Source organism: Camelus bactrianus, chromosome 27 (assembly GCF_048773025.1).
Source record: "Camelus bactrianus isolate YW-2024 breed Bactrian camel chromosome 27, ASM4877302v1, whole genome shotgun sequence".
NCBI lineage: Eukaryota > Metazoa > Chordata > Mammalia > Artiodactyla > Camelidae > Camelus > Camelus bactrianus.
The window spans coordinates 35,761,308-35,901,367 of NC_133565.1; the positions used below are offsets into that span (position 1 = coordinate 35,761,308).

The window sequence follows — 140,060 nt, forward strand, 5'->3', positions numbered from 1 at the left end:
GCCTGGCAAACGGTCTGGGGGGCAACTACATCAGTGGGGCAAGTGGAAGGAGGTGGTGCTGGAAATGTAGGCTGGTCCAGAGCAAGGCAGCCCTGAAAGCCATGACAAGGAGTGCAGACACAGCCCATGGCTATGGAGAATCCACGGGTACCTGCCTCAGTGGCTCTGTCTGCACCTGGAGGGTGTCTGGCCCAGCCTCCTCTCAGGCTCTCCCCACAGGCCTCCGTCCCTGTGCCTCCCAGGCCAGGATCATGTCTACTCTGAGACTGTCAGCACGGGAAGAGACCCCTACGGCAGGCGGCTGTAGCCTGAGGCATGTGTGGACTCCCAGCTTGCCAGGAAGGGCTGCCTGAGCGCATCTCTCTTCTGGTCACACCCCCGCCCCAGCCACAAACAAGCGAGTTCTTCCACGTGGACTCACTATCTCAGCTCGGAAGTGGCCCCACGCGCCCTCCTTCACCAGAGGGGAGCCTGAGTCCATGCCTGCCCACAGCTGTCATCACCGCCCGACTTCCTGGCACAGCGCCGTGGCACCTGGTTATCTCCGGCTCTGTGCTGACACCTTTTATTACAAAACCTTCAGAAGTTCTGCGAATCGGCTCCCGGAGATCGCGCTCCCCACAACCGCCTGCATGAGCCTCGGGGCCTCAACCACAAGGCGACCACAGCGCATCAGCCACTTCTGCTCTGAGCCGAGCCTGGGGCCCTTTCCCCTCTGCCCTCCCCCCCAGCCCCAGCTGGGCTCGCCACGCTTCCCTTTCTGGCTTTTCCTTCTTCTAAATCTTAGACACTGCAGGGAAGCAGAGCGAGGCCCTGGTGAGCCGCGAGGCCGGTCCAGCACAGGGGTGAGCCCAGAGCAGGCCGGAGGGCAGGTGGAGGGTCCTGTTTGGAGGAAGGCTGGGGAGGGGCGGGGCGGGGCGGGGGCGGGCAGGAGATTCTGGCCGCTGAATCAACCTACTCTTCCCACAGAGCTCCCCTGGCTTCTAGAAAGGGCCCCAGCCAAGGAGCCTCTCAGGAGAGCAGAGTGAGGGGTGTGTGTGTGTGTGTGTGTGTGTGTGTGTGTGTATGTGTGTGTGTGCCAGGGAGGGACAGAACCCAGCATGACACAGACAGAGAAGAATCTGTGTGAGAGCGAATGAGACCGTTGGTCTCAATTTTCCTTCTCCTCCTCCTCTGCTCTCTGCCCAGTGACTGTCACAGGGCCCGCTTTTCAGTACCTGCTCAGGACATGTTTACTGAGCAAATGAATAAACCAGGGCCTGACATTCTAGTACGCAGAGGTATATTAGGCCCAGCAAGAAGCGTGTTAGGGGTTCAGGACCCTCTGCCCCATTTTCCCTCCAGGGTCTAACCGGTGAGGCTTGTACACATGGGCCATGGTTCCAAGAAGGCCAAGTCTTAGCACATCCCAGGCCAGCTGAGCACCTGGCACCCTGGGGAGCAGGGAGCGGGGCCCCCACACCCGAGCACAAGAAGTGAGAGGCAGGGGTCACTGGCGAGCGCCACGGCTCAGGGAGGCTCTGCCCTGCCCAGGCGGGATCCAGCCCAGGACGGCGGGCTCGCCACTTACATCAGCAGCTTGTCGGAAGCCCCCTCCGCGCTCGCTTCTGGCGCGGGGCAGGAGAGGCCCCCCGCTCCCCACGAGCAGGTGGGGAAGGGAGAGGAGGGGAGAAGTTCCTTCTCCTGCAGCTTCGCCTTTGAAACCTGAGTCCGCCTCCCTCCCCTGGGACCACTGCTGTTTTAGGAGAAACGGGCACAACTGGACGACAGTCTGCTGGTCACCTGGCTGAGGTGGGCAACCGACAGTAACCAAGGGCTCTTTACAGCCACTTCCATGTCCAGGGTCGCACAGGGGTGCCCCGTCAACCAGCGGAGCAGGTGTCTCATTCCTGTCTTACAGGTGAGGAAATGAAGATGCCTGCTTCGGGTCACGTGGGAGGTGGGGACCGGGTCTGACCAGACTCCCAACGCCCTCACCCCGTGAGCTGAGCTCCGGGCCGAGAGGAGGAAGGGGGCCGGGATGCTGAGGGCAGGATCACGACGTGGGGTCTGGGGTTGAGGAAGCCGCAGCCAGCAGGCGCAGGCTCTGGTTCTTGCTATTTGTTCTGTGCCCAGAAAAAGGCACATGTAGGTTTCCATACAATTTCAGGGGGCTCAGAGGTGCTCACCTGGAGAGGGAGGGGACCCAGAAAGGAAGAGAGGACAGCGCTGAAGCCAGTGGCAGCCCAGCCCGTCCTGCCCTCCCAGTGAAATGCCTGACTCACTTGGGTCAAAGTGACTTCTGAGAAAATGGGATTTTTTTCCTCCCAAGCCCAACACAAAATACGTGGTATTCAGGAATACTCCGTTCTTTAAAAAAAATTTTTTTTTGTTTACTTAGGGGAGAGGTAATTATGTTTTTAAATTTTTAAAATTTATTTAATGGAGGTATGGAGGATGGAACCCAGGACCTCATGCACGCTGAGCACCCGCTCTACCCCTGAGCTCCACCGGCCCCCGCCCCTGGGCAACTTTTCCTTGGCCTTATACTCTGCCGTGCAGTCACGGACGGTGACGTCCCCAACAAGTGTCCCAGCGACGGCTAATCCAAAGCAGCGAGCAGCAGTGTGCCGCGAAACAGGGAATGGCTGTAAACTCCGTAGACTTCTGCTGTGCTGTAACATAAAACCCTTCTTCAAGTCCAATAAAATGGACACGTTGGCGTCATACCGTGACCCCACGGGGAGCCCCGGTGGCTATAAAATCTAAAGACAGATAATGCAGTGTCCACCTCAGCTGCGTCGTGAGTCCAGCCCACACTGATGTCTGCCTTTAATAAGCATTCACTCCATTTTTATTCAAGAAACTTTATTTTTACTGTGATGCAGTTTGGAAGCGTTTTCAAAGGCAATTAGGAAGGCTGATATCTGAGAAACAAGAACGACTGAGTAAAGTAGGGACAGGCGCCCCCTGCTTTCAGACGCATCCCCATGGCCGACGGGCCTTCTGCTCCGCTGTGCTGCCTTCGAGGCTGCGTCCAGCGCGCGGCCGGAGGGGCGGTGCTGTCACGGCCGTGATGGCGTGGCCCGGAGCCGCACCAGCCATCTCCTTGGGAAGGGAGCCCTACACCTTCGCTTCCAGGCAGGAGCCCGGCCTGCCCGAGGCCCCCCAGGGTTTGAATGCAGGCCTGCGTCACTTTAAAGCCACAGTTCTTTCAACTGAATGAGCAGTACGCAGTGGAGAGCAGGGCGTACGGGCTTTGATTAATTGCAACAAAAGTGCAACCTGTTGGACAAAAGGCCGACTCTGCTTTTTACCCCTTGCTAGGCGGAGAGATCCAGGGCAGGGCTGAGGCAGACGCCCATGTCCTGGGGCAGGTGCCAGACCGCAAGGCCGACACCTGTCCCGTTGGGGAGCAGAGGGTCCTTGCTCAGTCACCCATCTCTGGTCTGTCTTTTCTGTCCTCTGGGCCCAGCTTGGGTCTGGGAAGCTGTGTGGCCTGTGCAAGGGAACACCTGTCCTCTGAGAGCCCACCCCAGCCTAGGCGCGCTGTGGCCCCTGCGTCCTCACTGCCGTGGGGAAGCTGCACTTGCTAAGTGAGGGGCAGTGGGGCCCAGGGCTGGGGGCATGGAACCCTGCCTTTCGACTCACTAGACCAGAGGGAGGGAACTTAGCACAGTGTTCTTGCTACACACGGGGAGCACGGGGGTGCCTCGGTGATGGGGCTTTTGTGAAGATGCACGGGGTCGGGGGAGATGCTGGAAAAGCTGTAGAGCACAGTACACGGGACACAGTGAGGGCTTAACCCACGCCAGCGAGCGTCACTGTTAAGAGGAAGGGCTGGGATTCAGCCCCAGGTCAGCCTGACTCTCTCCACACCGTCCAGGGACCACGTGTTGGACCCCTGCTCTGTGGCTTGTTTACAAGCTGCGTGACCTCAGACAAGTCACCTTCCTCGGCCTCAGTTTCCCTTACTGTAAAGCGGGGACATTGCCTCACAAGGTGGTCGTTCAGACTCAAGTGCATTAGAAGAACGAAAACGTGGACTGAACGACTGAAAGCAGCACGCGGAGTGGAGCATTCGCTGGTGTTTCAGTGAGCGTTGGTCGGTGTGTTAGAATCAGTCCTTGTTCTCCTTGGGGTTTAAACAGAACCCTAACCCCCGACTCCCCTGGAGACCAGACAAAGGGAGAGAGCAACACCCGGTAAGGGCGCAGGGCGGGAGCCGAGGGCCGTGGGAGGGGCTGCGTGCCCTGACGCCTGTGAGTGCCTGGGCCCCGTCTTCCCGCCCCCCGGGCTGTGACTACAGAATCTCAGCCCTTTGCTCCCGTCGCCCCACTGCTAGATACGAGCGTCCCCTGGTTATTCGGGGGTCTGGTCACCGGTGGTGTCCACCCCACCCCTCCTCTGCTGCTCGCATCCCCACCGCCCCTGCCCAGCATTCCCCCTGCTGCCGGAAGGGGCCTTTCCCGCTGGCCAGGGCACGGATCCCTGGTACCCAGCACGTTCCCGGCGGAGGCGGGAGAGCCGCAGCTGTCTCTGGGCCCCAGGGCAGCACCGCGTCTGCCCACAGTCCTGTAGAACCTTTTGACTTCTGACTCTCAAGCTTCTAGCTCTCAGAGCTCAACCCAGTCCCAGAGGCCAGATGAGACGAGGTCCCATATCATCTCTTTCTCTGCTCTCTCCTCAGACCAGGCCCACAACCCAATATCTCCTTCACTCTCCCTCCCACAAAACAGAAGTATCTAGGCGTTATTGACAGATACCAAAGATACTGGAGAACACGGGTGGGAGTATCACTTGCCCTAATGGTGTCTGGGCTCGGGGTTTGGCAGTTCCCAACTGCCACACTGCATCCTTGCAAAGATGCTAGGGGACAGATACTAGTAACCCACTGTGCAGATGAAGACACTGAGGCCCAGGGGAGAGAAGTTGGATCAAGGGTATTAGCTAGTAAGTGGCCGCGCTGGGATTCAGGTGCGGGGCTGTTTGGTACCACCTTGCTTCCGGAAGCTGGAGGGACGACACCCTGAGAGCGCTAGGGCGGACTGTGGGCAGGTGGCAGGGTCTCTGGGTCCCTTCTCCCCGGGCACACAGGCATTAGCTGAGCTCCCCAGCCTTCCAAGCTCATCTGACATGCCCATCCCAACCTCAACTTTAATTACGCCTGCCCTCGAGAAAGCCAAGGACTTCGCCCTTCCCAGAAACCCAGGCTCCCTCAGAGCCTTCCAGCCACTCCCACGTGCAGGAGCCCCGAGGAGAGGTGGCCTCTCTGTCCTTGCTTCTAGTGTTGAAGTGGCCTACATCTGGGTCTGCAGGAGAACTCCCTCCCGCCCTTCCTTTCCATTCGTTCTTTCTTTCTTGTTATTTTCGGGATCTCAAATGCAACGTGCCCGAGATAACGCTGCTCCCACTTTCTTCCCTGCCCTTGGTGTCTTCAAATCTTCAAATCACACGCCGCGCCAGCCAGTTTAGCATAAGAAATTAAATTAATTTTCATGCTTCAACTCCAGATGTAAATGCCTTTATTAATAATTTAAAGCACATTTATTTATGCAGTTTGATATTTTTCAGGTTCAGGGAAGCAATTAAGTTTTGCCCAAGCTGCTGATCAGCAGACAGTGTCTCCTGTGCCTCCCGGCGCTCCGGAGGGGCCGCGGGAGAGAGCAGCACGCGGGCCCGGCCTCGCCCCTCCGGCCGCCGGCCGCCGCCTCTGTGAGACTCGGGCTTTGGATTCGAAGAGAGCACAGTTGTTTGCGGGGACCCGTGTCCAGAAAGGCCAATTTCTTCCTCAGAATGGCGCCGGGCTATTAAACTTGAAGACCTCGCGAGGTCCCGGCCACTGAAATTTCCTCCCTTCGCCTAGTTCCTGGGCGGCTGTCATCCGCTAAAAACCACTTTTTTCTCAGGAAGCAATTTCTCACCTGCTAAGGGCTTAGCTGCCGGGGGGGTGAGAGGAGCCGGCTTGGCCACTTTGGCGCCAGTGAGTGTGGACACTCTGCCCCACCGTTTGTGCTTTCAGCAGGGGCTGGGGGTGGCTGGGGTGCCGGGGAGGCTGCGCCGGGTTAGGGGAACGTATGGGGCGGGGGGGACAGTGGGGGGAACGCCGCCGTCTCGTATTTGGCCGGGGAGGCAGTGTGATGTGGAAGCGGCGCTGGGCTGGAGTCAAGAGAGCTGGGCTCTGACACAGCTCTACACTGGCTCCCGTGACTCTCAGCAACCTCCCGGAGCCCCAGTCCGGTCGTCTGTACCTGGGGGTGACCCCTCCCTCCCACGGTGAGTGAGTGAGGGAGGGCGTCCACTACGGTGCCACGCTCAGAAGGGCCTGGCCTGCTCTCCTCCTGCGGGCCTTCCTGCCTCCTGACTGCTCCTCAAGGCCAATGCAGGGCCTCAGCACAGCAGGGTCACCGAGGGATGGGCCGGGGGGCCCGCTCGGCTTCGGTGGCCTTCTTAGCACTTCTCACTGTCAGAGCTTCATCCCCGGAGGGGCACCAATGTGGCGGCAGGGAGCTCTCCCTTGTCTGCGGACTCACCTCTGTCTCTCCAGCCCCGAACCGATGCCCCGGCTTGCCACAGGCCCCCATAAATACGTTCTGAAAATGGAAATGGAGGGGGCGGCTGCCGGGAGCCTGGGACAAGGGGAGGAGAGGGATGAGGGAAGGAGGGAGATGCAGCTGGGGGCTGCTCCTGGGCTGAGAGGGGCCCTAGGCTTGAGACCGAGGCAGATGCGAGCTGTGGAGAGGGAGGGGGTCGCCAGAGGCTGGGAGAGGAGATGGCCGTGGAGGTCCCCATGCAACCAGGGTCTGGTCCAGACAGGAGCTGCGGGGGCACAAGGTCTGCTGCAGACACAGGCTTGGCGCCCACCTGGCTCAGACTCCGGCCCCTGCAGTTCCCCCGGGTGCCTTCGGGTAATTAGCCAGCCTCCTTCAGCTCCCGCTTCCCCGGAGGAGGGCTAGGAAAACTGAGTGTGTTGGTTCATTTGTGGTCCTTGTCCCCCTCCCTTCTAGAAAAGTCCTCTGAGGGAAGGGCTGTGTGCAGGGTGTGTGGCTGGAGCATCTAGGATCTGGTTACCAAGGAAGCAAAGCCTGACAGTGGACCTTTGGACCTTAATGGGGAAAGAAGGAGACGGGGGCCTTTTTCTACGGCAGAGCTTAAGTGGGCGAGGGCGGGTCCTGGAGAGACACTAGCGGGAGGCACGTGGAGAAGGTGCAGACGGTGGGAGAGTCAAAGACTTCCAGCCTGTCCCTTGGGTCCCCAGGGGGGCTGTGGCCTCCGGGAAAGCTGGCGTAAGTCTGGGTCCCAGGCTGGCCTTCCCCTGGGGCATGACCATGTCATCCTGCCCCCTACCACCCCTGCCCGCTCGAGGCGTCCTGGACAAAAGCACTCAGTCACCTCCAGGTGGACGCCTGCCTGTGGGACGCCCTAGACACCAGCATCCGGGGAGCACGGCTGCAGGGCACCTTGGCTGGAGTGGGAGGGGTGGGCCTCACCATTTACACGTGAAAATCGGGGTGATGAGCGAACGTATGGGGGTGCCTCCTTCCTAGGTTTGTTCAGAGTGTGGTGCTCAGTCCCTTTTAGCTGTCATCCATAAAGGTCTCAGCCCTGGAGGCCGGAGTGACCTTGGGCAAGACACGCCACCTCACTGAGCTCCATTTGGAGGACCGGGGCTGGCAGGTCTGCTCCGGGGAGCTACGATAAGGGAGAAAGGAGAGAAACTACACAGCACATAGTTGGCAGAAAATGTAGGAAAAAATATTTCTTCACCCTCTTTCTCCCCAGACCCCTGGAGGCGGTGGGGTGGGGTGCCGGCCAGCTTGTGACCCTCCCATGCAGGCCGGCTCTGCAGGGTTCAGATGCCCCCAGGCCTCCTCCCTGCCTTGTCTGCCGGGACCAACAGCTGCCAAGGCATTGACGTGCCTCTGACATCCTTCCACTCAAGGGGGCTGAGGGATGGTGGTGCGGGACATGCCTGGGCTTCCCACCCACCTCGGGCTCGGCCCTCGGCCGGCTCCCACAGGCGGGCCCTGGAGGTGCTCCCGGCCAGCGGGGTGGCTCCGGGCGGCAGAGGCTGGTTTGCCCAGGGGCCGAGCCGGGGAGGCGGGGGCACCCCGACGCCTGGCTGGGCAGTGAATCCCCTGTGCACTCAGTCTTTCCTGAGCTCCAAGCTGCTCAAACCTAGATATAGCAGGTGACAGACGGATAGGGCAGGAGGGACATCACTGGGCCCGTGAAGCCCAGGCATCTCATGGTCCCTATGGGGGAGCTAAGGTCGCGTGGGGCAGAGGACCAGAACTCAGATTTATTTCTTCAACGAGCCTAATTCAGAATGACCTGCAGCCTGGGCACTGTGGCGGGGAGCAGAGGTGACGGGGACCCAGCCCCTCTCACCCCAGATCTCCCTTCACACCGGCTTCATGGGCATGAGCTCAGATGAGAGTGCAGCCTTGTGTTGTGAGTCACTTGGTCTCATGGCTGAGCCTGCCAGTCCTCTGAGGACCCCCACCACCCCACGCCCCGTGCAGACCTGGCCGTGCTGCAGGCCACGGCCGCACACCTAGGGGCTCAGGGGCCCCGTGAGAGCGTTGCCCAGGCCTGCCTCTCACTCTCCTCTCTGTCACTTGCCATCTCCCTTGAAAAGCACAGACAGTGCTTTGGGGAACAGGATCGCCCCCTCTGATTCCACCAGCAAGCTGGCGATTGGGGCTCGTGGGCCGACTTAACCATCCAGCCCGCATTTTCCAAGACCTGAACCACCGCCGGGCTCATTTCCTGAGTCACTGAAGCTTCCCCGTGTGAGTTTTAGGGATCTGGGGAGAGGCCTGGGGCTGTTTGACATCACCTATTCATCTCTGCAGGTGGGGCCGCATTTCTCCAGGAAGACTGCGGGAGCTTGCACCGCACAGCCGGCAGCCCGGGGCTGAGGGCAGGCTGCCACCCACAGCTGGGGAATGACAGTGATGCCTGGACGGCCTTCTGCTCGCACCGTACTTCCAGAAGCTGATGTCTAGAAGGGAGCTCCTGCCTTGAGCAAAGCAGAGTGTGAGGCACTTGGCGGAGGGAGCAAGCCTGACCTCAGTGAGTTGAATCTGGGATGGAAGAGGAGGCCTCCCCAAACTGGGGTGTGCTGGTATGTGTTTAATGACCAGCTTTCCACAGGGAAAAACACCAATTCACCAGTTCCCGTGGTATAAATATCCCCCCATGGCTGCCTGCAAGGTGCCAGTGTGGTGTCTGTGGAACGGTCGCAGGGAATCGGGTCTGGAGAGCAGGCAGAGGCTGGCTCCAACATCCCACTGTCCCCAGCTAACCCTGTGGCAAGGCACTCTGTAAAATGGGCTAAAATAGAAGGATAAGTACAAGTCTGTGGTCCCTGGACTGGGGAGCAATACCTTCCGACGGAGCTCCCTGGGGAGCCAGCCCGAGGCTGCAGTCGGAGTCACGCCGCTCTGAAGGCTGGGTCCATGCCCGACCTTGGGCCTAAGCCACTCTCTGAGCCACCTGTCCCTTCTCTCCCATTTTGCCTTCCTTGGCTTCTTGGGCTGGGCCCTCAGCCCTGCGTGCTCGCCTTTGACCCTGAGTTTACTTCTAGCGGGTGGTTTGGATTTTCCGTGCAGCCAGACGCTCATTCCTCTCATCACCAAGCGCGTCTGGAGCCCTCGCGGGGGCACGTGCTGGGCGGTGCTCGTGGGGCCGTGGCCAGTGCCTGTGCGCTGCGACCACCCCTGGGGACTCACGTTCGGGGGGTGGGTGGGGGCGGGTGTTGAGTGGGTGCAGAGAGTGAAGTTGCACAGAGGAATAAATGTTGTCCTTGAACTCTGGCAACCAGCCAGAGGCCGGTCAGTCAGCACATAGACTCTTACCCTTAATTGATTTATCAGATTAGCGTTAATGGAACCCAGAGGAAGCTGGAGCCAGGCCGGAAGTGACTACAATAGAAGAGATTGTACCCTAGGATTCCTTCTAATCTTCAAACAGCCCCGAGAGGGAGGGGTTGTCCCCACTCTCCAACCTGGGAACCAGGCCCAGAGAGGCTGGTGGACTTTCCTGAGGTCGCCCAGCAACCAGTGTGAGTCCTGGCGGGCCTCTGTGGCCGCTGCTGAGGCTGTGCGGATCCCAGAGCGTCTGGGGTCAACCCGCTCCCTGAACAGGTTTCTGGGGACAGCGAGGCACAGGCCCCTCCTGCGGGTCAGGCTGGGCTGCGCCGTTGCTCTGGACACCGCTTCCCTCCCTCACTCACCATCTCCTAGCCCCTCCGCCTTGGCCGGGCAGAGGGGAGCTGCTGTCACCTGAGCACACAGTCCAGGGCTGCACAGGAAAACGACATTGATTTATGTTCCAAACAGGCGAAGGGCGAGGCCAGGGGAGACGCAGGGCGGCGGGGCCGGCTGGGTGGTAAGCACGGATCAAGCAGAAGAAAAGGCTTCCCCAGCCTCCCGACGAGCCGCCCCGCGAGTCCTGGGGAGGCGCCGGCTGAGAATCTCCCGCGGACACCGAAATGGAGTCGCAGGTGAGGAGAAGTCAGCTCGGGGCTCGGGTGTGCCTTAGAGGGCTGAGTTCAATTAAAACCCTATTGATTTTCCCTGCTGATTAACACGCCCGGCACGTGAGGACGGGCGGCTGCCCCAGCTCGCGGCGTCCCTCCGCCTCATCCCGCGTCACCGCTGAGTCTGGGCAATTTTATAATTGGCCCGATGGGTTCTGATTTGAAACCAGAAAAGCCAATTAGCAGGAGTCTCCTTTGACCTTCGGTTTGGGGTGGTAGGAGACGAGGTAATGACTTGAGACAGAGGGAAGGAAAAAAACAAAACTGAACTAAAAATAAAAACAGAAAATATCAAGAGCAAAGACTTAAATCTTCTTGGCTCCCTGATTAATAACCCCGTCATGCCGATCACAAGCGCTAAACAGCGATGCTGGTTGCAGCTGAATTTTTTATACTTTCTATTAATCTTTAATGATAGCCTGGTCACCTACTCTCTTTTATCTTGTCAGATAAATGTATGGTTAACAGGATAATGAGATTTCTAAAGCCCCATTCCAGCTCCCAGCTACCTCGTGCACGCGGTGACCTCTGACCCCCGGCAGACAGCGGCACCAGGGTGCTTGTAATTGGTGGGTGTGCTGGGAATGTACTGGAAGCTGACGGATGGTTTAAACTTTGATTTGAGGTCAGCGAGGTCACAGAGCTCTGGAAGACCAGCCCGGTTTTATTACCAGCTGCCTCTGATGGGGATATAATTAGATTTAGCTATTGCTTTATTAATAAGTACTCGCTTCCCCATCGCAGTGGGTGGGCAAATGTATTCCTTGGATAATTTGAGGACACGAGTCTGGCTTTATTAATAAGAATATATCATATATATTTGACCAGGCGCAGACACCCATCTGGTTTGCTGGACTTTGGGGGAACTTTATCATTTTTACTCATTTGCAGTATCGAATAAATTGGCTGTGCCCTGTGAAATCTAGCTTTGCCTTGAACTCTCTGTCATGTAGGGAACCTCTCTCTCGGCCTGTTTCTCAATGACCGAAGAATAAAAAATATATAATTTTATCCACCTGTCCATCCATCCGTATGTTCATCCACCCGTCCATCCGTCCATCCATCCATCATCTCTTCATCTACCCAATCATGTGAGTACTTGCTAAATGTTAGGTACAGCCCTAGGTGAAGGGGAGAGGGGTCCACAAAGAGTTAAAGACTTAATCCCTGTCTGAAGAGATTTACAAGCAGACAAATAACTAACTTTCAAAGGACGAGTTAAAAGCCATAAGGAAATATTAACAAAATGCTAGACGGTGCTTGGAAAGTGTGGAGCGTCGGACCTGAACATTAAAAATATTCATATTCTGGTAACAGCTATTAACTTTACTTGTATTTTTCAGAGAAGGGCTGGGGCGCAGGAAGGAGGAAGGCTTGAAGGAAGGGCTGAGGAGTTTCTGTAGACATCTGAAAATTTGGAGACTTTCTCCCGTGCATCCTCATCATAGAAAGTAGAAAGGAACAGGGGAAGAAAGGGAGAGAAGCCAAGTGTAGAAGGAGGAGAGTTGAAGAGATCACTCATTAGTCCCGGACCCTAATTCAGCCTCTGCTTATGGAGTGTCTGCTGCGTGGAAGCTGTGTCCTGGCTGGGACCGGCCTCCCCACTCACCTGAAGGCCACCCTGACACGAAGACCGCGGTTCCGATGCTCAGTCCTCCGGTACCTACCTGTGTCACTCTATTCTGAAACACTGCAACCTTGGTACTTTGGGTGGTTAAATACCATCATGTAGGCATTTTAAAAAAACTTGCCACGTGCTACGCTGGGCACCTCTCCTCTACCTGGTGACCAGGGGATTCATCTCCTGCTGTCTTAACAGGCACCTAGAGGCATGCGCTGCACCGAACATTCCTCGTCGAGCAAAGGAGTGCGCTTTTAACAAGTGGTTATGACCACATCTCCACTATGTTTCATCTAATCCAAGACACACTGTGCTGTTATGCACCGTGGAAGGGAAGAGCACTGCTCTTCTAGGCCCCTAGTTATCCAGTGATACACTGCTGACTGTGGGACGCACCCTGGTTCCCAAACCGTGAGAATGTGGAAGAAAAGAAACACGTTTCACAGACGATAGTAGTTTAGACCTTCCTCCAACACGTTGTTTTCTTTCTCGTTCCTTGGCTTCCTTGGGAAGGTGAATGCATTTTCTTGGGTCTGTTGACCGTTTGTTCTCTAGAGCCAGTTGGGCTTTGATCTATTCCCAGAGCCTCAGACGGCGTCTCCGTTAAGAAGAGAATGGAGTGGAGTGGCAGGGGGAGGTGGCCCTGGCCTGGTTCCCCAGCCTTGCCTGGAGAGACCCTGCCGCCTCTTGCTTTAGAGATGGAGTCCCTCTGCTCTCCTCCCCTGCCTTGCTTCTGGACCACATCCATCCTCCTAGGGCCTGAGCCTTTCCAAGAATCACTTACCTCTACTAGGAGGCCCTCAAGAGTAGTGGACGGGAACATCCCACCAGGAGGGACTCAAGCCAGGACCGAGGTTCCTCTGTCCTGGCCTTAGACTCTCCCGGATGGAGCAGCGTCTGAAGGCAAAGAGTGGAAGGCAATGGGGAGTTGGTAAGAAGTCACCACTGGTGGAAAAGCTACTCAGCCCTTTCCCTCTGGTTGTGGCAACTGTTCTTGGCCATTAACTCTCAGTCACTCAGGGAGTTTTCAGGTGGAGCTAGAAGGATCTAGAAGCTACATGTACACTTATTTCACAGACCCCATCTAATGTCTGCCCGGAGACACAGCTCCTTTCTAAGGGCCCTTCCAGTAACTACATTTGTTGAGCATCTGAGAGGCACTGGGTATTGCCTTCTCAGCTGCGCTAGTCAGGACAGGCTGGGTTATGCTGCAGAGACAAGCACCCAGTTGTTGGTGACTTAAGCCAGTGAGAGTCCATGGGTCTTGTCACTGGCGGAGGGTCCAGCGTGGGCATCGCCATCAGATGGCTCTGCTGGCCGGCTCTCCTCCGGGAGGCCACTCAGGGGTCCGGCTCCTTCTTACTCAGTTTAGGCTCTGCTGGCCTTGAGACCCTTGCTGTCTTCCAGGCCTTAGAGCCCTTCAAGTCCTCCTCGGGGCCTTCTGCACCCAGCCAGCCAACCAGCAAGGGGTGCCTGGGGAGGGTCCAGGGGCCGGGCCTGCCAGTGGCAAATCTCACTTCCGCCACATTCCACTGGCCAGAGCTTGTCCCATGGCCCTGCCCAGGTATGAGGGCCATGCCCAGGAGGAGCCTGAAATGTCCAAGTGGTCACTTACTGTTGCCTCTTCCTCTCCAAAAATGGCCTCCACTGGCAAGTGGCGTGAAGATGCAAACTCGAAATAGTGTCCCCTTCCTCATTGCGCCAGGGCCTAGAATCCACTGTGGGACAAAATTAAGTGAGCAACCAATAACGGAGCAACAAAACCCAAAGAGCAACACACACACGCTTGACCGTTCACACAGCAAGCTGCTCTGAGACCCCACAGTGGCCCTGCTTCGTCACTCCTGAGAAGGGCAGGTTGCCCCAGAGAGGAGGGGCAGTCTGCAGAAGGGACAAGGGTCTGGAACCAAGTTCCTGGGTTCAAGCCCCACCCTCACCGTTGTTGGCTGATGGTGTTAAGCGAGAGCCTTCCTGTCTCTGAGCGCCGGGACTCTCAGTGGTAGAACTGCATAAACCAAAGTGGAGTTTTCTGATCTTACAACAGGATGCTGACAAATCCTGGTGTATTCATGGAGTCCACAAGACAATAGTTTTGAAACCAGGACCAAAGCAGAAAACTAAGTAACACTGTGTAGGACTAACTTAGTTTCCCGTTGCTGCTCTGATGAATTACCTGAGTGGCTGACAAGCTAACTGAGTGGCTTAAAGCAACCCACTCTTATTCTCTTACAGCCCTGGAGGTCAGAATTCAGAAATGAGTCTCATGGAGCTAAAATCAAAATATCAGCACGTCTGGCTCCTTCTGAGGCTGCCTTGCCTCTTCCAGCTTCTAGGGCTGCTGCATTCCTCTGCTCACCCCCTCTCGGTGTACCCTCCCACCTGCCAGCCTTTCTTAGCCAAGAACAAATCTCCGGCGTGGTGGTGAAGAGGCTGGGCTCCTGGGCCCGTCTGCTTGCATTTAACTCAAGCTCCACCACGTGACACCATCCAACACTGGCTCTGTGACCTGGGAAAACTGCTCTGCTTCTCTGTGCCTCGGTTTCCCCACCTGTGAATTGGGATATAATGGCAGCCACTTCAGAGAGCACTGTGAGGACTCGGCGAGTTGACACCACCAATGGGAAGGGTATTTGAGGGCCCTGAGCGTCCCCAGACCACAGGCCCCATGCACCCCCGTTCCCCCCCGACCCACGCCAACCTCAGTAGAGACAACCACATCAGATGCAAGCCATTGCCTAAACGAACCAACTTCCAGATCAGTTTATTATCAAAACAGTATAAACATTGTTTTTATGCCCAATAAACAGTTCCTCAGCTCTGCAAAGTGAAATATTCCTTTCATTATGAAACTGAGAAGCCATTTATCCTGCGTCCTAAGTGGTGTAAATAGACCGCGTGGCAGTCAGCGGAGGGATAATGGCACTGTTTATTTTCACTAGCTCGGGATGGGCTGACACAGCGTGTACCTGGGGAGCGAGCGGGGCTCCTGGAAGGGGACCCGCAAATCTGTCACTCCCGCCAAGAACAAGGTGCCGGGCATCTGTCGTCAGGCTCCGCGTGCCAGGCGCAGGCAGGCGGGGGATGTCGGGATTCCACCTGGCACCTGGAGGAGCCAGCTCCGCGCTGCAGCTGGAGAGAGGTCCCCGCGGAGGGGGGAGTTGGTGGACCTGGGCGCCCGATGACCCCGCCCACCTCGCTGCTCAAGATCGCCGTCGCACGAGGCCTCAGGCATGAGCCTGCAAGCGACGTTACAGCGCAGGAAGCTGCCCACCCCAGTGAGTGTGGTAGGACCAGACGCCGAGGCTGAGAACGGGGTCCAGGGTCAGGCTCCGCTCTCTCAAACATGGGGTATTGGGCAAGTCCTTGGCTCCCTGCCCTCTGTCCACTTGTTTCTGCAGCGGGGACGTGACTGAATGGAGCGTATGTAGGTGTTCAGCTTTGTGCAAGCTCATGCCCTGATTTTTCTGGAGAGGAAACAGAATTCCATAGACAGAAGGTCAGCGGCTCGTGGGCGATTCCAGATCAGACCCAGGTCTCCTGGCTCCTGGTCATGAGTTCTTCCCACCAGTGCGTTCCTCGGATTAAACATCATCTCTGGAAAGGCAGCGCCACTGTCTCTACATGCACCGCGTGCCTCCGGGGCGTGGGGGTGGCTATTTCCACGGATGGCGCCCACCAGGGTGGTGGGCACACCTCCTGGAGGCCTCAGCTCGGAACAAATGTGTTTCTAAGAAATAGAGGACACCTCGGCCCACTGACACTTCGGTACAGATTAATTTTTATTCCCTCTCTGGCAGAACATAGCAATCAACAGAGATGGAACCTGAGACACTGTGTTACTTTGGAGTTTCAGGATTAGAAGGACCAGAACTTGGGACACAGCCTGGGTTGAAGGCTCTGCATCACTGGGGGGTGGGCATGTTGACCCCATGAGCACCTAAGATAAGGAAGGGGAGATGGGAGAACCCTCAGTAGGAAGGGATGAGTGTGGATGCTGGACGGGAGCCTTTCTCTGAAGAAGGCCATGATGAGTCACTTCATCTCTTTGAGACTCACTCTTTTCATCTGTACAATGGGCATAATAATATCTCACAATTCCGAAGAGCAGAGGCTAGACCGGAAGATCCTCACAGGGCTGCGCCGGCCCCAGAGTCACCGCTGGGCTGAGTCAGTCCTGTGAGGAGGGTGGGAAGCTGTACGCGTGTTAGGATTCTTCCCTACTAGGGTGGCCGGGAGCCCCTGGAGGGGTGGGGACCGAGGGGGCTGAGGGCTGCTGGGGCGCAGGCAGGGTCTGGCAGGAAGTAGCCAGAACAGAGGGCTTGGGCCCTTTCGCTGAGCGGAGAACCAAGGTTTCAGCCGTTGATATGAGGACAGGGTGACTGACGCCGCGCCTGCGTCTGACCTGAGGGTCTGGGCGTGTGTGTGGCGGAGGAGGTGCCTGGGTGGGCTTGGCCCCGCGAAGGGCTGGGGTAGGGTTCAGGAAAGGATGCACAGAGCGAGTGCGAAGCCCTCCGGGTGCAGGCCACCTGCTGTCCCCGGCATCTGTCAGGCCCGGGCAGAGACTGGAATCGCTCCACTTGTTCCAAGCAGATTTAAGGCAAGGAGTGGGGTTACAAGGGGCGAAAAGATCAGAGGGAAAAAGGAAGTGAAGCTCCTTACCCTTCCACCGGGGGCTGCTCCCGTGCAGGGGCTGAGGCCCTCAGCCCTGTGCAGCCCAGCTGCCCTGCCGGGCGTAGCCCCCCCAGTGGGCACCTGGAGCTGCTCTTCTGCAGATGCGCTGGGACCGCCTCTGACCTGCTGCAGCCCCCGGGCCCCGGCTGCCCCGGCCCACAGCCCCGCCGCTGCTGGAGGCACTGGACGGCAGCAGACAAAGGCTTTCTCCCTCTTCCCTGCCTTCCAGTCTCCTGCCGGTACTTCCTATGGGCTGAACCTCATGGGAAGCCAGCAGGCAAGGGAGTCTGGGAAATGTAGTTTGCAGGGATAGTCCTGGGGAAGGCGGCAGGAGGGGAGAGTGTGACACTGAGGGCCAACCTGCGCTATCTGGAGCAACCCGTGGCCACCGGATACATCATCCAAGGTGAAAGTTTACTCTGGATCCTTCTAACCACTTTTTTTTGTGGTGGGTTTTATCCTGTCCATTTTAGGCATGAGGCTCAGAGAGGTTCACCAAAATGCCCAGGGTCACACAGCCAGCAAGTAGCAGAGCTGAGATTTGAGCCCTGAGCATCTGCTCCTTTATTCTTGGGGCACTGCTGGTCACTGGGTTCAGCTGAGCCAGGGCTTTGAACAGGTGGCCAGTCCCAGCAGGAACCAGGGATTTGGGCAGAAGCCAGAAAGCCAGATGAGGCTTGCTAAGTGGGAGTTAGGGTGGGGGAGGCTCAAGCCCACGCGGTCCCCTGGGGCTGAGTTCACCAGCAGGTTGCTGGGCACGGGAGCAGTGGGTGTGCCCGCCCCCGTCCCGGTGTGGAAGGCAGTGCTACCCCACTCTTGGGCCAGTGTTTTACTGCCCAGAGTTGGGTGGGGGAGATGGGGCCTGACCACTGCCCACATTTGGCGGGGGGAGCTGTGTGACCACGGCAGCGTGCCAGAGCAGAGCAGTCATGGGTCCGAGAAGCCTGGGGCAGCCTTGGCTCTTTGCTCCTCCAATGTGGAGGAGGTGTAGGGATCCAGGGACCGACCGCAACTGGATGGAGAGAATGCCCCGGTGTGTGGCACCCTGGAGCCGGGGCCACACGGTCCCACACCCGGCATCACTCTGGCTGACGGTGGCAGGGCAATCAGTGTGGCAGCGAGGTTGGTGGACCAAAATCCAGGGGTCTGGGCTGGCATTCCAGCTGTCATCCCCTCACCGAGCGAGCGTAGGCAGATCACAGTCACTTCTGCGATCCTGCCGAGAAGTGGTTGCAAATACCACCTGTAAGGAATAGGAAAGACCCTCAGGGAAGGCCATGGCCACTTGGGGGCGGCACTGAGCCCCCTTTCCTCCTCCATCCGGAACGCTGCAGCTTTTCCAACAATCCATTTCCGTGCCCCCTTTCTCGAAGTCCCCCAGCTTAGCCTTCTTTGCTTCCTTGTTGGCTGACTTTGGCTTTATCAGAACCGCTGAAGGGGCCGTGAGGCTTAAGTCGACGCCATGGCTGGGGAATCTGGGGACGAGAGACAGGGTGGGACTTGGTTCTAGCTGCACAGTTGCTATGGACAGTGGAACTTGGAGGCTGGGGCTCCTGATCTCCCCGTCTAATACTCTTCCCAACGAAGCCCTTGGGAAGATCCCTGGCTCCCAGGAAGACTCTTACGTTGGAATAAATAAGCCTCGTTGGGGTGACTTGGGAGAAGCAGGTTTGACTGCAGCCTCCCAAGACTGTCTGCTCAGTCTCCTCTCCCCTCACACTCCCAGTGTGTCCTCACCTGCCGCCTTCCCACCCAGATCAGGTATCTTGCCAAAGAAGACTGCGCAAGAACCACCCCAAAGCTCAGTGACTCAGGATGACAGTTGATCCGGCTCGCGTGTGTGCTGGTGAGCCCTGCTGGGTGTGCTCGCACGCATGTCCGTGCTCTGGCGCCGGGGGGTGGGGGGAAGGACTGGGGGCTGGTGGGTCCTAGATGGCTGTGCCGGCACGCCTGCTGGCCGTCTAGCTGTCAGCGGCGGCGCCTCGGTTTTTCCTGTGGATTCTAATCCTCCTGCAGGCGGCCCGAGCCTGTTCATGGGGCAGCGGGGCTGGAAGAGCAGCGTGAGCTGAAGCCGCGAGGTCCCTTGAGGCTTAGAGCTGGCTCCCTGTCACTTCCACTGCGTGCTATTGAGGGAAGCAAGTCACAGCAGGTCCAAGTGCAAAGGTGGCCAGTGGGCGGAGCCTCAGTGCCTCTCCCTCTCTGGTGACCTGCCACACCTCCACAGATGGAACGGCTGCCCTGTCCCAGGGCAGACACTGCAGTGGCTCGCTGCACTATCCGCTCTGCCCTTCTTCCTTGGTCATGGAACCCTGACCTTCGTCTGGGCTCAGAATCACAACTATGTTTCCCAGACTTCCCCGAAGCTGGGACAGACAACATAACCAGATCTGGCCAATGAGCTGGTAGGAGAACCTGGCATACCTCCTCCTCCTTTGTCCCTTTCTCTTTTTCTTCTGTCTGCCAGCTGCATGGGTTCTGGATGCAGTGGCTGGAGCGTGAGCAGCCACATGATCCCATCAGGTTAGGCAGTAAGACGGCAGAGAAGCAAGACGGGAAGCACTGAGGTTCCTGGTGAATTAATGTCTTTTGTGTAAGAGGAAAACAAACTTGTGTCTCCTTGAAGCCATTGTTATTCTGACATTTTTGTTACTCACAGTTGAACTTGATCCTGTTAACGGACTTTCCTCCATGTACTGACTGCTTTTCACCTTCTTTCTATTTCTTATAATTGCCCCCGTCTTACAAAGCGCTCTCTGACCACACTCACCTCCACTTTTCCAGATTCCTAGATCGGGTACTCAGGGAAGGCCTTTTTGAAGAGACGGGGCTTGCAGCGAGGAGAAACCAGGCAGGTGCTGTAAAGCACACTCCTGCCAGGGGAACATCACGTGCAAAGGCCCTGAGGTGAAAAAGACATGTGAGTATTTGAGGAGATGAAAGAAGGTCCCTGTGAATGGAAAGCAAGGAGGGAAGGGAAGAAGAGGGCAGACAGTAAGCCAGACCACACAGGCACCATGTGGAAAACAGGAGGTTTTAGGCACCATTATGTTCTGATGGTTAGGATGAGGTTCTCCTGCCTGTAGTGGAAAACCTAAGTGTCAGTGACCTACACAGCCACGAGGAAGGCAGTCCAGGGTGCGCACGGAGGCTCCAGGATGTCATTAGGGATCCAGGCTCTGTTAGCTCTCTGCTCCACAATCCTTATCAGGCGGCCCTATTCTCAAGTCTCCTCATGGCCCAAGATGGCTGCTGGAGCTCCAATCACATCCATACCAGGCACGAGAAGGGAGGTGGAGGAGGCCTCCGGGTCGACTCAATCCCCTGTAAAGAGCTTCAAGAAAGCCCTCCTGAGTGGCTTCCTCTGACGTCTCGTTGGCTACCCTGGGCTGCAGGGCAGCCTGGGAAATGTAGTCATCCAGGAGCCATTAGGTGTGCACATTACCAGTCTATATAAATCGGAGCTCTGCTGGAGGAAAGAAGGGGAAATGGGTGTGCGCTAGGTAACAAGAAGCCTTTGCCAGAACTGGGTTCACAGGAGACATTTATTAAAAGCCTGTTTGTCCTAATAGCTACACGCAACATGGACGAGTCCAGCAGACATAAGGGTGAGTGAATGAAGCCAGAACTGAAGATTGCTCAACGATTCCAGACGAAACTAGTCGACGGTGATGACAGTCAGAAAAAGGGCGATTCCTGGGCCTCGGTGCCCAGGAGGAGGCATTAGGGAGCTTTCTGGGAAGCTGGAAACACTCCGGTTCTTGATCCGGTGGAGGTTATGAGGTGGATACCAGCATAGAATTTAGTGAGGTATCTGCTTAGCACTCGTGCTCTTTGCTGCACATTCCTTGTAACAAACTTTGATTTAGCCCATTCATTACAACAGGCGCTGTGTGCTGGGAGTAGAGAGAGAACGACGCCGTGAACCCCGTCCGCAATACAGCCTTGTCCTGGAAATGACAGTGTTGAGGGAACAAAGACAGCCGGGAGGAAGAGGAGTTTGACCTTGTGGGAGCAAACCTGGGAAGCCTTCCTGGAGGAGCTGACACTCTAAGCCGAATGTTGAAAATGAATGGGAATTTGCTACTGGCTGGAAGTGGTTGGGCGGGGAGGAGGTGGTAGAGAGGATGGTGGTGTGTGCATGCAGCTGCGAAGGCTGAGCGACTGCGGGGAGTGGGGCGGGAGGGAGCAGCGAGCCCAAGGCCATGGAGTGGTCCTCTTGCGACGCTGGCATCTGTCTGCCTGGGGAGAGTGGGGACCTTGGGGCTGCTGGGCCGGTGGCCTGTGCCACATGGCTGGGCAGGCCAGCCGCTGGGAAGCCCTCTTCCTTCCCTCCATCCCTCTCCCCTCCTCTCTGCTTCTCACAACGTGGTCCTGAAATGACACCAAGAGCAGCTGCTTAAGCAATTTTGCCAATTAATGGGTCTCTGAAATTAAACCGCCTGCACAGTCTGGATGCGCCTCTCCGGGAGGGGTTTAGCAATTGTCTTCATGATAATCAGGCTTGACTCGCCTTCTCGCACATTAATAAAAAAGCGAAGGCGTCGGGAGAGATGCCCTTTCGAGGGGAGTATCGACAATATTGTAATGAGGCCTGGGGAGGAGGATGCTGAGGCCTGGAGCTGCATGCTCAAAATCCGTCCCCTCTGCCAGCGAGAGCCGGCTCCGGCCGGAAGCAGCCAGGCTCACAGTGGAGAATATCAATGCTCACAGCCAGGCAGGCCGGGCCGGTCTGCAGGAAGGAGAGCAGAGGGCAGGAGATGCTCGGGAGGAGCAGCAGGAGGGCCTCCTGGAGGAGCAGGCAGGGTGGTGGCAGCGGGAGGGCAAGCCGGCCAGCGCTGAGCACCAGGAGCAGGAGCGCCCAGGCTGCTGTCAGCCCTCTGCCCCCACGCTCAGCAAGGCCCAGGGACCCCACGTCTTCATCCACAGACATCACCCTGTGACGGCATGCCTCCCCCCACGCCAGAAGTGACCTCAGAATCCTCCACACCACATCCACGACGCGACACTCCAAGTATACCCTCCCAGGTGGTGGGATCAGAACCAGAATTAGAGCCCACGTGCCATCCAGCCTGGGAATCTATGCCTTTGCCCTCGCGTTCAGCATCTTCCAGTCCCCCGTGCTCTGCACCCTTTCCGCCATGCAGTCCCCTAGGGTTCCTCCCAATGGGCACTGTGTTGTCACAAGGATCAGAGGCTTAGGAGGTGAAGTTCTAATGGTGGGAACGCAGGAGTGGAGCACGGAGGTCCTCGAGCTGCGACAGCCCCGGAGGGAAGGCAGCTAACAGCTCGTTGGCATCTACAGAATCAACCCGTTTAACCTTTGCGTCAGTTCTCCAGAAAGGTGTGCCCTCTGTTTTGCGCCGGGGGATGTGAAGCTCGTGGAAAAGTTACACAATTTGCCCCAAGTTACATTGAGTAAGCGGCAGAGTTGGGACTGAAGCCCAGATCAGTGTGACTCTCAAGTCAGGTCAAGGAGGGGACACACACACCCCCCCCACTCGGCTCCTGTTGGGTTAGTGCGCTCAGACTAGCGCAGGAGAATTCGGTAAAACGAAGAATGTTCTTTGCGTGCGGAGCGTCCCAGCTGCCCTGGGAGAGGGTGAGAGTGGGGAGAAGAGGGGAAGGGGGCAGGGACAGGCCAGCAGCACCCCCAGCGCATTCAGTGATGTGTTACGCACTTGCTGTGTGCCCAGCAGACTCTGTAGAACATGTGAGCCGCCCCAGAGAGCTTAACAGGACATCCTGTTCCCTTCACGTTAAGTGCGAGCTTCATGCAGCTCGCGGTGGGCGGCCCGCGTGTGAGGCCTCGGATGTGCTGTCTGCACGGCTCGGCTCCGACTCGAGGTCGCGCAGCTCTCGAGGGGCTGAGTGCGGATGGGGAAGCCAGCCCGTGGGGGGGAAGCCAGGCTCACTTCGCACCCCCACCAGTGCACCCCGACGCCCGTCCCCGGGCGGAGGAGCCAGGGCCAGCTCTGTGACCTGGCAGGGGACGCAGCACGGTGCCCCCTGCCCCCAGCTGTGGTGCCTGTGTTTACTGCAGGGACGGGGCTGCTTCCCTGGGTGGCCCACGCCAGGCTGTCCTCTCCCACACTCCCACGGTCATCAGCGGTCTGAGCGCTGGACACCACGTCTCTCATTCTCTCTCTCCCCTAAACTCCCGACAGGGTAATTATTTTGGAATCAGCACACTTACTTAAACCTTCACGTAGTGTCAGGCAGTATAAGACTGTGCCAAACCTACACTAAATACAGCACATAACATCTACAGCTAAAACTGAAATTTTTTTTCTGAAAAAAAAGTTCTTTGTTTCCTCCTCTCCATGTGACTGTGTGTGCACAGCAGTTGTTGTCTGAGGGAAGGTGGTGTCAGTTCAGTTTCCCTCGAGTGATTTTTAAACCAAGAACACACATGAGGTTCTAACTCCCAAGGCCGTGGCCGGGCCCAGACGTAGGACCACGGGCTCAGATCTGGGGACGCGTGTTAGGGCAGAGGGCAGAGCAGACCGTCTCCTCCCCACACCCGCGTGAACTGCCTCTGTCCCCGCTTCATCCCCCGCTTCATCACTTGCACTCACAGGGAGGTGCCGGGGCTGGGGGTGTTCCCGGCTCATCTCGTCTAACCCACACTCAAGCCGGGGAAGCAGGCGCACCTAGAAACTCCACTTTTCCAGTTAGAGAAACTGAGGCCGCCGACAGCATCTGCGTGGAGTCACCCATCATTCTCCCTCCCTTGGCCCCCCTGGTGACAATGGCTTCTGTGGGGCAGATGCCAGGACCTGGGGCAGCCAAGGACAGAGCGGAAATGATCCCGCGTCGCCACACAACTCAAGGTCTGTGTGTTTCCTCCATACAAACCTCTCTCCCCGGCCAAGTCCCTCTGCTGTGTCCCCCCTCCTGGCACCTCCTCAAAGAGAGGCGTGGGTGACGGAGGAGGGGCCGCCTGGGACCGCAGCCACCAGGCCCTGCCCGTGTCACCAAGGGCCACACCGGCTCCAAGCAGCCATGGTGATGGGAAAAGCCTGGACTCCAAGACATGAAGACAGAAAGCCCAGTGTTTCATTAGTGCTCTAGATGTTTATTTCCCAAGTTAACAGCAATAACAAACTCGTTTACGGCCGCGAGTTTCACTGCCTCCCCCGGTGGGGCTCCCACCTGCTGCCTGGATTCCGATCCCGTGCGGCTCCAGAGGCTGGCCTGGCAGCTGGCGCGGGCGGGCAGCTGGGAGGGCCTGGGCGAGGGGTCCCCGGGATTCTGTCCCGTCTGCAGGCTGCCCGCCTCGGCGCGGGAGCCGGGCCCACTCCGCCCGCAGGACCACCACCAGCGGCTGTCGGCGGAGGTTTCCGGGCCCTCGCCTGTCTGCTGTGCGGGTGGCTCTTTCCACTCAGAGAATGAAACGAGGGTCCTGACTCAGGTGACTTTTAGGGGAAACTCAAGTCTTAATGTCAAGGGATAGAGTCGCCTTCCCGCAGGGCGGGACCAGGGTGAGAAGAGTGCGGAACCACGAGTGCAAACTTCCAGGAGCTGCTCTGCTTACTCTCCAGGCCGGGCAAGTGTCTCCCTAAATCTGGGGTCCTAGCCCCGGTCCGCCCCACCCCGGCCCCGACCATTGATAAGCACGGGGGCCTCATGGGCTTGCTCTCCCGGTCTCGTGGGAGAGGGGCCAGCCTTCCTTCTTCCTTTTCCAGATCTCACGGTGGCTCGCCTTGCCAAGAGGCCAGGTTGCCCGGGCGGAGAAACGCAGCAGGTGATGCTCATAGACTTTGCCCGTCCCTGTGGCCCTTCTTAGGACCGAAGCTGAGAGGGCGCACAGAGAAAGGAGGTGTTGGGGGGGGCGGGTTTTAGGAGTTTATGGAGCTGTAACTCACCTTATGTTGTTGTTGTTGTTGTTAAAATTTCATTCAAAATAACTACCCTCCCGTCGGTGCTAACTTCCTCCCTGGCTCTGACTGTTCCTTTGCGTCCCATCCTCTCGCTCGCATAGCTTTGCTTTGCCTGATTCTTCTCTGCACGGAGCTTTGCAAAGTTCTGAAGCTTCATCCAAGTGACGGGTGGGCAGGGGCGGCAGGGCAGTGGAGGGAGCGTCCCGCTGCGGTTCCCCGCGCCAAGGGGTCTCAAACTTGAGCACGGGTCAGGCTCCCCTGAAGGGCAGGCGGATCGCTGGGCCTGCCACCGGGCTCCTGGGTCCGTAGGTATGGGGGGGGCGGGTAGAGGTTAGCATTTCCAATGACGCTGGTCTGGGGACCGCCTCTTAGCCCCACAGCCCTGAGACGTTCTGCTAGAAGAGCTCTGGAAGTTAATGAGAACTGAGTTCAAACCCAGCTCTGCTGTCTATCAGCCGTGTGGCCTTGGTAATAACTCACATAGCAGCTGCGTGCGGGTGCGCTGATCTTGCGGCAGCAACGGGGCCGCGTTCTTTACTTGGCGTCATCTCTTTCAATCCTCGTGGGAACGTAAAAGGAGCTTGGTGTTTTTAAGAACTGTGTTTGATGGACGCAGTGATGGGGGCTCAGGAGAGGAAAATTTCCGGGTTCACACCACTCAAAAGTGATAGAGGCGAGAATTTAAACGAAGTCTGACAGCCGAGGCGACAGAGATGGGGCAGGGGACTAACGGCCCTCTCGCAGCCTACGAGCTACTAGACGAGCAGGCAGGTGAAGCACCCAGCGTGAGGCCTGGCGCAGCGTCTCTGCTCACGGAGGGGGGCCCGGCTCCCTGAGAGAAGACCCTTGATGAAGGTGGAAGAGGCAGGAGCTCCCTGACGGCTCAGCGTCCCCGTGAGCCCAGCCCAGGGACGGGGAGGAAGCAGGAAACGGTGGACTGAGTGTCTCGGGGCCAAGCTCTATCAGCCCCCCAGGGCCGGGTGGGTGGATCGGGGTCTGTTTCTGCACCTGGAGAAGAGGACAGCCCATCGTCCCCGCGGGGATGCCCTCGACGAGGCGAGTGTTCGGGTCGGAGGCCTCACTGCGGCATCTCGGGGGCCTTGACGACTCCCGTGCGGGACACATGGCCTTTGGAGACCTGTTATCAAGCCCTCCCCCCGTCCTGTGTCCAGGCAGCCGCCGGCCCGGCAGAGCCCGCCCAGACGCAGGGACAGAGCCTCAGTGCGCTTGCGTCCTGTTTCTCCCCCCACTTTGCAGAAACACAGTTACCGTCTTGCTTCCCCCCACCTTTATTACACCCATTGTTCTGCAGAGTGAGCACCCCACGTGTACACGTTTGGCGCCAGGCAGGCTGCTGTAAGCCGGGGCGTCCTGGGGTGCAGCCTCCAAGCAGGGAAAGTACGGGGCACGCCCACCCCGGAGCCCAGAGCGCCCCTCACAGGGCACGTCCAGGCCGGGCTCGCGGGGCTGGGTGGCGGGGAGACGCTCCTGGCTCCGTGAGGCTGCTCCTCACTGTGGGGAAGGGGTTCAGAGAGCAGCTCGTCCACCGGTTGAAGAAGAGCCCTGCCCCTCCAGGAGCTGAGTCCACCTGCCGGCCCGCCGCCTGGGAACGAGCGTCAGGGCCGCCCGGGTGTGCTCCCCTGAGCCATCTCCGTCGTCATGAAGAGGCCCTTCCCAGTGACCCGCCCCTTTAAACCCGCGAAGCCTCCTCCACTCACCTCCTTGTGAGGGAGGGCTCGGCCCGACCCTGAGCCTGCTGCTCTCAGCCCGCTGCCTTCCTCCTCCCGACAGTCTCCAGAGCGCACAGACCAGCAGGCGCTTTGAATCAGAAGCAGTTAAAATGAGTTTTTTAAATGTCACTGCCCCTTTGGGGGGGGGGGGTCAGGCACGATGTCACCGTCAGGACAGAGAATCCTGGGAGGAAAGAGTGTGGGGGGATGAAGAGAGGTGGAAAGGGGACTCCCCTCAGAAGCACAGGGAACCCTGTCTCTCGCTGACGGTGTGACCCTGGGCGGGCCACTTGCGTTTGTCTCCTTCGCCTGTGAAGTGGCGGCGAGCATCTGGGGTCCGCCCTGCGAGGTGATGTGGGGCGGAGCTGCCGGCTTGGGGCAGAAGCTGGAGCAGTGCTGGGGGGAGCAAGTCCCTGCAGTGGCCCGTATTTGAACAGAGCTTTGCAGTTTTCAAAGCAGTTTGTCATAGTTACCAGGCTGAGTGTCAACGGTCACCAGCAACATAAGCAGAGAGGGAGCCCCTGGCCCCCGACCGTGCAGAGCAGGGTCTGGGTCTCCAGGGACCAGCCGGGCGGTGTGGCGTGCCCCTGGCTCGGGGTGGCTCTGACCGCTGCCGGCCCTCCAGCTCTTCCACGCTGTCAGGAATGGAGGCCTAATTCAACGCCGGCTTGTCTTCAACAGCTTTGAGACGCCCTTTTCACCACGAGAGCCCAAAACAACTTGCCAGGAAACAGCAAGTTGCTTATGGGGGCGCAGAGGAAATGCTCCCAAGCACAGCTCTGGTTTTCTGCGGGATTTATCCTCGCGTCTCCTCCTCTGCAGCTCTGCCACACACACACACACACACACACACACACACACACACACACACACACACCCCATCACTACAAATACCACGTGATAAAGACATAACCATTAGAAATACCCAGACACGGTCAAGTTCGAGGAAATGCCACCCTCCTCCGGGACCACATTCTGCACACCTGCAAAGCTGGAGATGGTTTTTTCTGACCTCCAGACACCACTCCCACCGTGAGTGTCACAGCGCCATAAGCAGTTCGCAGACCCCCCGTCAGGGGTGCTGACCCAGGAAGTCGGAGTGGGGCCTCTAGGGACGCTAGCGCTGGAGGGGGAGGACCACAGCTTTCATCCAGCCTTCACCCCCAGGTACTGACAAACGCAGGCACCAAGCCTGCCCCGTAAATCACTCCTCCGCCCCCCACAATTGAATCCCTCAGGATTCACACCTTGGAGAAAGCGGAGTGTTTCCTTGACAACAGATGACTAACTCAGACGTCCCTGTGAACAGGTGGGAGACAGGAAGGGGCAAGAGACGAGACATGGGCAGGTGCCAGGTTGAGACAACCAGCTCTCGGCAGCCAGTCGCGGGAGCGCACGGGTGGGGGAGGCTCCTGGGGCTCAGGCAGAGAGACGCCGGCCGTGGAAGCCCAGGTGGAAGCAGGGGGCCCTAAGGAACTCACGGGCAAGTCACTGCAAGTCTGTCCTGATGCTAATTTTTGGAATTAAACTATTGAAAGAAGTTGTGGTCAGAAGGAAAATTTGGTTTTGAATAACTCACCTGAATAGGAAACAAACGGGGAAGGCAGTACTGGAGGCCAGCAGCTGGTTAGACGCGGGGCTCCAGAAGGAGGGCTTGGCCGGCCGATGGGTCTGGGGAGAGCGCACGCCGGGCAGGACCTGGGCCCAGGTTCACGACCCCGGTTCTTAGCAAGTTCATTTCAGGCCACCTGGGCTTGGCCTCAGGCCCTGTCTTTCCCCCCACATTCCCCTCTGGGGCCTCTGCTCCAACCAGCCTCCAGCCACCGAACCACGTCTTGTGACACCTCACCTTTTCTGACACAAGTCCATCTCCAAATTCAGCCTTTTGACCCTGAATCCAGCTCAGATCGCGTCTCTGTGGGCTCTGACAACACCAGCAGAAGGCACTCTCCCTCCCACAGGTCTCACGTCCTTGTACCCCGCTGTGCCTCCCGCACGTTCCGGGCAAGGGTGAGCGCCTTCAGACGGCCTTCGAGGAACGGGAACTTCATGGTGGAGCCTAAACCATGGGTTCCAGGTGCTTCCTCAGTTGGACTTACCGTCGGCACTGAGGTGCACACCTTGGCTGCACCATCAGAACCACCTGGGGAGCTTTAAACAACTCTGACACCTGCCCCTGCCCTGGATCAACTAAAACCAAGTCTCCGCGGGGCAACCACGTCCCTTCAAGAGCCCCGAGGGCTGAGAACCACTGGGATAGGCCGCTCCTCCCCCTCTGCCATGGAAGGGCGGTCAGAGTGACACTGCTCCCCCGCGCCCTGACGCTGTAGCGCTCAGTGCATGGCGGCTACGCCTGCTCTTTTCTGTTCCTTACACCATTAGGAGTGGAGAAAAATGCTCCAAGACTCTGTGAAACCTGCAACTAGCCACAGACCCAGGGACAGCTGCCAAGGATGGCGAGCACCACTGTGCCCACCCCTCCACACCGTGTCCTTGCAGACGTTGCTGGTCAATCGTGGCACACCTGCCCTCTGAACCAGAAGTGTCCACACAGGGCTTCGCACCCCCTGGGCTCCGGGCAGCTGGGATCCACTGAATTGGAGCTGGCGTCCTGGTTGGAGCCTCTTTGTTATCCTTGGTGCAGAGAGGCAACATCATAGGGTTAAGGAGAAGCAGGGCTAGTAGGCGTTGTGCCCTGATTTTTTAAGGTCACGTCAAGAAGGCCAACCACAGGCTTCCCCTAAGTGTCCCTTGAGGTTCTCAGGGCCTAACCTGAAATGAGAAGGGCAACTCAGAGCTTCTTTGCAGTGAGTTAATTCATTCATCTTTCTTATAAACTAGGTGTGGTCTCTCCTGGGCTCCCCTGGCTGGCCTTGGGCAAGGAGAGCTGAGTGGAGACGGCAGGCTGTCAGATAGGGATGACCCACGTGTGCTTTTAAACAAAGCTGGCAGCATCGCCAACCTCCCTACCACCTGTGCGCCTTCTGGAAACACCCTCCTTCTCTGGGTGAGGCGGGCTTCTTCCCGTCCCTCTTCCCAGAGGGCCTGGCTGCCGACTTGCTAACCTTAGCTCCACTTCTCAAACTGTGTTCCAAACGCCCTTCCAATACCTCTCACCCTGTGTTCAAGACCCCAGACCACCCGGCCCCAGCCCGACCCTCCAGCCCGATCCTCCTCTTCACTGTACCCCAGGTTCCGACTCTCTCCTGAATGGGGCTGGTCCTCACGCATTTATCTGCACCTGAAATGTCCTTGCTTCCATGTCTATCTGCTAAGATCTTACTGCACATTGAGACGCCCTCACCTCACGCCTCCTGCGTGAGGCTCCCACCTCACCGGTTCTCCTTGTCCTGTGTCCCCCTTGCTCCTCTGTCCTTCCACCTCAGCGAAGCGGGCGGTGTGACTACTCCTCACGCGCCCACCGAGCACGAGGCATCATCCCCGCCAGCGGCGCTAGGGCGCCGGTGTGACTTCACCTCGAGGCACTCCTGCTGCGTGGACAGCGCTGCCTACATCCTGCGCACGAGGAGGCCGCCCACCGCTGCAGCGCGTGGTGCGGCTGAGCCCGTAAGCAGCAGCGCGGGGAGCAGACGCCGCGTCCCCCGGGCCTTCCACGGCGCTGACTTTTACTCTGTCCTCCCTCGTCTCCACGGCAGAATTTCCCCTTGTCTGCCTTGTACCTAGGGTTTGCAGTCAGACAATCCAGGCCCCCCCCTCCCCCGTTCCGTCACTGTGTCGCTCTGGCAGTTGCTGAGACCTCCCTGGCCCCGTGTTCTCAGCTCTCGCGGAGGGCTAAAGTGGTGCCCGCCCCGCGCAGCCCACAGAGGAGTGCTCCCCTCCCCGCGGCTGCCAGCCTCGTCTTCGTGCCGCTGCAGCACCTGGTTGGCACTGGGCCTAACATGCTAACCTTCAATAAGTCCTTATAATTCAATTACATGACATTAAATTAAATGAGTCAATAGAGTTGGAAAAAACCCAACACCTCACTTTGGGGCCCAGAATTGACTGCTCCCAACAGCATCGCTGGTGTGGGTCTTGATCGCATTCACTGGTAACTTGTTTGCTGTTTGCTTTGTTAAGCAAATTCCTTCACAGAGAGACAGCGAAGGCGCCCGGGAAGGCAGGGGAAGGGTGTGGGAAGATGCTGGAATCCGAGAAGGAGCTCAGATTGTTGGTCGAACATATTGCTGTCTGTGTGGAAAATGTTCACAGCAGTTACAACTTTGGATGAATATGCATTAGCGGCAGGGCTGCGGCTCGCCGGCGCGCGCCGCACGGCGCCCGGAGACTTGGCAGGGTGGGTAATTATCTCCACATTCTGCGCCTTGTCTCTTTCTCTTCTTAATTAAGTAACTAATCTGGTGGAGGAGAGCTCTGTTTGTGTTTGTTTGCCAGGTGCAGCCTCGTGACAGTTGTCTGGAGAAGTTTCCTGGAAATTTATGAGACTTTTCAAAAAACAAACTGCTCGGAGTGGAGCCGACCTGCTGGAGCCGGGGAGGCTCAGAGCCGGGCCTCTGCTGGAGCACAAGGCACCGCGGCAGTTGCCGCATCTCTTAGACGGTGGGGGTCCTGCTGCGGGTCCCATCGGGGCTCTGAGCTTCGGGGTGGCGGGGGCAGGGGCTGCAAAGGGCACGCCTTCCCTGTAGAAAAGAGGGGGGTCAGAGGTCAGAACCGGAGCAGCAGTGCGCTCTCCTTCTAGCTTGCTTCCTTCTGGACTTCCCTACCTGAGCGGACCTTCCCTCTCAGCTCTTCCAAGCTCTCTGAGAAGGAATTGATTAAACAAGCTTAGTGCCCTTCACTCATTGGAGGCTGACCGCGTGGCTCATGGGCAAACCTGCTGACACAGAGGCGCCTGGCTGGGCTGGCTGGCACCCAGGGTGAAACTCCCAGGGCCCTGACCGATGACCCAGGTCAGTGACCCGGGCGGTGCTGGGTCGCCAGTGCTGCAGCGTGGCCCCCGGCCAAGCGCACAGACCACCATTGTGATGTCTCCTCCGGGCTGTCCAGAGGCCAGAGAGGCTGGCCTGGGGGGCGAGGGGTGGCGCAGCTTCTTTTGGGGTCCGTGGGTTAGTGTGAGAGAGGGGCGGAAAGGGCCAGGCCAGAGATGGTAGGACACTGTGGGTCTAGGAACAGCAAACGAGGGAGCCCCCGAGGAAGTGCCAGTGGCTGCACTGAATTTCTCAGGCACACCTGAGTGGGTCCCAGCGCTGTCAGTTGTGAGGCGAGTCCACCTCACAGCTGCACAGTGAGGCGCAGGCTGCACGGCTCTGCTTAGGTGGCTGTGCTGCCCCTTGGGGCTCTTGCTTTGACCCTTAGGGTCTGCTTTTTTACTTGAGGTGATGGGCTTGCCTTCTGCATGTTTGTGTACCCTACACACACATGCACACACAAAGACACACACATAAACACACACACACACACCCCCCAATTCGGTAAACTAAGCTGTCAGAGTCCTCTCATGAGTGGCCCTCCCCAGGGGTGCTGGGGTGCTAGGGGAGGTAGAAGTCTGATGACCCCCTAGACGCCTGGGCCCGGGCTCACACATAACTTCTCTCCGTCACCTCTGATCTTGGTACTGCTAGGAAGGGGTTTTGCAGGTGTAATTACGATCCCTAATCAGTTGACTTTAAAACAACATTTATTGGGTGGGGCTGACTTAATCCCACGGGCCTTTAGAAGCAGAGAGAGAGACTCTTCTCCAGCTGGTTGCAGAACAGAACATTAGAAATCTGCAGCGTGGGAAGGACTCAACACAGTGTCTCCAGCTTGAAGATGGAGGGGACACACAGCAAGAAATTGGGGTGGCCTATAGAAGCTGAGAGCCGTCCCCCAGTGACAGCCAGCCAGAAAGCAGGGTCCTCGGTCCCACAACCACAAGGAACTCAACTCTGTCAACAACAAGAACGAGCTTGAAAGAGGGCTTTTCCTCAGTGCCTCCTGATGAGAGCTCAGCCTGGCCAACACCTGATTCCGGTGGTGTCACACCTTGAGCAGAGAACCCAGCCACGCTTCCGGCCCACAGGACCCTGAGCTAACAGAGGGGAGCCGTTGGAAGACACTATGCTTGTGCTGATTTGTTATGCAGTGATGGAAAACTGCTACAGGTGTTAAGCCTCCCACCTGGCCTATGAGAAAAAGTGCATTAAAAAGCTCTGCTCTTACTTTTACAACCTGGGCGTATGGCGCTCAGACTCCAGGCCAGGTTCTACCACTGGCTTGCTTAGTGATGATCTCAAGAAAATCATGTCCACTCTCTGGGCCTCAATCTCCTCTTCTGCAAGAGTTGGAGTGGAACTCCATGTTCCTGAAGGTCCTTAGTGACTACAGACGCTGACGTAAAGAAATGCACGGAGATGACCACCTGGACGCTACAGCTTCCTCTGCATGAGATCTCTGGCTTCAAGGTCAGAGCAATCATCTCGTGAGACTGTTTCTGCATTGCCCTAATCTGCTCAAACACCACTCATGATCTCCACTGCCCACAGGAAAAAGGAGGACCCTCCTCTTTTTGCTGTTCAGGGTCTAGATAATTTGGGCCTGACCTCTGACCCGAGGTCCCCCTGCTCCCCTCCGCACTCCTGTGCTTCCCATGGACTGCGTACCACCACTGGTACCTGCATTCACTTTTCTCTCCTCCAATTTCTATGTTCTCCATCTCTGTTAACCAAAAAATCAGGCAAGTAAGCTTCCCATTTTCCAAGGTTTAGCTCTGGACCTATCTGCTCCAGGCAACCTTCCTGGCATTTCTACACGAATAAGTCTCTCTTTTGATAGTAATGATAAGAAACTCAACTCAAACTAGCTTGAGAAGAAAAAAATGGAAACTAGTGGTTCATCTCATTATGAAATCTAAGGTCACCTTTAGCCATGGATAGATCCAAGGGGACAAATTGTGTGTTTGGAAATTTGCGTCTCCCCATCTACCTCTTTCCTTTGTTTTCCTCTGTAAGTCAGGGTCCTTCCTTACATAAGGTGAAAAAGAACATGGTCCCCAGCAGCCCCATGCCTGGTTCTTTGAAATTTAAAAGCAAGACATGTCCCTTCTCCTCCCAGCATCTTTGTATTAAAGATCAGAGAAGACTGGTCCCCCATGGGTCAGTATCCATCCCAGACCAGCCACTGAGCTCACGGCGAAAGACCCTTCTCTGAGTGGTCGGAGGGCGTCTGCCTCAGCCGTGGTTGGAGAAGGGGTGCTGTGGCTGATAACCTCACCCCGCCCACGGAAAGGCAGCACGGCCAGCAGACGCCAGAGAGAAACAGGAAATGCCGGTGCTGCCCTCACCTTGCTCTGCTCTGGCCTCCCACGAGCTTCCCATCTTTCCGTTCGTCTGGTCACAACCACATGCTGCCCTGCACAGAGACGTGTGTGCAGCTGATCTGATCACACAACAATTTATAGATGCAGACAAAGTGTAACTAGTTGTTTTCTTCCGTACGTAACCAGATTTTCCTCCCGATCTTAATAAGCAGGGGGAAAAGACTAACTAATTGTTTAATATGATTGAATATAGTTGGCTCTGATCAACTTAAACAGTCCCATTAGGGAAATTTTTATTCATTTGAGTAAAAATACTCAGCTGCGACACTTGCTAAGATAGAGTCCAGGTGTATGTGTAGAGGGGGGCTTACAAAATCTTTATAAGTCTGTGTGAGGGTGGGGGATGAGTCTGGTCCCCGGGCAGAACTCCCTCTGCACCCCCTGCCTTGCCTGCCTGGTCGGGGCTCACTGCCCGAGCCTGTGGCCACGAAGGACCTTGGATTGGCCAGGGCCCACGGACACCCTCGGCTCACTCAGCCTCTCTAGCTCCCACAGGATGCAGTCCTGTTGGGGAAGGGGGAGGGACAGCCAGATCTGTGTCCAGCCCACTGGCCCTTCAGTCCACTCCTTGCCTCGCTGAGGGGCTCACCTCTCCCTGCTGCAGTGGACTATATTGTGTGTGTGTGTGTGCGCGCGCGTGTGCATGTGCGTGTACGTGTGTGTGTGTGTGTGTGTGGCAGGGTGGGGGTGGGGGTCAGCGGAGTCCCCCACTCATATCACCCCCTTTCTGTCTCCAAATCTCTGCTGAGCCTTAATGGCCAGCAGGGCACGTGGTCTGTCCGCTCACTAGGAGGACTCTGAACCGAGGCAGCTGCTATGCAAATGGCAGAGATAAAGGAGTTTAGAAATCCTCTTTGAGACAATAGCTCAGCTTACAAAACTATTGCCCCAATGAGTAATCCTATTTTGTGTGTCAATAACTGAATATTGCCTCAGTCTCTCTTTCCACATCCCTTTTGAAACAGACTAATCCCCGTCCAGGCAGACAGCTCCCCGGGACGGACAAGCACGGTCGGTCACCCGCCACGCAGGCAAAAGGGGAAGAACATTAAAAATGAAAACCATCAGCCGCACCACGCGTGCACCGCTCGTTTCCTCTGCCGAACTGCCTGCTCTGGAAGGCGGGAGCCTGGGGGCACCCCTCAGCACCCCGTGTAATGCCCCTTGCGGGGCTGCCACACAGTAAGTGTTCCCTGGCTGGGCAGAGCTTTGCTCTGCGAGCAAAATTTGGATCACTTCATTTTGCGAAATGCCGTATGCCATTAACCGCATTAGTTAATTCCTGCGGCAGGCGGTTCCTGGGCCCCTGCTGGGTGCCTGGCGCTGTGCTGGGTGCTGTAGGGACACAAAGATGGACTGGAGCTGGTAGGCGTGCTGCTTGCAGCGACACCCACGATTCAAACAACGACCTCGAACTGGAGGGACTCCTGAGTAACAGAGTGGATGTTAGGAGCCCCTGGGAGCTCCTCCCTCCCGCCCACACTGCCCTCCAGGTCCTGCAAGCCTGCTTGACATGTTCTGCTGGTCCCCAACGCCCTGTTTCCTGCATCCTCCCCTGTTGATGTCAAGCATGTAAAGGCCTCCGTTTCTTGGAACATCCTTAGTGTGTCATTGCTTGACCCGATCTATAAATGTTGGTGCCCGCAGCGCCAACTCCCTGACACTTGGTGGAGAGGCCACCCTAGAAGTGTGGTTCAGTTGAGCCCCTGATTTATTTCTTGGGTTACAGACCACTGAGAATCCTTAATGGAAGTAGCTTCTCCGGTGACCCAGGCAATGTGGAGAGGGCAGAAGCTCGCTAAATCCTTTCCTCCTCGGTTTTTTTGGCCATAACTGCTCTGCTCTTCGTGGCCTCCGCTCAAAGGCAGGCGTGCCTGGGGTTGATCCTGGCTTTGAGACGCTCACACAAGCTGAGCTTACATTTCAGACCCATTGTGGCTAAAATAAGCAAATGAGGCTGCAGTAATTTTAGGACAGCAAATGGATGATTGCAAATGGGACTAGGAGGATGCTGGTTTTGACGACAAAGGAAGGGCGAAAGTTTGCCAAGGGGCTTTGCCAGAGATGACAAAACTGCCAGGTGATTTGGTATGGGAAACGTTCTCCAGCATCGTGGGATGGAAGGAACACCAAACCTGGAGAGTCAACTTTAAACTCTCGGCCTGGATCTGACAGTGAGTGGCTGTGTGACCTTGGAAAAGTCACTGTCCATCTCTGGGGTTTTTTTCCATTGGCAAAACAAGGCAATTGGACTTAATAATTTCCAAAATTCTTTCCAGATCCAGGAGGACATGGTTTTGTGTCCAGCTGAGAATTCCACCTCTTGGCACAGCTGTAGAGCTTAAAAAGCATGATCTTCAAATTGGCTGGTTGTCGTGGTCTCTTGAAGCACCGTGTCACCGACCTTATGTCTACGCAGAGGAAAGGGCTGCTGCTCAGGAGTGAGCGGTGGGACGGGCAGGGCTCTACCCGACTCTGCGTCCAGTGAGCCTTTTTAAAGGCAACTTCTAGGAATGTGATTGGGTTAAGGCATTAGGTTGGGGGCAGGACGCTGGCCAATCCAAAGAGAGGACAGGATTTTGGAACTGAATCTTGCCCTTGCCTTCACTAGCTGTGTGATCTTGGGTAACCTCTTCTGAACTTGGCGTCCTCATCCGATGAGGAAACTCTTCTAGAACCCCTTCCAGCTCTCACAGGCTCCCACGCCATGATGGTGCAAAACAGTGCCTCTGTCTTAACACAAAGCACAAAACCTTGAACTCTCCAGGGCTCGAGGAGAGCAAAGACTTCTGCAGGCGACCCGACATCTCTCTGGGCAGCAGAAATCAAAGTGCACCCTGCAGGGAGAGCTGAGACACTGTCAGCACAGCCACCCCTTCCCTCGGGGTCTTCCCTGGGAGGCTGGGGGTTTGCTTTAAGCAGGGCTGCTGTCCCTTACAGAAACCCACTGGTCAGTCACAGTACGAGCTGGGAGACCCTGGCGGGCTTCAGAATGGAGCAGAGAAAGTCAGAATGACAACTCCATCACGCACCATCAACCACCTGCCAAGCGCCGGCCTCTGGACTGGGCACCTTTCACACGTGGCAGGTCGTGGTTGCTTCTCATTCACTGGGCTGCCCACACCCAGACTCCTGTGGCTGAGTCTTGGTGGGAAGCCAAGCCCTACTTTCCACCTAGGAAAGCAAATAGGGTAGACGCTTCCCCTGGGGCATCCTGGAGCAGGTAGTGTTGGACACATGGCCCAGGTCCGGCCAGTCAGACGCTCCTGTCTAGACTCTGAATCCTGAGCAAATAGTCAAAGACAAAGCGACCGTCGGAATGGACTCATGACAGAGTCCAGTGGCCATGGACATGGGGCAAGTACCCTGGGCAGTCTGTTCTTCCAAAAAGCGGGTTGTGCTATCCGCTCCGCTGCCGTCTCCGGCTACCTTAGTTTCTTTCCTCCCCCATTTTCCAGGCCGTGTTCTTCACCTGCTGACTCTGAGAGCCCGCTCTGCTGGGGTGACCAGAGCTGGTTCCTGCTGCTTGCAGCTGGGATTCCAGGCCGAAGCCATGCTCTCACCCTGCAGTGCCTGCCCTGTCCCTCTGGGGAGCTGCCCCAGTCAGTCCTTCTTGGAGCCAATGGAAATTGTCACTCCATCTTGCTGCAGCCGCCACGAGGGTTGCTCCTGAGCAGGTTTTACTGTCCCCGGGGGCTTCTGTGATGGCAAAGCGGGGGGCGTCCGGAGAAGCCAGGGTGCAGGTAGGCAGCCGGGGAGCCACCTTGACCAGCGAGGAAGAGAAGCTGGTGGACGGATGTCCTCTCTGTTCCTCCTCGAGGGGCACAGCTGTGCAGTGTATCTCCCGAAGATCAGCCGGCAGTGGCCGATAATAACACGGGATTTTATGGGTTTTACGGGATTCCACCTTGCATGTTCCGCTGGCTGGTCCTTCGCTCCTGTTCCTTGCATTTCTTCCGAAGTGAATGACATGCAGGCAGCCTGTTTCCTGAGCTCTGCATCTTGGGAGACTGAGGCTCAGACAGGACCTGAGACACGAAGGGGTCAGGGGATTCGCTCTCAACTCGCCCAGGGCCCAGAGTCGAGGCTGGGACGCGAGAGCCTCTGACCCTGGTTTTTGCTCTTTTCCTCCTACAGCACGTGCTGCGAATACAGGTGGGGAGTGTGCAGGGTTGATGCTCTGAGTCTGAGCTCTGGGATGGGTGGGGAGGAGAGCTCTGGCTGGCCCAGCGAAGGGGCTGGTCCTGGAGTCCTCCCCGTGGTGCTGGCAGCCTCATACTGAAGCTTCTCTTCCAGACATTTCTGGGTATGTCTGTTCCTGTCTAAGAAAGTTTACGTTTTTTCTTCTTCTTCTTCTTCTTTTTTTGCTCTTGATTTTTTTTTCCTTGCTTTTCTTTGCACCTGGCCCTGCTCTGGGAACATACTGCTAGAAAGCGAGTCAAGAGACCCAACATTCTCAAGTCCACCACCAGCTTGCTGTTTGACCACAGAACAAGGCACCCCCTCTGACCCTCTGGGTCCCCATCTGGCCACTTGAGTGGGTCCCAGGGCTCGCCTGGGCCATGCCAGGCCCTCGTGAGGGCTGGGTGGGGGTGTGGAGCGCACTAACACGACGGACTCTCCAGCCCCACTCCCGCGGTTCCGAGCCACCAAGCCAGGTGCGGGCCAGGCTTCTGTACTTCTGACAAGTTCCCCGCATTTTAACAAGCTTCTCTTTCTCCTTCTCTATTTTGATCTCTCTCTCAACAGCTTGATTTGGGAATGATGAGGGACCCCCCAGAGACTCCTCCACTCCCAGATACCTTCTGCATTAACTGCAGCAGCCGTGCAGCTTCCGCCTGTTACAGCAGGCGCTGTCCCCAGGAGGTCTCTGTTAAAATGGCGATGAATTGCTCTGGAGGGCGACGTGTTCTCACTCTGGCATCTGTGACATCACAGAGATGGCTTCCCCGCGTCAGGAGCAAGGCACCTTCAGGGATCAGGGTCTGAGGCCGTCAGCGCCAAGGAACCCAGGGGGAGGGTGTTTTCTGAGGAGCGAGGGGACATCCTGTGAACACTGAAAACCAGAACCTGGATGCTGACAGGGAGAGGCCAGCCCGAAAGGGCTGGGTTGTGTGTGGCGGGGGCGGGCGGCAGATGACAAGGTGCACTTACCTTGCTCAGGCCAGAGATGGGCAGGGGTCCGGGCAGATGACAATGAGGGAGCAGAAGAGGCTGAGCCCTGTAGTGGACGTCTCTGGGTTCAAACCCTGGTGTCACTGCTGTGTGACCTCAGACGTGGTAGCATATTTCCCTTTCTCTATCTGCCTGATTCTGCCTCTGTCTCTCTCACGCCTGCTGCGCCCTGGAGCGGCTGTCCTCACTCCCATAGCTGATAGGATTGAGTGACCACCATGCAAACAGAGCCCCCAGGGTCTCTCCTTGCATTTGGGATCTGGTCTCAGAGACTAAGTCTCTGGGTGGCCGGAAGTGCCACGTGTCCCTGGGTGTCCCTGGGCAGACAGCTGTGAATCGTGCGGCCACCGGAGGCAGAGAGAGCATGACGCAGAGACGGGGAGAAGCAGAGGAATGAGTGGCAGGGGGTCCTGAGGGCTGTCGGACCACAGCCCAGGGCTTTCCTGAAGCAGCCTCTTGTCTACGGGTTCTGGGAGGCACCCTGTGTCTTTATGAAAAGCAAGCAAATAGCTCAGCTTTTTCGCTTAGGCCAGTCTAGTTTCTGCTGCTTGCGATCCAGCGGCCCCACCACGCCCGCGCTTGCACTGAGCACACCGGGAGAGCGGGGACAGGAGCAGCGGCCCCGGCGAGCGGGGCGGACCTGCGCGCGTGTGCGCCGTGCCTCAGGGCCGTGCCCCCGGTCCTGGCTGAAACTTTGCAGAGACGCCCACCAGCCACTCCTGCCAAAGAAACTTCTTCAAAGCATTTCTTCCAGAGCTGTGCCTTGAGAAACGATAGCAGCCCTTCCCCCCTCTTCACCTGGTTGCCAACACACCTAGGAGATCTCACCGGGTCCAGACTACCCGGATCAGGGCTTCTCAAACTCTCCCGGAAATAAATGTTAAGATGCAGATCCTGATGCAGAAGGTTGGAGCTCCCACGTGACGTGGATGCTGCTGGTCCAAGGGCCACAGAGGGACCAGCAAGCATTTGACTCCCTATGCCAGGAATTACAAATGAGTGACCAGTTAGAACCCCCAAATCAGCAGCAGCGCGGAAGCCAAGTAACCATTCTAAGCAGGGGCAAGAAACTCACTAGTTTGAATTAATGGGGAAAAAATTCTGAATAGAGTATCCTTGCTGAGAAATACCGTTTTACTCCTTCCAACGGTACCTCGGGAAGAGCTGGCCTCTCCAGGAAGGAAGGAACAGATAAGCCCACATGTCAATGACTAATAATTACAAAGGGGCTTCTGAAGAGCTGGGGGATATTCCAACGGTTTTTCCTCTCCCTCGAAAATTCTCGAGTAGCTCCGATGTCTCCACCTTCTTCAACTTGCTTCTGTTTGTCGTCTGGGCAGAGCCTCTTCTGCCGATCAGAGCGACGTCAGACTCGGCGTCGCCCGCACCGAGGCTCGCAGCCCCGCAGGCAGTGCCAACCTCCTTACCAAAGACGCTGCTTTTGTTTTATTTTTCCTCTTTCAAGAAACTGACATCTTAGCGCCTCATATCCATCTTAGTTAAAACAAATGTTTTGATTACATCCAAGCGAGAGCCCAACAAAAGCTGCCGGGACTGAGCCGACGTGCGCGCTATTAGCTTTAGACAATTTGCTCTGATATTGTCTGGAATCACGTGTGTACACGCCCATACAGATCTGATGCCTTGACTTGTTTCATTAATCTTTATTTGTTTAATCATCTGTTTAATCTGTTTAATCGTTGGTTTAAGTGGGAAGATTACATGAAGATGCTCAGCGCTAGCTCGTGCAGGCGCTCTGACTCGAAGCCCAGCGTTGCTTTTCGACTGTTTATCACGTTCTTTTATGGGGTTTCATGAACTACTTTAAAGCCTATAGGGTGCTTCGGGGAATTCAATAATTTAGTAGTTCTTCACCACTGAACATGAGATATTTTTTAAATGTTATTTAAATAAGCAACATTTGTGGAATAATTTGACTTCCATTCTGGGCTCATGGTTCCTCCTCTCCCAACCAAACGCAATATTTAAGTTGGCACCAGGGCCGTTCTTCGAGAAGCGGGGAGGCCTGGGGGGCTGGGCGCGCGTTCGAGGATGAGGGAGCAATTTCTTCTCTCCAGACGTGTTTGCTCTGAGAATCTAAGCTGGTTCTGGGCTGAAGGCACCAGGCAGCGCCTGGGTTCTGACATCTGTCACCATCAGGAATGCTGCGCCCCCACCTCCCTCCGGGCTGGAGGTGTCTATCAGACGTGGGGGCACTAACTCCAACTGGGACACCCCCCGGGGACGTCGTGACCATGAGTCGTTGGCTTTGTATCGGATCCACTTATAAAACGGTCACCACTCTCCATGGCGATGGCTTTTTATGTCATGCTCCAGTTTGGCTTGAGGACAGGAGGCGAGCATGACCCTGTGCATCGTGGTCAGTATAGTAGGGTTACTTCAACAAGACTCGGTGAACATCTCCGGCAAGACGGTAAGCTCTTGGGGGCTAATGTCACTGCAGACAGTGTTGCAGGCACAGTCGCCTCCTTCTGGAAATGAAGACCCTTGCTCTCAGTGGAGAGGTCTGCCCACCTCCAGACCATGCCCTTGGCAGCCTCCCCCATCCTCTCCGAATCCTCCCACCCCCCAAGGTCCCACCCCAGAGCCACGCACAGAGCAGGTGGGAGCAGGATCGGGACTGGAACTCATCGCTTCTGAAAGTCGGTCGGGAAAGAACGCCTCACCCCACCCCACAGCGCTCTGAGCCTCTGGCCCCTTGTGCCAAGACGCTGACAGAAGGAAAATGGCCCTGACTGAGTGCCATCAGTGCTTCCAGGTACAGTGGTTTTATGCCCCACGGGCCTTGCCGGAGCGCAGCTGGGGTGTTAACCTGCCCCCTTGTACCCCTGGAGGGAATGGGCCTCCGGGACCCCCAGCTCCTCATCCAGAGCCCCTCAGACACGATGCCTGAGCGCGGCTGGGTTCGCGTGGCCGGGTTCTCGCGGCTGGGTTCACGCGGCCTCTCGCACGGGGCAAGTCACCTTGAGCAACTTCCTAAACATTCTGAGCCCTGTTTCCCATCATACCAGTGGGGGTGATGACGGTCTTTGCCCCACAGGTTGTCGTGAGCACAGAAAGACGAAACAGGTGTCAGTGCCTGGCCAGCCTGGTGCCTGCGCTGCGTGGGAGCCGGGGCCTCCGCAGGGTCTCTCCCGTGGGCCCGTGAGGTCTTCGGGAGGGACGCTGCGCTGCCAGAGGGGGCAGGCTCCAGGAGAGGAGGAGGCGCTTGTCCCCTGTGTGTCCTTCTGTCTGTCCCAGCATCACCTGGAGGGCGGGCTATGCTGCTCGTTTTCGGCGCTGAGTCAGTGCCGGCCCCCAGCGCACGTGCCTCCCTTGTTCCCCCTCCGAGGGGTGCCTCCCTCCCCGTTCCCTCCATGGGGCTGACAGCCTGAGGCTCCTCTTTGATTGGCCCTCAGCATCCTAGACCCAGGGAGCCCCTACCCACACTTCTGAAGGAATCACTTCTTTAAAAAAAAAAAATCCTAGATGGCATTTGAAAGAGATGTTTTTGTTGAAAGGCTTCCTCCTGCGCCTCTGGATTCCAGCATCCGTGAACCGCTGGTGCCTGGGACCGCTCGTTCACTCTTGCCTCTCTGTGGGAAATTCCTTGATGTTCCCTTTAATCCTCTTTCTTTGCATTCTCAGGAGAGCTGCCCACGCAGGCTTGGAAGGGTCTGGAGAAGCTGGCAGCCAGCCTAGCCCAGGGCACCATCCCGACTGGGAGTCTTCAGTCTGTGGCTGGGCCGTGGGCATCGCGCGGCGGCAAGCTTCGTAGAGCTGCCTGGTTAACTCGTCGCTTTTTGACTGAGGACAGGGCCTCTGCCCTCTGAAGTGTTTGCCCTTTTCCATCAGGCTGGGGGCTCAGTGCTCAGGGAGCAGCGTGGGAAGTGGGGACAACTGTCCACCCAACCAGCGCAGCTGGCTTGCCCCTGGTGCTCGGCGGAGTGAGCTGCTGTGCTCAGATGTGCCTCGTGTCCCCGAGGACAGAGGAGAAAGGGAGTTCGCTCTGTGCAGGGACCCCACCTGCCGCCACTGTCTCCAGCAGGGACCCACCCCCGATTAAGCGTGTGCCTTGATTAACAGCTGCTCTCCCAGATCCTGGATTTGGTGCCAGGCTTTGGAGAAGAGAAAAATAAGGTTCTGGTGGTTCCTGATTGTAAGGAGAGGAAGAACAGGGAGGCGCTCTGCCAGTACCCAGAGGTCCTGATGGCCGTGGGAACAGGGAGAGGGTCTTCAGCAATGAGAGGAGCTCGGAAAGAGAGGGGAGCCAAGATGAACTGGGGCGTTCTGCCCCTCTGGCCCCCAGAGGTCTTGGATGCTCCCCTGGCCACCCGGCCGTACTTTGCAGCTGCCTGAGGTGGAGAGGCCTGCCTGTGGGGCCAGGCTTCCCACAGCTGAGCTCGCTGCTTCCCGCAGCCACAGGGAGGGACCGTGGCAGCCTCCTTCGCGTCCCGGCCTTCTCACTCGTTCACCTGAGCCGGCACTGCACGTGGGGCAGGCACAACATAAAGGCGAGGTGGGCAGCTGGGGGGGGTAACGAGGGTGTCTGGGCAAACCTTTGAACATTTACTGAGCGTCCACCCTGTGTCAGACACCATGCTAGGTCCTGGGAGTCCAGCAGTGGACCAGCTGGACCCAGCTCCACGGGGCTGCTGTGGAGGCAAAATGAGAGAATGTGCATCAAAAAATGCTGTTGATGCTGTGAAACTGAACCAGAGCACGGCGGTCAGGCTGCCAGGCTACGGGCTGTGCGCTTTCGCAGGCGTGATGAGTCACCAAGCGGCTTGGCACCAAAGAGTGGGATGAACTGATTTTGTTTTTGAAATTTTTCATTTCACAAATAAATCACGTTCGTTGTAAAACGATGAGGTGGGTCAGAGTCCCTGCTTTCGCATATCCCTGTGTTTGTGAATCTGGTTAATATTTGTAACTCTCACAGGTGAGGAGTGATGTCTCACTGTTGCTTTTTGTGTTTTTAATTGTAAGTCGGCCTGAGCATCGTTCCGCGTGTTTATTTGTGCTTCTGACTTCTTTTCATTTGCTGGTTCGCACACACTTCCCAGTGATCCATCGGGCTGATGTGTTTTAAAACTACTGACGTGTAAGAGATCTTACTTTAAGCAAAATAGTTCTTATTATCCGTTGTACATATTATGTATTATGATTACTTTTTTATTATTATTACTAACTTTATTTTCTTCTTACAAAATTATACTTTTACCGAGGTACACTTTCCATTCAATAAAATCCACACATTCTGTGTTAAATATAGAAGCTGTTGACTTGACAAATGTCTATACCCACATAAACGCTGTTGCCACAACCAGGATATAAAACATTTCCATCACCCCCAAATTTCCTTGCATCCCTTTACCGTCAGTCCCCCTCTTCTTACCCCAGGCAGCTGCCGAAGTGGCTTCCACTGCAGTAACTGTTGAAGTTCTAAGCCTTCACGCGTAAGGTGCGATGGAGCCTGCGTGTTCTCTGGGTACGCTTCTGCTCGCGTGGTGCCTGTGAGGTTCACCCAGGCTGTTCTGTTTTGTCAGGAGTTTATTCCTTGTTATTGCTGAATTGTGCCCCCGTCCAAGGAAACATCACAATTTCTTCAGCTGCTCCCCTGTCGCCGGGCAGCTGGGTGGTTTCCAGGCTTGAGCCACTCCGAACAAAGCTGCTGTGCGCAAGCTCGTACGACGTCCGCACGTGGACGTGTGTTTCATTTCTCCTGCGTAACCACCTCGTGTTAGGGTGACTGGATGACATACTAGCACGTGTTTAGTTCTGTGGGAAACGGCCAGAGCGTCTTCCAAGGCGGCTGTGCCGTTTCTCCCTCCCGCCAAAGGCGCGCGAGTTCCGCTCGGCCCGCGTGCCTGCTGGCACTTGGTGCTGTCAGCCTTGATTTTAGGCATCCTAGGGGCAGGGAGTGCTGCCTCCCTGCGGCTGTGACGGGCACTTGCCTGCTGGTGCTGACGAGGACGGACCTTTGTCGCACGTGCCTTTCCTGGGTCTTCTTTGCTCTCGTCAAATGTTTGCTCGTTTTAAATTAGGCTGTCTTTTATTCTTTTTATGTTCGAGACACAAAGCCTTTGTCACGCATCCACACTGTGTGTATCTTCTCCCGTTCTTGGTTGCGCCTTTTCACGGTTAAACCTTTGCTCACTCGTATCTAAGAGAACAGGTTGCGAAGACTTTCTCCTGTGTTTTCTTCCAGAACTTTCACGTTTCCCTCCTGGGTTTAGGTCTATGATGCGTTGTGTGTTAACCCTTGGTTTTGGTGCAACTTTTTTTCTGTCTTTTTCACATGAATGGAAATGTCGCTGGGTACAAAATTGGGGGGTTACCCCCCATTTCCAAACTCTGTAGGTATTTTACCTTGTTTTCTAGCATGCGACATTTCCGTGAAGCATTCTGAAGTCATCTGACTTTGCTTCTTGAAGGTGATTTACACTTTCACCACAAATACCCGTAAGATTTTTGTAAAGTAAAGCCTGGAATATTTCATCTGTGCGTGCACATTAGCCTGGGCTCTGTGTCCAACGTCTAAAACAAATGGGAGTACGAATGTATTTTTAAGGCAATTCATTCTACCCCTTTGCTTTCTTTTCTGCTGAGCTCAGTGGCAGTGTATCCGTGGGGGCGTGTGTGCGATCCTAGTTAGCTACTGGGAACTGGGGGTAGAATCGGGGCCACGATTCTAGTATCTTCCTACCTGAGTGTTTCTCAGTTCCGGCTGCCCATTGGAAACAGATGCCAGTACGTGGGCCTCATCCCAGATCAACTGAATCTGAATCTCTGGGGTGGGACCCAGGGAACTGGTTTAGTTCAAAGGTCCCCTGGAGGTTCTAAAGTGCAGGCAAGGCTCCGAGCTCCGCCCTCCCTCGGCCCATGATTCTCAGACTGGAGCGTGTGAGACTCACCTAGTGAGCTGGTTAAATGCAGGTTCCTGGGCCTTAGCTTGTCCCTGAGACTCTAATTTAATAAGCCTTTGGGGTGAGGCCAGTGCTGAGAAAAGCTCACCTGTCTTTCTTCCCACCTAGTGTCACAAAGCACATGATGTGTCAAAATATGAACACGAATGAAGAATAAAGCAATTAGTACAAACGGCATCAAAACCAGAGGGGGAAAAATTGCAGCAGAAACCTGGGAGAAGGATGACTGTAACCGAACACGAAACTGGACTTGGCTTTTCCCACAACCAGGACCTCTGTCCCTGTGGCCGGGGAGACGTCACTCTCACTGTCGAGCTCTGCCAGCCTCCTCACCTGTCCGGCGGGGCGGCACCACGTGACACACAGGGCGTGGAGCTCCCCTACTGCCACTGAGTGGAATTTCTGGGGGACCTGGAATTTTCTAAAAGAGCCCGGGGTAGGTGCGGGAGCCCAGGCTCCTGGGTGTGTTGCCATCTTCCCACACAAGCCATCACACCTGCCAAGCCAGGGGCTACACTTCTGGTGGAACCCTCCACGCTGCTTCTTGCCAAGGCTTGACAATCCATTTCACATGGGAGGTTAAAGGACACTTCCGTCCCACGCAGACATTTCCCGTAAACCAGGAGACGGGGATGGGAAATGTCAGCTGAGGCCCCTGGGCGTCTAAACGGGGGAGATAGCTGGGGCGGCAGGAGTGGCAGCAGCCTCCCCCCTGCCCCGGCTTCCCTGCCCGCCCGCCGCCCGCCGCCCGCCGCCCCGTTGGAGGATGAATTTTCATGTGACGTCTGTGTCTCCACTCGGAGGGACTGGATAGGAGCGGCTGCAATATTTCACCAGCTCTTCTGTTTGTCAGCTCCACTAATCATCAGCCCCCATCACTGGAGCGATATTTTATGAATTAATAAAAATGATCACGGGCAGTCCAGGGGGGCCCGGGGAAGAAGTGCGTGCGGTAGAATTTTAATGAGCCCCGTGGGGAATTTCAACCTTTTCTCGCTTTTTATTTTAGTTTTTTATCTTCCCTTCTCCCTTCCACACCCCCTCCCTGAATTTTTTTCTTGCCATCCTCTCCCGCTCTCCGCCCCCTTTTAGCAAAATCGTCTCTCGGGCTGCTTTAAATCACTGTCGTGCAAATGAGGTGTTTTCCCTCAGACTGTCCTGTGGCCGCAGCCGTGCGTCCCAGGCAGCAAGCGCCCCGCACACCTGCGCTCTGTCCTAATTGAGCGGATGATCTGCCGATTTGTCGTGCTTACCACCACCACCCCCCGCCCCCTCCCTCATGGCCAGCCTGGCTTGCCGGGGACAATGGGCAGATGTAAAGCTGTGTGTGTGCGCATGTGTGCGTGTGTTATGACAGATCTTGTACTCATTACTGAATAATTCATTGTCGCGTTAATGTCTTCAGATACCATCTCTCACTCTCCCCACGTCCCCTCGCTCTCTCGTCTGGCTCGCTTGGGAAAACTTGATTATGCCTGCCGCTCTGACGACAGAATATACAGATAAAAGATAATTGCTTGGCTTGACTCCTCCATTGATATGAAAATAAGATTTAAATTATTCACTCCGGTTTAAAGGTTAGTTGAAGGTTATTACAGGGGATGAAGGGGGGAAAAATCACTCTTCATAACGTTCGGGGTGGAGATAAGACAGGTTTGAAAGGGCCTAATTTGCACCGTAGGCAGAAGCGCCTTGTTGTGAATAAACTGAGACTCCCTCCAGAGATTTTAATCTGGGAGAAGTCAATTATTTATAAGCAAATTATGGCCGGCTTTTCATATACATAAAACGCTCTGTGTCATAAATAGGGACGAGGTGGTGTCTGTTTTCTCAGCGCTTGGTTTTTCTCAATCCCCAAGCCCCGGCCTCGCTGCGATGGGAATTTAATGAGGGGCCCGATTAGGCAGGTGGGCTGCCTTGGTGGGGGCTCCTTTTAATACATGATAATGGCGATAATACAACACTAATTTGGCTCTGGCAGGGAGGGGGGCTCTGCCTCTGTGTCCCGAGGGGAGGCTGGCGGGGCAGGGGCCGCGCCTCACCCACCCTGTGGGCTGCTACAGCTCTGCGGAGCAGGGCATCTCAGGAATGCTGCTTCCCGCGAGGATCAATAATTAAAGGCCTTCCGTGCTCCTGGAAGTCGGGCGCCATTTCAGGCAGTATCCAGGGGCCTCCTGCCCAGCAGTGCTCCCGGCGATCACGGGCGGCCGCTTCTATCAGAATGAAGAGCTGGGAAGAGAGAGCTCTTATCACTGGAGGGGGCGGGTAGCCCCCCCCCCCATCTTGCACCCGGCCCCAGAATGCGCTCGGAGCGTCCCTGGGGAGAGACTTGCCTCTGGGCCTCCCGCTCTGGGAGAGTCCTCTACCGACCTCTCCATACCTGCGGGTCGGGCACCGTCCGCCCCGACCCTGCAGCCTCGGGGCCTGGGTCAGAAACCAGGTGGCCGCAGAGGGCTCAGCGGCTGGGTCCCCACCGAGGGTCCCGGCCTGGAAGCTCGGGGCTTGGCTTCCCACAGTGACGGGGGTGGAGGCACCGAGGCCGCAGCTGGGGAGGCGCCCGGCCAGGGGAGGTTGCCCTCTGACTGGCTGCCGGGAACTTTCGGTCAGCCGCCGCCTGTCCGGAAGCTCCCACAGCCCAGGCTCCCAGGCCTCAGTAGTTCTCCGAGAGGGCCCGTCTAGAAGGGTGCCTGCCTCAGCACGGCCCTGCCTGGCCAGGTTTCAGCGAAGGCCAGGGCAGCTTGGGTTTGCCGAGCTGCCGGCCTGGCCCTGGAGAGGGCGGCCCTGGCTGGTCAGGGGCAGAGTGAGGAGGAAAGGGCGGCTGGCAGAAGCTTGTGGGGAACCGGACGCTGCAGCTGGCCCAGGGCCACTTCCCAGCAGCTTAGATTCAGGAGGCCTGTGGATGACACTTGTCTTGCCCTGCTCAGCCTGGAGCCACCGGTCCTGCCACAGCTCTGCAGGCAAGACCAATGGTCTTTGTGTGCATGTGTGCGTGTGTGTATGTATATGTGTGTGTGTGTATATTCTAAAGCAAAATGCACACACTTTGGAGTACATTTTGTGCAGCTTCCTCACTGGGCCCAGAGACGTCAAATGACTTGCCCAAAGTCACACAGCAAACAAATGGCAGCGCTTAGACCCAAACCCAGCTCTCCTGCTATCCAGCTAATGCTTTTTAGGTTTTTCTTTTTTCTTTTTCCTGTGTAATATGTGAGATCAAGAAAAAAAAGTGAATATTGTTTCTTATCTTATAATCCAGCCCCCCCACAGAGGTGGGTTGAGGACAGGGTTTAGTTCTTCATCTGACAGGGGTCTCCTGGGCTCCTTTGAGCTCTAAATTCTGTGAATACATATTTAGTAGAATATTCCCCAAGGAATGTTCTCAGGGGCAGAGACCCTACCATTAAAAAAAACAAGGAACATTAGCTGTGTGTTTACGCTGAAAAGGGCACACTCCAGGCCCCGCCAGGGTACAGATGACAGGATTCTCAAGGATCTCGTTAGTCTGCTGAACAAAATGTTCAAACAGCAAGATTTGGTCCTCAAGTAGGTGGGGTCCACATGAAGCTGGGGGGTTAGAGTTCTCAGTCAGAGGGACCAGCAGGAGACGGAGCTGGTAGGTCTAGCTTCTGGGAGGATGTGCGGGAAGGTGATGGAAGGTGGTGGGGAGGGGCGGTGCAGTGAGGAGAGAGGAGCGAGGGGAGGTGATGGGGGTGCTAAGGAAGGAGGAGCAGCCTGGGTGAGAGCAGGCGTGTGCTGGGGGAGCAGGGAGGTGAGGCCATGTTGAGGGATTTATGGAGAGCTTCGTGCTCCGCGGAGTCCCTGCTGGTCATGGAGCAGAAGGATGATGTGTTGAAAGCTGTGTCTTAGGGAAGACTCGCTGGAATGAAGAGGTCTGGGGCGGGAGGTCTGAGAGGAGGACACGGATGTAGTCCAGGCACGGACTGGGTGGTGCGATGGGTGCAGTATTTCAAAGATGAGACACAGGATTTGCAGAAGGAAAGTAAAGTAGAAGGAAGTGCCACCTTGAGTACAGAAAGAAAAGTGGTGGCTGGGTAGGAGCAGGGGGTTTGGGTGGGGAACACGAGGCGCTTACTCCGGACACGTGGAAAAGTTCTATGTGTAGTCAACAACAGGGGACCAGAAGTGAGCTGGGCCAGGCAGGTCCTCTTGTCCCCACATGCAGGTCTGGGAGGGGATGTGACCCGATGAGAGCCGGTCCCAGGGCTCCAGTGCTTCTTCCACTGGACCCACTGCCCCCTCAGGGCACCTCTACTCGAGGGAGGTGAAAGGACACGGTCTGCTCCTGTGGGCTGGCCCTGGTCCCCCTTCCTGCCAGGGGGCAGGAAGGCTGGAGCCATCTGCTCCAGCGAGGTCTGAAGGGTCATCCGAGTTTCATTTAAGGGGAGCTGGTTGCAGGATTTTAATTATTTCGAACCTCTGGGTTCTGGGAGGCCCCTGGAGAGGTCTGGGACGGAGGCCACTGCACCAGCACGAGCGAGTGATTGTCCAAGCAGGACTGCCAGGTTAATGAGTCTGAGGTCGCTGTAGGAGACGGGTATCCATCCAACTGGTGGATGTTAAAACCGTTCTAATAATTTTTGCAAGCTGACTCCCTAATGTGATCGGGGGATGCGCCTGGGTTTAAGTTCTCATTACCCATTTCCACCCACAGGTAACAGGTCCAGCTCATTCGCTACGGGCAATTTCCTGCCCCATTATCTGTGAAAATCAGAGGGCAGCTTGGCCGTCAGGAGAGCAGAGGAGCCCATTTCCCCCTTTTCCTAAAATCGCAGGAAAGTAACCCTTCCTGGAAGACCCTGGGCTTCTGTGGGTCCGAGTACCCGGCGGGGTGTACTGTGCCAACGCCAGATGTTACGCGGCGCCCGCCCGATCTGGACAAGCGTGCTCACTCAGGCTCCCCCGTGGAGCCGGGCCCGGGATCAGACCCTCAGGCTGCGACAGGCATTTCCCCTTCCTCCTCTCACAGCCCTTCCCATCTGAGCAGAGTGTGGTCTGCCCTTCAGGTGCTTTCTCATCCATCACCTCCCGGGTCTTTGAATGGCGTCACCGTCCCCTGGGCCTTGCACACAGAAAGGTTCCTGATGCTGTGATGGGCTGGTTTCTGACCACACGTTGCCTCCTGGTACTGCCTCTCTGTGCACTTTTCTTCCCCTGAAACCAGGTTAAAGAGGGCGGGGACCACATCTGCGTTAGTTATCTGTTGCTCTGTCTGTAACAAACGTAGCTGGCAGCTGAAAGCAACGATAAACATGCATGATCTCACCCAGCTTCTGTGGGTCAGCAGTCCTGGAATGCTGTGGTTGACCCTGTGGTTTCCAAGATGGCTCTCGTACATGGCTGGCGCGTTGATGCTGGCCTTGGCCTGAGGCCTCAGTTCCCTGCAACGTGGGCCACTCCGCAGGGTTGCTTGCGTGTCCTCACAACATGGGGGCTGGCTTCCTCCACAGTGAGTGATCCGAGAGGGCAAGGCCAAAGCAGCAAGGTCGTGTGCGGCCTCAGGAGTCACCCCTGTCTGTCCTGAGAGCTCAGTGGGTCACAGCGTGGGGGCGCCCGCAGGCACCGGGGAGCATCTCCATGACTGGTGACAGCAACAGCTGCTAATTCCATGTCCCTCCTGGGGCCTCACTCTCTGCGGGGACTCAGTAAAGCCAGCAGATATGAGTGCGCACCTTCCTGGCTTATTTAATCTCTACACCAGCCCCCGCTGCCCGCCAGCCTCTCCAGGCAGGTTTTAATTCCCAGAGGAAGAAGCAGGCTCAGGAAAGAGTTTGTTCAAGATCCAAGGGAACCGAAACTCCTAGGCTAGGACTGGAAGTGCTCAGGCCTCTCAGAAGTTCATGTCTCTTCTGCTCTAGTAAGCTGCTTACCTTGAGTTAAAAGTTGTCTCTTCCCTGATAAGGATTCTGGGATGTAACAGAGTGGGTGGTATTATGCCCATTTTAGAGACGAGGAAACTGAGGCCCCAAGAACTCTGTAATGTTACAGCAGCTAGGGGCAGGGCTGGCAATAAAATTCAGCACTCTAGGCTTCAATTCGAATGCTCTACCCACCAAAAAAGCTGCCTCTCGGGGAAGTGTTTGGAGGCCTGAGTGCCAGAGTCCTCTCTGCTACACGTGGGGGCGGGGAGGCGGGGTCACGGGCTTAGGCTGGGTGTGAGCTCTGGGCTGGAGAGGGCTCCGACAGAGGAGGGGAGGTGGGTCCTCCCCGCAGCATGGAGGGTGGGTGGAGAGACAGGACAGGAATGGGGGGAGGCTTCATGCTGTGTGGGATGGCTGCGTTCTGGGAGCGATGGGAGCACACGGACCCACCTGCCCTTGGGCATACACTCACGTGCCGCCTCATGTGCACACACACGTATCAACACATGCGCGTAGGTGTCGGTCCCCGGCTTCCTTCATGCCCTCGTGGACAGAGGCGCACACCATGCACGTGTTATCACCCCGCAGGCTCACCTCCAGGGAGCTCTTAGTCTCACAGGAGCCTCTGGATGCCCCCGGGGAAGCCCACTCTCGACTGCTGGGAGGGAGGAAGGCTGGGGTCCTCCCTCCCACCCCCCTCCACTCAGATCCCCGCGACGCCGCCCCGCGCCTTTCTCTCTCCCTCGCCCTCTGAGCTTCCATTTCTCTTAGTCACCGCAGGCCTCTTGGGTTTGCTGGGCAGGGCGGCAGGGACAGAGGCAGGAGCAGGGGGGCGGGCGGGCGGGGCAGGGGCGCTCTCGGCCCCGGCTCTGCCCGCACAGGCCGGCCCCCGCGCTGCCCAGCGGTGTCCCGGTCGGACACAGCGTCGCTTGACGGTTGCTATTGATTATGGCAAGATTGTGTGTGGCTGAGAGCTCCTCGGAGCCAACTGGCATATTAAGCAATCATTTCTATAGCAGATGACGCGCTCCCCGGGCATCGGTTTGTCCTAATGGGCTCGGTGTTACTCATGTGCTAATTGATTGGGCACGGAGGGAAGGGAAGCGAAATCCACTTGTGAGGCGATTTTATGGCAGAGCTCGTAACAGAGGTAATTTGCTGAAAATGTTCAGTCCCGCTTCGGTTATGTAAGATCATCTGTGTTCCTGTGTTTTACGTCCTCCGCGCGGGGCTGGGGGAGCGGGCCGGCTGGCTGAGCGTGGGAGGCGGCCCCCAGGCCCGGGCGCTGCCAACGTGGGGCCGCCCCGGGGGAGTGCTGACAATTAGCACCCGATGCCCAGCCTTCTTGCCTCGGGGGCGGCTTTCAAAATATCTCAGCTTCTCCTGTTAAAGAAACGGCTCTGTCTTAGGGCAAAATAGTTATTTTCGGACCAGCCGTCTAGTGTTACAGAGCCCTGGCGCAGAAAGGGGGAGATTGAAGAGCGGATTATTATCGTCATTTTAGAGAAAGAATATTTCGCCTGGAAGAGGGAGGGATGGGGAGACGTGAAGGCCCCCCTTCTCCTTTCCTTCTGTCTCCTTCCTCCCCCCACCAAAGCAGCCTACCATTCCACTGGCCTCCGGAGGAGCCTTTCACTAGCCTCGTGTCGGTCAACCTCCTGGAGGGGCAGAGCCAGCCCTCCAGTCCTGCCTCCAAGGATGCCCGGGTGGCCACGACTGTTCTCCAGATGTGCACCGCTGGGGCGCCCTGCAGGCCGCGGCTGCCCGCCCCACCCGGCCAGGTGCTGTACTCAAGTGGTGTTTGGGGTCCTCCGAGCAGGGAGTTCTTCTGAACCTGGGGTGCTTCCTCACAGCTCTGAACTGCGCTTCCAGAAGGGAGGCTGGGCGGCCCGGGGCCACCCTCAGGGCCTCCCCATCCTGGAGTGTGTATAGGATGGCGAGGGGGAGGCCGCGTGCTGGTCTCACTGGGAGGGAAGGGGGGGACGGTGACCCCTGCCTGAGCCCACAGCTGTGCTCCTCTCTTCTGATGACAATTCAGCGTCCCTCTGGTGACTCACAAGCTCCAAGCGGAGCAGCCAGGCTGCGTGATCCAAGGAGGAAACCAAGAGAGTGCGTCCCTTGGTCTCTTTTGCGTCTAGGTGTTTGCATCCTGACATCCCCAGCTGGCCCCAGGCCACTCAGGAGCTCTCGCAGCGTCCCTGGGTCTGGGACTCCACCAAACTCCCGAGGGTGGTGCTCGAGACCTCCTGGGCAGGTGGCCACCCAGCTTCTGCCCGACTCCTCCTAGGCCTGGCAGTTTTGCGGCCGCCCCTGGGCAGCCCTTTTCATTTTGGATGGTTCTGCTGCCCAGGAAGTCCTTGGACAGAGCCTGGGGCTTCTGAGCCTCGTCCACCTCTTCCCCTTCAGTGGGATAAAAGCCTGCAGCTTGGTCCTGTCCCCGCCTCATCTCAGAGATGAGAAGCAGGGGTCCCGAGAGGGGAGGGAGCTTGCCCAGCCCGGGGCAGCACCAGAACTCAGCTCTCCCGAGCTCTTCCTTCTCTGGCCCAGCTCCTCAGCACACACCTCTGTTCTCTGGGCCAACCCTGATCCCAGAAACAGCCCCACCGTCACATCAGCCTCCAGCAACTGCGGGCCTGACAGTGTTCGCAAGACCCCACCACAGCCTCTGCTCCAGAGACCGCTCCCGGCTGGGGCTGTGCTGAGTGCGGCCCCCGGACATGTCCTTTGGCCTCTCTGAGCTCCAGTCTCCTTTCCTAAACGGGGTGATAAACAGCAGTTAACACGTGCTGAGCACGTGCTACAAACCAGGAGTCGTGTTGGTACTGAGCTTGGTGACCTCTTTGTTTCAATGCCCGCGATGACTCTGTGTGGCGAGACAGTCGTGACCCCACTTTCCTCGTCCAGTTTCGCTCGGATCTAACCGATGTCCAGCACCGTGTGAGCTTACGGTGCGCAGCATAATGATTTAACTTGTGCACGTCATGAAACGCTGACCACGACGCGTTTAGGGAGCGTCCATCCTCTCATCCAGGCACAAAATTAAAGAAACAGAAAGACCCCTGTTTTCTTGTGACGAGAACCCTTGGGACTGACTGACAACGTCCATGCACAACGAGCCACAGTGTTAACTATGTCCGGCATGCCGCCCGTTACATCCCTCGTCCTCACTTACCTGACCGGAAGTTTGTACCTTTTGACCATCTTCACCCAATTCCCCCTCCCACCTGTGGTCCCATTTTTCAGATAGGGAAACTGAGGCACCATCATGAGCAGCAGTGCTGGGGTGAAACTCAGGCCAGAGCGGCAGCAGGCTCCCGGCCGCTGCGTCACAACCTGCCTGTCCGTGTGGTGGCGAGGCCCCGAGGCGCTCCCAGACGCTGGGGCCCTCTGTGTCGGCCTTCACGGGGGGCAGGTTCAGCGATGCCTCAGGGCGGAGATTCTTACCCCTTTGAGGGGGGCTGGGGAGGGCCCAGGGCTCTTTGGGGATCGCTTGCAAGTTACGGGGTCTTCCCAGACAAACGCAGGTAGGTACGTGTGTTAAGAATTTCGTATCTCGGGGTGAGGGTGGGGGGGTGTCCTGAAATTAGGAGGCCCGTTCCTGGGTGCATGGACGCCTGGTTAAATACCCTCACGCGACCCAGTGTCCCCCCCGAGTGGGGAGGTGGGAAGGGGGAAGGGCAGTCTGAGCCTTGAGGGGGAGGCGCAAGGACGTGGCTGGTTAAGGCTCAGACCGCCGGGGCGGGCGGGCGGGCAGGGACTATCCACGGGGGCATCACGTCGACTTGCCTGTGGCAGCGGGGCAGGCCCGGGCTGGGCCCAGCTCTCCTCGGGGCGTTTGGGCGCTGGCCCGGTGGGTCTGGTGGAGATGGCAGGGAAACAGAGCGCATCCCAGCATTTCAGGGAGACCAGAGGGGAATGCGGGGGCAGGCGGGGGAGGGCCCCGATTTTATCTGCGCCTGGATTTCCCCATGCCTAATTACCCTGAGATAATTAATAGGTCTGGAACATTTGCCTTGGAGCCAAGCGAGGTGAGTAGTGAACACGGGAACAGAGGGGTCTGATTGCTTAACTTGGAGGAGGGGAGGGTGCAGTTTTATGAGAGAGCAGAGGAGGCGCCCTCCTGGTGGGTGGTTGTGGGACCTCTGGGAAGGCCCTGTTCCCAAATAAAAAGTATGCACTTCGCCCCCTTGTCTGTCTGGAATTCCACCATTAGAGATACCTTACCTAGGTCTAGACAGATATTCAGTTATTTGAAGTATGTGACATGCAAATACCCCTGGGTGACAAATTTAGTGGGCTTCTTGGTCACCACATGAGGGAAAAAGAAGTTCCGATGGAGGAGAGGTTGGGGGAAAACAGCAGAGGCAGGGGCGCCGGCCCGGGCTGGGGGCCAGGCAGAGCCAGGGTCCGGTCGAAACCTTCCTACGTGGAGTAGCCCCCGTGAGCGCCTGAGCTCCCCGGGGAAGGGACGCACTGTGGCGCCACCTGCCACCGCTGGCCACGGGGAGGGTTAGGTGAGGGGCTTAGGCAGGGCTTGGCCGGAGCCTGGCGGGGAAGAGGCACCCTCTACATGGCGGCTCTCCTAATCTGGGGACCAGGAGGGGCCAAGGGATATCTAGGGGCACAGGAAGCCCACCTGGCTGACCTTGCAGGGGGCCAGCCCTCAGAGCACCCTCCCCGTCAGCTTGGCCGCAGTGAGGTGCCCAGGCAGGTGTGAGCCCCAAAGATCAGCTGACTCCTGCCTCTCAGGTCCTCGTGGTCAGCTTCCCCCGCCGGGAGGGAGAGAGGTCTGGGGAGAGGCCTAGCGGTGACGGGGCCGTGCAGGGAGCAGGATGGGGGAAGAGACGGAAAAGGGGTGCAGCAAAGCTAACTGGGGCAGGGGAGCAGGGCAGGGCTGCTGGGCAGGGTCTTCAGGCTCTGCAGGGTCTGCAGCGGGTTCTGGGCTGAAAGCGGAGTGAACTGAGCGGCCGGAGGAACTGAATGCACACAGTGGACGCGCGCGAGCAGGCGGGTCTCCCTTCTAACTGCGTCCCTGCCCCAGGCCAGTCAGTGCTCCGAGGGCAGCCCGGGGGCTTAGTTCTGCCTTCACTGATGTCTTCCCAATGCCTGGAGCCAGCTCTGGGGCCACGTGTTTCGTAAGTATTTCCTGAACGAACATGCCTGTGTGTGCATGTGTGTGGACGCACGCACGAGCTCACAGAGGGAGCGGGTTCCCCCAGAAAGCAGGCGACGCCCCGAACAGGCTCGGGGGCCCCAGCCATTCTCTGTTGGCAGCTGAGGCCAGCACCCAGGTACCACCCTCCACCCGCAGGAGGCTGGGTCCCCTCGTCTGGAAGCCGGTGTGGCCGGTGGCCGTCCTAGTCCTCCTCCTTCTCCAGCCTGGGCCTCTCTGCTGCGCCCCACTCTCCCCACCCTGGCTCACCTGCGTGGGGGGCTTCCCTTAGAGGCCGCAGACCTGCACTGGGCAGACGGGGCCTTTCAAATTTGCCTTTGCTGTCACTTTTTCCCAGGCCCACGGAGGGGCTCGGCCTGGAGTGGGTGCTGTCTGGGGCTCGCCTGGGGGCCCCTTCTCGGGGGGAGGAGCCCCTCACTCACACCTCCCCCGCCATCACTGCCCCGTGTGGCTTGAAGAACACCCGCATGGCCCCCGCTGCCTCTCACCGCGCCCCGCCGGCCACGCCTGCGGGGCCAAAGAGCTCAGCCCGACTTTCCTGCGTCAGCTGCGCCGTCCTCCATAGGCCCTGGCCCCGGGGGCCAGTGCGGCGGGCGTTTGCTCGGTCCCTCTGTTCGCACCCCGCTCCCCGTGCCTTCTCGGAGCTCCCAGCTTCAGGGAGCTGTTTCTCCGCCCGTCTGCCCTTCGGGGATCAGGCCTCCTGGGGGGGTGGGGTGGGGCTCTCCCCTCTGTGGGTGGAGACCCTGGAACTGCAGTCTGACTCAGAGCCTGGAAGGCCAAGGCTGGCGAGGGCAGCCGGCCACTTGACCCTGGCGCTTGGCACTCGGTCCTAAGGAGGCCAGGAGGCCAGGAGGCCAGGAGGCCAGGAGGCCTGGCCCCAGCAGGGTCTGCATCTTCATGCAGCGGTGAGCTTGGGGCACTTCCGGGGAAGCCGCCACCCTCAGCTCCCAAGCCACCCTCCTCTGCTGCCCCACCCACTTCCCGGGCCCCATGCGCCCGCGGGGCCCAGGCTTCAGAACTCGACCTCCCGCCCACCCAAACCCAGCTGCCGTTTGCCCGTCTCCCAGAGGCACGAGCTCAGGCAGGGGAGAGGTTTGTGAACAGCCGCCGGGCAGGCTGGCAGGTGCTGCTGCCCGCAGAGGTGCCCGCAATAGCGCCTCTGGGAGCCCCTGCTCCCGCTCACTCCCCTCCCTGCTTTCATCTCAGTCCGGGCTGTCACCTCTTATCTGTCATGTGTGTGGAGGGTTAGGGAGCTGAGGGCGGGAGAGGCTGACTTTCAGAGTCCCCCCCGCCCAGGCAGTGAAGATGGCAGTGAAGACGGAGGGAACAAACACACCCTCCCCAGTGGAGCAGGAGCCTGGGGACCGGCCCTGGTTCGTCCCCAACCAGCCAGGTGATGCTGAGCGTGTCTTTCCTTCCTGGCCCGAGGGCTTCGAGGTGGTGCCTGCCAGCGGAAGGAGGAAGGAGGAAGGCGAAAAGCCGCTCCTGGCTTTCCAGTCACAGCCCAGGTCTCACCCAGTCGATAAGGCTGAAGGACACCAACCTGAGTGGGGACTTGGAGCAAGCCCCCAGCCACGCTTTCCCTAAAAGGGGCAGCTGTGAGGGGTGCATTGCCTTTGTGTGAGTGACAGGCCCTGAAGGGAGGAGGATGCTGCCCCCTGAATAGCAGGGGGCAGAGGCCTAGAAAGAGCCCCTGGGGGGGGCCAGGGCAGGCACAGGAAGCCCCTCGCTGGAGTGAGCGGGGACTGGGAGGCTGGTGACCCCCCAGGGGGCCTGCCATCCCGCCTCGGCAGTGCGAGCTGTTGTTGGACCGATCACTGCCCCGGCCCCCTGGGAACCTCAGAGGGGGCTCTCTCTCACTCTCTGCCAACTGGAGCCCCCTCTCCTGCTGTGTTCTCCATCTGAACACCCCCACATCTCTGCAGGTGCAAATAGGGCCCTCCTTCACCACTTCCAGGAACTTTTCCCGATGGCTCCTCTGGCTGGAAGGCACCTTTCCCTCTCTCTCTGCATCCCTGTGGGGCTTAGCTCTGTCCTGGGGTTGTTTTGTGCGCCAGGTTAGGAATCCCCTGAGCCAGGGTCTGTGTCTCAGCCTGTGTCCCCTCTGAGCCCACAGCCTGGAACACAGCAGGCACTGGACACCTGCTTGAAAGCCCCAGTGACGGGAGGTTAGTGACAGGTCAAGCACGTAAAGAGAGGGTCCCCAGAACGGCGTCAGTTCTGGAGCTTCTTGGACCCTGCAGTTTTCCTTGGCATCTCGAAGGCTCTGGAAGTGGCCCCGGGGAGGAAAGCTGAGCTCTCACGGTGACTCGGGTGCCACCCACGGCCTGTGAGGCGGTCTGGGCGGCCACGGCAGGCGCTGTTTTACAGGCGAGGAGGCCGAGGCTCTGGCGGTGTGAGGACACCCGTCCCGGGGCAGGACTGGCCCTGGAAGGCCGGCCTTGGACTTCTCACAGCAGGGGACGGTGATGGGCAGGCCCACACCCGGACTCAGGCAGGGCGGTGCCTCTGGGGTCTTTAAAAGAGCCTCTTGTTAAGGCTTTTGTTACTGTGCTGTTAACAAGGAAAAATAAAGGCTAGAAAAGCCGTGACCCACAGTCCTCTACCCAGATAATCCATGTGACATTATTTTTTTTAAAAAGGAAAACCTTCATTTCAGAAAGGCATAAAATAAAATGTTTAAACCTCGCTATGACTCCAGTCTCTCTCCTTGGTAACCTCTGTCCACAGGCTTTTTCTAGGAAAAAAAATCAAGCAGACAGACAGCCTCGCTGTTTCTCCGTATACGTGATATATCTCACTCACTCACTCACACACACAGGGCCGTCCGATACCCTCGTGGTGAGCATCGCAATCTTCACATGTCGCTTGTGTTTCTGCACATTTGTTTATTCTCCGACGTCCACGTCCCGGCATTCAGAGCTGCCTCCTTGGATAACGGCCGCACTGAGTCCACGGGGTGACGCCCTGCTGCAGTCTGACCACTGCCGAGAGCCTGTGCCCAGCTTTTCTTTGTCAGATAACTCGGCGTGCTTGTGTGAATCTGAAGGAGAAACCATTAAAGGGAAACTCCGCTCTTTGAGTAAAGTCGTTGGTTCTGGAAAACATTGCGCAGTGTCCCTGATGAGTAATAATAATGACAGTAACCCGTACAGTGCCTACGATGTGCTAGACACAGTCTAGACCCATGCGTGTGTCGCTCATTTCATTGTCACAGCACCCTTAGGAAGTAGGTGCTGGTATTATCTGAAGCCCAGAGAGGTGGAGCGACTCGCCCGAGGCCACACAGCCACTGTGTTGGTTTCTTGAGCTGCCATAGCAGAGCACCACAAAGGGCGCCGTGGCCAACAGGAGTTACCTCCTGAAGCCTTGGAGGCCAGAGCCCCGAGATCAAGGTGTCAGCAGGTGCTTTCTCCGAGGCCTCTCCCTGGCTTGCCGACGGCCGTCCTCTCCTTGTGTTCTCACAGGCTCTTCCCCACGTGCCTGCGTCCAAATTTCCTCTTGTTGTAAGGACATGAGTCCTGTCGCATCAGGGCCCACCCTAATGAGCTCACTCTGCCTTACTTACCTTTATAAACACCCCACCTCCAAACACAGTCCCATTCTTAGGACGTTAATACGGCAATTTGGGGTGGGGGACGCATTTGGCCTGTAACAGCTAGTAAGAGGCAGAGCCAGGATTTAAACCCCATCGTACGTCCCAGAGCCGCATTCTAGACTAGTACCCCATGAAATCCGCACCACCAGGACGGGGTGCGCGGGCTGGGGCGAGTGGCCCTGGCCACGGCAGTGACCCTGAGCCCAGGCAGAGGGGCTCTCCCCGGGATACACCCTCCGCTCTCAGGGCCCCGGGGCAGCAGCCCCTCTATTCCGGCTCCAGCGATGGGAGGCTTCAGCTGAGGTGGCCGGTGAGACCAGGGGTGCAGATCAGGGAAACCTGGCACACGGAAGAAGGTGGGTAAGTGAAGAATGGGAAGCTCACTAGGTGACAGGCTTGCGTGCACGGGGCAAAGCACAGGTTAAAGGCTGCCATCAGGAGGGGCAAGCAAGGCGTCAGGGGCCTTGGGGCCACGCGATGTGCCTCGTCTCGATTTGCTTTTAACCGTTCTAGTGGGATGCGATTCATATATGGTACAGTTCACCCACTTAGAGATGGTTCTGTATTTCCACAACCCTCCGCAAGCATCACCATCATTACCTGTGGAACATTTCCATCAGCCCACAACGAAGCCCCTTGCCCATTGGCAGGCACTGGCCATTCCCCCACCCAGCCTGCAGCCACCGTGCATCTGCCTGCCCATTATTTCTTCCCAATCTCCTTACATTCTCAAAAAACAGAGCTGCTGCCTTGGACCTTCTCTGAGCCTCCTGTCTTCGCCTTGGCAGTGTGGACACTATTGCCGGCCTCGTGGGTCATTGGAGGTTTCAGCGGGACGGGTGAGGCCAAGAACGCAGCACAGGGCCTGGTGCACGCGGCTTTGGCAAATGTCCTTTTCTCCCCGCCTCCCTCCCTCTCCTTACCGTCAGGCTCCATCTTCCGGCTCTCCGCACGTCTGCCCCACCGTCTCAGAGGCCGATGACTGCTGGAGCGTTGGTGCATGGCTGACACCGGGAACTGTGGGCCTCGCCCCTGACTCACACGGACTCATCTCTCTTTCCTCAGGAAGGCCCGTGCCCTTTGCCCGCCTGGCTCCCAGATGGGCCAGCATCTCTCAGGTCCGCTGGGGACTGGCCTCGCTCCCCCAGCCCCTGCGGACGCCCACCTGCAGCCGCGGGCTGCTCCTCCGCTGCCCCACGCCCTCACTGATGCACAACGAAGAAGCCCGCAGACGGGGCCCTCTCCCGCCCAGCCTCTGATATGTTTGATCCTAGATGCATAGTTTTTCAACTAAGTGTGAATGTATTTGCAGATTGATAGGAATCAGCCCCCACCCTGGTGACATAACACAGGCCCGCCCTGTCCTGGCTGCTATTTTGATTGTGACTCAAATGGACGAGGCCACCAGTGATCATTTACTGAACAGGCACGTAAAAAATGATGCCGGGCCGAAGCGCGCTCCCTGACAGAGCCGGCAGCCGCGGGGTGGGCAGTCTCCCTTGGCGGCGCCGCGCTTGCTGAGAGCTGCCTCGGGGGCTCTTTCCTCATCCCCGTGTCCCCTTCTCGAGGTTTTCCCGGGAGCTCTGGGTGGTGGGATGGAGGGTCGAGGCTGACCTGCAGGCCTTCGGGGGAAGGGGGAGCCAGACCCTCGCCAGGGCGCTGAGGACGCCCCACGCCTTTCCCGCCTCGTCTCGCCCCCTACCCAGGGCAGCATGAGCGCCGTGACCCCCATGTGGTGCAGGAGGAGAGCGGGGTCCCTGGGGGTCCCCCAGCTGGTTATGGGGCCTCCCAGTTCCAAAGGAGGGAACCATCCAGAGTGAACACGTCTCTGAAGCCTCTTCTCGCTTGCAGCTCTGCTCTCTCCGGTTGTAATTTTAGGGGAGCAGGATTGCAGGGCCTCCCAAGGAGATCAGCCTCCCCAGATGCGCCCCTTGAAGAGGGGAATCACAAAGGCAAAGGCTGTGAGAGGAAGGTGTGGACATGCGCCCCAGAAACCAGATGCCCTGAGCAGCTAGTGTGCCCCGGGGGGGGGGGTGGTCTGGGGCCCGCTGTGCCCCCGGCACGTGCGCACAGCGCCGGCCTCCCGCCCGCTCCCGGCTGAGCCGAGCCGCAGGCTGCCGGGCGGCGTCAGAGCAGCCCGCAGTCCAGGTGGGGGCTCCACCCTTGTCTGGGATGACACGGGGTCTCCCAGACTTCAGCCTTTTGCACTCCCGCACCATTTTAGCTTTATCTACACACCACTTGCACTAGCACGTGCTTAACACATTTGCTTACGCATGTTTCACCTCAGAGACGCCGCGCGTCTGGTTCCAGATGCCACAACAAGGCCAATATCTCAGTAGAGAGTCACGGGGGTTTTTCTGTTTCCTGATACCTGCAAAAATTATGTTTAAACCATACTGTAGCCCATTAAGTGTGCACGAGTGTGGTTAAAAAAATAGTGTACAAACTTTAGTGTAAAAATACCTGATTGCTAAAAAGTGCCAACCAGCCGCTGGGCCTTCGGCAAGTCGTAATCTTTTTGCAACGTGGTCCCACGGGGGACCTGTCACTGTCAGGTCGCTGTCCCATTCAGGGCAGGAGTGGCAGCAGCAGAGCCACATCACCATCCTTAAGCCTGTGTCTTGGGCCTTCTGCTTCTTCAGGGACTGGAGCTCTGGAGTGGGGCACCTGCAGAGGATGGAGCCCCGGGCCCCCGGAGAGGGCTGAGAGCCAGCGGGCGCCCCGCGAGGGCCCTGGGAGACGGGCAGGGCCCTTTCCTAAGAACTGCACACACACTAGCTGATTTAAACGCCACAACAGCCCTATGAGAGACGTCCTAGTTTTAGCCTGTTTCCAGCTGAGGGAACTGAAGGGTTCAGAGAGATGAAATGACTTGCCCGATGTCACACAACAGCGCCGGCCTGGCTGCGACCCGAGCCCAGATGTTCTGACCCCAGAACAGACACCCCGCCTCTCACAGGCTGCTTCTCTGACCCTGCAGGAGGAGCTGGGGCCCAGGGCGCTCCCTCACCCGCCGCGCCCCCGAAAGACTCCTCCCTTGTCAGTCTCCTGTGGGTGCGGTTCAGTACCCCATCCTCTGTTCAACTATAAACCCCTGCAGCCCCTACAGGATAGAACTGCCAGCCTTAGTGTTATCTGAATAGTCAGGCATTTTTTGACAGGGAGGAAATATAAGGTTTGAAACCCCCGGGTGTCTGAAGCTGGGGAGGGGGTGCTCTGCAGAGCTGGGGTTCTCAGAGCCGGGCTTGCCCTGGAATCTCCCGGAGGAGATTAAAACAAGAGCTGGGCCTGCCCCAGAGTTTGGGGATCAGCAAGGAGGGGTGGTGTTTGAGAATTTGCATTTCTAACAGGTTCTCAGGTGGCAGTGCTGTGGCTGGCTGGGGAACCCCACTTTGAGAACCACTGCCTTAGAGAAAGGGGAAGCTGGGTACCCGAGGCAGACATTTCTGTCTTCACTGGGGCCGAGGCAGACAGGGGAAGTTGTGGGGGGCGCCCTGTCGGAGCCTGTGATTATGCACCCCCTCCCTCTGCTGCACGAGGCCCTCGGGCCCAGCGTGATGAATAGACCTCATTTAAGCCAGGCCCGCGCCGTGTGTGGAAAACACCTCTGTACGGATCTCTCAGGTTTTTATTAACCGTTTTACTGTCACAGTTTCAAAATCAATCAAAGTGTTGCCCTCCGGAGACTCGCGGCGGCTTGAGGGCCGGGGATCCCGGACTAACTGCGGCGCGGGCGGGCCTTGAGCGTGGCTGGGCGGCCGAGGGCGGGCGGCGGTGGCCGCGTCCTTCCCCTGCGCCGGGAACAGCAGCTTTGTCCTCTCTCTGAACCAAAGCCTCAAGCCCAGACCAGACCAGCCGCACACACTTGTTGATCCTTGAACTAAACCCAGATCTGAACTTCTCTTGTGAACCACTTTCCAAACCCCTGTTCAAAACAGAAGAGCAAGGGGGCATGAGAGACCCTGAGCAAACCAGTTTGAATCGGAAGGGAACCCATCATCCCCGAACCAGTCAACTGAAACAGACCTGGGCCATCCAGGCCTTCATAGTTGACGAGAGTCAATGTTTCAGTGGGTCCGGCTCCCTGGAGTGACAGAAGCCACGCTCAGGTGTGGAGAGGTGCCACCCTGAGCTCCAGGGGGAGCAAGGGTCTCTGTACTGACTGAACCCTCCCTGGGAAGCCCCGTCGTGTGGCGAGGGAGGCTGTACCTCCACCGCCACCTCCCAGCCCAACGTGGGAGGAACACCTGCCCTGGCCTGTCTCCTGAATCCCCAGGGTGCGGCCAAAGCCCTGGCCTGCGGCTAAGCAGTAGGGGTCCAGGCCTCGCTGACCCCTGCAGAGGGACCACAGGCGGTGGCCCTGATCCTCACTCAGCCTCCCCCAGCAGAGCGAAGGAGGAAGGTCTTTCCAAACTTGGGTGCAGAGTCAGAGGACCAGGGGACTTCCATTGTCATCACAGTCCTGCAGGCATGCCAGTCCTGCCAAAGAACATGTGTGAAAGAAGGAGGGGCAGTTGTGAGAAAAGAGGGTGGGCGGGGAAGTCCAGGACAAAATGTGTGATTTCTGAGGCCCAGCGGGGCCACCTAACTGGTGTCTACTCTCTCTTGACATTCAAGTGTCACCAGAATATGCCCGCATGGCTTGAACGCTTCATCTGCTCGAGCCCTGCTACCTACTCATCCTTGTCTAACTGTGGGCTGCGTCTCTCTCTTCCCTCTTTGAATTCCTTTCACATGCACCTGCGTCTACCTGCAAGGTGCCAGGGAAAGCCCTGCTCGAAGGTGGAATGGACCCTTGCCTTCCATTTTGATTAGGAAGTGCTGCTGGGGAATATTACTCAGCCAGAAAAAGGGATGAAGTGCTAACACGTGCTACCCCATGGATGAACCTCAAAAACATATGTTAAGCAAAAGAAGCCAGGCACAAAAGGTCGTAGATTGTATGATTTCACCTGGATGAAATGTCTGGAATAGGCAAATCTACTCAGAAAGACAAAAGCAGGTCGGTGGCTGCAGGCAGCTGGAGGGAGAGGGAACAGGGAGTGACCGCTTAGTGGCGACAGGGTTTCCTCTCGAGCTGATGAAATGTTCTGGGATGAGATAGAGGTGATGGTTGTACAACATTGTGGACGCACTAAACGCCACTGATTTGCAAACTTACAGTGATTCATTTTATGTTATGTGAATTTTACCTCCATTGAAGAAGGAAACAAAAGTGTCGCTGGGTTTCTTCCCCCACCCCCGCAAGCTATCAAACAGCCGACCTGCCGGTGCCGGCAGCTGCGTGGGGAGTAACGTGCAGGGGGCGAGGGGAGAAGCGGGAACATGGCTGCCCTCTCTGGGTCATTGCTTCGGCCCCTCCAGCCCTGGGGGGTTTGCAGGGTGACGGGACTGCAGCCCCTGAGGCCAGACTGCCGGGTCCAAGCCCTGCCCGCCAAGCCTAGCTATGTGACCTTGAGCAGGTCTCTTAACCTCTCTGCATCTCTCTTGCCTCACCTGCAAAGTTGGAAAAGTAGTATTTTTAATAATTATTATGAAAAAACCTCATAAGCCTGTTGTAACTTAAATGTAGTCAGCCCTCAACGCATGTTAGCTGTTATCACCTGATGAATGTTCTGAGTTTCTTGGCAGGAGAAGGATGAACTAACCACTAGCCTGTCTCCTCCCCTGCTTGGCTCTCAGTGTAAAAAAGAGGTTTAATTCACATATCTTTAAGCCCCCTCCAGCCCGAACACCAGAATAATTGGAACCAACACCCCTGACATACAAGAGAAAAAGCAAAAGATTAAATACCTGTGACGTGCCAGGAGGGACCACATCGGTGTTGCGTTTAATCATCCCAATAACCCAGTGAGAGAATTTTGTCCCTTTCGTGGATAAGGACTAGCGTTTTATCTCTTTCTTTAGTTACATTAGTAGTGGATAAATGTATTGGAGGTTACATTTCCATTTTACTTCTATTTTATAAGAAGTTCATCTCTCCGGGATCTGTTTCACGTGTCCCCGGAAGAAAGGTTTCCTGAGGTGCTGAGAGTGGTCTTTCCAGTCGGGTTGGGATTTAGAAACACAGAGTAGAAGTAAGGCCCTGTTCCTAGCCCAGACGGAAAACAAGTTCAGTGGGTTTTTTTTTTTTTTCTCCTTGTTCCCAAACCAGTGGGAGTTAACACGGAGCCCTCCCTACCTGCCGCCGGCCAACACTTCCCAGCCAGGTGGGACCCCTGGGGACCACAGTCGACCGCTCAGTGCGCCCCTAGTGGTCAGCTGGAGAAGCACGCTTGCCCCTAAGCCCGTGTCCACTTCTCAGAGCCCCGGGAATCCCGCATAAAAGGCCAGACTTAGGAAGCAGAGACCACAGTCATTGCAAGGCTGAGATGGAGGGAAAAAGCAAACGGACACTTCCTTTGTTTAGACATTGGGCCGGACACTGTGCTCGGTGTCCCCATCTGTGGGAACCAGTGGAGGAAAAAGGCAGAATGATAAAGGGAAGATGGACCGAAATGCAGGCTGGGCCTTAAATCAGTTAGTGGTGCTATAGCTCACGGAGCAAACCTAACCCTGACGGGCAGATGGATGGTTCTGTGTAACCTAGAGGGAGGTCACTGGTGGCTTCAAGTTCTCTCCCGAGCCCTGAGCTTGTCAACACTCGGGTGCCAGCAGCTGGGTGGACGCAGACACAGGGAGCAGGGAGGGAGAGTGGCACCCTACATGCTTCACTCCTCACCCTAAGAAGAGATGGAACTTGATCGAAGTCACACCATTGGTTGGTGGCTGAGCCGGCCTGAGGGCAGCGCTCTCCACCGCCCTGTGCTGCCCTGCACTTCTGAGGAGTCACATGATCCCTCAGGCCTGGCTGGCAGCCACTCCAGCAGGACAGAGCGTAGCGGGGACGAGGGTGATGCATTACATTTCAGGGGCAGAAAGGTCAATTGCCTAAGTACAGGATGTGGGAGGCTGGCTCACAGCAGTCTTGCGTGAGAGACCCGGGCTGGGGTGAAGGGGGGTGGCATTTGTTGACCACGGGATACAGCCACTAAACAGGGAAGAAGCTTCACCTCCTACACACATGGCCTGGGTGGAGGCGACGTGCCCGGAGCCTGGGGGACGACGGCCTCACTGTCCTCTGAGCTCGTGGGCAGCTTCCCGAGCTTTGCTTATTTCTAGGTGTCACAGATTAACAAGCACATCCGGGTTTGCAGACCACGAACAGGAGAATGACCGAGCTGGCGAAGGGTCTGGGGGAGCTGCCAAAGGCCGTGTTAAAAGGGCTGGAGACTCTTAGCGGGGAAACAGGAGACGAGTAAGGGACCTGCGCGGGGCCTCCCGTTCACGACGGGGTTGTCATGGTGTGAAGGAGAGACTGGCCCAGACGGTGGCACTGGGACTGCAGGCCACCTGGGGTTCACCAACTGCGCCCCTGAGGAAGGGAAGTCCAGGCTCAAACGAAAGCAGAAAATGCGTATGTGCTGTATCAACCCCCGCCTTGGAGAGCCACAGGCTTCTCAGTGTTTAGATACGTGCGTACGTGTAATGGTCCCACGGAACAAACCCAAACGCACAGAAGGGCTGGCCTGTGCCCGAGGCCCGGGGAGCAGGGCCCGGGCGGAGGGCTTCTGTGCTTTCTTTGCCAGGATGTGGGCTCCTGGGACCCCGTGCACGGGGCAGACGTGTAGCCGGGGTTGGCACTGCTGGGTCACGGGGTGCATGTGTCTGCGGGGTGTAAGGAAGCTCCACTGCACCCGCTCAGAGCACCTGCGCGACTTTCAACAGTACAACAAGGCCCCTTTCCTCTGCCCAGGGGACCTTGACGCTCTCGGAGCAGAGCCTCATGAGAAGACCTTCTGGGCTGCCCTCCATCCTACAGTCTAAGGGACCTGTTCTCGCTGTGCCTCCGCCACATGCCTGGCCTTGTGCGAGCCTGTGCCCGCCCTCCCTCCAGCCCGTGACGCCCTCAGCGAGGCTCACGCAGGGGGAGGGTGTAGCTCAGTGGTAGAGAGCATGCTTAGCCTGCACACGGTCCTGGGTTCAGTCCCCAGTATCTCTTCTAAAGATAAATAAGTCAATAAACCTAATTATCTCCCCCCGGAAACAAAATTTTTTAATTAAGAAAACAACAACAATGCTCAGAGAGCTTTCTCAAAGGAAGTCAATCTACTGTCCGATTCCGAAGCTAGCCTTAGCTCCGTTATGCAAGCTCCCACTGGACTTGCTTAGAACCGCCTCCCAAGCCCCAGGCCCCCAGGGAGCTGGACCTTGGCTCTGTCCCCCTCCGCTCTGGCTACAGCCGTCGGGCCTCAGGCTCGTGGTCTGTGCTGCCTGGCAGGCTGGTGATCTTGACACCCACGTCCTGGCTGTCTCACGGCTGGGGACGGTAACGCCACGCTTTTGCCCTTTGGGCCCCTGGCATGTGGCACAGTCGGTGACCAGGTCAATGATGGTGACAACAGTGAACGTGTATGAGGGGCTCGCCACAGGCAGGCCCTGTGCTGAGGACTTCCTGAGGACCCCATTTCACTGTCCGCAGCGACCCCATTTTATCCCCATTTTGCAGACAAAGAAACTGGGGCTGGGGGAACTTTGGTCACTGGTCTAAGGTCACATAGCCTCTGAGTGGTAGAGGCAGGATTTTAACTCTGGAGCCAGGGCCCCTACCTGCCTCGTACAACACACCTGGGCCAGCTGGACGAGCCGGGAAGCCCCAGTCTACCAGATGCTCCACACAGAGGAATTGCCGCCTGGTGACAATGACACAGCCTGGAAGATTTAATTTAGCTCCACAGGGAAGCCTGTGTGAACAGGCAGCCCCAGGTTGGGGAGGACCCCAGGCCTGGCCTTTTATCCCTTCCCTGCCCCCTGCTGCCAGCTGGGGCCCCAGGCAGCCCAGGGTCCTCTCAGCTTCCAGCGAGGAAATGGCCCTGCTCCAGTTTGCAGCCTTGGCAGTTGCTCTGGGCAATGCAAGCCAACAGCTGTGACTCCAGTCCCCAAGGCTCCAGCCTCCGTTACCTGTGTCAACACTTTTATTTTTAAAGCGGCAGAGCCAAGGTGGGGGCTAGGGGTGGGCGGTGGCGGGGGCCCGGCCCTTATCAGCGCTGGGGTCTTTGCATGTGTAACACCGTCGTATAATTAACAGTGAAGATCATTTACATTGTCGCTTAGCTAATTTTCATAATGTTTTCTTTATTATCAGAGGAAGAAATTAACCCAAGAATTTATTTACATAGCAGCCTCAAACAGTAACAGCTTGCTAATTGCCTGTTAGGTGATTAATAAGCTTCCAGCAGATGCTAATGCGTCGTGGGCTCCCCGTTTCAAAGGTGCTCTTGCCGCACGCTTGTGTTTTTGGCAGCTTAATTAGTGCAATAATTATGTACTTGTTGCTCCTTCTTTCCAGCAAATACTGTCAAATGCTTAAAAGATTAAAGTGAATTATATCCTGAGAACTTGCAGTGCTCGAGGACGCCCGTTCTTGCTAACTTCTCTGCCGGTTCAAACATAGAAGAGAAAAGCGAGAGAGGGTCTGACCGGCCAGCCGGAGCCGTGTGAGGCGGGGCGGGCCGAGCCCTGGTCCTGGCGCTGCACCTGGAGCCTGCCTCAGGTTCCCCGCGGTAAAGGACGGGCTGTTGGCAAGAGAGAGGGAGGAGGGGACAGAAGCGTCAGACAGACTCAAGAGACAGAGCAACTAAATGCAACGGGGAGGTCTCACTTGGGTCCTGATGGGAACAAACCAATTGTGAAAAGACATCTTTGAGCTCATCAGCAGAACTTGACCCCAGGCAGTGCAGTAGGTGACCTCCAGAAGCCACTGTGGATTTTATTCAGTGCGATAATGGCATAATGGTTATGTGAGAAAAGGGGAGGGTGCAGCTCAGTGGTAGAGCACATGCTAGTCACGCAGGAGGTCCTGGGTTCGGTCCCCAGCACCTCCTCTAAAAATAAATAAACCTAATTACCTCTCCCCGCCCCAATTCCCCCCCCAAAAAACAACAACAACAAAATGATTATGCAAAAGAAAAATATTTTTATCCATTAGATACACATACTGGAGTGTTTAGTGCTGAAATGATACGATGTCTGTGATTTACCTTAAAAGATTCTAGCTCCCTCCTAAAAATAGTAGGTCTACAGATTAAATAAGATCACAAAATGTGGACCAATATTGAAGCTGAATAATGGGTACATTGGGGTCAATATAACTGTTTTCTCCACTTTTGTGTACGTTTGAAAATGTGCGTACTAGAAAAGTGAGAACCCAGAAAGTAAGGGGGTGGGATGCTAGCCAGACGGGCTTTAGGATCCAGCTGCCTCCGTTCAAGTCTGGCTCTCCCACTGGCTAGCTCTGTGGCCCCGGGCAAGAGTGCATCATTTCTGTGCCTCAGTTTCTCCATCTGTGATATGGGGATATACTTGCTGCTGGGATTTACAAAGACAATGTAGCTTCCCCTTTATCACCCAGGACCAGGCCTAGCACCTCAATCTCTCCAAGGCTTGCAACCCAGGCCCCTCCAGAATTTGATACAGTGCTGGATCTTACCCTCCTTACCTGCATCCTGCTTTTGGCCAGACTCCTGGGAGCCTCTGTCCTGCGGTCGTGGGTTGCTAAACTTGCCTTGCGGCCAGTTGTCTGGGTTTCACCTGTTGCTGACTTTCTAGCCCCTCTCAGCCCCTGAAGCTGCACCCAACCCCCCAGCACCAGTCCCTGTATCCTTCCCCCACCCACCGAGGCTTGGGTCCCTTAGGGACCCAGCCTCTCAGAGTCATTCTCATTTTACTGGTGGGAACATGCCTAGGGCATGTCTTGGGCAAGCCACTGACCCTCTGTGTGCGTGGGGTCTGGCCTCAGTTTTCCCATCTGTAAAATGAGGGATTGGATACATTCTCTAAACACCCAGCATACGAGCCTCTGAGGCCCAGAGCCCCCGGATAGGCCTTGACCCAGAGCGGGAGCTCAGTGAAGGTTTGGGTATCGATGGAATAAACGAACCAATTGATGAGAGATGCCACTCCCCGTCTCCCTCCCTGCATTGGCCCAGTGTGCAGCCTCCAAGCCCCCACTCAATAGTCCGGATCCACAGTCCGAACTCCTCTTACCTACCACGGACGGGGCTCCTGCCCACGATCTGAGCTGTGGGGAGTTTGGTCCTGTCTCCAAGGTGAATTTAATCATAGCATCATCCTCACCCATCCAATCCCTGGGTCCTCACAGATGTAGCTCTGAGCACACACGCTGACTAAACGGGCCTGCAAGATATTACAAGGGTGGCGGGGAAGCCGGGGCCTCAGCACCAGTCCTCAGCACGTGGCTAAATCAGCCCCTCCTCCAGGAAGCCCCCGGTGCCATCCTGGGGCTTACAGGGCCCTCCGTGTTTGTGTCCTGCACCTGGACTGGAAAATGTGAGCCACCAGCCTGGCTTTTTGTCATCTGAGTGAAACCTCTGTTCTGCATAAAGTCGGTAGGGGCAGAAACCACCCTTTCTTTTTCCTGTACTGACCTGGCCCCAGCTCAGGGTCGAGCAGAGAGCTCTGTAGACCCTGAAGTGCCACAGAAGCGAGGATCCCAGAATCCAGAATCCTTAGCCTCTTGTTCAGAGGGGAAGAAAGCGAGGCCAAGGAAGGCTCACTGAGTCGTGCAGGGCCCGGGCGAGTTCCGGCTCTGAGCGTGGCTGGGCAGTGGCTCTCTCCACCACCCCCTGCTGCCCCTGTGCGTGCAAGCCAGGTGGAGTCAGGATGGCACTGGCCACAGAAGCAGAGGCAGGGAGACCTTGGCACACGTGGCTTCCAAACTGAGGGAATTCAGGGGCTGGGGCGGAGCCAGGTGGAGACAGTGAGGGGTTTCCAGACAAGGGACTTTAAACGCTAAACCTGAAAAGTCAGAATGAGTTGGCTACTCTGTGCTGCTGGCTTTTGCTGATGCCCCGGGACCCTTGTCCGGGGTGCTCGCCTGCCTGCCTGGCCGTGGCTGAGCGAGTCCCAGGTACAGAGCGCCTGGTTCAAGCTGGGCCAAGCATTTACTTCCTCCTGAGAACTTGAAGCTTGAGTGGAGGGCCTTGGGAAAAAACACTGAGAGTGTGCCCCTCTAAAGGCAGAGCCCAGAGCGAGGAGTCCACCAACCCTGGCTGCCGGGCCCTTCAGAGCAGCCCCGAGTATGGCCTCCCTGAGGCCAGGAGCTCAGCTCTGCTTCGATTCTTTGGCTACTCCAGAGGTTTCCAGTATATCCAGTTTCTGCCTTTCCCACCTCCCGGCACTGACTGAGTTCCCCTGACATACCCTGGTGTTATACCAGCATCTCTCATCTTGGGTACTTCCCAGAGTGGCTCATTTTTATTCGTCTGTCTGACTTTTGATGATTGCTAGTCTGTGGCTCCAGAGGAGAGAGGCCAGGTCTGTGTGTGCTTACCACCCAAGGCCAGAACCTCGCACAGTGCCTGGCCTAACTCTTAGGGGGAGGGCATAGCTCAGTGGGAGAGCGCCTGCTTAGCATGTTCAATCCCCAGCACCTCCATTAAAAAATAAATAAACCTAATTACCTCCCCCCTAAAAGTAATAAAAAATAACTTTAAAAATTAAAAAAAGGTATACAGTAAGTTTCTTCTGTAGAGCACAGGGAACTATATTCAATATCTTGTAGTAACCTGTTATGAAAAAGATTATGAAAACAAATCTATGTGTGTATGTGTATGACTGAAACATGCTGCGCACCAGAAATTGACACATTGTAAACTGACTATACTTCAATAAAATTTTTTTAAAAACAGATTTTTTTTCCAAACACTTACCATGTGCCAATGGAACAAGGGAAGGAGAACTGAATCCGCGCTTAAATCAGCCAGAGTTAAGTTCTGTTGCTGGCAACCAAATGGACCTTGAGAAATGAATGCTTTTCTTCAAAGGCGAAGCTCAAGGTCTCCCTCTGTACATTTGTTTGCTTATTTCACATAGTGAACATTGAATGCTAACTATAAGGGAAATACGAAATCCGGTCCTTGCACGTCCAGCAGCGGTTCTCAGACTTCAGAGGATCCGAGGTGCCTGGAGGGCTTGCTGGAATGCAGATCCCTGGGCCCCAGCCCCAGAGCTCCCTAGCCAGCAGGTCTGGGCTGGGAGTGGAGACTGTGTCCTAACAAGCTCCCAGGCGAGGCTGATGCCTCGGAGAGGTTGGGACCGCTGCCCTGCTGGAACTGAAAACTCCAGGGAGACAGGGCTCCCACAGAGTTGACTTTTCAGTGCATGGCAGGAAACAGAAGTACGGTCGTTAGGTTTTCGGCATCTATTTCCCCTTTTGATAACAACACCAGGATTTCCTTTTGAAGATCTATGCCTCCTTCACGCTTAGACCGTGCATTCCCGATAAGGCTCCCACCAGGGCCCTGTGGTAGAATGTGAGCCCAAGAACATACAGCCAGGAACTGGGCTCACCCAGTCACGTGACTTACCTTGTCCAGTCGAGTCGGATCCTAGGACCTTTGCCAGAACCCCCAGGAAGGAGGATTCTTTTCAGGTGGACTAGAATGGCTCTTATTCATCTTGCCACTGTGAGGAAAGAGCCTCCGAAAACAGAGTCTATGAGAGAAAAGCAGAGAAGAGGGCATTGTTTAATGCCCCTGGATCCAGCCATGCCTGAAGCCAGCAATCCCTGGGCTTGTCAGTTACATGAGTCAATAAATCCCCCTCTGCATAGGTCATATTTGGAGATGGGGTTTTCTGACATACAATAGGAAGCTGACCATTTAATACAAAGTGCTCCAGGAATTTTGAGGTGAGTCATCCTTTCTGAGTCAGGGAGGCTTTGTGGATGGTCAGAGAAGGGAAAGGAGACAGCCTTCTAGGTGCAGAATTAGGAGAGTGGAGGATGTAAGCGGAAGTGTGTGGTGGGGAAGAGCGAGGTGCAGAGGTCATGGCATAGACCAGTGGGCTGGTTCTCAGTACCCAGTGAGAAGCCTCCGGGAGAGTGGAGCCCGAGAGGAAGGGGGGCGCCTTGCCACCCCGCTGGGAAGGCACTTTGCCTTCTGCAGTCTTCTTTCCCAGAAGAGGTCACCCCCGATGCCAGAGGTTCCCAGAGCCTGCTCGTTCCTTGGATCCAGACTTCCTGCCCAGACGGGGCAGCTGGGATGAGGTCATGGCTGGGGAGAGATTTTTATCCTCTCGCTAAGCTGCTTCTTTCAGTAGCAATTGCTGTCTTGCTTAATCTCAGAATTATCTGATTGTCACAGTCGAGTTTTCCACATTAGGCAGCGAGCCAACGAGTTACTTAACCTATAATTGCCCTTTAATGAAGCCCATCTTCAGAACTGAGTTGTCAGAGGGAAACTTGTAAACACACAGCGAGGTCCAAGACCGTGCTGGCCCCAGACGTCGCAGCCAGGCCCTGGACTCCTCTCTGGCGTCAGGCACATTTGTCTCAGTTCCTGGGGCTTTATCGCCGGCTGCCACCCAGAGCAGAGAGGAGTCTGCTGCTCGCAACAGTCGCCAGAAGAAGGTCGAGCTTTTTAAAAGCAAGATTAGGGGACTTGGTTCGGGTGCACACATTCCCCTTAGCCTAGGGCCCCTCCTCCCCGGGGTTCTACGAAAGGTGACAGCAGTGGCCAACTTCTCAGCTTGAGCTTTACAAAACCCACACAACGCCTGTCTTCGGTGCAAATGCACTGTGGTGGGTGTGCGGCTGGTGCAAGGCCCACAAGACAGAGACGGTAGGTGAGGGAGGCTGACGTCACAGAGGGGTTCTTCCTACAGCAGCCGTCCGGGCTGGGCCTCCCCCAAGTGTGGTCGGGCGTCTGCCCTCCGGCAACTTCCAGTTGCCTCCGAGAACATCAGAGATGAGGTGTCATCGGGGGCGAATCAGGACGAGGGAAGAAATATTTACAGAGCACCCACTGCGTGCCTGGTGTTGTGTTAGGCACTTTATGTATTTTGCCTCATTTCATTTTCGGAACAACGCTAGGAGCTAGGTTCTCTTATCCTTATTTTATAGATGAAACATGTGCAGCCCAGAGAGGTTAAGTAACTTGACCAATATCACACAGCATGTGGGTGTGGGAGGCAGGATTTGAACTCAGGTTTATTTGATGCCCAGGCTGGTAAGCACTCTTTCAATATCCTGGTGGCTTCCTAATCATAATGCCCATGATGCTGGCCCAGAGCCAGTGAGGGTACAGATGAGAAGGGTTGTGGGTCCATGAATAAGATACTGCCTTGTCTGGAATGTGCTTAGAAACAGCGCAGGAGCGCGGTGATGGAAGTGGACAGGAGCACGGGAGGGAAGCTGGGCTGTGAGACGGGGCGTGGGGCTCATCAAACAGTTCTGTCTAGTTTTGTCCAAATTGGAAATTTTTCATTATGAGAAAGGTTTTCAATGTCAGCACTTTCTCTGGAAGTCAGTGGCCCTTCCCAGCACCCCCCCCCAAACACCCTGTACACGTCTGCCACTGCCCTGCACTCACCATGTCACACGATAGTCACGTTTTGGGGGGGGTAATTAGGTTTATTTATTTTTATGTATTTATTTGTTTATTTTTTAATGGAGGTGCTGGGGATTGAACCCAGGATCCCACGCGTACTAAGCAGGCCATCTACCACTGAGCCAGGGCCTCCCTGCTTAGAGTCACCTTTGCAATTTTCCGTGTCCCTCCAAGACCATGAGCTCCTTGAGGACAAGGACAGCATCTGTCTTGTTTGCCTGACCAGTTTTCATAGGATGAGAAAATGAAAAATGGGTCTGGTGCACAGCTGAGAGAATGAAAAATCCGGAGAACTAGGCCTTGGAGGCTGGCTGAATTCCGATGAGCCTAAGGTCACAGAGAGGCCACACCAGGTGGGGGACGGGCTTGAGCAAAGGCACAGGCAGCGAGCAGCAAGCCGAGTTCAGAGGTGAGGAGTGGGGGGGCCCAGCCGCAGCCGGGACAACAGCCGCCGGCGGTAAGGTGCTGCTTGGGTTGGCCGGTGTGTCCACTTTTTAATAACTTATATTTCACAGACGAGGCACTGACAACATATTTTTTATCTTATCAGCACAGCAGGGTCAATCCCCACTGCGACCGTGAAAAGCAAGGCTCTCCACTTCAGTCTCAGCTCATTAATTGAAGAAAGTTGGCCCGCGTGCGCCCGGCGGAAGGCAGCTCCAAGTGGATGTCGACACATTTTTGAGGACTTGAAGGAAACAAAAGAGGTCAATTAAGGGGACAGCCTGGGGTCCCAGCTGGGACTCTGAATCCTGCTGCCTTTCTGAAGAGTCCCCAGCAAAAGAAAGAGGAAAAAAACAAACCTCCGTCTCCAGGCCGCCCCAAGAGTAAGAGCCACGTGGACACGGGGGCCTGGAAAGGCCGGGCAGGGAGCTGGGGTAGCTCGGGATCGGGGTCTGGTTGCCCGCCAGGCTTCCTGACGAGACGCACGCCCCGCCGCTGGCTTCGGGCGAGGCTGCGAGACCTCAGACGCCGTCCACGGCCTTGCTCACGCAGATGGACGTATTCCACCAGAGCACAGTGCGCACGGATGGCGGTGACAGCCGTGCAGATGTGTGCAGCTTACGTAGTTTTACCGAGGGCTTCTGCATCCCCAGTCTCGTCTCGCCCTCCCAGCAACTCTGGGACAGAACAAGGCTGGAGAGCGGGTCAGAAACTGCACTCAGACAAGAGACGCGGTGTTCCCAGCACGGCTCGGCGGGGAGGTGGAGGAGCCAGGACGCCTCCCTCTGACTTGGACATGTGGTCCTTGCCAGGGGCTCTGCACTTGGACCAGGTGAGGGCCCAGGTCTCAACCCCCCTGCCCCGCCCCGGTTCTGACGGCCTGCCTAACACTCCATCGTGGACAAATGAGATTCGGAGGATCTCTGTCTGGTCCTGTTGCCTCCTAGAAATCCCACTGCCTCCTGGAAATAGCGAAGATTTCTGCCTCCTGGGCCCGTCTCCATTTCAGTTCTCCGAGTTACTTTGTGTCTCTGGAATGTGAACTGGCCGTGAGCACTGACGTCCCCGAGACGAGGCAAAGTGAACACCACCGTGCCTGGGACAGGGATTCCCTGTGTCGCAGGGCTCGGGGCTCCTCAAGGGGCCTTCACGCTTGTCGTCTCGCTGGTGACAAGCAGCGATCCTGCGAGCTGTCTTGGGTGGCAGCCGTCACCTTCCTTAGAGAGCAGGGAACGAAGAGCAGAGACGCTCTGCGTCTTGTCTGATGTCTCGCTTTCTGCCCTTTTCACTTCCTCACGTCTGAAGACAGCTAAGCCAATCTTTAGCCTGGGTTTTAGAACAAAAATCCTGGGGAGGGAGGAACTCTTCCCTGTATTTTTGAGAAGCTGACGTCATTATAAAGTAGCAGTTACGGCAGCCGTTTCAACACCTTATTCACACGTTTTGCTTTCGTGCCCCTTCTTTTGTTCTTTATTTTCTGTTTCTGAAAGTGGAAGCTTGGGGATTTCCTCTCCCCTTTGAAGCCAAAGTGTTCAATTTTAGACCTCCTGACCTTGCGTGGGTGGGGGCGGGGGGGCGCCCAGGAGGGGTAGGAATGCTCCCCTGTCTTCCTTGGTGCCCCCCCTGAGGTCCTCTCTAGGCGGAGGGGAAGGCGGCCGTTAGGGGACGCGATGCTCTCCAAGCTCACGGTCACGGTTCACGCCTGCCGTTCTGTATCACAGCCAGATGTTTATCTGTCTATTTTCCCCACTGGGCTGTGAGTGCCCTGAGTGGATAGGGAGGGGAGGGGTCATATTTGGGGATCACGGGGGGAACAAACAAACAAGAACACAAGACTCTGGCGGAGGCAGAAGTGTGGGGAGGGTGAGTGGAGGACGCACCAGCGCTGGGGCCTGTCAGGACTTCACAGCAGGAAACCAGGGAGATGGGAAGAAACCTTGAACAAAAACAGGGACCAGGGGGTCAAAAGGAGGAGGTGTACTCCTGGGCTTTTCAGGATGTGCGTGAATCTCTACAAGGACTGAGGGGAGGGTCAGGGACTAGCTCTCAGATTCTGGGGTGGACACCCGGGGTGATGGGTGGTAGGGAACACAGGAGAAAACGCTTCAGGGATGGAGAGAACCGTGATGGTTTAGTTCTGGACAGAGCGAGTCTAAGGTGCATGTGGGTCTGGACGGCAGACGAAAAGCTGGGCTGGGGGTACTTGGGTCGGTGTGGCGTGCCTGGTTCTCTCGGCCCGCTGTGGGCTGGGCCTCTGCCTCTGGGACCTGCTGCTTGGCTCTCCAGTGGCCCTGAATGATCTGGACCGCTTCAGCTCATAAGCCCCCTGTTCCTTTTGCCTTCCACCTGACGCCTGCTGTGAGGTTTCCCGGGGCTATGGGAATCTCATTCAATAGCCCTTGTGAAGCATCAAAGGTCATCTCACACCAAGACACAGCAAGAGAAGCCAGCAAACCTGCTTTTAAGTCTTGGCTCAGCCAGTGACGACTGTGTGATCTGGGGCAGATCACCATCCCCGGGCATTGCTGTCCCCAAACTGAAGCGGTTAAAGTCAAGTGGTTCAGTTCTCGTGCCGGTACTGTCAGGGTAGCTGTGCTGGACTCACTCTCCCACATAACAGAGTCTTAAGGTGTGAGTGAAATATGTAAAACAAGTATTTGAAAGTATCAGCTGCCAAAACCAGGCAGAGACTAGAATGGGATCAGCCTCTAAACAAAGACAACGTCGCTGGGTGATCCGTGTTTCTGTGCCTCTTCCCCCGAGTGCGCAGTACCCAGGTCTGCACCGCACGGGCTAGCCTGGACTCGAGTCGAAAACCATAGTATTTCTGACCTTAACTGTCAGAGGCTGGAGCTCAAGTCTGCCAGAGCGGCTGGAGCCGAGGAGACAAAGCCTGGGAAGGGAGACCCTCTGAGGGGAGAGCTCCCAAGTCTGCGCGTAAACCGCCCTCAGATCCTCGACCGACCCTGACCTGCGCGTGCCTGGGAATGGCATCCAGCGGCCCAGGGAAAGCGTCGGCTGAGAGGCTATAAGAGCCGAGCGGAGATTTCAGCTGGGGCCCTGCCGCAGATGCACAGACAGAATTTGGAATCTGAGTCTCACCAAGGTAGCAGAACAAAATCTGTGTCCCAGAACCAAGGGATTTACAGTAAAACTAAGAAAGTGCAGATGCAAGCCTCTACAGGTTTGAAGTGATCATCCAGTAACTTAACTGCCAGACATAGCAAAAATCAACACTCTTCAGAAGAAGATACTAAATCCAGAGTTTCTGCAACGTCTTATCCACAATGTCTGGTGTAAATTAAAGGGATAATCAAAGGATGTTATGAACAACATTGTTACTATCAGATTTTACAACCTAGGTGAAATGGACAAATTATTTGAGAAACACAACTTATCAAAAGAGACACACACACAAGTATTGCAGAAAATGGAAGAGCTCTGTACCTATTAAAGAACCTGACTTAATTATAAAAAATCTCCCAACAGAGAAAATTCCAGCCGCGAATGGTCTCAAACATTAATGTCATTAAAAACTTTGGGAAAAAAATAATTCTTTCAGAAAGTAGAAGGAGAGAGACTTCCCATCTCACTTTATGTGGCCATCATAACCCTGAAACCAAAATTGACAAAGACAAGAGAAGGAAATCATAGACACGGAAAGAACATGTTTATGTCCTTTCAAAATACATATGTTGAAATCTTGACCCCAAATGTGATGGCTTTAGGAGGTGGGGACTCTGGGGTGATTAGTTCATGAGGATGGAGCTCTCATGAATGGAGTTAGTGCCCTGATAAGAGACGCTCTCCTCTACCACATGGGGGCACAGAAGGTAGCCACCATCTGTGAACAAGAACGTGGGCTCTCACCAGACACAAATCTGCCAGTGCCTTGACCTTGGACTTTCCAGTCTCCAGGACCAAGAGGAAAAAATGTTTGCTGTTCAAGCCACCCAGACTATGGCATTTTTATTAGGGCAGCCTCAGCAGACTAAGATACCGGACAACACCCTTTATGAATACAGATATAAAATTCCTTCATAAAGTATTTACGAACTAAATCTAGCAACATTTAAAAAAGGTAATACGTCATGGCTAATTGAAGTTTATCCCAGGAATGCAAGGTTGGTTTAATATTTGAAAAACCAAACAATAGGACAAAGGAGACAAGCTATATGATCATAGATCCAAAAGAGCATTTGACAAAATACATCATTTATTCATAATAAAAAAATTCTCAGCAAACTAGGAATAGAGGCTCCTTCCTCAGTCTCCTAAAGGGCATCCATGAAGCACTAACTCTTACCGTAAATGCGACCGATCTAAACCAGCAGGTGCTTCCCCTTGAGGTGGGAATAAGACGGGATGCCTGCTCTTGCCGCTTCTGTTCAGCATCATGTTAGAGATCTCAGACAAAGCAATAAGTGAGAACAAGAGAGAAACGGGGGCATTGAAATGTGAAAAAAGACGTAAAACTGTCTTTACAGACAACATGATTTTTTTACGTAGAAAATCGTAAGGAGCCTGCAAAGCAACCCCCAGAACTAACAAGAGGGCTCGGCAAGCTCATAGGGCATCAGATCCAAGTATAAAAATCTGTTGTGTTTTTATACACTAGTGACAAAAACATGAAAAATGAACATTTTAAGTGCTCTTTTACATGAATATCCCAACACACAAAATACTTGGGAATAAGTTTAACAAACCATGAATGATATTTGTCATAAAATGACAAAGCACTGTTGAAAGACATTTTTTAAAAAAACTTACAAATGAAGAGATATTCCATGTTGATTAACTGAAAGGCTCAGTATGGTTAAGATGGCAATTCTCCCCCAATTTAAAGTAATCCCAGTTATAAGCTCAACAGGTGCTTTTATAGAAAATAACAAGAAACAAGTTATTAAGAATTCTTATGTAAGAGCAGAGATACAGAATAGTCAAAACAACATTAAAAAAGAAAGAAAATTTTAGAGAAAAGAACTTACGTCACCTGATTGAACACTTACTGTAAGGCTACGTAATCAAGACAGTGCGGTAATGCACAAAGACAGACAGATACGCGGAACAGACTAGAAAAGCCAGAAACAGCGCCATGTATATACACTGAATTAACTTTCAACCAAGATGCTGAAAAGTAATTTCATGCAGCAAAGATAATCTTTGCAACAACTGGATAAACACAGAGTTAAAATCAGCTTAGGCGTCTACCTCTCACCCCACGCAAACATTAATTTGAGCTATATCATGGGCATCAAGATAAACGTTAAAATGATAAAGGTTTTAGGAGAAGATATCTGTGATCTTGGGGTGTATGAACAGCCAACAAACACGAGAAGCTGTGCTCAGTGTCATCAGTCATCAGGGAAGTGCCAATGAGGGCCACGTGAGCTGCTGTCGGACACACCAGGGCGGCTGCGATGGAAAAGACCAGCAGCACATGTGGGTGAGGACCAGGAGCAGCCGGAGCCCTCCCCCGTTTCCGGCGAGCGTGTGAATGGTGCAACCCCTTCAATTGTAAATTTCTTATAAATTTAAATATTTGCCTCCTTGTCATCCAAGCCCACCCCTAGCTGTTTATCTAAGAGAAATGAAAACACACGTCTGCACAATGGCTTACATGGACGCCTGCTGCCGCTCTGTTCCACGGGGCCCCAGACTGGAAGCAACAGAAACGACCGTGATTAAACACACAGACGCACTGGATAAACCAACAGTGCTCTGCTCCCCCACGGGCACCGGATCCGAGGGCACTGGATCCAGGTGCGAGGCACACAGCAGCGGGGACAGGCTTCACCGACGTCACGTTGGGTGAAAAAAATGATACACAAGAGACCAAACACCTGGTGATTCCTTCGACGTGAAATTCTACAACAGGCAGAATCTGAAATCCGAAAAGTGGTGCCTTTGGGGTGGGTACAACCAGAAGGGACACAAAAGGACTTTCGAGAGCAATGGAAGTGTTCTGTGACTTGGCTGACATGGTATAAACGTTCACCCAAAGTCGCTGAGTCAGGGGAGGACGGGCAGAGCTCAGGGGCAGAGTGCCTGCTGAGCGGCACGAAGTCCTGGGCCCAGTCCCCGGTACCTCCATTAAAAATAAATAAATAAACCTAATTATCTCTCCCCCTCAAAAATTAAAAAATAAGCAAAAAAAAAAAAAAAAAGGAGACTTAAAAAAAAAAAGTCATTGAGCTGCACACTAAAAGTACATTGCACTCTGTAAACTTTGCCTCAGTCAAAAAAACAACCAAGCAAGTTTAAAAAAACCATGAGGACGCTGACACCCCAGGCGGCCTGAGTGCAGAGACCTGGGGCTTGACGACGCCAGGGCCTGTGGCCGGCGTCAGAGCTTTCCCTCCTCCGCACCAGCCGGGGGCGGGGAGGGACATGTTCGGATGGAGAGCCCGGGGAGGGGGCCCGGCCTGTCCCAGCTGCCCGAGCGAGTCACTTCAGCTTAAGGAGCATCTATAAATTAATCCTGAAGTCTGCGTGAGTGTCAGTGTGTGTGTGTGCGCGTGCGTGTGTGTCCCTCAGTGTCACACGCTGGTCTTCTGTGTGTGCGCGCGTGCATGTGTTTTCTTTTAAGCCTCCTCCCTCTCCCTCTGCTGCCACGGTCTTCAGAAAAAATAACCATTTTCTTGGGAGGATGTGAGACCCCCCCCCTCCCAGTCAGAGGATAAGCTGTCTGGCCAGCCTGGGCAGCCGGCAGAGGGACATTTCCTGAAGGCTTGCGCCACCAGTTGGATCTGAAAGGACGAGTGCTTTCTCACAGCCCTGCGTGCCAGGGGCCGGAGCGAGCCGGATGGGCTGGCGAAGGCGCTCACACAGAGCGCCCGGGCGACGCCGCCCGCACGGGCCCAGCGCGGACCTTTCGGGAACCCCCTCCTTCCTGGAACCAGGAGCTTCCCGCTGCTCGGAAACCGGAGGGGACGAGGCAGGAGGGGACGGAGGAGGAAGAGGAGAACCGACGAGATGGGCCAGGACAGAGAAAGGGGAGGGGTGTTTAAATAAACAGAAGCCGGCGAAGCCGCGGCGGGGAGGGGTCAGGGCATGTGCCCGCTGAGCAGCCGTCCCAGCCCTGCGTAGACGGCCCAGGGCGCTTCCCCACGCCCGCGTCTTTCCTCAGGAGGTGCGCTGGCCAGGCGTCAGGCCCACGCTTTACAGACGGGGAAACGGAGGCGAGACACTTCAGGGCACTTGCTCCAGGGTGCACAGCCAACAACAGAGCAGGGTGGGGATTTGGCAGATTCGGGCCGTCCAGGCCTCCTCGCGGCGGCTTCGTGGCCTGGGCGCTCGCTCAGCCCTCTGCTCCCGCGCCGGCACCCATTCGGCACGGCCGCGAGCCCCGCGCCGGATGGACGGGAGCGCTGCCTGCAGGTCACGGCCAGCGCGAGGTGAGGGAGCCCCGCCTCCAGCCCCAGGCCTTTTTAGGAAATGTAGCTCCGTGTGACACACTCGGCTTTGATGGGAAGGACAGAAGTGGGTCTGCTAATTAAAGGTCATTTAGAATTTTTTTTTTAGCTTTAAAAACAGAGTAGATATGTTTAATTCGGGCCGACCACGGCCACCGGGCGTTTCCGTGAAGCTCAGGGCTGTGTGCGCCGAGTCTCTCCGGCTCTGAAAGATCATTGGATTTTTTTTTCTCTCTTTCTGGTTTTGTTTTGATTTTGTTGTTGTTGTTTTAAAAATACACAGCCTCTGGAGTCGAATGCTTTGCCTTCTTTGATGCAAGGGACGCCAACCACAGTTTCTAAAGTTGGACGGGAGGGGTTGACATTGGCAGCAGCCAAGCCACAAGCCTCGAAGCCTCTGTGCCGGGCCCCGTCCGCGGCCTGTGCGGGCAGTGTCGTGTCATTATGTTCTCTGGAGAAGACGAGAGACCCAGAGACCTCTGGTTACACCGCCACTGGCTCCCTGCCCCGTGCCAGGGCAGCAGGCGGGGACCTGGTGCCAACGAGGAGTTGTCCTCACCCCTGCTCAGCCAGGGAACAGGAGGGCCGCTGTGCACGAAATGCCAGAGGAGGGCCAGAGTGATCCAGTGTGCATCCTAGCCGTTCTCCTAAAGGAAGACGCGCCTCCACCCACCGCCCGTCCACACGTCGTGCTGTGGAGACACCTGCGGTTTCACTCCATCCAGCTGTCCTTGCCTGCTTCTCCTGAGAGTGGAACCTTCCCCTCCCAGAGGGGACATCCAAGGAGGGTGGGAGGAGGCTGATCCTGCTCTTCCCTGACCACATGACCCAGGCTTGACCAACCAGAATGCCCCATCTCCCCGAACCACAGTGACTGGATCCATCGTGGGCACGTGACTCCAGCCAGGCCAGTCAGAAGCATTCCTTCCTCTGCTCTGGGTTTGTGAAACTGACGGGGCTTCCAGTATCCATCTTGCTGTGACATGGGGAAAGCCAGGCTGAGAGATGGAGAGAGAGACGTCAAGCCCCAGTGCCATCTTTCGAGCTTCTGGATGCAGCCATACCTGAAGGCAGTTACTTCCATGAGCCAGCAGATCTCCATCTCACTTTTTTCTTTTCGCTATAACTACTTTGGGTTTTATTCCCGCCACCTGTGACTGAACGCAAGCCAAGTAATACGTGTCTTGCTCATCTTCGCATCCCTAGAGCCCAGCATCCGGAGGCAGGCTGGTTAAATCAGCATCCGAACTCCCTTAGACCGGAGCGGAATGGAGGTGGGACTGGGGAGGAAGGTGCATTGCCCATCACCTGCCAGGCCCTGTGTGCCAGGCCCTTCACGTAAATCATTTCATCACAACTTTGCCGTATTAGGACCAGTAGCTCCACTTGGGTGAAGTGAGGAAGAGAGGGGTCCTGGTGAAAAGCCAGACCTTCAGACACAGGCTAGCATGGGAGACTTCAAGGTGGGCACTTTTCCTGACATCTCAGAGGCTGGCCCATCCACGGCCCCCTCCTAGGAGAGGACTGCCAGACAGGATCCCCTAGGTGGCCCCTGTTTCTCGGCCCCGGCCCTCCAGGAGGCACACACCAGAGTTGTATGGTTTATTGCTTTAGATCCCTGTTTCCCCTTGCGGGTGGAGGATGTCTGTTGCCAGAGGTGAACACTGCAAAAATAGGCACAGATTGCTCAGACCCCCAGAGTTCCCCGACCATCAGCTTTTCTCCACGACCTCATGCCTCTTCTCAGTCCCTTGACACGTTCCACCCTGGATCTACCAAGTTCACACCCCAAATTTCATTTGCTCCATGGATCTAGGTAGGGCCCGCGTGAACTTTTGTTGGGTGAAGGTGTGGGTCCTGGAGTCCAGGAGCTTCCCGATGCCACATGCAGGAGGAGCCCACACGGAGAGGCAGCCACAGCCGGCGGGACCTGACGGGCCCCGAAGATGGATCTGAGGGCTGTGTTTGCATTTGTGCCAGGACTTCATGACGCAGAACAGCAGGCTAGGGGACCTCAGAAGTGACCCCGTCCAGGTGGGGCAAACATCTGGTGTGCCTGCAGACATGCCCCGCCCAGGCTCCCGAACGTGAGAGAGCCAGCGCTGACAGGTCGTGCCCTCTCTCCTGCTGAGCCAGACGCCCCTAAGCGTCTCCCCACACGGTGCTGTGTGCGGGCCCCCAGCTGCCGGCAGAGGCCCACGAATACTGCTCACTCGACCCCAGGTCTAGCTTAAGACTTTCATTTCTGCCATTGTGAAAATGAAGTAAAAGAGGCTGAGGACGTGTCCAAGGTCAAACAGCCCAGCGGAAAGCAGAAACCAGATCTTCTGATTCAGTCGAGGCCAACATTCTTTGTTTCGCAGGTGCTGACTCAGCACCATTAATAGATGGTACGATGCCAGCCCGATCCAAGCCGCACACACGCCGAACTGGAAAATAAATCAGCCAAACGGACGGAGCTCGGTGCTGCGAAAGGAACATCCAGCTGGACTCTTACCTCTGGCCTGGCCACAAACTGACTGTGTGACCTTGGGCAAGTCAGTTCACCTCTCTGGGCATCGGTGTCCTCAGCTGTAAATTGTCGAGGCCGGGTGAGCGTTATGGTCTCTAAGATCCCTTCGGGTATTAACAACCTATGATTTCGTGTGCCCAGCACTGTACCAGGGGTTTTATTAGCCTATAGAGAGCAGCAGAGAAGAAACAGCCATATCACACAAGAAGCAATAAAAAATCCAATGGGCCTCTAATTCCTATAACTCAGGGCCAACATGTGCGGAGCCTAACTGAGGATGCCTGGGGGTTCTGAGCAGGCAGGGCGACCTCCTTGTGGAGGGGAGAGTTAAACCTGGCCCTGAAGGATGGACAGGTAGGTGGGGGCGAGGGGAGGGGAACGGCACTGTAGGCAATGAGAGGGAAACGAGAGAAGGGAGGGAGGAGAGAGAGGCCGGGCCTGTTTGGGAGCAGATCCTGGCTGCGGCGGAGGGTGGAGGAGTCCTTGGGGAAAACTAGAGGTTCAGAGAGGAGGGGGCACCCATGGGGACTGATGCCGGCGCTGCAGGGCATTTCCTACGGAGAGGTACGGGGTGACCTTGTGCTTCACTGAGTAAGGCCCTTTTGTGCAAGTGACAGAAATCCAGCTCAGCCTGGCTTAACTCACACAGTGCATTTATCAAGTCACACAACCCAAAAGCCCAGGTGTAGACGTCAACCACAACTGGATCCAGGGGCTCAAAAAAAGTGTCATGGGAGTTTGTCATTCTCTGTTTTTGCTTTCCTCCACGTTGGCCTCATTCCCAGGCAGCCTTTTTCCAACTGGTGGCAAATGGCGCCCAGCAGCTCCCAGCTTACATTCTGCCACTTAATGAGACCAGTGGAGAGAGAGCTCCTTCGTCTGCCATTTTCTGCAAAAATGCTGGGGCCGATGCTCATTGGCCTGGATTGGCTCACGTGCCCACCTCTGAACAAATCGGCAAGGACGGGGACTAACAGAAGGCTCTGACTGGCCAGGTCTGTCATGGAGCACGTCACGTGCTCGTCCGTAGGGCGACTGAGTTCTGCTCCCAAGGAAACTTGGAAACTGATGATGAGACGGAAATGAAGGTTGGTAGAGAAGAATCACAGCGTTCTTATCAAGAGAAGGAACGGATGAATCCTGGACAGGAAAATCCAGCAGATGTCCAGGACCAGGAATGTCTCACAGGGCTCCGTGTGCGTGGAAGTTGGCGATGTCTTCAAGACAAAGTGAGACCTAGCGCTGACTCCTCACCCGGTGCTGGAAAGTCTGATGCCCAGATCCAGACGTGCTAGCTCTCGGGCCAGCAAGAGCTCTGAGATGGGGAGATGGGGTGGACGGCATGGGAAGCCTCTGGGCAGGTTCCATCTTTCTTCAATTAATACTTCTTGGAGAGACTCAGCAGCAGGGCAGAAATTTGTTAAATTACATAAACATTATTGTGACCCGTAAAATCCAATGACTCTCGGCCTGTTTACCCACGGCTGGCTTTAGTGTTTGCACAGTGTAACTTAATGTGTCAATTTGCTCTCAAATAAAAAACATCTGGTCCTCTGACATGGCAGAGGACCTGGGGAGCTGATGACACTCAGAGCCAGCGAGAAGCCCCAGTCAGAGGTGACGTGGGGGGGACGGAAAGGCCAGGGGCTTGGAAAAGGCAGCCAACGTCGTGGGGACCTGGGCCTGGCCCGGCGACAGGCCCCTGTGTGTCTGTAAGATCAGTAAATCTTTTCCTAATTAGAATGAAGAAAACAGAGAAGAGCACACACCATCTTTAACGGGCACTTGTCGTGCGGTCAAGTTCCCTGCGGCTGGACCCGCCCATACTGACATTCCTGCTATTGGATGCTGCACAATCTTACTATTTTGCAGTTGAGAAGAGCGAGAAGAACAGTACACTTGCCTGCACTGACGATCCCCTCGGCTCGCGCCCCCGTCCCCCAGCAGCCGGCCTGGCCAAGCCCACTCCCTCCAGATCCCCCCCGGGGGTGGCAGGGCTTGGGGAAGGGACACTGTGTGTGCTTTTCCAGTGAGATCATGCATCTCGGTTTGGGCTCCGCTGAATAATGAGACTGCTCATTCCTGCAGACGGGGTGGGGCTTGGCGGGCGGGTTCTGGCTTGGAGGCGCTGACCCACATAGAACGGGACGAGGGAAGCTGAGGTCTCCTGCAAGGCAGGTGGGGGCTTAAAGGCCTTCGAGGCGCCCTCACCTGCCGCTGGCTGGTGGGGGTGGGGGGTGCTGCTCATTGCTTCTGATCTCTGACCCTCCACCTGGAAGTGGGCCGGGAGAGGCGGCCCCGGGGGGCCTCGGTGCTGGGAAGCCTTGTCCCTTTCCGTCTGCAGCACCCTCTTTCTTTCCCGGCACCCAGCCCTGGGCCAGGCTGAAGGGAGCTGGAGAGCGGTGGTTTCCCCTCCCCTGCTTCTCACCCCAATAAATGCTTGAGCTGTCCCAATGAAAAAGAACTCGGCCCGCAGCCCGGGCAGCCACCCCGCTGGAAAGAGCCAAGCCTGCTTTCCAGGCCGTGGAATGACGGGGTCAGAGCAAGTTCAGGCGTTGCCTTAGTTGAGTGGAAGACAGTTCTTCCTCAAGGGGGCCCCGAAATAATACTCGGGCCGAGCAGAGCGGCCACCCGTGCCGCCAGAGGGGCTTAGCCGGGTGGCTTGCGAATAAGAGCGGTCCTCCTCCCCTCCGGGACAAACAGACCATGGTTTCCCCGGGCACCGGGGGCTGGCTTGCTGCAGTCAAGTCCTTGACGTCTCACTAAGGACCCCGGAGTCGCATGCTTTCGTGATTGCGCCCTCGGTAATTACCCGTTTTCCTAAACGTCTGTTGTCCTCCAAGTCCAAAACGTTTTAGGGAAGTGGGAAAATGAGATGTCTATCCAACAGCGCGGGGGCGCGGGGCCGGAGAAGGGACGCAGAGAGCGGGGTCTCCCACGGCTAAGGCAGCAGTGTCCTCGGGAGAACCAGCAGGGCCAGTGCTTGGGACCACCAGGGGTTTTTCCTACCTTATTCATCCCTCCAACCACTTGTACAATGACAACTTCTGGGGCCCTTGCCGGGTGTCGGACACTGCTCGCCGCCAGGCACGGAGCTGGACACCACCCGCCTGCCCCGGGGCGTGCCCGCCCCCATCTGGGGGGAGAGGCCGCGCGTGGGCTGGTGACTATAACAAAACGTCCCGAAGAGTGGATGCCACAGAGCACCCAGTAAACAGCAGAAACCAAGACACGGGGGTGAGCAAAACCCATAGCCACGTCTGGGGAAGGCAAGGAGGACGTCACGGAGCAGGCGACCCCCAGCTCCCAGGAGGAGCAGCAGCTGGCCATCAGAGCAAAATAACGACAGTGAAAAAGCAAGCCAACGTTTGGGGAGGGTAACAGCTCAGTGGCAGAGCGTGTGCTTAGCATGTGGGTCCTGGGCTCAATCCCCCAAAAGAACAGAAGATATCAAAATCAAAATTTCAAAATTCAAAGTTCAAAAAATCAGAATTAAAAAACAAAGTAAGACGATAGCAGAAGCAGCTGCCCTGGAAAGCCAGGCGCTGTTCTGCGGGCCAACCCTTGTCAGCTCAGCACTCCCCACAACGGTCCTACGCGGCGGACACTAGTTTTGTGTCCCCATTTTCAGACGGCAGCTGAAGTGTGGAGGAGGGAGAGTGTCCTGGGCCGAGGGAACGGCGTGTGGGAAGCGACACGCTTGTGGCAAAGTGGGGCGTGTTCACCGACGGCGGGAGGAGCTCCTTTGAAAGGTGTGAGAAGCGACCACCTCAGTTCCGTTTCTGGGGGGGGGGGGGGAGCCAGGATGTGCCGAGCAGGAGACCAGGGACAGCAAACTGTGGGCACGTGGAGAAGTCAGACCCCCTAACTCTCCGCCAGCACGTGCCCCCACCGTCCTGCCGCCGCCCCACCCGCTCCCATGGAAGGAAGGGGCCGAGACTCGGTCACAGCCGCTGTGAGCGTCAAAACCCGACCGCCCAGCTCACGTACTCCCCCCCACCTCCGTGAACAGGCGATGCAGCAAGCCGTCCGGCTCCCACCGGGGAGCCCTGCGCAGCAGGACAAGGACCCCAGGGCTGACCCTGCCCCGGGAGAGGCCGGTGGGAGCGTGCCTGTGCGGCAGCCGGGCGAGGGGGTGTCTTGCCCTCCGGCGTTGCTTTTGCGCTCTTGAACGATCTCGACTTGCATCCCTTCCTCTGGAACGGCCCCCCTCACCAAGAAGGAAAATAAACAATCCTGCCGCTTGCGTCGCGCCAGACACAGACGACAAGAGGTCTTGGAAACAGAGGCCTAAAGAAACACCAAGCAAGCGATTCCCCACGCAGCCTGTGGGCCTGACCTTCGTCAGCCAAGAGCTCCTCTCCGTGACTTGGGAATGCACAAATATTTACGTCGTAGGAAGACAGGTCCCAGCGTGGGGGGAGCCGAGAGCTGGTCCAGCCACGCCTGCGCTGGGGGCGTGCCCTTTGCAGAGGTCACCCAGCCTCTCCGTGCACGCCTCCCACGGTGGGGAGGCAGGTCGTCACCCTCTGAGAAAGCTCCTTCCACTGACCTAATCTCTGGAAAGATCTGACATCAAGCCACAGTTGCCTCCCACTGACGGCTCCCTGGGTTTGGATGGGCCTTCGAGGCCTCACGGCTTGAGGGTTCTCTTTCCCGTGACAGCTTTTTGATGGCTGGAAGTCAGTCTCCCTGTCTGCCTTCTCTTCTTCCTCTGTTCCTTCATTCATTTCTTGGGGGACCCCATTTGTGAGCCCCTTGGCACTGAGGTCGCCTACCCCCACCTGTGCCCACACACGCTGGCCCATCAGAAGCAAACAAGTCTTCCGGGCGTCCGAGGCAGACGTCAGAGTTGGCCAGACTCTACTCACTCCTTTCACATTTGTTTCTACCAAGATTTATTTGGTATCAGGGGAACTGACTTTGAATCCTGGCTCAGCCCCTATTTCTAGCTGTGTGGCCTCAGGCAAGTTACTTCACTTCTCTGGGCCTAGGGCGACCAGGTCGCCCCGGTTTGTCCGGGACTGTCCTGGTTTCAAAAACGCCACGTTCCACGTCCCGGGAGACCCTCAGTCCCAGGCAGGCGGGCACGGCTGGCCACCCGCTGAGGCCAGCTTCCTCGCTGTGTGGTGGGGATGCTAACAACACACCTGACGGTGTTGCGCTGACATTTAACTGGGAGGCCGCGTGGGAAGGGCCCAGCGCTCTGCCCGGCTCACGGCAGAAACTCAGTTTACGTCTCATTAATGTGAAAGCCTGGTTGATTGTGGCCAATTAGAAAGAAGTGGAGGCCTGAGACGAGGCCCTGAGCAAATTCACTGGAAAACAATTGAAAAAACAAATTCGAGAACATCAACAGGGACATGGACACAAAGTCTCAGGTCCTCTGCGGTGTGACTATCCAGCTGGGGTTGACCCGGGCACGGTGATTGTCGTCCTTGAATGCAACTCCTGGTGACAAAGGAAACGCTAAGTCTTGTGCGTTATCCTGTGCGGTAAGGCAGGGCGGGGTGGCGTCCACCGTGGAGTGAATGCCACACAAAATGGGACGCAGGCTTCCGTGCTTTAAAGGTAAGCATTCAGCTACCCTGATGGGTCGGCAGCCGCCCAGCAGAGCCGAGGGAAGGAGCCTGGAACAGAGGGTCCCAGGAGAGCCGGCATCTTCAGTTCACGCCCTAGGTGACTGTGGACAACGTGTGCTCACGGTTCCGGTCCTGCGTCCTCATCTGTAAAATGCAGAAGAGAAAGCAGACACGCTGTTGTCTGATGGAGAAGTGGTCAGGAGCGTGGGTCCACCACCCACTGGCCGTGTGGACTTGGGCAAACGAGGGCACCGTCCGTGTCTGCAGTGCCCGCTCGGCATTAGCCCTTGGGCGATCCCTCCTGGGCCGGACACGCTCTGACCGTCCTTCAGCGCCTCTCCTCTCACCACCAAGGGTTAACGCCGCAGAGCGTGAGGATGTCACCCTCGCACTCCCTCTCCCTCCCCCAGCCGCCTGGGCTCAGCTGGCTCGTGTTGAACTTGAGGATGACTAAAACCTCATGGACGTTTTTATGTGAGCTGCAGCCAAGCCAGGTCTCCCTCATCCTGTTCTTGTGCAGTTGATTTTTGGAACCTGCGTTCGGGACGCTAGATTTATTGATGTTAAATTTCATCTGGTTGCTTTGACCCAGCATTCCCGACCGCCGAGATCATACTGAGCCTTAGTTCTCTCGTCCCCTCCAGCTTTTGAGTCAACTGCAGATTCGGTGCGCTGCTTTCCATGTCTTCATCCAGATCGCTGGCTTAAAACAGCCATTTATACAGATAAAAATAGAGACAGAGATACAGGCTGCCTTACAAGAGGGGACCTTCTGCACAAGGCTGAGCAGCGGGGTTACCTTGTGGGAAGCAGGGGGCTCACAGCCCTTCAGAATTTAAGCCGTGGCTGTGTGGACCCCCTTCCGTGCACTCACATTTGCCGCTGATCCCGGAGTGTTTTCAGTGAGGACACAGGCGTTCACTCCTCAGCCACTGACTGTGGCGTCCTCTGCGCTAGCAAGTCCCCCGGGCAGGTCTGAACCCCTTCCTGTCTGCACCAGACAGAGCCCCAAGGCCAAGTCCTGTCCTTCTCCCCTCTCACTGCTTCTCAGACCGAGACCACCCCCACCGTGGGGCCTTGCCAAGTACCTGCTGTTAATCCAAGAAGTCAGTTCTCGCTCGCTCGCTGGAGGAGGTCACGGACCACAAGCTCTTAACACGCCTCCCGCTCAGAAGTTTCCATCTGGACAGGGGCCTCCTGTGTCTGCACCACAAGGCCACAGCTGTGGCAGCTCTGCCGTTAACCACCTGTGGCCGCGCGCGGGGCTCTGTCCTCAGTCCGGGGCCCCGAGGGCATCCCGGAGCGCAGCCCAGGGCAGCCAGCGCTGCTCACAGGCGTGACCGCAAGTCACCAAGGAAAGGCTTGGGGCATCTCTGAATGAGACGACAGAGAAGAAAGGGAAAAATTCTAGAAGTAATTTCCATCTGAAGTGGTTTAAATTTAAAGAAAAAAAAAGCGAACAGCTAGCTTCCTCCAGGTGATTTCTGCAGACAGGACTCCAGGCTTATGCCAGCCAGGTGGCCACTGCTGGCAGGACTTTCTGAAACCCCACGCCCGCCCACGGCCAGTGCAGCTGCCAGCCGCGGCCGCGCGCCCCAGCCCCGCGACAGACTGCGGGCTCAGGGGACGCAGACCAGCCCTTCTTCGAGGTCTTTGGGACCAGACCCTCCCTGTTCTGCCCCAGGGCTCCTTTGCAGAAAGAGCTGGATGAAGGGGTGCGAGGGGACTTCGTGGGCCCCGGCTACGCGCCAGGCGCTGTGCCACAGCCGTCAAACAGGCCAGCGCTACTCTCTTCCGCAACCTCGGGAAGCAGGCGTTATTATCCCCACTTTACAGAGCAGTAAACTGAGGCCCAGAGAGATAAAGTAAACTGCCTATGGGCACAAAAAGGAAAAGCAGAACTGAGGTTTGAACCCAGGTCTCTCTGATTCTAAAGTTCACTGTTCCCATGCTCTCTTTCTGTAGCGTTCAAAGGACTCACTGTAATTCTATTGACCCAAGAAGTCTTGTTGGAAAGACAGGAGGCCAAGCTTACAGAACCCGGCCCATCGACAGGGCGAGGGATGTGACCAGGACCACAGGCTGGGGGCGGGGGGCAGGCAGGGCCCAGGACCCTGCCCTCTGGCTAATAATTAGGAGAACCTGGTGGTGTCCCCACGGTTCAGAGGCAGCCCAGTGCTGCCCAGGAGAGGAAGCCTCCTTTGCTTTCGGGAAAGCGGGGGTGGCGGGTTGCTGTGTGGGAAGGCCTTCAGGGATTGCGTGGGGGCTAAGCATATAGGTTCCCGTGTGGCTCCACCCTTCACTGCCCTTAGGCAGATCCCTCTGTCTCCCTGAGCCGACGTCTCCCCGTCTGTCAGCGGGGATGGTAACAGTGACACCCGGAGCTAAGTGGGGAGGTCCACGTCGCCTCCGCGAGTGCCGCCCAGGGGCTCCCCCTTGCCTGCTGCGGCACTGCTGTGTTTTGTTCCTCCATCACTATCACGACCTGCAACTGTAAGTGTTTCCGTGAGCTGCTCATCCCGCACGGAGGGATCCTTGTCCTTACTGCACAGACGGGGACACTGGTGCCAAGGTGACCTGCGCAAGGGGATCTGGGAGGTCGTGGGCGCAGCCGGGCCCCCAGCCCCTGACGCCTGTGTCTTGCTGTCCCCACCACGCCGCTGCCGGGTCACGCCTGAGTGCAGGTCCACATTCCCAGCCCTCCTCAGATGAGAACACGTGTTCCCATCACTGGGATCTTGTTAACCTGCAGTTTCTGACTCAGGAGGGTCGGTGGGCCCGACACTGTATTTCTAGCAACCCCCAGTGTTGCGGACGCTGCCGGTCCAGGGACCTCACTTGGCACAGAAGGGGCTGCTTGGCTCAGCGGATGGGGGACCCTGGCCCAGCCTCAGGGAAGTGAGCCCTGAGCCCTGGAGTGCTTTAAAGCAGCTTCTAGGAGTTGCCCCCTGGGAAGGGCCTGCAGGCCCCCCTTGTCTCCAAAGGGACTCCTGCAGGGATGCGTCCAAGGGCTGACAGGATCCACGAGCTGCCTCCCCGCAGGGACCGGGGCCAGCACTGCCCTCCTGCTCCTGTTCTCCATTTGCCTCCTTCTGGCTGCTTCTGGCAGAGCCTGACAGTCACAGCAAAGCGTTCTTCCCTTGCACCTCGAGCCCCTGCCACCCGCCCGGGCACTGGCGCCCGCGGCCTGTGGAGAGGGAGCTGACATTTGTCTTAATTGGAGTTACCCGTGTAAATCCCGCCCGTCCCCTCCCGGTGCCCCCGGCCTTTGATGGGTGCGGGGGCTCTGAACAGAGAGAGGCTCGTCACCTCCCCGGGGATACACGGTGTTATTAATGCAGGCGCTGGAAGGAAATGCTTGTCTCGTCAGCAGGGAAAGCGAGCCGGAGGTGAGTTGGGGGAAAGAAAAAAGGGAGAGGGAAGCAGGCAGCAGAGAGCAGCAACAGCCCTGGGCATCTCATCAGACCTCCAGGGCCAGAGTGTCTTGCCCCGCCTGTCACCCCAGGCTTTCAAAAGCAGCCTCTAACCCGGAGTTTTTCAAACTCAGCTGCACAAGAGCCCCGGGAGCTGTAACAATAGCTGGCGCCTGGCTCCTGTCCTCGGAGACCTTTATTTAATTGGCCCGGGGTCTGGCCTGTGGACATTGGGTTTTTAAAGCCCACACTTGGTTCTGACGTGCAGCTGGGCTGGAGAACTTCTGGTGTGATGTTTGCGTCTCCAGGAAGCCTCCGCCGATTCGTGCAGGCCCACTTAGGTGCCCGATGGCAACAGCTCACGTCGTCTCAGTAGCTGACACTGGTTAAAACCTGGCCAGCCCTGCGATACCTGCACTACAATGGGAGAAGGGCGCAAATGGCCCCCAAACCAGTGTCGTTTGGAGGTGAATGAACAAAAGGGTGTAAGATGCAGCTTCCCATTTCTTTAAGCCTAACTCCCAAATGAGCAGGAGTTCGCAGCTGCCCAAGAGCCACTAAGTCGGTTCACTGTGCCGTTTAGCCAGCCTCCACGGAGCACCCGTCACAGCCACAGAACTGCGGAGGCTCAGGCCATGCACGACGCAGACCCTGCTCTGGTCTAACTGGTGCCTCGTAAGGACAGGTTACTCAAGCCCACAAGCGAAGGGAGGAGGGGACACAGGTCACGTGGCAGAGTGTGCGCCTGACGTGCACAAGGCCCTGGGGTCAGCCTCCAGCGCCTCCATGAAAAATAAGTAAATAAACCTAATTACCCCCCAAACTAAATAAAATAAGTTGTACTAAACATAAAATAAATGTTCTACAATGTTTTTTAATTTAAAAAAGACTATAAATAACAACAGTGAAACCCAGAGGTGCTCGGTCATGGGGTGGGGAAGTGAAGAGGGAGTGAGCGTGTGCACAGCACTGAGGGGGTGCCAGGCAAGGCCCCAGCTGAGACGCGCCTATACAGTGTCGGTCGGGGGGTGACCGCTCCATAAAGGGGAAGATATTACCCCCATTTTACTGAAACTGAGACTCAGAGAAGTCAGCGGCTCGCCCGTGGGCACACACTTGTGCCTGCTGAAGCCTGACTCCGAAGGGATGTGAGCACATGCTTCTCTCTGCGAGAAGATGAGATATGGTTACAGTTGGAGGGAACCAGGAGAAGCTTAAGGAGGGCCCGGCAGCTCAGGACCCAAACACACCACCGCTCAGGTACCTCACGCCAGAGGGCCGCGCAAGAGGACGTGGCCTTAGGGACAGCCGTGGGACAGCCAGGCTCCAGGCGATGTTAAAGGGGAGTGGTGGGTTACGAAGCAGGAGACCTGGAAGAGCCGGGCAGGGCCGGTGGGGCAGCTGAGGGAGGGGGCTTCTCCAGGGGGCGGGATCTCAGAGCACCGAGGGCTGACGGTGTGGTAAAGGGCAGACGGCAGAGTGGGAGATGCCTGCGTGGGTGCTGACTGAGACTCAGCAGTCTGGCCCTTGGAGATGGTCCTGGTCTGGTATATTTGGCTGAGATGCTGGCAGACCGAAGCCTCTGCAGACACAGGGCCTGACTGAGGGTGGATGTACCCACCACACAAAGGACCCGCTGGGCAGCCGGGCTGAGGTGGGCAAGGAGCCAGGGATCCTGTTTTTCTGACCCTGATGTCTGCTTGTCACTAGTTGGCTGTAATGTTCATAGTTTCTGAATGTTTGCCCTGGGCAGACGTGGGCCCAGGTGCTTTACCTCTGTCCTGGAAGAGTGAGCATTTCTAGGGAGTTGGGGGAATGGAAGTAACCTTCAGAGAGCAGGGTGGTGGTGGTGGTGACAACGGTGGTGACAGTGGTAGTGACGGTGGTGGTGGTGGTGGTGACGACGGTGGTGGCGGTGGTGGCAGTGGTGGTGACGACGGTGGTGGCAGTGACGATGGTGATGACAGTGGCGATGGTGGCGGCGGCGGTGGTGGTGGTGCTGGTTACGCCTGCATGACTGATGCCCAGGTGGCTGCTCGCTGTGGTCTTTATCCTGAATCACACTTCCAGCTCCCTCAGTGTCATCCCCTCTCGTGTCTGGCAGGCCTGTCACACTCCCAGTGCCCATGCTGAAACCCGTTGCCTTCTCTCATTTTCCTCTGCCCAGCCTGCTCTTCCTCCTGTACCCCCAGGATCAGGGAACAGCCCTGCTAGCCAGCCAGCCATCGGAGCCAGGTGCCCACGCATCAGTCTAGTTCATTACCGAGCCCTGATGATTTGGCCTCTTTCATGTCCCTTGAAGCCCGTGGTCTCCATCTCCCCTGCTCCTGCCCTGCTTGAGGCCACGTCACCCTTCCCCCGGTCTATGGTAACAATATCCTGACAGACCTCTGAGCTCCAACGGGCCTTTCTCTGGGCCACCATTCATCTCCCTGCCAGAGGCAACCTTCCCTCAGGCAGATTCAGCCCTGCCACTGCCCAGGTCAAACGCCCTCTCTGGCTCGCGGAGAAGGAGCAGGGTGTGGGAGGCAGGCGCCTAGCTCCAGTCCCATTTTCTACAGCTCTCCGCTCCTGCCCTACAGATCCACGCCTCTCTTCCTTGGCTCACGCTCTGTCTTGAACACCTTCCTCTTCTCTGACTGGCGCAGTCTTTCCCAGCTCTTAGAAGTTCCCCACTCCCAGCCCCATGGGCAGAGTGGGTCTCTCCCCGTGTCGTGTGCTCACCTACCACCTTCAGGCTTTCCTATCCCACTGTACCACAACCCTTCGTTTACTCGCCTGCCTCCTCTGCTGTGCTGTGAGCTTCTCCCGGGACAGGGACCTGCTTGCCCCGTCTCTGAGTCTGGAGGACCTAGCCCAGACTCAGTGCTTCCTGAATTAGAGACCAGGAATGTTGACCTCAGATATCTGTGTTGCCTGAAACTCTGCAGGGAGCTGCACATCCCGTGTATTTCTGCAGCTCATCTGATTCTCATTATCCTCTTGCAGGGCTGCAGGTGACATTTGTTTTGCTTTACTGATGGGAACACTGAGATGCGGCAAAAACAGTAAAGTGACTTGCTTAAGGTTGTCCAGGAAAGTAGTAAGCAAGTCAGTGTGGGTCTAGGTGTCTTGACTCTTGTGTGGGAAGCGTGTTGACTTCACACCAAGAAGCCCATTTCATTTCTCACTGAGAGGCTCCTGTGGCTGAGAAATAACTTGTGTATACAGGACCTGCCCGCAGTCAGCACGAGATGCCTGTGTCTGGGGAGGGAGCAGCAGCTTTGGCTTCCCAGGGAGAGGTAGAGCCTGTACACAAGCATCTAGAAGGCACAAACCCCCGAGGATGAGGAGAATGGGAGAAGAGATGAGGGTCACAAAGTTTTGGAAGCTGTGAAGCAGGTGGAAAGTGGTGGGTGACTTAGCAGGAGAAATTTCAAGGAGTCCTAAGCTGGTATCTGGAAAAGCTGAGAACCAACTTGATTTACACAACAGAGCCTCGGGACCTGGCAGCACCAGGTACCTCTAGGAGTGAGTGAAGGGAGGGGCAAAAATAAGGATCACAGAGTGACAGCAACCCACTCAGAGGCAGGTAGAACCCTGGGTCCTCGCCTCTGATCCCGGCTGCCAGGCCGCTGTCCACTTCTTCCCATGACCGAAGCCTGGATGTAAGGTGGAATCTGTCTGCTGAGAGGAGGGGCAGGAGGCACAGCCAATGGTGAAGGTTTGTATTGAAAACAGAAGTGAGAGAGCATTTACATGCTTAATGCTGAGGTCCCCTAGCCACCTGCTCCCAGCTGCCCCCAGAAAGCTGCATCTGAATGTGTACCCTCCAGGCAAGACACTGGAAACCTCTTTTCTAGGGAAAATGAATAGCCCAGGAAGAAAGATCCACACAGCTCGCAATTTCACTCCTGCACTTTGGTCTGGAAGCTTCTGAAAGATGTAGACACCAACCAAAGTGGAGAAAGGAAGACATGAAATAGAGAGATGCAAAGGGAACTCTCCAAATGATGATTACGGGACAGCCCAGGATGACAGCCACGATCCAGGTGGAGACGATGGCCAGGCCCAACTGGAGAAAATGCTGTGAAACATTCGTTCATGGAAATGAAACTGGTAGAAAATTGGATGTGTGTTAATGTGTCTGACTCTTGCTAGACAACTGGTGGCCACTCTGAGCACCTGTTGAATTAATAAAGCAACAGAAAACTATGAAAACAACAGGAAAAACAAAAGCAATCATCAACTCCAAGGAAAACAAAAGGTGTAAGGAAAGGGAAATGGATCCGAGTTTACTATAGATCAGCTCTGAGTTGTAGTTGCTGTAATAATAATAATGTCACAGCTGACTGTTGCTCTAAGCAAATTAACTGTATGACTGTATGACTGTGTTGGGGGATGAACACTGGCACATAAAAACGTGTGTATTGGTTGCACGTGCGTGAGGAAGAGCTAAAGCCCATTGTTTCATAACGGAAAGTCAGTTAACAGTGCCTGAAGCATCAAGACAGAGCAACACAAACACGTTATGCAGAGACACGGAAGTAAGAATTAGACAAATCACTGAAAGAGTTGCGAGTACTTGTGGATGAGGGAGGGAGGCTGGTGAATGCTACTTTCCTTAACAAATGTTCAATAACTGGTTGACTTCTTAAACTACATGATTGTTTCACTTCATTTTTAAAGATAAAATAAGTACTTAACAAAGCCACAGCAAAAAGAACATAGGTGTCAAAATCAGACACCAATACCTCTTAACCATGTGGCCAAAGACAAGTTGAGTAATCTCCCTGAGCCTCAGTTTCCTCCTCTGTAAAATGGGGATAAAACCATATACTGCATACGATGGCTGTGAAGATAAAATGTGACAAACACCTAGAGCGCTGAGCATGAGTGTGTCCTCAGTAAATGTGTGTCAGTCAAGATGGGGTAACTCCCTGCTTTCTCTTTCTTGCCTAACAAACGTCCCTTTCCACTCGACACCTGTCAGAGGCAGTTTTCATCTGCTGCCTTTGTTGTTTATCTTACCATTGTCATTAGTGGTCCCCCCGCCCCTCTTTCTCAGATTAAGACAGGAAGTGCAAATTCGCACATTCACAAGGAGGAGTAGGGTGGAGGGTAACTCACTCTTTCCTCTCCAAACCTCAAAAACACATCAAGTTCACCTCTTATTTTGGCCCCAATCCTGTGCCTCCCGACTCCTCCTCCCTATAGCCAGCTCCACTCCCAGCCTCCCGGTTCCCTCTCCCCTGGCTATCTCCTTTTCCCTCACTTAGCCAAGCAGATCCCTCCCTTCCTTCCTTCTTCCTTCCTTCTTCCTTCCTTCCTTCCTTCCTTCCTCCCTCCCTCCCTCCCTTCCTTCCTTCCTTCCCTCCTCCCTCCCTTCCTCCCTCCCTCCCTTCCTTTCTCCCTTCCTTCCTGCCTCCCTTCCTTCCTTCCTCCCTTCCTCCCTTCCTTCCTTCCTTCTCTGTCTTAGGAGATCATTGCACCCCCAGCCCACAAGCCTACAGACGGGAGACCAGAGGCTGCAAGGTGACCTGGCTGAGGACCTGGGAAAGGGCTGTGGTCTCCCACTGGGCTTCAGGTCTCCCAATCCCTCTCCCAAACACCAGCCGCACACTGACGGCTGTTCTCTGGTATCTCTGCCCCCACCTCCCCTGGGGCGTAAGTGGACACCAGCTTCATCATTCACCTCTCCAACCACTCCTTTCCTTGCGTGTTCCCATCCTGTTCTTGACAGCTGAAGGCTGTGATGTGTTCACTAAAGATGGAACACTGCAGAGCGGGAGCTGGTCTGGGGAGGAGGGTGAACGCGACTGTACTCGTGTTGGGTTTGAGGTGTGGATGGATAGTGAATAGACAGTTGGCTGCAGTGGTCTGGAATTCAGGATAGAGACCCTGGAGGCCTCAGACTGAGGGCGCTAGTGGGAGGCTTGGATGGAGATCAGATACTCGTCAGGAAGGGCTGTGAGCGCATTGAGGGAGGACAGAGAGCTGGGGGCGACCCTCGGAGATGCCTCATGTCAGACAGAGGTGGGGACAAAGAGAGGAACCTGCCGAGGACCTCAGAAGAGGCTCCCCGGAGACAGCAGGAAAAGTCCTGCGAGGGCTCCGCCTGAGAGCTGAGCTGGGGGAGTGACTCAAGAAGGGAAGTGGTCAGCCTGCTCGGACGCTGCGGGCCGACCAGGTGACACGGCGCAGCCTGTCAGGGCCACGAGGCCACGACGACCTTGACTAGGGAAGTCCCTGGGGTGTGGGCGGTGGGGAGCCAGACCACGCCGAGTGAAACAGTGGGAGGGAGGCGAGGAAGTGGAGATGCTGAAAATAAACAAACTCTTCCAAGAAAGGCTGCTGAGGGAGAAAGAGGGCGCTAGGCTGGCGGCCCAGGGAGGTTTCAGGGCTGCCGGGAGGAGCCAGAGGAAGCGGGCGTGAAGCTGTGAAGACAGTCCTGGCCACGGGGCGTGGTCCCGCCCGGGCACAGGGACAGGGTCAGGCGCACTCCTTCCCTCGGGCAGCACGAACCAGAGCAGGGATGGGCCCAAGGGAGAGACCCTGGGGAAAGGACAGGACCTTGCTGGAGTCCCTCCTGCAAGCTAGTCTTGATCAGATTTTCAAAATAGGTTTTCCAAAGCCGGGGAGAGTTTCCCAAGCACCTGACCCTGCCTCCCTGGCGTGGTCCTGATGCTCCGTGTCTGTCCTCTCTCATCCGCTGAGTCTCCGGGAAGCAGGCGCTGCTAAGCTCACTTAGCCCGTGAGATACTGCGCCTGAGAGAAATCAACTCCCTAGTCCAAGCCCACATGACCAGGGACCACCTTCCAAGATGCAGACCCAGTTCCGAGGAATTCCCCAAAGCACTTGCCCCCGGGCCCCCCGGCCTCCGGGCTCTGCTGCCACCAACCGCGAGGCACTCAGTACACGCGGGCGAGCCCTGCCTCCGCTCGGAGGGCCGCGACTCCCCGCCCACCCGCCCGCAGGTGCACGCTCGCCCCTCCGACCTGCCCGTCTGCCCGGCCCATCTTTCTCACCCCGTGTTCACACCCCCTCCTGGTCTCTTTGCACCTCTGAGTGTGTTGTGTTGAAACGGTCTGGTTTCTTCCCTGCTCCGCTCCTGGCCCCTGGACCGTGAGCGTCTCCCAGGCAAGGCCCCTGCCTTATCTGTCGCCTCAATCCTGGCTCCCAGACAGAGGCCCGGCGAGCACACAGTAGGGCCTAGAAAACAATCTGTCAGAGGAATAAAGGAAAACTTTCTTTTAAGAGTCAACGAGGGCAATTTGAGCACTAAAATAAATAATGGGGGGGGGAAGCTTTGCAAACCACCTGACAAAGGACTCATACTCAGATGACAAACTTGCAAAACTCAACAGTCAGAAAAGAAACAGTCCAATTACAAACTGGGCAAAAGACGCAAAGAGCCATTTCACCAGAGAGGAGGTACGGTTGGCAGAAAAGCACCCGAAGAGGTGTTGGACCTCGTTAGCCATGAAGGAAATGCAAATTAGAGCCACAGGGAGCTACCACGACGCACTGACGAGAACGGCTAAAGTTAAAAACCAGTGACAGCGCAGATGCCGACGAGAACGCAGAGAAGCTGGGCCAGGCGAGCGCTGCTGATGGGAACGTCAACGGCTCAGCCCCTCTGGAAAAGTCTGGTGGTTTCTTAAGAGTCTAAACAGATACTTACCATTATGACCCAGCAATTACACTTCTGGGCACTTGGCCCAGAGAGATGAAAACATGTCCACACAAAAACCCGCGCTGCACACGACTTCCTCAAGGCCTTGTCGGTGACAGCCCCAAACTGGAGACAACCAACGTGTCTTCAGTGGGTGACTGGTTAAACAGACTTGGTGTGGCCACCCCATGGGTTACCACTCAGTGATGAAAATGAGTGAAGTATAGAGACGCATAACAACTTGAATGAATCTCAAGAACCTTATGCTGAGCAAAAACATCCAGTGTCCAAAGTCCCACACTGTATTGTTCCTTCTATGTGACATTCCTGAAGTGACGGAAGCACAGAGGTGGAGGACAGACTGTGGATTCCCAGGAGCAAGGGGTGGGGGGGGCACAGAGAGGTGTGACTGCAGAGGAGAACACGGAAGATCTTTCAGATGATCGAGCTGCATCTTGGTCGCAGTGGTGACATGGACTTATGCACATGGTGAAATGCCGGAACTCTGCGCTTACGTTGCACCCGCGCCGTTTCCCTGGTTTGGACACAGCTCTACAGTCGTGTGAGGCAAGGCCGCTGGAGAACCCGGGTGAGGCGTCCACGGGACCTCTGCGTGCTGTCCTCGCAGCTCCTTGGGGATCTATAATTATTTCAGAATAAAAAGTTAACTAATTAATTATAGTAATAGATCATAACCCACAGGAAAGGAAGAACCCCTGCATCTATATAAACATAAATAAATGAGAAGGAAAAGTCCTTACTTACAGAAGGATTCCAACTATAAGCGTAGAAGGAGTGCTGGAATTAGAAACCCACCTTCGACAACCTCCCCAGGAATAGCTGCCTCGGGCCAGGAGCGCGGAAGGACGCGGAAAGTAGGGGGCGGGAGCAGCACGGGGAACAGGACGCTTCCGTAGTCCCAGGACACCTGCTCGTGGGACCCTTACCGTCTCACAAAGGGAAAGAGAGTGACCGTGGCAGACACCACCGTCCCCCAGGGGCCAAGGTGCACGCCACCTGAGGGGGGCAGACCAGCCTCACGGCCCTCCTGAGGCAACGCCCTTGGGAAGGCCAGCACCCCTTCTGCGGGGCCCGGCCAGTGCTGATGCCCCGAGTCTCGTTGAGAGGAGCCCCCAGACAGACTCACGTTGAGGGACGTCTGCAGAGCAGCTGGATGGTTCTCTTCAAAAACACAAAGCAAAGAAAGGCTGAGAAACTGTTCCCAGTTGAAGGAGACTGAAGAGTCTCGGCGACCAAACGCACGTGGGACCCTGGGCCGGAGCCTGGGCCGGAGTCTGAGAGGGTAAGGGTGTTAGCGAGACAATGGGAAGGATCTGAATAAGGTCTGCAGGTTAAATCCTACTGCAGAATCGTTTGTTTTCTGTTCTTGACAACTGTTCTGTGGTTACGTGAGAGAATGTCTTGTAAGTAAAAACATGCTGAAGTGTTCAGAGGCAGGGGTCCCCCAACTTACTCTCAAGTGCTTCAGAAAAATCGCACGTAGACACACACATGGATAACGCATGTGTGCGTGTGGATGCGTGCACATACACACACACACACACACACAGGTGATTGGAGAGGGAGAGTTATAAATGAAGTTATAAAGCAAACAAGCAAGTGTAAAATGTTACCATTTGGGGATGTCTTTGTCTTATTTTTGCAATATTTTTTAAAATCCAAAAAGATTTTTGTTAAGTCTAAAAAATAAAAATCACTAGAGAAAAGAGTTAGGAGGGCTTTTCGGCTAAGGAACTGCAATTGCTCGTCTCACTGATCGTTCAGAAGGACTTTGTGTTCCTCTCACCAGGAATATCGCCCTCCGGCCGTCCTCCCCCAGGGCCGCGGGGCGGCCTGCACCTTGCGCGCTGGGGCTGAGAGGGGAGGGAGGAAGCGCAGAGGTGCCCCCGGCCGGCCTCCTCCGCGCAGCCATGGGCTTGCGAGGCCAGGCCTGGTCCAGCAGGGCTGGGAGGAGGCCTTTCTCTGGGACCTGATGTCTCCTGGTGTTTCTCTCTATGCCCCTTCCTTCCCCGGGGACCTGCGGGGCCCTGCCAGACAGGGCTTGTGTAGAGGGCAGGGTCCCGGGAGGGGCCCCAGGCCAGAGCTAGGACAGGTCTGTGGGGCGAAGAGCAGTGCCCTCCTCACGGGGCGCCGGCGGAGGCCTGAGGCGTGCTCCTTGCACACCCCGCAGCTCGGAGCCGGGAGTCGAGAAGTCAGAGGCCTGAGCCCCACTCTGCTTTAAACTGGCTGGGTGTCCACAAACAAAACCCTGAAGACTCTCGGTCTGACTTTTCTCATCCGTCAAGTGGGGCCAAAACCTCTTACTCTGTTTCTCTCAGAACTGGCTTAGGAGGACCTGAGGAAGAGAGAGAGTCTCTGGAAACATGACGTGTCGTGCTTTGGACCTTCAGTGGTCAGGGCTCTGCACTGGAAAACAGAAGTTCCACAGACACAAGAAGCAAGAGGTCTCTGGCTGTCCCATCAGACAGATGAACCATCCATTCATCCACTCACATATCCGTTCCCTGCATTCTGACATCCGCGTGTCCACAAATCCCTACACCTATTCATCAAATCATCCTTCCTTCCTCTGTCCGTCCATCGTCCACTGAGCCCACCCACCCGCCCGCCAGCTCGCCAGCATCCACCCGCCCCTCCAGCACCCACCTGTCCCTCCAGCACCCACCCGCCCCTCCAGCTTCCACCCGCCCCTCCAGCTTCCACCCGCCCCTCCAGCATCCACCCACCCGTCCATCCAGCACCCACCCGCCCCTCCAGCACCCACCCGTCCATCCAGCACCCACCTGTCCCTCCAGCATCCACCCACCCATCCCTCCAGCATCCACCCACCCATCCCTCCAGCACCCACCCGTCCATCCAGCACCCACCCGTCCCTCCAGCACCCACCTGTCCATCCAGCACCCACCCACCCCTCCAGCATCCACCCACCCGTCCATCCAGCACCCACCCGTCCCTCCAGCACCCACCCGCCCCTCCAGCTTCCACCCATCCCTCCAGCATCCACCCACCCCTCCAGCATCCACCCACCCATACCTCCAGCATCCATCCATCCCTCCCTCCATCCATCTTTTTTCTCATCCACCAGACAGTATGTTGATGCAGACAGTGGGCTAGATTCTGAAGAGTAAATACTAACTGAAAGCACATCACAGTGACGGCTCAGTCTAGGAGAACAGAGGGTATAAAGTGAAACAAAGCTCTAAAGCTGCTACAAAGAATATGCAAGGTGCTATTGGAACCCAAAGATGGGGCTTGAGATGGGGGGCAGCCCTACTAGATTCAGTGACCCAAAAAGGAGAGCTGGAGGGGACAGCAAAAGAATACGTTCCAGACCAAGGGAGCAGTGGCTGCACAGGGCGGCCTGGGGTGGGCCAGGGCCGGTGGAGGGGACCACAGGGGATGGCTGAGCTGGTGAGGCAGCCAGGTGTAGGGCAGACTGAGCCTAGGGGACAGCCGAAGGCGAGCTGTGCCTGACTGTCCCCAGCAGTGCCGTCCCAGTCAGCCCTCCGCCCTGGAGAAGCACAGCTTGGCTGCACGCCCTCCCCCAGCCAGAGCAGAGCTGCGCAGCCCTTGTTGTGTCTGGAAGGACTGGCAATCCAAGTGGGAACGTGGGGTTGGCGGGAAGCAGCCAAGGTCGCCAGGTCAAGGCTGAGGAGGGCCGGCCAGAGAGGGCGGCAACCAGGAACCCGGGTGGCCTGCGTGGACGCCTTGGTGGTTCCCCGCCTGGGGAGAGCCAGCCTGGCTCAGTACGCCGGCCGCCGCAGGGCCAGGCCACACATCCAGGAAACTGGGCGCTGTCTCCGCTTCTCAGCCTCTCCCTGGCTGAGTGAGGGAGGGCAAGTCACCCCACTGCCCTGAGCGAGCCTTCGTCCCCAGGTTTGTAAAAACACGAGGAGTGAGACGGAACAGCCTGCAGGCTCTTCCCAGCCCTGGAATCTTCTGTCCCTGGGACCCGCCCTGGCGGACGGCATGCTTTGTGCTCTGAGTCTTTTCCTGCGCAGAAGGCCTTGCTCCTGGACACCCTCCATCGGGTGATGTGACCCCTTCCTTGGGGCGTGCGAGCCTCCGGGGCCCCTGACCTCCCTGGGAGTGGTAGCCCCTTGGGTTCCGTTCTGCGCGTGGCCCTGCCGCGGCCCCTGCTCCCCCGACCCCGGGCCGCTGGAGCTGGCAGCTGCGAGCAGAGCCCAGAGGGGCTGGGGTTTGCTGGGACAGAGGCTCCCTGAGACTAAGAGGCGAGCACTCTGAGGGAGAGGAGGCGGGCGTTTAAGAGGAACTTCGCTGGTCACGCAGTTGTGTCAGAGGTCCGCCTGGGGCCTGGGGACGCCGGTTTGGAAATCTGAGCCCGATCTCCTGGAATTCACTTTAAACCCAGCTACCGGCTAAACCGGCCGACGAAAGTTAGCAAATCCTCAGTCTGATGAAGAGTGCGCCGCAGCCACCCGCCTGCCCGCCTGCCGGCCTCCTGTCTGTCACCTCGTCACCACTTCACCTTCCAGCCGCGGGCCCCTCACCCCGAGCCAGCACCCTGCGAGGGGCCCCCAGCGGTACCACCCACTTACAGCCGGTTTCCATCTGAATGTGCCTGCCAGGCTTCCTGCGGGGCCCAGAGCCGTGTGCTCCCTCCCAGCCTCCTCTGTCTCCCAGCTTCTCCAGGCAAGGCCTCAGGCAGCCGTTGGACAGCCAGCCAGGGACATGCTGGGGCCCCGACCAGACGCTCCCACACAGGCACGGACCCTTCCCTGTGCCGCGGACGCCCCGTTCCTGGGAAGCGAAGCTCCGTCACAGCAAGAGCAGTGGTTGCTGACGCCCGGTGAGCTCTCGCTCTGCTGGGCCGCATCTGAGTCTTACCCAGGTACCGTCCTGTTCCAGTCAGCGTCCATCAAGCCCCCCTGCGATGGGGAGTGCTGCCTGTCAGCTCGGCCAGGCTGCGGCACCCAGTCACTCAAGTGCATCCTGATCTAGGTGCTGCTCTGGGGTCACTTTGTCGACGTGGTTGACATCCACAATCAGTCGACTTTAAGTAATGGTGGTTCTCCTCCGTGATCTGGGTGGGCCTGATCCAATCAGTTGAAAGGACTTAGGAAGGAAATGGAGATTTCACTGAAGAGGGAAGAATTCTGTCTGCAGAAGGCAGCGTCAGCCCACACCCACGAGTTCCCAGGCTGCTGGCCTGCCCTGCGGACTTCAGACTCGCCGCGCTCGTGTAGGCAGCCCCTTTGTACATAATCTCCTGCTGGTTCTACTTCTCTGGTAGGACCCTGACTCATACACCATATGACAGCAGCTGGGCCATATCACAAGATTAGTAAGTGGGGGACCCAAGACTCAAAGCAGGCGGCCCAGCTTCTGGCTGTGGGCTCTCACCTTCCAAACTACACTATTTTACCAACATTAGCACATTGCATTCATAGTTCGATTTTAGTGATGAGACTCAGAGAGGTTAAGTAACTCGCTCAACGTCACACAGCTTCTGAACGGATGTGCTGGAATTCCAACCCAGGTCTGTCTGGTTCCGCGGCCCACTGTGCTCGGCAGTGTGCTGGCAAGTGAGTGACACCTGGCTCTTGAGAAATAAACACATGCATGCATATCTACTACATGCATTGATTGTGAGTCATATTGCTAGAAAGAATTGTAGCATATGATTTATAAATAATAACAAAATATATATTTCTCTTCATTATAAATTTCATCTAGCCAATCGATTCTCACGAAACATCTTTGTGGATACTTCCCGAACGCCCAGATCCGTAGCCAAACTGTTGTTACAGTTGACAAGTAAGTTCCCACGTGGACGTCAGCTGAGGTTTTCATTCACGTTACTGTAAGCCCAGTAGGAGTGCCACCAGTGGTGCTGTGAGCTCTTTTCATACAGCACTGAACACCATCCTTACAATGTTCTGCAGAAATGGATGTGATAACTGTCCCCATTTTGCAGGTGAGAACACTGAGGCACAGAGTTTTGTCCAAGGCCACAGAGTTGGATTGTAGTGGAGCCAGTATTTGAACTCAGAGGGCTGTAAAGCCTACACTCTCAGCAGGTGTGAGAGATGAAGGATATGTCCTGAACTTTTATTTAAAAGAGAGAACAAGAGAGAGGGAAGGAGACAGGGACAGGCGCTTGAGGTCCAGACCCCCTCCCCTCTGCCGGGTCACCCCACCCATTTCCACCCAGGGCGGGAGGGGCCCGTTTAAAGGACAGACTCTTGGCCCTGTCCCTCTGAGAAGCAGGGGGGTGTCTCAGCATGTCGGGCTTCTCCAAAGCTGCTTTGGCTCTGTCACCCAGGTCTACCTAGGGCATGTGCACAGCATTACAGGTCACTCGTAGCACACGATTCTGCCCCAGTGCTCCAGGGCTGGGAAGCCCGCCAGCCTCGGCTCCAGGCAGGGCCACGTGGAGCACAGGAGTCTCCAGCTGCCCTTTGCCGCCCAGCCAGGCTGCTGGGTCCGAGTCTACTTGGAGGCGCATCAGGTAGACTGAGAGGGTAGGTATGCTCAGGTCAAGTCGGCCATACCCTCCTGTGGGTTCCCGCCAGCTTGTAGAGGGCAGGCTGGGTGGGGGTGGGCACAGAGAACAGCCCTGAAGAGCCTGAGGCCCACGCAGGCAGCCAAGACCAAGACGATGGAATGACGTGGGCCTGGGTGTCCCCATAGACATACACCTCCAGGGCACTTGGAAGGATCAGAGAGGCGGGCCAGGGCCTGGGCATTAAGATGTTAGACAACATTTTCTGGGTCTAGATTCTAGCCACCTCCCTGCTCCAGGGTCTTCCTTATAAAATGGAGATAAATTAAGACCAACCTGATTGGCCGAAGGACTGAATGAAATAACCCCTGGTAAGTGTCTGGCACGAGTAGGTGCCTGTTGAATTGCTGCCCCCATCGCTCTCCATCCTCTAGCCCTTGTTCAGTGTGTCTCCCTAGGGACCTACTATGTGCCCAGACCCATCCTGCATGTGGAGGAGGACGCAGAGGAGCCAGGCGAGCGGCAGCGTGTGTGGCGGGGGAGCCCGCAGCCTCTCGCCCAGCTCCTGGGCTCACGGCCTGGCTCTCCCTCTCATGAGAGCTGTGATCGTGGTCAAGTTTCTTTACACCTCTCGGTTTCCGTTTGTAAAATGGGGGTAATTATTGCACCTACCTCAGAGGGGTTCACCTCCGAGAAGTCAGAAGAACCTGCCTTGCCTCCTCAGAGAAGCCGTGGAAAAGTCAAGTGGGGCAGTGGATGTGCGAGCACCGATCTACAAGCGACCGGCTGTCATAAGGGGCTGTGATTGTTATTAGCAGCAGCAATAATAGTAGAGCGCAGTCTGCGCGTGGAGCTTCGGCCCTCACCGGCGGCCATGCCGAAGACGGTCACCGAGGGCGGGTAAGGAGTAGCCCTCAGCGCGGAGGGAGTGCCTGCTGGGAGGGACTCGGGGGACTGTCCACCAGAGCTCTCGTAGGAGATGCCCTCTGGTCCACCTGCCCCCGGACTCCAGAGGGGCCCTTCTCACACGCTGTCCCGTCCACGCCACTCCTTTGCTAGTGACCCCCTGATGACTTTCTGCTGCCCAAATAGGGCAATTAAAAAAAATCAAAGATCAGAAAAAAATCCTGAACATTTCTAGAGAGACCAGAACATTGACTTTCAAAGAACCAGAACATCTGCTTCTCTGACAGTGAAGCAGGATCAGGCTGATATCAAAACCCTCCACAATCCAGTCCAGCTACAGAGGAGACAGAAGAGCAGCAGCGTTCCGCACGCAGGCACTATTTTAAGCACTTTACATACGCACGTGCGTTAACTCACTCTTCATCACAACTCCATGAAATAGGTGCTATTTCTATCTCTGTTTATGGATGAGGAGACTAAGGCACGGAGAGGTTGAGTGACTTGCTGGGCCCAGTAGCTGGCAAAGTGGATACTCGCCATTGGCAGTCTCGTGCCAGGGACGGAGCTTTCAGCCTTTTCACTGACGTTCCCTCCCTGAGTGCGAGGCGGAGCCTGGGATTCCGTACCCAGCCAAACGATCAGTCAAGAGTGAAGGCAAAAAACCCCCTCATTTTCAGACGTTCAAGGTCTCAGGAATTACCTCCTGTGCTGCCTTTCCGAGGAGTTATTTGAACACACATTTCAGCAAAGCAGCTCGGAAACTGAAGTATGGAAACTGGTAAGATGAATCCAGTGTAAACATCAAAAGACTCCAGGATGGCTGGTGGGCAGCCGGCCCAGGAAACCCTCAGGACAAATAAAACTACCGGGTCAGGGACCCAGGTAGAGTAAAATCAGAGAGAAGAAAGGAATAGATTCCAAATAATATACGAAAGGAGGCTGGAAGATTTAAGGAATATGGTAAATTGGCATGTATTTCTCCTGCTGAAACTGAACAGTTGAAAACACCGAGAGGTAGGGAGGAAGAAAAAAAAATCCAGCCAGAAATTAGTGGCTCAAATAGGAAGTAAACTAAATTTTGACATGATTTGGATGAACTCGTAGAGAGTAAGGAAGGAAAATTCATTCAGTGCTGATGCTGGAAGCGTTGTCCTGGGAGAGACCCAGAAAGAACCACAGTGCCACCGCAGGCAAGTCAGGGCCGCTCACGGTCACTGTCGGCTCGCGGGAGGCAAAGTCACGCCATCAACGCAACGTAAACGCTGGGCCTGGGGGCTTTTATAGACAACATAGGAAAGGCTTAATAATGGCTACAAAACAGAAGCAAACGCCATCGACCTTGACAAGATAAAGACAAAAGAGGGAGGAAGTCGGGCGGGGAGAGAGGGAGAGCCCTACCAAATGGTGCAGCAGTCGGGGGTCACACACACTGCTGAAGTTTACAGAGTCGCTCAGCAGAGAAGCTACAACGGGGGCAGGATTAGCAACCCTCGGGAGGAGGAAGAGGGCTGGGGTGGGGTGTAGACCCTGAGCCCCCAGCTCTCAGGCCAGGCTAGATGGAGAATGTTAGCTTGACCAGATGCCCTGCTGGGCCCAGGGCAGCCCCTTTTTACATCTGTTGTCCCGTGAAATGATTAGTTCTGCTCCTTTTCACTTTCAACGGTCTGCTGGTTGCAGGATTAATAATATGCCACCTTATCTAAAATAGATAAATCAGAAAGTATCCGTATGAACACACGACATGGGGAAACCACCGGAGGAAGCAAAATGGACTGTTTAAAGTGACGTCTCAGGGGAGCTGGCGGGAAGTGGGGCGGTGGGGAGGCAAAATACACTTGTCAAAACTCACCCAACCATGCCGTTTAAATGTATGCATTTTATGGTATGTAAATCCTACCTCAGTAAAGTTGATTAAACCAAACACATGACCTTTGGAGGGTGGCTGGGGTGAGTGACACAGCACTCTGTAGTACTTGATTTCATTTAAACAATGTGCATTTTCACTCAGAGAAGATTCTTCAAAATTTGTATCAAAAGCTATTTTTAAAAAACAGCTTGGGGTGGGGTTACTGGGTGATGCCTCAGGCTTGCTGGCTGGAGTGCTCCCTGAGGCTTTAATCGGAAGAGGGGAGTAGAGTGTTTCCTCTGAGGCCCCCCACTGTTTTTTTCTTTTTTCACTTTTCTGGACAAAAGGGGATATTCAAGGAGCTGAAAATTTACCAGTGCCTGGGGCTCACCCCTAAGAGATTCTGATCTAATTGGTAGTTTAAAAGCCTCCTTGGTGGTTCTAATGGGCAGCCTGGTTGAGGATCATTGACTCTGATGAGGGATCCCTGGGGTCCAAGATGTGAGGAATTCAAGATGGCAGGCGGTGACTGAGCTGCCCGTGGGTACGGGCTAAACATTACCCAAACGCACTCTCTCCTTTTGCAGGTGGGGAGACTGTGGTTTGACTGGCTCAGAGAGGAGAGGGCCTTGCCCAAGTGGGGTGGCGGATCGTAGGCCCAGCCGAGGCGGGAGCGAAGGTCACTTGATTCCCAGCTTGTGCTCAGTGCTCCGGAGCCTCAGGCCTCGAGCCGCCCGGAGACGTTAAATAGCACGCCTTCACCCTGAGCCGCCCTCGAGAGCTGGACACAATGTAGCTCAGAGTGCAGCCCTGAAATTGCCTGGGGGGGGGGTCTTTATAAATGCAGATCCATAGGCCCCCAACCCAAGCCTGTGGAATCAGAGTTTCTGGAGGCGGAAGCCTAGAAGTCACACTTTACCCAGTGTTCCAGGTAGTTCATAAGCCTCAGCACTGAGCGCTCGCAGGGCCTTGGCCTCTCTGGAGCGGGCCACACAGCTCCCACCCGCGGCATTCGCCCTGCTGTTCCTCGGGCTTGGTTAACACCCCCTACCTCCAGCTCACTCAAGTCTGAGTTTCCTCTGGGAAGTCTGTTTTGATTCCCTAGGCAAGGAAAGGTCTACCCTCTCCTTTCACAGCAGGCCTTCCCTCCACGGTGCCATCTCAGTGGTAACTCGCAAAGCAATGTGTGCGGTGTTTTGTTTAATGCCCCTCCCCTGCTTCTATGGACCCCCATCCATCGCGTCCACTGGGGTATTCACAAGCCCCAGCCCCGCACCTCGCGCCCAACAGGGATTAAATGCAGCACAGGTACAGGGCCCGGGAGGAGTGGGGCCAGGAGTCTGCCCAGATCTGCCGCCGGGCCGTTCTGCTTCTCAGCCCCTGCAGTGAAGTGCCCAGCAGAGCACTGACCAGACCAGACCGGACTCGGGGATCCCAACCATTCACTCCATTCTCCAGACCCCTAAGCCACTCTGCGCACACACAGCGCGCCGTCCTTTCTGGTAAATACTGGTAGCCAACACTTAAGGGGCGGGTGGGGACCTGGATCTTCCCCACGGCCTCGGCACCGGGCTCGGTGATAGGGAGGCACAGGCGGGACGGGGTGGACAGCTACTGCAAGTAGCCCGGGCGGCCAGACAGCCCCCGTGAGCTCAGTGAAGACCTGCGCTCTGTCTTCCCAGGAGTTCTGAGAGCATCGCCATGAAAGCTCCCTGGGAATCGACGGTGGCCTTAGTGATGATCTGTGTGCGCCCAGTCAGAGGCAGCCGAGGAGACTCTGCCTGGTCAGCAGGCACACAAGACCGTTTAGGGACCAAGTCTGGGGAGCCTCCCCGGCTCCCTGAGCTCTCACACCTCCTTCAGGCTGGGGGTGTCTCCCCAGATTCCAGCTAACTCACAGATTTCCATTAACCATGTACCAGTCAAAGTCCCTTTTTAACATCCACTCTACTAATTAACAGAACCTTAATACTGATCCGAGACAGAGGCAGGGGAAGCTGTAGCATGGAGTCACTGCCTCTGAAAGTGAATTTCCAATCAGCGCAACTGATCACACCTAGGGTAGAGATTAGAACCAGCAAGTGCACACATTTTTGTCTTTCTGCCCCAGATGAGGTATTTTGCAGAGTATAAGGTAAACCCCCAGCAGCTCAGGTCCTGCAGGCCTCTGAGTCGCCCCTGTGCCCTTTGACCAGTGCTGCCCTTAGGCCCAGGCTGGCCCGCCTGCTAATGGCCAAACGGAGCCCTGAGAGCACTGGGATTTGTCCAGACGTCCCCCGGTCATGACCTGGAGAGGTCATCCCGGTCCAGGCATGCCGGAAGACAGAGGTGGTGGAGAAAGGTGCTGATCAGACCTTACTGTGTGCCAGGAGAGACGGTGAAAGACTAAAATGGGGCGGGAGGGAGGCGGAGGAAGGGAAAAAAAGAGACTGCGATTTCTGGGTGTCCTGTCCAGAGTGCCCGTCTGGCTTTTGTCTCTTCTCAGTCTTTCACCATCTCCGCTATTTGACAACTCTGGAAGCTGCAGAAAACTGACAGCGATGTAAGCGGTTCTGGTCCTATACGTGCAAACTGTACCCAGGGCAGCGCAACTGATTACTGCTCTGTGGATTTTGTTTTTGCCAGTTTTGCATCTATTTGTAAATTACCTCAGACTCCTGATGACCTATATTTGCGTCTGCTCTGTGCATTTTCCTGTAAATGATTAGAGCATCTTAGTGGTTTCCTCATTAATTAATGAGTTAAATAAAATCTTTGACCCAGATTCACTTTATGTTTTAAGAGAGGCATGATTAGACCTTCTTTTAAAAATTTCACATGTGCATGCAAATCCCCTGGGGATCTCACTAAAGTGCAGATTCTGATTCAAGGCCTGGGGAGGGGCTGGAGGGTCTGCGTTTCCCGCGGACTGCCGGTCCACGGACACATGCAGGTGTTAACCTGCTCTCGTGGTGCTTCGCTTTGAAATGCTCCAGCGATACGTGTGGATGTGAGTAAGTTAATTATTACCTGTATCTTGGGCTTAATTAGCATAAAGAATGTTAGAGGTTTTTTTGTTTTTTGTTTTTTGTTTTTTTTGATGAAACTTACTGTGTAATAAGATCTACGGTCCTTGCATGAAGGCATGAACAAGGCTTCAGAAAGTGGCCAACCCAGGCCCTGGATCCCACCGCCTCACCCACAACGTGACCCCGGCAGGTGTGCAGAGCCCTCTGCGTATTTCCACGCCCCGTGGGCTCACGTGCTTCCAACCCTGGACTAGCCCTGGGAAGGGGGCTGCAAAGGAGCGGGGGAAGAGGTGGCTGTCAGCCCAAACGGGGCTCCTGTTCCGCCTGTCACCTCCTGCAGCAGGGGGCAGCTCACGAGTCCCACGTGTTCCTGCCCCTCTCAGACCACAGAGCCTGAGCGCTGCAGGGTCTCCTGGGAGCCCCTCCCGGAAGCAGCCACACGGCTCGCAGGAGAAGTCCTGGGGAGACACCTGAGGGTGACGTTCCGAGCTGCTGGATATCAGCCACCTCAGCTCCCGAGGCTGCACCTTTGGGCGCCCCCACTTCTGCGTGCCGGGCTCTGGGTCCCTGGGGCTTACGGGCCACTCCTGGAGGAGGGGTCTGGGGAAAGGCATGCCCGCCTTTCCACTGCACCAAGCCAGCCTGGGAAGAGGGACGTGAGAAACGCCAGGTCCCGGCCCGTGTCCAGGGCGGGCGGGCCAGCACGGGGGAGGAGCGGGGGCTCCGGAGGGCTGGCTCGAGTCCTCCCGCTGCTCTGATCTTGGGTGAGACACGTTCTCTCTCCAGGCCTCAGTTGCTTCACCTGTTCGATGGGGACAATGTTCAGAGCACAGACTTGTGACGAGGCTGAGTGGACAGGGTGTCGGCCAGCACTCTGGCAGAGCTCCCGCCACCTGAAGAGCCCTTCCTCTTTGACAGGTCGTGTCTCCGCTTTCAGGGCAGCGCTTAACAGGGAGGAATGTGTTGAGAATGGTGGAATCTCAAGCATCCAGGAGTCAGACTTCCAAGCAGCCTCTGGCCTCCCAGACACCAGCAGACCAGGACTTTGGCGTGTTTGGGAGGCAGCAGATTGAGCCTCTGTACCTGAGGGCTGAAGGAAGGCATGTCTCCTTGGAAGCATGGGGATCCGGCTTCTTCTCGGCTCATGGAGAACTGCTAGGCTGATCGATGGGGCTCTGGCCTGGACCTCAGCGGAGTCTGATGCCTTGAGCTGAGCAGAGAGGCCCCAGCAGCACAGACTCTCCCCTGCTGGCTGGCTGTCCGTGCTGGCAGTTGGCAGAAGAGCAGGCACCTTGGTAACTAATATTGTGCAGCAGGGGTGGTGAACTCACATGCTTTCAGGGGCGAGGTAAATACAGTGAGAGTGTGGAGCAGGAGTCAGCAATAGGGAGTGGTGGGGACTGGGGCAACTGGAGAGTTTTGCTGTGTCTAATGTAATTCAGAGGAAAAGAAGTCTGGTCCTCAGGCTGGCAGTTTGCCACCGTCTGCTAACGCACAACAGGTTCCAAAGCTCTTGTGCACGTGGTTTCATTGAATTATCATCTCCTTTCTTCTTTATAGTAATTATCCCCACTTGGCAGATGAGAAAACTGGACCCTAACAAGGTTAAGATGATCTCCTAGACTCATTTCAGGCAGCAATTTATGGGGGTGGCTTGAATGGAGGCAAAGAGTTCAGATTCTGTCCTGTAGCACCAGGCCTGGAAGGAGGTGAGTGAGAGGCTGGCTGTTTTAATTTACTTTATTCACAAGTTCTAATAGGTTCAAGATTCAAAAAGCATGAGAGATACACAATAAAGAATTTCCTTCACCCCCCCCCCACCGCCCGCCGCCCGCCCCCCCCCCCGAGCCCACCAGCCTCATTTGCTTCTTACCCGCCCTTCTAGAGATATTTTATGTAAACTAATCTCTCCCCCCTCCTCTCTCTCCCTTTTAACCTCCTTTTACGTGTTTTACCCTGAAGACAGCACGCTCTTTACGCATCTCCGCACCTTGATTTTTTTCCGCTTTAAGAACACGTCTTGGCCATCTTCTTCGTCTCTGCGTGGCTGCATCGTATCGTGTGGTTACAGGAAACCGGACTTTATTCCAACACCCCCTATGGATGGGCGTTTTGTGTTTTCTAATCTTTCACTTGGACAACAAACGTCAGGCGTATATAATGTCTTCCACGTTCAAATCCATCTACAGAAGAAAACCGCCAGAAGTGGAGCCCGCGAAGCAAGGGGTATATATTTTTATTTGCGTTAGAAATGTTTTTAATTGAAGCTTAACTTACAAGAGGTGAAATGAAGTGCTCAATACGTTTTGTACGCACCTGTGTAACCAGCACCCGGATCCCGGGGTAGGCCACCGCAGAGCGCTTCCAGCAACCCCTGCCTTGTCCTGGCTGACCCCTCCCTCCCAGGCACCTTTCTCACCTGACAGCCGTCACCGTGGGTTGGTTTGGCCAGTTTCTGGGCTTTGTAGGCATGCCATCATAAAGAACACGGTCTTGGACTTGGCTTCTCCGGTTCGACAGCGTGTCTGAGGCCCCTCCGCGTTGTGCTTAGCTGCAGCTCTCTCTCTCTCTTTCATTGCTGCCTGTGTTCTATGGTAGGGATACACCAAATTAATTTATCCACTCAACGATCAATGAGCCTTTGGGGTGTTTCCAGTATTAAGCTATTACTAACCATGTTGCTGTATACAGTCTTTGAGGGGGGACATTATAAAACTCAGGTCCACTGGTTATGTGTTGGGGGTGGAATGGGTGAGTGGCTGTGTGCCAAATCGCCCTCCGCAGAGGCTGGTGCAGGGGGAGGGCGTGCCTGTTCCCTTGTTCTGCATCTGAGCACTCAGCTGAGCAGCGTCTGGCTCAGAGTCGACACTCATTAAAGCCACGCAGCCCCCCGCTCCAGAAGTCATGAGAAAATGCTCAGAGAGCCCCAAAGCCCCCCCCCCCGAGCAAGACAGTCTGATTTTGCCAACGTGCCTCCCTAGAAGGATCAGGTGAGAGTGAGGGGGGTCAGGGAACACATTTCCACCCCCAGAGAAACCTTTTAATTTCACAATAATAACCCTTCTGCTCCTGTGGCCCCGGCCTTTCCACAGCACTTGGATGCACACCGGTGCTTCTCAGCCTGCCTCCATCAGGGCCTCTGGGGCACTGACAGAAATAGCAATGTCACAGCCCTACCCCCGTGATTCTTACTTAATTATCGGGGGTGGAGCCCAGACATCAAGACAACTCTAGTGTGGAGTCAGGGCCAGGAACCCCTGACTACCCTGCACACCATCCTCTGAAGTGGGAGAAACTGACACGGTGCTGGGGGTGGGGGTGGGGGTGGGGGTCATGAAATAGTCTTCATGGTGTCACCGCCATGCCCCCCCCAGGACCAGGAGCAGTGCGAGTGACTCGGTCCTCGGCTCACTGAACGCTGTGCGGGACAAGCACCAGGGCTGTCGGTCCCAGGGTGCCGGGAGGAAGTGCGCTGACGAGGCCGAGGGCCCTCCAGGCCGCCCCGCTGGTCAGCAGCAGGGCGGGGTCCAGAGGAGGACGACTCACTACAGCCTCAGCACACGCGCTCACGCCTGCCTCCGAGTCCCAACCCACCACGTGCCCAGAAAAAGACTAGAAGCAAATATGCCACAATGTTAACGGTGACGTCCTTGGCTGGCATGCTCATGGGCAATGTCCTCTTCCGTGTACTTCTCTGGTTTTTCAAGTCTTGCTCAGTGAGCATGGAATATGCTTGTCTTCACGAGCAAATAAAAGTCCTTTCGAGTGATTGGAGGAAATAGCTTTGCCATTTTCTGGAGGAGCAAAGTGAGTCCAAAGGGAGGCCGTGACAGAACCGGGGCCACACCTGCCCCCCGAGTCCCGCGCAGGGCTCTGGACCTCTTGGCAGGTGAGGCACGTGTACACTTTAGCTGGAGGCGGGGCTCTGGAAAGGGGTGGGAAAGAATGTCCCCAGCTAAAACTGCTCGTTGTTTCAATCTGATTATATAAGCTCTTGTAGAACAACCAGGAGACGCGGGAAAATGAAAAGAGGAGAAAATAACCTGAAACCTCACCGTCCAGACATCGACAGAGGGAAACTCGGGGGCCTGTTCCTCAGACAAGGCTTTGCCCAGGAACACTCACACAGGGCCAGATAAGCATAATTTCCATCAATAGATCGTGCTGGAAGCACACAGCTTCGCAGTCTTCTTTTTTCAACTCAGTCCTATGTCGCATGCACGTCAGTGAATGGAGGCCCACACCAGCCCCAGAATGGCCGCGCAGGGTTTGCAGACGCGCCAGAGCGTGCGGCCATCCTCCTGCTGAGGGCCACGCGGGTTGTTCCCGACCACATCTGCTTTCTTGCTGCAAAATGCACATACAGTCCTCGGAAAACTGTGGAGTAAAGCTTATCGGTTTGGTTTGGTTTTGGTGGAGTGAACAGTGGCCAAACTTGGATCTGTGAATGCGTGAATGTGTATAAAGGTGGGTTTTTGGGTTGGATTTGATTTAAATAATTTAATTTAAAGAGTATGAGCCCGACAGAGTTCTTACGAAGCCGCTTCTCTCTCTCTCTCTCTCTCTCTCTTTCACACACACACACACACTTGCAGGTGAGACGTGGTTACAACACCCTCCTGAGCACAGCCAGGCAAAGTACCTGACGAGGCCATGCAGCCAACAGCCAAGGTCAAGTGTGCTCTGCCAGCTTCAGCTCCGAGCCCACAGTTTGCTCTTAACAAGTGCCTGTGGGCAGTGACCGCACACGCACACACACACACACACACGCACACACACGCACACACCAGTCAATCCCATTCTCCCCGCACGGAATGCTCTGGGGCGGTGATGGAGTCTCACGTCCAGAAGCAGGCATAACTCAACGGCTGAGGGCATTAAGTCCTTGACTAAACTGGTTGTTCATTTGAAGGGACAATTAACCCAGTTAATATTCCAGGCCAGCCCAGCAGGTCTGTCCCCATCAAAGGACATATTGAGCAGATAATAAAGTGGCTGCATCACCTTCATGGAGGAGAGCAGGGCTCTGAGGTCCCTCCCCAAGGCCCGCTGCCCAGGTCAGGCTGGGCCACAGACACTTCAGGCCAAGGAGACTCCAAGTCCAGGCAGCCTGGGCTGTGTGAGCTTGAGTTTGGAAATGGAAGAGGATGTTTCCTCTGGGGAAGTTTCCTTGCACAGTTGAAATGATCTCCCACTCTGCGTGTGTCTGATGCATGGAGCCTCAGCATCCATCTTGTGACCATGAGGAGACCTTACTGGCTCTGCCCTACCTCTGGGCCTTTTGCTGTGTCACAGCTTTCTTACTGTTTAAGTCAATTGAGTTGGAGTTCCCTGTTTCAAGCAGCAGGAAGCATCCTGGCTGCTAGAATGGGTCCTTCCCATCACCCACCAGCTTCCTGGAGGAGTGGAGGTGAAGAAGGGAGGAGCCAGGGCAGAATCTTCCTCCCCTTCCTCTCGCAATGCCTGATGCTAACCACAGGGTAAGGTCTCCCCTCGAGCACAGATGTTCCCAGTTGCCTGGATCTTAAAAGACTGAATCCAATAATTGTACTTGTTTTGGCCCTAGAGGTCTGGCTGTGGTGCCAGGAGCAGGGAAAGGGAGCCAAGGCCTGGCCCCAGTGAGCTACTTAGGTCAGCCAGGGCCAGGTAGTGACTGGCCAGCTGCAAAGCTTGGCCAGGGGTCCCACAGGCTGGCAGAGACCGAGGGTGGGTAAGACTTGAAGCAGGTGGGTAGCTTGATGGGCAACCCCAGCCCCCGCAGGAGCACGTGGAAATAGCTCCCACGATGGGAGCACGTCTTCACGCTGGGTACCAGGCTCTGGGCTGTGCATGGATGGCCAGCATCGTCTTCATCACCCTGAGGACGTGGATGCCATGACCCATCTCCAGACAAAGGAACTGAGGCCAGAGGGGTTCAGTGTTTTGTCCAAAGGCACACATCGAAGAAGATGGAGGCAGATTCAAATGTAAGACTGTAGAACTCCAAAGCCTTAACCAGTCTTTGTCAACTTACGCGTCCCTCCAGCCAGCCAGCCAGCCACTGTCCATTCCTCCATTCACTCTACAAATGTGATCTGTCACCTGTCCTGTGCCAGGCGCTGTGCAGATGATGAGGGCCCTGCCTTCCTTGAGTCCTGAGGGGGCAGTGGCGCCTTTGGCAAAGGACAGGTGACGGCATTCAGTCTGAGTCAGTCTCACACCAGCCAGGCAGGACTGGCGGAGACGCCAGCTCAGTTCACCCCTTTGGAATGTGCTGAGCCGGGAGAGCCACCCTCGGCGCTGGGTCTGAGCCTTGGTCCCACCGGCTCCCTGTCAGCGTGGCCCTGAGCAGGGCGCGCTCTTGGGGCCTCAGCTTTCTCACCCACAGAGTCGGGAGAAAACGTCTCGATCGCTCGTCTCCTCACATGGGTGCTGGAGTCTAAAGGGAAGGCCCCCCTCTTAAAGGGCTTTGCACGCTCCGATGTTTCAGGCGAATGTCAAGCAGGAAGCCCTGCGTCCCCTCTGAGGAAGTGGTCTTCCCCTTTGGGTGGGATTGGCAGGTCTCAGGTAACAGGACCCTTTAGATGCTTACTTACCACATGTTTAGACTTGTCCCGGCACACGTGGCTCGGGAGCCCCCCGGAGCCTCTCCCGGGCCCGTGTGATACCCTCCACCCCCGCCGCTGTCAGACGGGGCCCTGGGATGGGGAGCGGGCGGAGGCCCCGATGGATGAGTGCAGGCTGCAGGTTCCCGGCCGAGCTCTGGTCCGGGGCCTGCCCCAGCGCTGCTGGCTGCCGGCCAGCGGGACTGACGTCCGGTCTGATGGCCCCTGGGGCTTGCTCACCAGAAGGGCGTTGGTAAAGAGTTTGTTTGCTTCTAGATGTAAAGGAGGACCAGCCTGGCCCCCTGGCAGCTCTGTGGCGGAGCGTCTGCCCAGGCGAGGCGCACAGCGGGGCTTATACAGCTTGACTCACGGCAGAGGGGTGCCCTGTGCCCCTGGCGGGAGGACAGGAGGCCGAAGCGACCCTAAATTCCTGGAGGGGGAGCTTCCTGTTGCACAGAATCTGTAGATTCCTGGGCTGACACGCCCTGCATTCAAAGGTTGAAAATACCAATTTTATAATAAGGTAAATGTTGGTTTTCATTTATCTCTATTAAAGGCATTTACAAATGGTTTATTGATTAGAAGGACTAGGAAAGAGAACCACCGTCCCTGCAGCCCTCACGTCACTGCGATCTGTGCGGCTCTGAGGCTCAGGACACCCTGAGCGAGGCCTGCGGCTCACAAACGCAGGAACACACTTTCCAGGACCATAGACTCAATAGGCGGCACTCAGGTTGGGGCTTGAAGCAACACGTGGCAAGAGCCCGGAGGCCACGGGGCTCGGGGGCTGCGTGTCCGCGTGAGTGTCTGTGCGTGAGTGTGTATGTTGGGAGGATTTCTGTGTGTGCACGTGCGTACATGCTGTGTGCGTGCCATGCGCGTGTCTCTGTGCCTGTGAGCACGTGCAGTGAGCGTCTGTGTGTGTCCCTGTATCTGTGTCTGTGCATGTGTGTGTGTGTGTGTGTGTATATACGTGTGCCTGAGTGAGTCTGTGACCTTGGACGTGTCCCCTGCATTCTCACAATTGTAAAACAAGGAGCGAGGACTAAATGGACTCCGGTTCCAGGCAGGCTCGGCTGTCTGCTGGGGCTCTGGTGGGTTCCGTCTTTCTCCACCAGCTCTGGAAGGTCACCCAATGACCTTTCACCCTCCCTGCTCCCAAATGCCTGTGCCGTCCTTCCTCCTGCCCCTCAGCTGCTCCAACCTCCCTTGGGAGGACTCTGTTGTGGGCTCAGCCATCTCTCACCCTGACCCCAGGTGACCTTGGAACAGCCCCTGCTCCTCCCTGGACCTCCGGCTTTGACATTCTCCACGTGCAAGCTGCCTGCCCCCGGCGAGCGGGAGGGAGCCGGGACACTGGCCGGTAACCGTCATGCACACCGCACGCACCTTGCTGCCTTCCAGAATGGACACTCCTCTGGGGCAGGGACAAGCACGTCAGTGTCCCAGTGCCAGCACAGGACTGGCACAGAGCGAGGCTGTGGAAGCACGTGCAGAAAGAGGCAAGGCTGAGTTAGCCAAACCCGGGATCGTGGAGCCTCCCCACCCTACGGCCCCATGCCCCAGATTTAGGATTCAGAGCTCCCTCTCTCTCTCTCTCTCTCACCTTGGCCACGCCACAGAATCAGCTGGGGAGCATTTACAAGTAACAGAGGAATGGTGCCCAGGCCCCCGAGATCAAGTGAACTAGAAGCTGAAGCATGAGTCCAGCCACCTGCATTTTCAAAGCTCCCCCATCACTAATGCACAGCAAGTGCTCAGAACCACTGCCCTGGCGGCTGGAAAACCCCCAGGCACTGAATTAAAGGTCTTTAGCCATCACTCTGCTTCCAAGTTTCCTGCTGAGTTCATAAAATACAGACTTCAGGACCACCCTAGAGTTTCTGATTCCAGTGGTCTGGCCTGAACCGGGAAAACGGTGCTTAAATCAGCTCCCAGGCCCCCGGTGCCGATGTAGGGTCCTCGGTCCTGCCCAAGCCCCGCAGTGGAGGCTTCAGGGACAGAGCCACGGCCAGCACCCCCCGCCCGCCACGGGCTGCGGTGGAACGAGCTTCCGCAGCAGGAACCCAGCTTCCCCGGCCCCTCCTCCTCAACGCTCGGCATTCTTTAAAAGCCAGTCTGATTTTGTTCTTTCCTTTGCTCAACGGCTCTGACGCTGAGACCCTAATTCTGAAGGCACCGTCCGCAGCCCTGCAGCCCTGGCCACTCTGCCAGGCTGGAGGCCCTGCGTGCGGGATTCTCTCTGCTCGGCGGGCTCTTGCCTGTCTCCCCGCGCAGCCGAGGTGAAACTCCTGCTCACCTCGGCCTCCCTCCCTCGGCTCCCGGAGCCCCAGGCCTGACTCCCGGGTCCTCCACCAAACCACAGCCTTCAGGAGGGCAGGACTGGCCCGCTCTGCTCGCTGCTCCACACGGCCCCCACCTGTGCAGGCTTGTCATGTCCCCGGTGCTCAACACGCATCTGCAGAATGAAAACGCTGCAACACAGATTCGCACTCAGTCTCCGTGAACGGGTTTCCTCATCTCACCGAGTGAGCAGGGAACGCGTAACTGAAGATGTTCAGAAAGTGCAGAGCGGTAGCCGTCTCCTGCACGCGTGTGCATGTGCACCCCTGTGTGTCTGCAGGCAGACACATACAGGCGTGTGTGTGCATGCGTGCGTGTGCGTGCACGTGGCGTCTGGTAGGCAGCGGCTGCATTTAGGCTGAACTCAGGGACAGCTCAGCCCCCGGGCTTTTCCTAACAGTCATGCAAAGTCTCCTGGAAGCCTGGTTTTTCTCCCCTGCAAATGGCCCTACTCCAGGTGCTGCAGGGTTAGACTGGGCCCTGAGCCTGAGTGGCCTCGGCCAAGGGGAGAGGGAGAGTCTCAGCTGTCCGGGGTTTGGCCAGGGCAGGGCTTGGGGGCAGCAGAAGGAGATGGGTCTGGAGTCTGACCCGGTGGGTTCAAATCCAGGCCCCACCTTTTTTTTTGCCAGCTTTGTGACCTTGGACCAGCTCCTCATCGTCCTCCTCAGCCCAATGGGAATGATGCCAGTGACCCGCCTGACTTGGGGTGTGCTCCCGTTGGCGGGGCAGACCAGCTGGGGACGCAGCGCGCTTTGCTCTCACGTTCTCAAAGGGAATCTCTCTTCAGACATCGTCCCTCCTCCTGAACCACCAGCTCTGCCCAGCGCGGAACACAGGGTGGGACAGAGAGTCAGCATTCCATAATGTCTCTACGGCGTGATTATGCATCCAGCCCGGGGACTGGCACACAGTAGGGGCGCTGCTGCTCAGCACTTCCCTCTCCCTCCCTGAAACAGTGCTGGCCTGAGACCCCAGGGGACTGAGATCGCAGCCCAGCCCCATGTGTGCGTGTGTGTGTGTGTATGTGTATGTGTGTGTGTGTCCTCCCGTCCCCATGACCTTGAGAAACCGGACGCTTATCTTCTGGGGCTCAACCGCCTCCCAAGTCAAAGGAGACGACTGAAGCCAGTGCTGCTTGGCCCCTTCTGTATTAGGTTTTGCCACATTTGAGAAGGTTCTGCCCGGGGCGGGGAGGTCCGGGCTGGGGCCCCAGGAGGCTGGTGCGGACCGGGGCGCTGGCTATGCTCCCGGCCTGCAGGAAGGAGAGCCGTGTTCTTTCCTCACCTGCTGATGATAGAAAGCCTCTCCCTCAATTGAGCCGTTTCCTTCTCTTGCCCTAAGCTAGAAGGAGTAGATTGGATGAAAATTATCAAGCCTCCTCGTCTAGAATAAATATTCTTGAAATGGAACAAGTTATAAATAAGCAAGCAGCAATATCCTGTGTTATGAATATATAATTTCCACCCTTGATAGCTGACTAGGCCCCAGGGACTGTCTGAAAATGGCCTGTCTGGTCCTGATATTTTATGTTTTTTTAAAAAGGCCCCTAAGCTTTTGTTTCTTAGCCCTTGGAGAGCTCAGTCTCTGGGGGAAACAATGAGAGTGAGCACTGGAGCCCATGTACCAAGGGCAGGTATTTTATTTTCAGAAACCTCTGGAGAATGCAAAGGCTCACACAGAGTCAGAGAACGAAGGCTGGAAGGGGCCGCAGAGCTCAGGCTATCCCCCTCCCCTCCTCACTTTACAGAATAGGAATAGAGGCCCAGAGAGGCCAAGTGACTGGCCCAAAATCACACAGCAATGAACTATGCTCTAGAACTCTAGAATGCAAGCCTATCAGATTCACCCGGCTGTGAGCTGGCTCTCTCTGCCAAGAGGCTAAAGGAAGGCCTGGGGATTTGCTTTTCCGTGTCATGGGAAGACAGCCGGCCGTGGGGCCTCGCAGATCCCACTGACCATCGGCTCCTCCGCTTCCCAGCTCCGTGATGCTGAGTAAGCTGGCATCTCCTCTCAGCCACAGTGTCCTCATCTGTCATATGGGAATGGGGACGGCTGTGAGGATTAAATGAGCTCATGTGCGCGAAGCGCCCAGGATGAGGCCAGGCAGGAACCAGCGCTACGAATCCCATCCACCCCTCCAGGGCTCCCGGCTCCTCTTCCCCCGTCTGCGGGCGGCACCTGTGCCTGTCCCTCACTGCAGGCCAGCCTCCGAGAGCCCCTGGTCTGGATGAGCCCGGCGATTCTGTGTTCGCTCATCTCATCTCCCAGGGAGAGTGAGTGTCCTTCAGAGCCTCACATCCTCCTCCAGGTCCCCAGCAGTGCCCAGCAGAGCGCTGGGCACATAGAAGTGCTCAGCTCAGGACACGCTGAGTAAGCCGGGCGCCGGGCCTGGGGACAGCTACCAGCTACCGGGTGGCGGCTGTGTGTTATCCAGAAGCGCTTTGACTCATTTGATCCCCAGCACAGCTCTCCAAGATGGGCACCGTCACTCCCATTTTAAAGATAAGCAGGAGGAGACTGGCCACGGTGATTCAGTAACTCGCTCAGAACGCGAGGGCCAGGCACGGCGGGGCCGAGTCCAGCCTAGCGGAAGCCCCTTTTCGCTCCTCTCCATCGCCTTCCTGCAGGACGACCTGCTTTCTCCAGGATCAGGGTAACATCGGAGCACGGGTGAATTCAGCCGCAGGCCCCCCAGCGGTGGGAGCAGGGCGGGTGGGGGAGACGGTAACGGCTGTGCAGAGTGCGTGTTAGATGGAAATGTCCTCTCCTGTGGGTCTAGAGGTACACTCGTAATTAGGAACCAGCGTCTGAGGTTCTGATTTTGATGGCATTAGCTTTAATGGCTTTCTTTCTTTCTTTCTTTCTTTTTTTAAAGCCGTTTAATTACTAATCAGCGCTGCCTTGCAAGCTAATGTAAAATGCGCACTTTGCATCTGGGGACGAGGGCCCTCCTGGGTGGGTGGCTGGGAAGCCTGTCAGGGGTGGGGGGAGGCTGTTCCCTGGGCCAGCTGGTCTCCCCACCCTGAGGGGTTCCCCCACTGGAGCCCCCAGCCCTCTCTGCTCTTCAACACTGGTCTCTGACATCACAGAATCCCCCCACTTATGGGAGGAAGCTTAGCAATTGGCTAGCCTGGCCCCTCCCACCTTCCCTCACAAAACGGGAAACTGAGGCCCCCAGAGGTGCCAGGGGGTGCAATGACTAGAGTGTGTGGGGCTTCTTTCTTACTTGCTAACAATTTCTAGCACATGTACTCATTTGCATTCCCGATTTCAATAGTCAAAAACTTTCCAGTGCTAAAACCTCATTTTCTGAAGCTAATTTAGGTCTCATTTTCATTAATAGCTTGGCAACAATCATGCAGTGGAAATTTCTCCCAGGTCGAGGAAAGCGCCTCGGCCAGGGCCCCAGGGCTTCTGCCGGTTCCTGCTCTGGGCCTCCTCACTGGTCCGTGGTTTTCTTCCGCAGCCAGACGAGGGGACTGAGCTTTCTCGGTGTCCTTCCAGACTCTGTTCTATAAGACAGTCTGCAAAACAGAGCGTGCCACAATATGTAAGTATTTGTTATTAATAAGAAAAAAAGTTTTTGGAAGGTTACGTGGTCTAGTAAGTTTGGATAACGCTGGATTCAAGTTACTCAAGTTGGTTTTGTCTGTTCGTTTGTTTGCCAGCACGTGTGCCATGTGTCTTTACCGTGATCATGCCGCACCTCGTGGCCCCTAAAAGGAGCCTATCTTTTTGTGGCACATTTATCAATGTCTTTTGGAGAACTGGAGTTTCCGGGAGCCTAAAATGGGAAACCTTGGCGAGGAGAGGTTCCGGGTCTCCCCTGCCCTCACTCTCTGGGGCTTCTGTGACTCTAAGAAACAAGGAATGAAGGAGCCAGCTCTGAGACACCCTCTTAGCTTTAGCACGTGGACCACCCACTTCCCCCAGATGTCACCATGCTCTTGTTAGGGGCACCCTCAAGCTGCGAACCCAGTGATCGTGTCGGGGCCCTGACTTTGCCGCCCCTTGTCCAGGAAACCTGTGCCGGCCGCACCAAAGCCCACCGTGCCCTGTCTCACTGCCCCAGCCAACCCTGGCTTCCCCTCAGCCCAAAAGGTCCCGCCCCAGCGAGCCCACCTCTCCTTCCCGACACATCCTATGCCCAGCCTGCCCGCACACGAAGCCTCGCTCGGGGACAGTGGGCTCAGCAGCCCGGGGCGGGCCCAGGCTTGGAATCAGAGGCAGATCCGAGTTCTGTCTCTGCTGTTTCCCTGTTGCATGCTTCTGGATCAACGGCTGAGTTTCCTTCACACACACGTGTGGAACAATCACGGTACCGACTGCCTGGCTCTGGGGCGAAGAGGAACAGAACTTCACAGTTTGTCTTGGCTCAAATTCCCTGGAAAGCAAACCTTAACGCAAAGCTTGTGTTCCGCCGCTCTTTTTAAGGAGTGCAACTCCCGGGATGCCGGAACGGGGCCAATGGTGCGCAGAGCTGGAGGGAGGAGAAGCCAGGAGAGCACGGACCAGAGAACGCGGGCACCCCGTGGCAGCAAACACAGCTGGCCGGCTGGGAGCATGGAAAGGTCTTTCTTCAAAAGACTGTCCGGCGACTCATCTTAGGATGATCCATCCGGAGGGGGAAGGGAGGCGACCGCACCTGGATGCTCCTGTGTCCCATTGCTCAGAGGACGGCCGCCGCGGCGTTTCCTCTTGCCCGCTTCCTGGCGGCTCAGGACAGGGCTGTGTGGGTCCTGTTGATCTCAGGCCTCAGCGTCGCCAGGAACGCCCCAGAGCAAGCGTGAAACGTGTGTGGCTCTGACTTGGGATGGAATGCTTTGGGGTTGCGCCCACAGTCACTTAGCAGAGTCACGCAGAGCGGGCCGCGGCAGCGGCGTGGGGCGGGAACAAGTGGTGAGGCCCTGGCGTGGCGCGTAAGGAGCCCGTCCCCTCTCTGCCCCGTCTGCCTCCCGCTGCGCCCCACTCCCCTGGCCCACCCGGGGCCTCGGCTTCTGGTGGAAACAGGATGCTGTCACTGCTGCTCCAGCCAGGAGGAGGGTACAAGTCTAGTCAGTCACCGAGCTCCTTCCAGGCTCTGGGAAGACTTAAGGTGGAGGGTCCCTGACACGAAGCGTGGTCCCTGCTGCTGTGGCTGCTCGTGAGGATGTGATGGACACTCGTTACCTCTTACTGTCAGCACTCAGCCCTCAGGTCTCTCTTCCTCGACCGGCAGCTTGGCCGATCCGTGTTGACTACCTGGAGGGGTGACCCAGACCAGGGTTCCTGACGGATCTGAGCCCTTGGTCCTCCCGGGCCTCACTGAGAAGTTATTACTGCAGTGGACTTACAAGCCCTTTTCATCAGCCAAGGGGGTGCCAAGACACCCCAGAGGATCCCCATCCCCACTGGCAGCAACCTCAGAGCCGTCAGGGTGAACTGCCCCTGCGGTGTGGGCGCCCCGTCCTTGCTTGCTGGTCGGGAGACACGAGCGCCTGGAGTGACGGGGGCAGTCACAACTTCTCAGTCAGGTGAGACCTGCAGAAACTTCAGCCTCACAATAGACGTGTCCGCTGCCTGGGGACCAGGACCCCTCATCTCGTGGAGCCTAGGTTTTCTTGGCGCAGGAAGCATACATTCTGCCGGAGGGTCGCTGGGCGCGATGGCAGCAGCAGGTGAACATTCAGCCCCTGACCCTCGGACCTGCGGATCCAGCAGTGAGAGCAGCAGCTCCTGCGGCCTGTCGGACAGGTGCTTAGACCACAGCCTGGGGGGCAGCGCTCCAGCCATGCAGGGGGCTGTCCCCAGGCTGCCACCTCAGCTCAGTCTTTAACAGGCCATTTCTCCACGGTCATGAGACCCCTGCTGCTACATAAAGGGTCCCTGATAGCACCAGGGGATCCCATGGCCACGTGCCCACTGCCACACCTCCCTGTCATGCAGTGGGTCCCTTCACGGGAGTCACTGACAGGAGGGAAACTGTAGGTAGATACAGCGTTCCAGCGTTCCATAGACTTCATGCGGCAGTGCTGCTGGAGGCGCGGAGGGCAGAGAGGGTGACCTCCCCCCAGGGAGGATGCATTGGTGGGCCAGTCTTCTGCAGGGAAGGCTTTACCCTGGGGCTCAGGGACGGCATCTGCTGTTGGCTGAATGGGCATTCCACAGAGGCAGGAATGAGAAGCGCCTTGGAGAGACGGACCCCCTGCTGCTGGGGCTATTCAGGGCTCCCATCCTCGACACCAAGGCCGATGAGGGGGCTGGGGAGAGGGGGGCTGAGCCGCCCCGCCTTCCCGGTTGTTACGTGCCTCCCCGGCATCGGACACTAAAGGACACCAAGACCTGCCTGCCGTGTGCCTAGTCCCCTAAGTCCTTCCGTGTACCTTCTCCTCGGACAGTCTGAGCCCAGATCTTCTGACTGTCCTCTTTCCCAGACCTTGACCAAACAGCCGAGCCATTTACCACTGCATCTTTGTGGCCTTCGCTCAGGCCACGTTTCCTTACTGCTCTGCCCCACGGGCGCTTTCCTTCCACAGCTGGCCCTTCGGGCCCTCCAGATCAGGTCTGTAGTATGGTCTGAAAGTGGTCCATATTCAGTTAACGATGACACATCGCGTTGAGCCATCGGCGATGCGGCCCAAGCTCTCTCCTTCCTGGTCAGGTGATTGGGGACAATCCCTCCCCTGTGAAGTCACAGGCGTCCCATGAGAACTGGCGCTCTGCGAGCAGCGGCCTGGGCCGCACGTTCTCGTCACTCACCCCTGCCTTCGGGCGCAACGGGCTGGATCCTAAACGTTCCATGTCCATCATAACTGAACTACCCAGCCTTGTGCCCTGGCACACCTGACTCCAGCTCACGCTGGGCAGGTCAGTCCCATAGTCGCTCGGTGTCCCCTGCCAACTTCTGGTGGTACCCAGAGCAAGAGTTCTCTGCATGAGAGTAATGGCCTTGCTCTGGAACCCCAGGGGCCTGTCCTGCAGCTCTTCTGTGGGTGCTCGTCAGACTCCACCCAGCACCCTTGTCGCCATGGAGGCCTCTGGCATCACTGGACCTTCTCAGTCAGATGGACCCAGAGACGGGCAGCTCAAACCACAGTCTGATGCCCAGGAAAGCCCCCTTTGGATCTAACAAAGTTACTTTGCTTTGATCACATGCAACTTACCAGATCTAGTAAGATATTAAATTTTATTTTTGTTGCTTGTTTAAAATTTAATTTTTTTGGACAAAGCAAACATTAAAATAAACAGTTCCCAAATTTGAAAAATCAAAGAAATGTAAAAAGGCACACAGTAAACAGCCCCCGTCTCCTACTGATTTCCTTTCCAGTGGAAAACCGCTGCGTGTAGCCTCTTGGGAGTTCTTTCAGAGACATTTTAGGCCTCCACAAGCAAATGCAAGCGCGCGCGCACATGAGCGTGTGCGTCCCCACCTCCCACCACTGGCTGACACGGCTGGTTTGCAGCCCCGTGCCTGGCTCGTCCCCACCCCGGCAGCGCGGGGAGGGCTTCCTCGCCGAGCCGGGCTGTCCAGGCGCCCCCTCGGCGCTCGTGCTGGAACCCCTGTAACCATCCTCCTGCTGATGGACACGCAGTTTGTCTCCAATCACTTGGAGCCACAGAGAGAACCAAGTGAGCGACTCCCTATGCGTGAAGCACGGCCTCCCGGGGGCGTGCGTGTGTGATCTGAAGGGGTATTTCCAAACGGCTCCGCTTGAGGTTTGCATCCGTTCACACTCCCACCAGTAACGCAAAAATGTGCTCGGTTTTGTGCACCACCACTCCCAGCGGGTGTTTTAATCTTTGCCAATTGGATCAGTAAAAAAGTTATTTCAATGTACTGTAATTTGCTTGTAGGTTATTTGATTAAACGCCGGCGGTTTCCGCCTCGTGTCACTGGCCAGAGTTCAGCTACCTGGCCTTTCACAGACTCCGTGTCCTCTGCCTTGATACATAACCGCAGAAATGGGGGGGGGGGGCAGCAGAGTCTGACTTGCTGGTGGCACTTCGCAGATAATAATAACTATTTATTGAATGAATGAATGAGTGGATTGAGTGAGATGCTAGTCCCATCAGTGCGGCATTTTCTACAAAGACAATTTCCCCTCATTTTATCAGTTCTAACCTCCCCAAAGTCAAGCGGGGGGGGGGGGGTGGGGGCACTGCTGAAAGCCTGCTCTGCACGAATTTCTAAAGGTTAGCGCCTCGCCCACAGAGCCTCTGGGAGGACGCAACCGTGCTTCCACAGCTTGTCCCGTGGAGTTCCCTGTGTCCCACAACTGGCTGGGCCGGACCAAGGGTAGACAGCTGATGCAAGGGTTTTCTTATCTGTAGACTGGCCAGCGACCCATGATCTATGAGAAATAGCTGGAAAAGATGGGCTGGGTCAATCAGGACTGGGGAACGGGACTCTGAGTGGAGCAGACTCAGGGCCCAAAAGGTCAGGAGGTAGAGTCTGAGTCATGGTGGCTTTTTCACAGTGACGCCCACGTGCTCTCGGGCAGCATGACCTCACTGCTTCCCCAGCGAGAGCTGGACTCTGATTCACCCCCATTAAACTTGGGCTGGTCTTGGCAGCTCCCCCGTGGCCACTGGGACACAGCAGACGTGATCCCGCGTGACTTCCAAGGCTGCGTCATAAGCAACGCCGAAACTTTTGCTCGGGCTCTGGGGACGCTGACTCTCGTGGTGGCGCCCCCTCAGAACCCAGCCCTCACACTACGAGAAACCCCAGCCACACGGAGGGTCCACGTGGGGTGTGTCATGATATCAGCTCAGCAGAGCCTAGGCTTTGAGATGTCCCAGCCCAGGGGCTGAGCAGGTGGGTGAAGACCTCTCCAGCTGACTGCCGCCCCCAGCAATTCAAGCCGCTCTCCAGGATTTGAACCTTCCCGGCTGAGCCCCGAGACATGGCAGCGCAGAGACAAGCGTCCGCACTGCGCCCGACCGCGTTCCTGGCCTCTGGACGCTCTGAGCTCAATGGATCAGGCTTTGTCTCACCCCACTGGGTTTCGGGGTGACTTTTGTATGCAGGAGGTAACGAAATCGGTGACTGGACAGACTTTCTTTCCCCTAAAATCATGATTTCACTTCCTGTTCACATCCAGCTGAGGGTTAACAGGTGAATTCCAAATCCAGCAGGTATTCCCTTCATTTGAGTCCATAAACAGAGGCAGAGCTGGAACTGGCTATAAAAAGAAGGCTCCTTGACTTCCAGCCCAAGAGAGCTTTGCTCCTTAGAACTAGTGAGAAGAGGCTTCGTGATACATGAAGAAATGACGTCTGTTTCTCGGGTCAAAGACACACACGCACACGCACACGCACACACGACATAGACTGGCTTCCCGTGCAGACAATGTGGGCTCGGGTTTCCGGGAAGCAGTTACCCAGCTAGGAAATACTTCAGCTGAGAAGCCTGGCCGTTTAGTTCTGGGGAGGGCACTCGGGTACAAAGGCTGGCGGAGGAGTCAACTCCGGCGGCAAATGTGCCCATGAGAAGCTGGAGCCACCAAGGAGCCCCCAACACCGACGTGTCCTCCTGGGTGAACAGCAAGCCCCCACCCTGCGCAGCGCCGGGCAGACTGGGGCAAAGAGCTCTCTCAGCGCGCGGCCAGCTCCCAGGGAGCGGCGGCGACATCCCGCAGGAAGCAGGTCTCCCTGGCAGGCGGCCGGCTGAGGGGAGTGAACCGCTCAGCGCTCCCTCGCTGTGCTCCGCACTTTAAAGTTTGCACAGAGGCCTGCCTTTCTGGCACTCACCAGAGCCCCTCTCCAGCAGCAAAGGCTCTTGATTTCCATGGGAACCTGAAGCTGAGAGGAGCTGAAGGCCATTCTAAGGGCCACGCAGCCACTAGGTAGGAGGACCGGGCGGAGGCCCGGCCCCCCTGATTCCGCGGCCTGCGGCCTTTGCGCTGCGCTGGTGCCCACTGCTCCTGCCACTCGCAGGTCCTGTCCCGCTGGCAGCGCCGCCCCACGCAGGCATCCGGAGAGCCGCAGGGCCTGCGCCGCGCCTGCGCTTTGCAGACAAGCCCCGCGGCAGAGTGCGTTGCCCGCCCTGCTACTGAGCAAACGGCAAAGCCACGCTCTGAGCCAGGTCTCAGGGCTCCATGGCCGGCGGTCCCCGCCTGAAGCCCTTTCGTGCATCTGTCCTTTCTCCCGGCTCCTGCCACTCACACGGGCCTGGCCGGGAGGTCGCTGCCAGCAGCCTTTTAGCAGAGACGTTCCTGTGATTCTTCAACGTTTATTAAATAGCCACAGCACGCAAAGCGCTGCCCAGCCCGTGGTGACGGCTTCCGGCTGACGCGATGTTGAAAGGCAGCCGTGACTTGGGCACCAAAGGGCCGACACACCAGTGTGGGGCCTCTCGCCGTGCCCGCTGCCCTTTCCCAGGCTCCGGGGGGGCCCGCACCCCCCTCCCCACACTGGGGGGACTGGGAGCCGATCACAGGTGCGGCCACTGGAGAGCAGACCCCCTCGGGGCTGCAGCGTGATTAGACTCTGTGTTGTGAGAAAGTGACACTGTGCTCTGATTCATACCAGGGAAAATGAGATTTACATTTAGTTCTGAGTAACCTTTCTGGGCTCGGCGAGGTGTGAAGGAACCCGATGGGGCCGCTCTGCGGCGGGGAGGCGATTCACATTCATTAAGACCTCCGCATCAGCCAGCCGGAGGGTGACAGGGCCCAGCCCGCCCTCCTCCCTCTCGCCCTCCGGGGTCACGGCTCCAGGGAGGCCCGCAGTCACGCCGGCTGCCGCTTGGGGCAGTGGGCACCGGCAGCCGTGAGGGCTGGAGGCTCCGAGAGAAACTGGGAGGAAAATAAACAGCAGGCCCACAGGTGACACCGTTCGAGCTGACGGCACTCCAGACGCTGCGAGGCTGCGCTGACCGTGCGAGGGTGGGGAGGGGCGCTGGCTGCGGGGGGGCCTGTCTCAGAGGCCCCGGCCACCCCCTGTGCACATATTTACAAGGCACTGTTCAGCCACCTCCTGTTCAGACGGGTCTGGGTGGAGAGAGAGGTGCCCGGGGAGGAAGGCTGGGGTCTCAGGCCCTTGTCCTCGAGGGGGCTGAGAGGAGGGTAGCGCTCCTGGCCGCCACTTGGGGCTTCTGGGGCTCTGGATGGCCTGAGCCGGAACTGCCGCAGGGGCACACGGCCTGCTGAGCCTGGGAGGCCGAAGCAGAGCCTCGAGAGAAAAAGTGCGCTTCTCCCTCGGAGGGAAGCCCGGACACTCTGAGACGCTTGGCTTGTCTGTTCTCTTAATGGCAGTATCTGTAACAATTAATAAAAACTCTGAGGGCTGCTGTCCGCTGAATGCTCGCTGGGTGCCAGGCGCTGATCACAGCCCTTGGGGCGCACGCTCCCTGAACTGTCACAGCCGCTTTCTGGAGGAGCCGGGGCGCTTACTTCCAGTGTGTGGATGAGGACCCCATCGTGGCGGAGAGCCCTGCTGGATACCAGGCGGGCTGGAGTGGGGAGCCAGGGGGTCACGGCTTGTTCAGGGAGACCTTCCCCCTGCTGGAAGGGTGTCTCTGATCAGTCCCTCACTGGAGCTGGTTTTCAGTTACATGAGACCTGTTTTTCCAACAGTGCAGGGCCTGGCTTTGGCGAGAGACTTGCCACGTGCTGTTCTGGGCCCTCAGAGCCACCAGAAGGAAGGAGAGCACGGCCCCTGCCCCCGGGGCCTTGGCCCCTAGCCGGGCACTGGGACGGCCCAGCCGGGACCTGGCGAGGAGGAGGGCTGGCCCCTCTGCGGGGGCGGAGTCAGGCGGCAGGGGAGGCCCAGGTGAGGGCCTGGGGGTACAGAAGGAACTGTCTAAACAAGGACAGCCCGGCCCCCACCTGGCTGTGGACTGGGGGCCCCGGCTCTGCAGGCCAGCCCAGGGAGCTGCCTGAGGACAGGGCTGTGGCCCTCAGGGTCACACAGCGGCCCAGATGCGACAGGTGCACAGGGAGGTCTTCCGGGACGCGATCCTCTGTTGTCTCGCTCAAGTAAGTGGGGAAAGTAAAACGAGGGGGTGGGGGGTGCTGTCTTAGGTCTGGCTGTGGCCATCCACCAGCACCCAGGCGTGTGAGGCGCGTTCCTTCAGCACACGGAGGCAGCGCCTGGAGTCTGGGCCACCCACTGGGTGACACAGCCAGGGAAAGAGGGCATTTAACCATCTGGGCTGGAAAGGGTTAGGAGGGAGCCAGTGTGGGCCTGTGAGAGACGCCTGACCCGGGACGGAGCAGGGGAAAGCAACTGCTCCCGGAGGAGTCCCCGGGGGAAGGACAGCTGAGCTGGGAGCTGAAGGTGGACAGGGCTCCCACCACTCAGGCCGAGAGATGGGGGAGAGCACCCCCAGTGTCCTGGGGGGGAAGACAGGTCATAAGAGAGCAAGAAACGTCCAGGGCAGGCAGTGCTCCTGTGAGACGGGGCAGGGGAGGGGACCCCAGCCCAGGGCCCTGAAGGACGTGCTGGGGACTTTGAACTTCTTCAAAGACCTTTTTGTTCAGATCCTAGAGGCTGGTATTTTATTTCTTTTTTTCTTAACTTAAGTACCGTCCGTTTACAGCGCCGTGTTAGTTTCCGGCGCACAGCACAGTGAGGCAGTCATACGCACATACGCTCCTTTTCATAGCCTTTTTCATTAAAGGCCATTACACGCTGTTGAACGCAGTTCTGTGTGCTGCACAGTAGGACCTTGTTGTTTATCTATTTTGTGTACGTTAGTTAGTCTGCAAATCCCGAACTCCCGATTCACTCCGTCGTCCCCTCTTCTCTCCCCGCTGCTGGAAGAACGCTGCTAAGACCCAGGAGGCATTTATAAAGCTCTCTCTAGAGATGGTATGGGCAGCAGAACGTGGGGGGAAGGGACAGCTGAGGCAGCCAGGGTCTCACCGGGGGAGGACAGGGTGCTCCCCGGGGCAGGGGGAGCAGACCGCAGGGGAAGGGTCAGAAGAGACGGCTGACCTGGATGGAGAGCAGGGACAGCATCCTGGTTGGTGCGCTGGTGTCCGGCCTTTGGGACCGGGAGGAAGCAGCACCCGTTCCTGGCCCAGATGCGAGAGGAAGAAGAGGTTTGGGAGGAAGGATGCTGTGCTGTTTCGGACCTGCTGATCTGAGGCACCTGGTGAGAAGTCTGGAGGGCAGCGGGATGCTGACCTGAGGGGCAGGAGGGAGCCCAGGTGATGAAGATGTGGGGTCATCAGCTCAGAGACGGCACATGAAGATGAGGGAGGGCCACCGAGAGCAGACCCCTAAGCAAGGCCATGTGTGGTGGGGAAGAGGATGCAGAGCTGCGAGCGGCGGCGGGGCTGCGGTGTCCGGCAGCCAAGGCAAGAAAGCATGTCAGGAAGAGGAAGTGGTCTGCAGCATGAGGCCCTGTCCACAGACCCTGTGGGATGTGGAGTTAGAAGTGTCCACTAGATTTAGCAACAAAGGGATCAGAGGTGGCCGTGAGAGACCAGCCTTGGGGGCCTGGAGGGGCCAAAGCCAGACTGAGGGAGCTGGGAGGTGAGGAAGTGGGAAACACTGTGCAGACACCCCTGGTTAAGAGGCTTGGCTGTGAAAGAAAGCCCAGGGTGGGGCAGTAGCTGGAAGGGGCCAGCAGGTCAAGAAAGGGATGTTTTCAAGACAGAAGAGGCAGCAGGCCCGGAGCCAGGAGAGAAGCCGAGGGCACGGCAGATAAGGAGCTGATGGGCTGAGCGGGTGTCTCGGAGGCGCAGGTCCAGGCTGGGCCAGGGAGCTCTGTGCTGGAGATGGGGACACCCCCCATCTGCCGGCTTGGGGTGAGGACTCAGAGTGTGAGTGCCACTGCTCAGGGGGGCTGGGTCTGAGGGCGCTGGGCCTGTGCTGGAGCCCGGGGGGTGCTGCCCGGCCCGCCTGCTCCCTCTCCCTGTGCACCCCCGCCGTCCTCCTCCACCCCCGCGGCCCCCACACCTGCCCACTGCCCCACCCCAGAGAGGAGAGGCAGTGTGAGAGGTCAGTCTCCTCGCGGCCCTTGCCGTCTCCGGCACTGGTCAGACCAGCGACCACGGGGAGGGGCAGCGAGAAAGCCCCCAAGGGGGCCGCTGCCCCAGATGAAATGGTGGGAACTGAGGTGGCAGCTGTGCGGGAGGCCGAGGACCCGCCCCCTGAGAGCCCGGGCAGAGCCGGAGCCCAGCGGGGCTGCCCGGCATGTGTGCGCGTGTTGGGTGGGCTGAGGGAGCGCAGTTTTGCTGCAGGGGGTTGGAGAAAAGCACCGAAGGACAGCAAAAGGGATTTCTCCACAGGCCCGCGAGGCCCGGGGCCTGAGGTGGGGCCAGTTTCCTCTGCAGGGAGCCCTCAGCTGACGAGTGAGTAATTAGGGACAATAACAGCAAGACGGACTGGTTTTTAATCTGTGCTTGACATCTGCCACGCACAATGTCACGGAATGACAATGTGGCAGAGCGGGTACCCAGACGGGTGGGTGTCCTCCTGGGCCAGCCTGTCGTGGAGCGCTCAGGGAGTCACCAATGGGCGTCCCCCATTGCCCCAGCAGGCAGGTGGCACACCTTCCCCCTGCCCGCCTCCCTCCCCTATTGTCCAGAATAAGGCCTCTCTCCTCCCACAGGTGCCACCAAGACACGGTGCCCAGTGGGATGAGACAAATACCCACGTGCCAGGGGCAGGGCCTGACCCGGGTCAGCAGGCCAGAGTCCAGTATGAAGCTGCCTTCTGGCTGTAACTGCTTCTGTGTTCACCTCCCATGGCCTGTCTCTTTGCCACCCAGGGGCCAGGTCCCCAAGTCCCATTGCTTCCTCTAGCAAAGAGCTGCTGTGGTTCGCATTTATTTCAGTCTTTTTCCTTTCTCAACATATGCTAGGGGAGAGGGGGCTGAGGTTGGGGGAAGGAAGAAGGGGGAGCCTCATTTAATTTTCATGAAAGTTCTACTGCCTTGGAGAAGGCTGTGCAGGGTGTGCACTGCTCAAAGGCTCTCTGGCAGGGATGGGAGGATGGGGCAGGGCGGGGGAGGCACTTGGGAACTGAAGCCCACTCTGGGTCCACCAGCCAAGCTGAAGCCCTGGCATGGGCTGTGTACGCAGAGGGGCGGTGTCTTTTTTTCAGATCATACGAACACCGTATGGGCTGGCTGAGTCCCTCAGAGTAGCTTTCCTGCACCTGTCTCCAGCCAGGGTGACCTCCAAGGACAGAGGCATGTGACGAGAACCTCCTGGCAATCTGGATCTGCTGCTCTGGTGACCCAGAGGAGAGCAGGGAATTGGAGGGTTTTGGTCTCACAGTTTCCTTGGAAGAGCAGGCGGCGAGGGGCGTGTAGAGTCAGGGTAGGACAGGCGTGGGCGAGGGGAGGGCCCAGGAGGACGGGATCCTGGGCAGGATAGGAGGGGGCGAGCTGATGACAGCCCTGGCTGGGCAGTTCCGGTGTGGCTCCCAGCCCCGCTCTGTCACTGCTCTCCTGGGAGACTCTTAGCAAGCCCCTGTGCCTCGGTTTCCCCATCTGACAAATGCAGAGGGAGGGAGGAGGTAGACGTGGATTCGGAGTCACAAGAGACGAATTTCTAGCTCTGCCACCCAGCCCCGGGGCCCGCAGCTTCAGCCGGGTCATTTGACGCGTCCCAGCTTCACTTCTTCCTCTGCTTAGCAGATGGCGGCTTGTCCTCGGCCTCCTGGCTGGCCACCCAGGCCTGGGCTTGGGTTCCCATCGCCCCCCTCTCCCTGCCCACCCGCCTCTCCTTCCTGGTGGGGGACCTGTCTCTCCTCTCGGGGGAAGGGGTTCCGTCTCCGTCAGCCCCCGGGGAGCACGAGGAACAGGAAAATTACAGCATCAGCGTGGAAACGACAGCTGGGGGCGTCTGGGTCACAGGGAGGGCGCCTTGTTCCTCTTTTTTTATTTTCAGTCGCTATTATCTAGGCAAGGAGGCCTGCGCTCATTAACCTGTATTGCCAGCGCGGACACTCTGCGAACCCGCTGGTGGGTCAGC

General features: G+C 56.6%; 4 long non-coding RNA genes across 13 annotated transcripts; 2 read left to right on the top strand and 2 right to left on the bottom strand.

Moving 5' to 3' along the window:
- The first annotated feature begins 597 nt into the window (after positions 1–597).
- LOC123616922 (uncharacterized) lies at positions 598–24,749 on the top strand. Of its 10 annotated transcripts, none has more exons than XR_012502651.1 (9): positions 598–845; positions 1,534–1,900; positions 8,838–9,057; positions 10,326–10,489; positions 11,479–11,616; positions 18,574–18,663; positions 19,042–19,219; positions 19,599–19,734; positions 20,701–23,161. It is a non-coding gene; the product is annotated as an uncharacterized LOC123616922 (long non-coding RNA). The 10 variants fall into 10 exon arrangements; XR_012502653.1 differs by having other exon boundaries at positions 600–845; positions 1,745–1,900; XR_012502656.1 differs by having other exon boundaries at positions 600–816; positions 1,745–1,900.
- Positions 14,892–20,694, bottom strand: LOC141575227 (uncharacterized). The gene is made up of 3 exons (XR_012502660.1): positions 19,928–20,694; positions 19,585–19,716; positions 14,892–18,060 (listed from the first exon to the last, which is right to left on the bottom strand). It is a non-coding gene; the product is annotated as an uncharacterized LOC141575227 (long non-coding RNA).
- Positions 24,750–34,716: 9,967 nt separating the features above from the next.
- On the top strand, positions 34,717–43,788 carry LOC141575238 (uncharacterized). Its single transcript, XR_012502677.1, has 2 exons — positions 34,717–35,919; positions 36,025–43,788. It is a non-coding gene; the product is annotated as an uncharacterized LOC141575238 (long non-coding RNA).
- Positions 43,789–69,654: 25,866 nt separating this feature from the next.
- On the bottom strand, positions 69,655–74,117 carry LOC141575288 (uncharacterized). Its single transcript, XR_012502774.1, has 3 exons — positions 73,930–74,117; positions 71,588–71,737; positions 69,655–70,116 (listed from the first exon to the last, which is right to left on the bottom strand). It is a non-coding gene; the product is annotated as an uncharacterized LOC141575288 (long non-coding RNA).
- Between the last annotated feature and the right edge of the window lie 65,943 nt (positions 74,118–140,060).